This window comes from Zootoca vivipara, chromosome Z2, assembly GCF_965207765.1.
Source record: "Zootoca vivipara chromosome Z2, rZooViv2.hap1.1, whole genome shotgun sequence".
In the NCBI taxonomy this organism is placed as follows: Eukaryota; Metazoa; Chordata; class Lepidosauria; order Squamata; family Lacertidae; genus Zootoca; species Zootoca vivipara.
Genome location: NC_142585.1, coordinates 18816499 through 18960567, shown reverse-complemented (window position 1 = coordinate 18960567; position 144069 = coordinate 18816499). Strand labels below are relative to the sequence as shown.

The 144069-nt window shown below is 45.2% G+C and overlaps 3 protein-coding genes across 4 annotated transcripts; 2 read left to right on the top strand and 1 right to left on the bottom strand.

The window, feature by feature from the left end:
• Window positions 1-44843: 44843 nt before the first annotated feature.
• Window positions 44844-70895, bottom strand: LOC132591545 (uncharacterized). The gene is made up of 5 exons (XM_088664556.1): window positions 70761-70895; window positions 51317-51439; window positions 50263-50460; window positions 48577-48774; window positions 44844-47087 (listed from the first exon to the last, which is right to left on the bottom strand). Exons 2-5 carry the CDS (start codon window positions 51402-51404, stop codon window positions 45541-45543), a joined length of 2031 nt encoding a protein of 676 aa, XP_088520682.1. The 5' UTR covers window positions 51405-51439; window positions 70761-70895; the 3' UTR covers window positions 44844-45540.
• A 318-nt stretch (window positions 70896-71213) lies between these two features.
• On the top strand, window positions 71214-96460 carry OCRL (OCRL inositol polyphosphate-5-phosphatase). Of its 2 annotated transcripts, XM_060270636.2 has the most exons (24): window positions 71253-71557; window positions 72901-72971; window positions 74106-74182; window positions 74643-74681; window positions 78102-78212; window positions 78301-78393; window positions 79096-79216; window positions 79299-79448; window positions 80943-81044; window positions 81361-81475; window positions 82166-82282; window positions 82417-82604; window positions 83883-83994; window positions 85518-85627; window positions 87131-87266; window positions 87726-87836; window positions 88394-88559; window positions 89425-89660; window positions 90062-90085; window positions 92531-92650; window positions 93178-93262; window positions 93971-94098; window positions 95302-95413; window positions 95497-96460. In XM_060270636.2, the coding sequence occupies exons 1-24, from the start codon at window positions 71486-71488 to the stop codon at window positions 95619-95621; spliced, it is 2721 nt and encodes a 906-aa protein (XP_060126619.2). In that variant the 5' UTR covers window positions 71253-71485; the 3' UTR covers window positions 95622-96460. The 2 variants fall into 2 exon arrangements, with proteins under 2 accessions (XP_034969183.3, XP_060126619.2); XM_035113292.3 differs by lacking the exon at window positions 90062-90085 and having other exon boundaries at window positions 71214-71557.
• A 10530-nt stretch (window positions 96461-106990) lies between these two features.
• Window positions 106991-109932, top strand: LOC148686577 (uncharacterized). The gene is made up of 9 exons (XM_088665411.1): window positions 106991-107057; window positions 107196-107233; window positions 107380-107496; window positions 107728-107807; window positions 108322-108418; window positions 108581-108664; window positions 109007-109111; window positions 109519-109564; window positions 109880-109932. The coding sequence occupies exons 1-9, from the start codon at window positions 106991-106993 to the stop codon at window positions 109930-109932; spliced, it is 687 nt and encodes a 228-aa protein (XP_088521537.1).
• The last annotated feature ends 34137 nt before the right edge of the window (window positions 109933-144069 follow it).

Genomic DNA, 144069 nt, shown 5'->3' with positions numbered 1-144069 from the left:
AGCACCCTCAGTTGCATCTGCACCTTGACATAAAAGTCTAGGGCATAACATCCCCAGAGCACAGAGGGCTACATCATCTACATAAAGTCTGCCTCCTTCCCCACAGACCCGCTCAGATATTAAGATCAGCCTCTAGGGAGGAGGAAGATCACCCAGTTCAGAGGTGGAGGAATGTCACAAAAAAGCAGCCAATCTGTGTCTTTGGGGCTGCAAAAATGATTCCATGCCCTCACCTTAGACACTGATTCTGGACCAGAGGAGCAAGGAAAACAGCTGCAGATCCCAGAACACACCAAGGGGTGTGTGAAAGGTACAGTGTACAGAACAATTCCTCCCCAGAGAAGGAAGAGACGTATGGCAATGGCAGGTGACTCCCTAGTCAAAAGGACAGAGGCAGCAGTGTGCGAATAAAAGACTCATGGTTCCTGTTGTCTCTATACAAATATGCATTAGTGGCACAGAGTATACTAATGCACAGGAAACAAGCAAGAATAATTTGATATCCTAATACAGGTTGACGTGGGGACTCAGGTGGTGCTGTGGGTTAAACCACAGAGCCTAGGGCTTGCTGATCAGAACCTAGCAGTTCGAAAGCACGTCAAAATGCAAGTAGATAAATAGGAACCGCTACAGTGGGAAGGTAAACGGCGTTTCCATGTGCTGCTCTGGTTTGCCAGAAGCGGCTTTGTCATGCTGGCCACATGACCTGGAAGCTATACGCCTGCTCCCTCGGCCAATCATGTGAGATGAGCGCGCAACCCCAGAGTCGGTCACGACTGGACCTAATGGTCAGGGGTCCCTTTACCTTTAATACAGGTTGGCAAATATGACCTAATAGGCATGACTGAAACTTGGTGGGATGAAACTCATGACTGGGATGTAGAAACTGAGGGGCATAACCTATGCAAAATGAATAGATCAAACAGGAAGAGAGGAGGAGCAGCATTGTATGTAAAGGATATGTGAAGAAATCCATGACCTGGAGCATGGAAAGCAGGTGGATAGTACAGTGGTACCTTGGGTTAAGAACTTAATTCGTTCTGGAAGTCTGTTCTTAACCTGAAACTGTTCTTAACCTGAGGTAACACCTTAGCTAATGGGGCCTCCCGCTGTGGCCACGCCACCGCCACCATGCGATTTCTGTTCTCATCGTGAGGTAAAGTTCTTAACCGAAGGTACTATTTCTGCATTAGTGGAGTCTGTAACCTGAAGCATCTGTAACCCGAGGTACCACTGTATATGGGTAAAAATTGTAGGGGAGGGAAACAACAGTGACCTTAGTGTGGCTGTCTGCTAAAGCCCTCCAAGCCAGACTGAAGACTTGGACGATGCCTTTCTAGAGCAAATTGTCAAACATTCAAAAAGGAGGGAGATAGTAGCCATGAGAGACTTCAACTACTCCAATATCTGTTGGAATGCAAACTCTGCCAACAAATCCCTCAATTACCTCACTGACAATTTCCTTTCCCAGAAGATAAAAGGAACAACAAGAGTGCCATCTGCCTTAGACCTGGTCCTCACTAACAGGGAGGAACTGATAAATGAAGTGAAAGTACTGGGAACCTTGGGAGGAAGTGATTATGTCCTCTTGGGTTTCATTATACAAAGGAAAGGGAAAGCTGAGTGCAGTCGGATATTCATTCTGCTGATTTCAAAAAGCTTTGGGAACTACGGGGAGAGGTCCCACGGTCAGAAATACTCAAAAAGAATTGAGTTCAAGATGGATGGGAGTTTCTTAAAGGTGAGATACTGAAGGCACAAATGCAGACAATTCCAACAAGAAAGAAAAGCAGGAGGCATCTAAAGAAACGAGTGTGGCTGCATAAGGAGCTTACAGCTGAGCTGAGATGTAAAAAGGGCAGAGAGTGCTCACTAATGGTTCCTGGGGCAGGGGGGAAGTGACAAGTGGGATGCTGCAGGGTTCTTTCCCTGCCCCATTGTTGTTCAATGTCTTTATAAATGACTTAGATCAGGGGTAGGCAACCTAAGGCCCAGGGGCTGGATGCGGCCAATCGCCTTCTCAATCCAGCCTGCGGACGGTCCGGGAATCAGTGTGTTTTTACATCAGTAGAATGTGTCCTTTTATTTAAAATGCATCTCTGGGTTATTTGTGGGGCATAGGAATTTGTTCATTTTTTTTCCTTTCAAAATATAGTCTGGCCCACCACATGGTCTGAGGGACGGTGGACTGGCCCATGGCTGAAAAAGGTTGCTGACCCCTAACTTAGATGAAGGAATTGAGCAATGACACCGAACTGGGAGGGGTAGGCACCTGTCTGACCAGTAGTACTTGTGAAAAGAATACAAGGGTCTTAGTGGACCATAAGCTTAACATGTAGCAGCAAAAAAAAAAAGCTCTTCTAAACTGCATTAACAGTAATATAATGTCCAGGTCAAAGGAAGAAATAGTACCACTCCATTTTGCTTTGGTCTGAGTCAGAATACACCTGGAGTCCTGTGTCCAGTTCTGGGTGTCACAACTTGAGGAGAATATTGACAAGCTGGAATATGTGCAGACAAAGGCAACCAGCATGATAAAGGATCTGGAAACCAAGCCTTACGAGGGATGGTTGAGAGATCTGAGTATGTTTAGCTTCTTAAAGATGAGACTGAGAGGAGATAGATAGCTATCTTCAAATATCTAAAGTGCTATCACATGGAAGATGGAGAAAGTAGTTTTCTCCTGCTCCAGAGGCTAGGACCTGAACCAAAGGATTCAAGGTACAAGAAAGAGATTCCAACTAAACATCAGGAATAACTTTCTGTCACTATTCAACAGTGAAATGGTCACCCTCAGGAGATGGTGGACTCTCCTTCCTTGGAGGTTCTTAAGCAGAGATTGGATGGCCATCTGCCATGGATGCTTTGGTTGAGATTCTGCATTGCAGTTCCATCAACATCAGAAGCTGATGTGATGTGACCTAGAAGAGGATATTCACTGTGGCAGCCTGTAAATCAGGCATCCCCAAACTGTGGCCCTCCAGATGTTTTGGCCTACAACTCCCATGATCCCTAGCTAACAGCTAACAGGACCAGTGGTCGGGGAAGATTTTCAAATATCTCAAGGGCTGTCACATGGAATATGGAAAAAGCTTGTTTGCTCCTGCTCCAGAGGCTAGGACCTGAACCAATGGATTCAAGTCACAAGAAAGGAGAGTCTGACTTAACATCAGGAAAAACTTTCTGACAATAAGAGCTATTTGGCAGTGGAATGGTCTCTCTCGGGAGGTTTTAGACCAGGCACCCCCGAACTGCGGCCCTCCAGATGTTTTGGCCTACAACTCCCATGATCCCTAGCTAACAGGACCAGTGGTCAGGGAAGATTGGAATTGTAGTCCAAAATATCTGGAGGGATGAGGTTTGGGGACGCCTGCTGTAAATTGTATAATTCCTTCCTCTCAGGGGTGTGTCTGGCACCTTCATTATGCAGCTTTCACTGTAAGAGGAAGATGCACTTTTGACAGTTGAGCTACATCTATTTTAGAACCCACTTTAGTTGTGATTTCAATTTGTTCTGAACAGTCTTTAATGCCATGATTTACATTGTTGTGACCCGCGCCCAGTGACTCTGTGGTGAAAATCAGGTAATAAAACTAAAACTAGTACTAGTAGTCGTATAGCTGTAGATACAGCACAGCAGTGGAAGACTTTGTTAGTTCGTTTTTACAAGAAACCCAAATTTCAATGCTATTGAGGGCCAGCTGCAAAGCAAGTTGCTTTAAGACAATCTTTATTGAGCATTCATTCTGATCTGTTTGCAGGGAGGATGGATAAAATTGCACCAAGCAATTACTTTCTCACACTTTCCTGTGCATTTTCTTATCACTTTCCTTATCACAAAAATTCTGGCATTGGAGAAAAGCAGGGTTTGTTGTACAGTAACTCCAAATCAACTTTAATTGTGAGAAACTGAATTTGCCAATATCTGATTGGGTTCTGCCCAAAAACACTGACAGTCTCAAACACCCTTTGTGTGCAAGGATCCTGCCTCTGTGTGCTTTTCACACATCATAAAAATCAGCAAGTGGCAGCTTCCCCCTCAGTGAACAAAGATCTGCTCTGATTTCTAAAAGCACTTCACTCCTTGCAACTACTGTACAGTACTAAGTACAGTAACTGATTCTTTGCAATTCAGCTTTTCAAGGAGGGTAAAGCATCTACTCTACATTTTTATCAGGGAGAAATACCTTCAGATGGCACCAAATCACCCAAGAGCACCTTAGGTAAAGGGACCCCTGACCATTAGGTCCAGTCGCGGACAACTCTGGGCTTGCGGCGCTCATCTCGCATTATTGACCGAGGGAGCCAGCGTACAGCTTCCAGGTCATGTGGCCAGCATGATAAAGCCACTTCTGGCAAACCAGAGCATCGCACGGAAACGCCGTTTATCTTCCCACTGGAGAGGTACCTATTTATCTACTTGCACTTTGACGTGCTTTCGAACTGCTAGGTGGGCAGGAGCTGGGACCGAGCAACGGGAGCTCACCCCATTGTGGGGATCCGAACTGCTTCTGATCGGCAAGCCCTAGGCTCTGTGATTTAACCCACAGCACCACCCGCGTCCCTAAGAGCACCTTAAAGGAATAGCTAATTCTGGCCCAGAAGGTGGCACACATGGAATGTTGCACATGTATAATTCTCTCTCCTGAACTTGTGCCAGTATTTTGGTGCAAACTCTTCTGGCTACTGCACCATCGAACCAATCATGTAAAAGGCTATTGTCAAGGGTCGTTATGCCTGAGCACCTGCTATGGGGCCCAAATCACAGCAGGAGGCCGCTGATAACGTCCCCTTGGATCTGCTCCTACTCTCTACAGAGGTGCTTGGTTCACCTGCCTCTTGTTTTGACCCACAGGCAACAAACAAGCAAATTACAACGGTGGCGGAAAAGAGGAGCAGCATCTGCCACTGTCTTCTTACTCCCTGAAACAGGGCTTATTCAGACATTAACACTGAAGACCATGCAAAAGCATTCAGTTGTTGATTTACACAGCTCATCTGCTGGGAACACACACTGCAAACTCATTGAAAGCTGTGTGAACACTTCTTCTGTCTGGTAGCAATGATGGAGCGCAGGTGGTGAAGCGTAGCAACAATGGGAGGGAAGAGGTAAACTCACTGAGGTAGTGGTGCCCATTGAGGATGCCAACAAAACCTGGACCCATCTGCACCATAGATTTAAAGCAGTATCATACCACTACGGTATAAACAGGAGCGACTTCCTGCAAAGAATCTTGGGAGCTATACATAAGAGCCTGCTGAATCAGGCCAATGGCTCATCAAGTCCAGCAGCACCCTGGTCTCACAGTGGCCAGCCAGATGCCTGTGGAAAACCTATAAGCAGGATTCAAGCGCAAGAGCACTCTCTCCTCCTGTGGTTTCCAGAAACCATTGCTCAGAAGCATCGCTCCTCTAGCAGTGGAGGCAGAGCCTAGCCATCACCGCTAGCAGCCATTGATAGTCTTCTCCTTCTAACATTCTTTTACAACCATCTAGGTTAGTGGCCATCATTGCCTCCTGTGGGAGTGAGTTCCATAGTTTAACTAAGCACTGCATTGAAGGAGAACTTCCTTTTATCTTCCAGCATTTAGCTTCATTAAATGTCCGTGAGTTCTAGTTTTTAGGAGGGGGGGGGCTTTTCTCGACCCACTTTCCTCCATGCCATACGTAAATTTATAAACCTCTACCATGTCACCTCTTGTTTGCTTTTCTCCAAACGCTGCTCCTTTTCTTTATAAGGGAGTCACTCCCTCCCCTTGATCATTTTGCTTGCTCTTTTCTTAACCTTCCCCAGCTCTGCAATATCCTTTTCGACATGAGATCAGAACTATACACAGTATTCCAAATACGGTCACACTATAGATTTGTATAACGTCATTATGATAGCGGCAATTTTGCTTTCAATCCTTTTGCGAATGATCCCTAGCATGCAATTTGGCTTTTTCACAACTCCCATGCACTGGGTTGACGTCTTCATTGAGCTATCTATTGTGACCCCAAAGCCTTGTTCCTAGTCATTCACTGCCAGTTCAGACCCCATGAGCATATATCTGAAGTTAATATTTATTTATTTATTGCCCCCCAAATGCATTTCTTTACACTTGTTTATATTGAACTGCATTTGCCATTTTACCACCTATTCACTCAGTTTGGAGATGTCTTTTTGGAGCTGTTCACAATCTCTTTTTGTTTTTAACGCCCCTGAACAATTTAGTATCATCAGTTAAACTTGGCCACCTCACTGTTCACTGCTGAGTCTAGATTCTGTGAGGCCAATAGAGGTCTCTTAACAACTCTCAGCACCCTTAATAAACCACACTTCCCATGGTGCTTTGTGGGGAAGCTATGACTACTTAAAGTGCTGTGATACTGCTTTAAATATATGGTGCAGATGGTGTCTCAACATGATATACACTGGCTACCCAGGGTCTCAGACAAGTGTCTTTCCCAGACCTACTAGAAGATTCCAGGGTTTAAGCCTTGGACCTTTGGCACGCAAATCATGTGTTCTACCAGTCCCCACTTCCTCTTTCAGCTCTTTTGACCCTTTTGAGGCTCAGACTGATTCCACTGGACCTGACGTTTACACAGATCTCTGGAGAAAGTGGTTTATGTGTGACCAGGGCGGGGGGGGGGCACTCATGGCACTCATTCAAAATTCCAAATGTGCCTGCAAGCCTGAAAAGGCTGGAAATATACCCCGCAAGTGTCCCAGAAAAACAAAAACAAAAAAACAGGACATTCCTTTTTCTCACATGAGACCACGGCAGCCATTTTGGATGCTGTGATCTAGCGTGATTTTGCACCAAGATATCTCCCTGGAAAAGCGCTTTTTTGATGCTGCGATGGCACATGGCACCCAAAACACATGTTTTGGGGCACTGTGTCCCCCCATGTGCCTTTTGGCCTCCTTGATCTTGCGCAGGTCACATGACTCATGCGGGAGCATGGGCAGGAAGACGCACATCCGGTTTGGGGATGCAAGATGTTGGAGGGTATGTGGCAATCCCTGATCTAGACTATAACTGGCCAGGGCCGTATCCCAGTGGTGTAGATTGGGTAATTTTACCCTATGGATTGAATGCCTCATGCCTTGGCTCCACTTAAAAAACTGCTGCTAATCGGGGCTGCTTAGACACAGTGCAGCAAAATGGTGCCACTTCCACCCCAAATAGCAGGGACAGCCAACTTATTCCAGCATTATCTGGGGATAAAAATACTGTACAATGGTGATATACAACAAAAACTTTGCAGGCTATTCAAGGCACTGAAAGTCAGCTCCCTGCCTAATAATGTACATTACTCCAATTGCTTCAAAACGAGCTCAGTGGGGCTCTGGACTTCTCTCCCCAAAGCTCTACCCTAACGTCATCATCGTCCTGGCCTCTCCTGGGCAGAGCCTTGGTTTACTTCTCTGCCCCAGCATGCCCTACCTCTGTGGACAAAGCTGGCCCAATTAGCCCCGCTGCCTTGCTGATGGTTGGGGGGGGGGGTAGATCATTTGCCAAAGGAAAAGAAAGCTGGGTCTCCCCTGATGTGTAAATGTCAAAGCAGAGCCTAAAGGGAGTGAATAAGCTATCCTTTTTTGCAAAGCGATTTACATAATAGCATTAGAATAATTGTGCTCATCTCTCCTTCCTCCGGTGCCTTCCCCACTCTTGCATCGCACAGCTCTGCTAATCTGGTGCCTGGCAAGCTCGCTTTCAGCTGACTCTGATTGGCGGGCTCTGGCTTGAGCCAAGGACATTCTGCTACCCTATCTGCGAGTCAATTACATAGGGGATTCGTGGCCTGTGCTCAGCATCCTGAATGGGATCGTGCCGACATGCCTGAGTTACTGTGAGGATGGGGCTCCAGTACCACTGCCTGTATAATTGTGACAACCTTTCATCAGCTTGCACGCCTCTAGTGGGCATCCGCATCAAACTTCCATGAGATGCCAGGGATTGTGTAGTGGCTTGCCTTGGTCAGAAGATTTATTGCCTGTGTAGGTCTATTCCATAGTGGCTGGTTATTGTTATTTGCTTTCATGATGTATAGGAATTAGGGCATCTTAGCAAGTAGATTCATTGACATTGGCTCCATCATTCTGCATGGAACAACAGGCACAAACATATTGAGGAAAGCCAGACCACCCATGTCTGACTCCATAGTTTCTTTAATTATCAAGACGAAAAGATAAGAAAATCTTTTTTCTCTGACCAGTCAAGATTAACTCATTCTGCGTATCACAATGGTAAATATAAACTTGAAGAAAAATAGCTGCCTTGATTATTTCAGCCATAATGGTTCTCAAATAAAACTGATGCCACCATTTCATATATACATACTCTTTTATTTGTTATTTATGCGTGCGTTTTTATTATTATTTTACAATGTGATGCATTTGAATTGAATGGGATTCGTGCTGCGATCCTAACCCATGATCTGTGCGTCTATGGTAGAGGGGATTAGGGGATTTAGCAGGCATCCCTGCACGCTGGCCAACACACACACACACACACACACACACACACACATCCCCTGCAGCTACAGAAAACATAGTGAAGGAAACACTGATTGTGTACACACTCTACTTAGAAAGCACATTCAAGGCACATCTTCCACTCAAAGAATTTTGGGCACTGTAGTTTACCCCTCACAGATTTACAACTCCTAACAGCCCTTACCAAGCTACAATGCCCAGAATATGCTTAAAATGTGTTTTAAATTCATTGTGTGTATGCAGTCACTATCATCAGTGGTGTTCCCACAAGAAGTAGCCAGTGGAAGGAGCAAAATTGGGGCATGGCTGTGTGGAACTGGGACAGCCATGGACCTACTGGATCCAAACCTAGCTCAACTTAGGCCCCATCTGCACAATACATTTGAATCACTATTATACCACTTTAAACAACTGTGGCTTCCCCCAAGGAATCATGGGAATGGTAGTTTAAGAGTCCTGAGAGCTGTTAAGAGGACCTTTTCACCTCACAGAGCTACAATTCCCAAAGTTCCCTAGGAACAGGAATTGAATGTTAAACCACAGTGAATTGTAGCTTTGTGAGGGAAACAGTGAGCTCCTAACAACTCCCCACATACAAAAGAGGTTCAAAGACACTCTCAAGGCAAATCTTTAAAAAATGCAGTATAAGCACTGATAACTGGGAATCACTGGCCTGCGAGCGCTCCAACTGGAGAACAGCCTTTACCAAAGCTGTCAGGGACTTTGAAGAAGCACAAACTCATGGCGAAAAGGAGAAAGGAGCAAAGAGGAAGGTACATTTGGCAAACCCTCACCATGATCAACTCCCACCTGGAAACCAATGTCCCCACTTTGGAAGGACATGTGGATCCAGAATTGGCCTCCACAGTCACTTACAGACTCTCTGTTAAAATCGTGTTCATGGAAGACAATCTTACTCGGCTACGAGTGATCGCCAAAGAAGAAGAGGACGACATAACCTGACCTGGACCCTGGGATCCTCGTCTGAGGCACTTCTTTATGTGCCTCCTCCATAGAAAGTTCAGAGGGCGACAACACAGGGACGAGCCTTTTCAACGGTGACCTGAGTGTTCTTCTCAGGGAACACTAGCACTGCCTGGCACTGTCCTTATCTATTTTTAGGTGCCTGGCAAAGACATTTCTCTCTACCCAGGCTTTTGACCCTTAATGCGGAGGGTGGTTTTGTGGCCTCTTACAGTGGGGTGGGATCCTGTGAGCCCTGCATTTTATCTGTATGGCTCTTCTTAAGTTTTCACATGGTTATTCTTAATTGCTTTCAATGTAAGTTGTTTGGGGTCGTTCTGTGAGAAAAGTGACTAGCTAATAACAAGAAGAAGAAGAAGAAGAAGAAGAAGAAGAAGAAGAAGAAGAAGAAGAAGAAGAAGAAGAAGAAGAAGAAGAAGAAGAAGAAGAAACAGAAACCAGGGACTGAAACTGGATTTATCTACATGCAAGTAGTGTTCTTTACTTACTGAGCAGCAGCCCCTTCTGAGGGATGGTAGATGGATATCAAAGAAAAGGGTCTCAAAGGTAATCTAATCCATACCCCCTGCCAATGCAGGAAATTCACTACTGCACCATCCCAAATAGGTGACCATCTAGCCTTTTCTTAAAAATCTTAAAGCAGAGCCCACCACTTTCCGAGGCAGGCTGTTCCACTGCTGAACATCTACCGTCAGGAAGTCCTTCCAAATGTTTAATCTTGATATTATGGGATGGCATACACATATCAGTAGTAGTCTGAATCCTTTTATCTCATAAGTTGAACCCATTCTCCAATGCCCTACCCATTGGTGCAACTGAAAACAAATCTGCTCCATTGACTTTCAAATATATGAAATCATAAAGGTGAAGGTAAAGGGACCCCTGACCATTAGGTCCAGTCGTGACCGACTCTGGGGTTGCGGCGCTCATCTCGCGTTATTGGCCAAGGGAGCTGGCATACAGCTTCCAGGTCATGTGGCCAGCATGACAAAGTCACTTCTGGCGAACCAGAGCAGCACATGGAAACGCCGTTTACCTTCCTGCTGTAGCGGTACCTATTTATCTACTTGCACTTTGACGTGCTTTCGAACTGCTAGGTTCATATCACCTCTTAATTGTCTTTCTCAAGCTCTCAGAGTTTTATTGTTGCATTTTGTTCAGCTTGATATGCTTCCTGAATTTGGAACCTAAGAGATGAAAGGCAAAGACTCTGCCTAGGCACACTGCCCCCCAGCAACCAGATATAAAAAACACATTGTTCACACCTGCACTATACCTTGAAAACACTCTTTTACCACTAACAGTTGTGTCTTCCCCAAAAGGTTCCTTGGAACTGTTATTTGTTACAGGTGTTGAGCACCGCTAGGAGACTCCTCACAGAAGTACAATTCCTAGCAGTTTCCAGATTCTTTGCTGTAAATGTATGGTATGAGTGTGACTCAAGTCCCCTGTTCCTTAATTTATTCATTTTGTTGCATAGAAAAGGGTGTAGAGTCTGTTTCTTTTCTTGCACCTGTATAACCTGGGAAGGTAGCCCATCTAGGAGAAGGAAAACTCTGGTCCTGCCTTGCAGGATATCTTCAGGAGAAGAAAATAAGAAAAAGCTAAGAAGTAAACCCTACATGCCTCCTCTTCCAGCAACTCCTGTATTGCTCTGCTTCTCTTTGGACCACATCTTGTCATCTGGGCAGCCCAGGACCTTAACTGCCTATGGTAGGTTTGCATCCCAGGGAACTCACTTCCAGGGCTGCATTAACCATTAAGCAAATTAAGCACATTCTTAGGGCATAAAGGGAAGGAGGGCACCACAGAAATTTCCCATTGTTGGATTTTTAAAACATTTTTAAACATTTTTTTAACATTAATGGTCACAAATTGCTCAGCTTAGCATTCATTTTCCCATGTATATTAAAAATCCCAACGGAACAACTATGCAACAAGGCAGGCTGGATGCCTTATTTCTACTCAGTGGCGGACCGGCCAAGGTGTCAGCTTGCCGGATGGCAAGTGGGGCCCCTTAAACATTAAATATGTTTAAAATGTTAATGATATTTTAGTAGCTTGAAAATATAACAGAAGTACCATGTCAAATCTTTTGAAATGCTTATCAATATACAAGATTCAGGCAAGTTTGATGCATAAACAAATCAAGAAGCAAATGTTTTACTTCAAAGTCTTCTAAAGATTGAAACAATATTGACAGCATTTGCTGATTTGTATACATTTGTATACATTTGAAGTTATTTACAGACGAGGGATTTAGATACTATATGTTTTCTGTATGGAGTTTAGTAAATGCAGCTACACAACACAGTTGAAAGAACAGACATTTGATAACCTTCACAGCAAGGCACTGGGGTTTATAAATAAATGTAATGACAAGATTTCACAGTTGAACATGGATGAAAATCAAACATTGAAAATTGACTCTTTGGAAACAGCATTGCCAGTTAAGAGGCAGAGGAAGAAGAAAAGAATGCGCTTATAGATAATGGGAAAAAATTATTCTAGCTAATTTTCAAGTAAATGTGTTTAACCTAAAAATGGACCGCATTGTCCAGTCACTAGATTCACACTTTGTACAACACAAAAAGTTGTATGAAGATTTATCCTGCTTGGACCCAGCAAAGTTTAAAGCAATTGTAAGGAAGGGCCGTGAAGAAGAAGCACTGGAAGGTATTATTAAACTGGCTCCACAGATCAGCAAATATTAATGTTTAATGTTGAAATTGTTTTATCTTGCTTTGAACTTTGCTGTATGGTGGATGGTGAGAATATGGATTCCAGTTCCACCATGTGTAAAATTTGTGCCAATCCTGTGTACTAAAATTTCTGGCATCCAACAGACTTCATGACAAGACATATGATCACTTTTATGAACTTTATAAAGTCATGTGCTTTGACTCACTTTAAGCTGCCAGCCAGCTCTCCTGCTATAAGCTTGCCCTCTACCTGAACAATGTTTTAGTACACAGAGGCCTTGCCTTCACCAACGTCACAAACTACAGCTCCAGTGCAACGTCACAAACTACAGCTCCAGTACTCAAGTTCAATGTGAGAGGAGATTTTCAAAGCTAAAAGTCATAAAGACAAGGCTAAGAAATTCACTGTCTGCAGAGAACTTGGAATAATACATGTTGCTATCCATTGAGAAAATGAATTGTTAGATAAATTGGATGCAGAAGCAATTATTGACAGATTTGCAATCATCTAGTGAATTCAAACGATCGCTCTGAATATAGTTGACTATATGAAACATACTTTTGAACTACCTGTTAATGTGTAAAATGTTCAATACCAGCAAACTATTTTAAAATATCCACCATTTATTTATTTTACAAAAATCAAATTTAACAATCTGTATTTACATTTAGTTTCTATTGTATACTGCCAGTAATTTGTACAATATATATAAATACTGTAATTACTATATATATATATATATATATATATATATATATATATATATATATATATATTTCACCCCCAAAAAGTTCCTTTTTCCACTTATGTATTTTTTGAAATATTCATTTATTTCTTACAAAAATTAAATAATACTCTTATAGTTGTGCATGGGCCCCCTTTGGCTCCTGACAATCAACATTTTTAGACCCAGTCCACCACTGTCTCTACTAAGTATAGAAGCAGATGTGTTACGGTACGTAAGATTAGTTTTGAACATCTGATCAAAGACTTTGCAATTAGAAAAGGTAGGAATTTCCCCCCCAAACATAAATAAAGTGGGAGCATAAAAAATAAGCATTATTTTCCATCCTGCTATAGCTTTCATTTCATTTCAAAAAATAAAATCTTATTTTACAGTTTATTGTTGTCTATATTTTAAATAAGATATATATGGGGGCACCAATGTCTTTTAAGTGCTTAGGGCTTCTAAAGGTCTTAATCCAGCCCTGGTCACTTCAGTGCTGCTAACACAGCGGTTTGACTTCACCCCTGAAAGTGCACAGATGCCAACATCTAATGTTAGCTGCAGTTTTTAAAACTCTGAAGCCCCATCTTTTTCTGCAACTATTCACTCTAGAGGCGAGTATCAAGAGCCGAGACAATGCATTACTTCAGCCTTCGCCAACCTGTTGCTAGATGTTTTGGATCACAACAAGCGTTGCTGGGAGTTGTAGTCCAAAACATTCAGAGGGCATCAGGTTAGCAAAACCTGCAAGACTTAAAATGAGCTCACCTGGTGGGGCAGCAGCTTTCCCCCAGAGACAGATGAAGCGTAGACGGTGCTTCCCTAGGGCAACGTTCCCTCCTCTTTCCCCAATGCAGGTTGGATTCCAAGCCAGCAGCAATTATTTTCTTTTACTTTCTCGTCCTCTCACCACCCTCACTGAACTTCCAGTTTTCTACCAGAGCAAGATCCAGGGCTGTTCAAAGCTCAAAGCTCTGTTACCTTCTTGAAACACTTCTCCGCCTCTTTCCTTCCCTCCCTCCTCTCCCCCAGGCATCAGAGTCTAGCATTCATTATGTAAGGCTGCTGAGACGCCTCCCCTCTGCCAGAGGTTTCCTGTCGGCTCTGGCCTTGATGTCTATCCTCCAGCATCAGATCTTTGCCTTTGCTGTGGTCCATGGAGAACCCAGTGAATAAGCAATGCCAGATATCTTTGGGGTCTCTTGGAGAAGCCAAGAAAACCTCTCTCTGTGCTCTGCATACATTTGCTCTTTTCATCCCTCAACCTCCTCTCCCCCACTCGATCCTCCTCTGCTTCTTCCTTTGATGATCTTTCTTTTCTCCCTTCTATACTCAAAACACTTGACACTGAAACCCTAAAATCTTGCAGCTCTCCACTACCTAGGCTAACATTGCAGCTGCATACACACCATACAGTTAAAAGCACACAGCTCCCCACCAAATAATCATGGGACCTGTGGATTACTCCTCACTGAGCTACAATTCCTGGTACCCTTAACAAACTTCAGTTTCTGGGATTATTGGCGAGTTGCTTTAAATGTATGCTGTGTATGAGTTTGGATCACCCTGTAGGGCTTCCCCCAAGCCTGGCATCTTCCAGATGTTTTGAACTACAACTCCCATCAGCAGGATGGAGAATGCCGCAGTAAGGATGCATTCTCTGGTGTGCTACATCCTCACAGCTGGTGTTTAAACTAACGTTTGGGAAAGCAAAATGCATGCCTGTTATTTCCCTGAAAAGCAGAGATGGAGACCAGCATATCCGCATAACCTTGATGTGTCAGCATTAGGAATCCTACCCTGTCTGGCATCCTTTGAGGTTTCCTTTCATCTCTAGGCCTTGACGTGATCAGCATCGCCCAAGTCTCTATGTTGCCAGTTGAAATCAACTTAGGGGTCACCCTCTCTCCCCAGTGAGTTATTTTGGTTACTTAAAAAATGACATTTGTCCTTACTTACAGAGCCTAGGGCTTGCCGATCAGAAGGTCGGCGATTCATATCCCCGCGACGGGGTGAGCTCCTGTTGCTTGGTCTCAGCTCCTGCCCACCTAGCAGTTCAAAGGCACGTCAAAGTGCAAGTAGATAAATAGGTACCGCTCCGGCGGGAAGGTAAACAGCGTTTCTGTGCGCTGCTCTGGTTCGCCAGAAGTGGCTTAGTCATGCTGACCACATGACCTGGAAGCTGTACGCCGGCTCCCTCGGCCAATAAAGCGAGATGAGCACCGCAACCCCAGAGTCATCCGTGACTGGACCTAATGGTCAGGGGTCTCTTTACCCACTTTCAAGTTGTATTTATTCTTTCCCGTTCCAAAGCTCTCTTTGCTGAAATGATCTCAGTGACCAGTGTGGTCCCTCTTGCTCCATAAAATCATGACATTGCTCTACAATATATATTTTATCCTATTCACACCTCCTGAGCTGCTTAGCTCCTCACTTGTCATACGATGGAAAACTTCAAGAACCCAACACATTCAAGAAGACAGCCCCTGAGACTCTGGTAGCTAAAGGAATGGGATGTGGGAGGGAGCCAGTTGGGGTGAACATTAGAAATGTGCATTTTCTGAGCTCCCCCATCTATTGGCGACTCTGCCGAGCTCTGCTGACACTTCCTGTTTGCTGAAGCATTTCACTTCTGCCATCTTGGATAATGTGTCCATTTATTAGAGCCAAGAGAAAACATGCCACTTTAGATATTTTTGTCCAGTTCTCTAAGCAAGTCTGTTTGCACTTGTCATAGCAACAGGGACTCCTCAACCTGATGTGAGCAGGAAGCTGAGACAGGTCATTGGCCCATCTAGTTCAGTATTATCTACACTGACTGGCAGCAAGCAGTTCTCCCAAATTTCAGACGGGGCACTTTTTCAATCCCTACCTGGGAACTCCAAAGACTGAACCTGGGACATTCTGCATGTAAAGCAGATACTCTACCACTGAATTCTATAAAGATTTCTGTCTTCTTACAGAGATCTAGCACCGAGGGCCTTCTGGTGGTTCCCTCATTGCAAGAAGTGAGGTTACAGGGAACCAGACAGAGGGCCTTCTCGGTAGTGGCACCCGCCCTCCCAGCAGATGTCAAGGCAATAAACAACTATTTTACATTTAGAAGACAACTGAAGGCGGCTCTGTTTAGGGAAGTTTTTAATGTTTGATGCTGTACTGTTTTTAATATTCGGTTGGAAGCCGCCCAGAGTGGCTGGGGAAACCCATCCAAATGGGCGGGATATAAATAATAAATTATTATTATTATTATTATTATTATTATTATTATTATTATTTTATTATACATGGGGCAGGGATTTTCTCAGTTATGGAGTCCAAGCTCATGGAGCTCCCTCCTTGGAGAGGTTCTCTTGGCCCCTTTCTCCCTTGGCCTTTTTCAGGGGTTGGAAACCTTAGACTCAAGAGTATAAATGCAGCCCTCCAGGCCTCGACTTCTGCCCCTTGGGAATCTTTCCAGGCTACCTGCCTCACCAGCTTCTCTTTGCAACTTCCATGACTGATTTTGCCTATCCAAAATGTGTCCTAGAGCTCTGATAATGCCTCTTGCTTGCCTGGATGGAGGCTGTCGTAGGGGTACGTGAGTATATATAAACGTAGCCTACTATACAAAGGCAAATTTTGCATTTGTTGCCCCTCCTGCTTTTGCCTCCAGCCCTGCCTGACACTTGCATGTGGCCCCTGCGACGCTGCCAAAAAGGGAATGTGGCCCTTAGCCTGGAAAAAAAATTCTCTACTCCATTTGCCTTTTGGCAAATGCTGAAGACTTAAACAAAAATGTTAGCTTTTATCTGACTTCAGCTTTACTCCTACTATTGTGATCAGCATTACTGGCCTCTATCATTTTAATCTCCCCACCCCCACCCCAATAGTATTATATTTTAACTACTGCAAGCTACTTTGGGGGCTTTTTAAGCCAGAAGGAAAGAGGGCATGTTCTGGAAAACAAACAAACCAAGAAACAAATGCAACTCTCTTTGAAAGCCAAGTTTCTATACTTAGATTGATTTTGGGGGGGGGGTCTTCAGCACCACCAAACCAAAAGCAGGCAGTAGTGATTGAAGGCTTAGCTATGCAAGGGAGTTGAGGATGGGCACCTGTGTGCCGTATAAGCATCTATTCTTGTCTTAACTACTTCTGCCTTCTTAGTTCATACATTCCTTCCTACACTATAGATAGACACCGGTCACTTTCCCCTAGATCTGCCTTTAGGCTATCTATATTCTTGGTCTTGCACAGGGAGCTTTCCAGTGGATTAGAGCCCAGGGTTAGGTTTATTATATGCATATGCAGCTTCCAGACTTGGGGGCATGATGCCACTGAGAACCAGGAGCAAGGGAGCAATAAGATAGGGCTTCTGCTTTCAATGCTCTGCTTGTAGGCTTGCCGAAGAGGAAAACAGGATGCTGCACTAGGTGGACTTGGGGTCTGTTGCAGAGGGGCTCCTCTTTAGTTCTTAAGTCTCCCACTTAGATATATGCAAGAACTTGTCAAGCAAGCCTGGTGTTTCACCTCGCTTTGAGCATTCACCCAAGAGGCAACATATGCAGAGGAGTTCAGAGGTGACGGATTGAACATGAGTGGAAACACCATCGTGCAAGAGAACATGCCCGTTCCTTTTCAACCCTCCACGCTACCTGCTAATCAGTGTCGGTATTCTGGAGCTGGGCAAGTAGCGTGTTTAATATTGCATGCTCATGCGCCACTGCTCCTCACAGAGCAGCACTGATGGAACACTGACCTTCTGTGTTCATAGCAAGTACTCAGAAACGTGTTCATAATAAAGGTTCCTCAAGGCCAAGGACAGGATGGAGTGAAAAACGGAGCAGTCACAAAACCAGCTCATGCCAAATTCAGGAAACTCCCCAAATTTTCCCTTCGGATTAAAGCAATAATGGCCTTGAAGAACAATTATCAAGAGTCCAGCTGCTTCAAAAGAAAAAAAAAAACCCTTCCTGCCATTAAAGGCTGTGCACTGTTCTGTGTAACGGAGGAGGCTTGTTCAGAGGGAGGACTTCTCTATTATCTTCTGCAGCTTACCAATTAATCTGCTTCTTGCACCACGCAGCAGCACAAAGACACCTTTCTTGATGTACTGCCACGTCTACCCTAGTCTCAGCAGGTAATGCAGGATTTCATGATGGATTCTTAACAATCAAGGTAAAGACAAGCACATTTGCTGCAGGAGCACCTAGGGCTGAGGTTTGAATCCTTCGCTCCTTGTCAAGGTTCTGCTTTAAGGCTGACAAGTCTGGGAGCCCTAAAAAGCAACTCCTCTCATGAGAGAAGAGTACAAGATACGGTTTTCATGCAAGACTGCCTCCCCCGACATCTCTTGAGCATAAATCACTATCTAGTCTGGCCTAATTTTGCAGCAAAGCTAACAAGTAGATGGTTTTCAGGGCAATTACTACTAAGCATGGTACTACTTAGCAAATGCCTCAAAGGCTGTGTACACACCATACATTTAAAGACATGCCCCCCCCCCCAAAGAATCCTGCGGATTGTCGCTCTGCGAGTGGTAAATTGCAGTTCCCATGACTTTTGGGGGAGGGAGTGGGCTGGGTGTTTTGTATGTATGGTGTGTATGCAGTCAGTATTTTTACTCTGGGCTGGAGTTTATTCTGCATCAGAATGCATTATTGGAAAATAACATGGCACAAAGCTGACAGGAGTGGCTGAAGACCTGATGGAAAGCTCCAAAATGCCAGAGACAGCAATGAAAGTAAGCGTGGAGTCACCCGTGTGATGTCCGTGGGTATGATGATGCCCTTATGGACATACCCATGCATAAGCAAAGGCTCAGAGCCCCCACCCTCTCTCTCTGCTATGGGGTGGTGAGTGTGGTTCCCCTGTTCCCCTTTGAAAAGTCATAGAGCTGAAGGAGGATGTTGGAAGAGTGCCTCTTCCCACCACTTCCTCTTTCAGCTCCATGTACTTTTCAAGGCTCAGATCAAAACCTGAGCAGCTGAAGTGACCAAGATGGTAGGAGGGCTAGGGGTGGAATCTAGAGGACTGTAAGGAAGGAAACAGCATGGCCAGAGGGAAGAAGGTGGGGTGAGACAGGAGTCGGGAGATCAACAGAGCAGAATGCCAGAGAGAGAAGGAGAAGAAAAGGAGGAGCAGTTTGGATTTGATATCCCGCTTTATCACTACCCGAAGGAGTCTCAAAGCGGCTAACAATCTCCTTTTCCCTTCCTCCCCCACAACAAACACTCTGTGAGGTGAGTGGGGCTGAGAGACTTCAGAGAAGTGTGACTAGCCCAAGGTCACCCAGCAGCTGCATGTGGAGAAGCGGAGACGTGAACCCGGTTCCCCAGATTACGAGTCTACCGCTCTTACACTACACCGCACTGGCTCATGGGGGGGGGGGGAGCAAGCATACCCACCCATCATAGAATCATAGAGATGGAAGAGACCACAAGGGCCATCCAGTCCAACCCCCCTGCCAAGCAGGGTTAGCATATGCATGGTTAGCACATGCAGATTGTTACAGTAATCTGGGTCCTCTTGAAATGGGATATTTCTTTCCAACAGGTGCTCACCACCACTGACCCAAACTCCCATCAAATATCACATCCATCTCCATTGACTTCTCTCGCTGCCATGACTTACTAACAGGACTTTTTGGCCTTAGGCTTTTAATTGACTGAGCATCCAAGCATCAAGGTGTGCACCAAGTGATTAATTAAACAAGATGTGTATGCCCTGTGCAAGCCCATTTGCTATTTTACCTGCCTGGATGCTACCAAGCCAGACGTTTCCTATCAAATTGCAGAAACCAATACCCTTAATCAAGCCTTAAACAGCAATGAAAGTTGTAATGCACACAATGACCTCAGAGTTAGAGGGGTGAAACTAGGGATGCAGAGCAGGAGACTGAATTGGCCTCAGGTTGAGCCCCAGAGGGCCCTATGGTTAGCAAAGTCACTTAAGTAAAGCAGATGGGAGTCCAGAGAGACAAGAAATCCTACTAACACTTTGCTGAGCAAAAATGAACAAAAACAGTGAATAATTCAAGGAGAAAGGAACACACCGGTTTGTCTTTCTTACTTCAGGCCTTGTACGTAGCAGGAAGACATTCAACCAAGCCTATGGAGGAAATTTCCTTCTACATAGTCAATCAGGGCATGTGCTTCTTCAGCAAAGATCATTCTACTTTGCCCAGTTTCTAAGCAACACCTCTACCTGTCTCCTCTTGGCTAGTTGGTTTTAACACAACCTAATTAATCCTTAAACTGCAAACTGAATTACCCCTGCTTTCACACTTCCAACACCTACCGGTACCAGCTAGTAACATCTGCAGCACCTTGTTAAGGCTCAGACTACAATTGCCTGGTGTTGAAACAACATTTGACTTCTGCTCTTTTGGAGTCACCAGCCTAAGCCCTGCACACAGGTGTCCAGGATGCCACTGAATCCTGTATCCCTCACCTTGCAAGAACTTGGACTTCGGAAAAGGACAAAACTGTGTGTAGCAACAGACAGCTACTAGATGAAACACTGGCAAAACATGATAGAGTTGCAGAAAGACATTTCATCTTCATTCATCAGTGAGCTTAGAGTTTTCGCAAAACGTGTAATTCGCTTTCATCGCTACCCGTGAAATAAAACCCAAACACTAATGAATAAAATATGTTGTCAAATTCACTGCAAGCTTGAGCAGCGAAGAGCTACAAGAACAGCTGCGGATCTGAGGCAAGCGGGGGGCAAAGCTACCACAATGAAACATTCATGTATGTTTACTTAGGTCCTTTTGCCTTTTCCAGGTTGCCAAACCGGCAAACCAATTCATCCACCTTGCAGTTTCTGTGTGCTCCTGATACTTGGATGAAACAATTGCTATTACTGACAGGGAGGCAGGCAAGGTAGTGATAAGAGGACCATCTGTTATAGGAGATCCTCAATAACAGCTTCACAGAATCATACAACTGCTGATAGATTCGCCACTTATCACAGAGAAAACTTGTTAAATGCAATCCAATGAACCCATTGTGTGAATCAGCAGTATCCATCAGGGATTTCTACATGATTGTGCCTCTTGCGAAATTATGATGGGCAAACCTTCAAGATAAGAATGAAAACCATAGGAACTAAACTTTGGTGTCATTGATGAACTGTCATCAGTTTCAAACTTCACTTGTCATGGTGGGAGATTCAGGGCAGACAAAAGGAAGTACTTCTTCATACAGTGCAATAGTTAATAGGATTTGCTTCCACAACATGTGACCTATGTTGCCACCAACCTAGATGTATTTAAAGGAGGATTATACAAAGCCAGGTTGGCCCACCTGCCCTGCACCTGAGATCATAAATGAGAACCCTGTGTCTAACACTTTGCATGCTCTGGCAATCAGCTGATGACTGGGGCTTCCATGCACAGTGCTATTTTATAATGTAAAAGCATATCAGAACCACTCCATATATATGAAATCTAAGCAGTGTACATTACCGTATGTGCAATTTAAAAACAATTCCATTAGAACAAAATACAACCTAAAACATATATAACAACAGTATAAAAACAAATTGCAACAATCAAAGCAAATAAAATAAAATAACAACACTGGGGATTTACAAAGAGAGGGGTTCAATATTATGGTCCAAGGAAAATTATGCAAAAGAGGGCCCTTGGCATCACTGTAATGTCAGGTGGTTGACAGGTATGTGTCCCCAGTTACCTGTCATACTTGGCCTATTGTGGGCCGGGGTGTGTGTGGATAGGAATTGGACCTGCTGATTCAATCCAGTTCCTCACACCTGGAATAGGGTGTTCTATCATGTGGCAAAACCCCATCCTCTGTGCATTTGAAATCTCCTTGTACTTCAACCACTTTGCCCACAAAGGCCACATCCGCACCATATATTTAAAGCACTATTACACCACTTTGAACAGTCAAGGCTTCTCCCAAGGAATTCTGGGAACTGTCATTTGTTAAAGGGTACTGCGAATTGTTAGGAAACCTCTCTCGCTCTCACAGAGCTGCAGCGTTCAGAGCTCCTTGGGAAGAGGGATAGATTGTTAAACCACCCTGTAGCACTGCGGGAGGGGGATAGAGGCCTCCTGATACTTCTCAGAATCCTTAAACTACATTTCCCAAAATTCTTTGGGGGAAGGCTTGGCTATTAAAGTAGCATCACTGTACTTTAAACATAAGATGTGGATGTAGATGGAACACTCCTTCCCAGCTCATCTCATTCTGGGCCATTATGTTACTTACTGCTTTCCTCGGCTGTCAAGATCAGAGGTTTTTACTCCCATGCTACTTTTTGTGAGGTGGCCTTTGAGCTCTGCCCTGGGAGACAAGTGTGGCCAGAGCATTAATTAAGCAGCAGAGGTTGGCAGGTTAAGCTGACAGCATAGCAGGAAGACAAAAAGGAGGGGGGGAAGGGGAACGGCTGAGAGTCCTCAGATAGAATAAATCATCCCGTAGCTGACCGCTTGCTCCACACTGAACATATTATCATTGCCTGCTGACATCCTATAAACTCCGTTCTCCTTGCATTTTTAAAACAGAAATTACTTTCCTTGACAAGCTCAGGGGCCTCAAGGTAGCTCCTGCAGGGCTTTGAGAAAACATTTTCCACGCTCCCGCCCATGCAAAGCTGTACATTCAGCTGACTGTTGCCTGTGCCATGAGAGGGAGGGGAGGAAACCAAAAAACATAGCCACTTCACGTCATCCACCAAGCAAAAGTTTTCCTTTCTCCTCTGCAAATTTATGGTGGATTAGTCTGTCTATAGGGACGCAGGTGGTGCTGTGGGTTAACAACAGAACCTGGCTTGCTGATCAGAAGGTCGGTGGTTCGAATCCCCGCGACTGGGTGAGCTCCCGTTGCTCGGTCCTTGCTCCTGCCAACCTAGCAGTCCAAAAGCACATCAAAGTGCAAGTAGATAAATAGGTACCGCTCCAAGCGGGAAGGTAAACGGCGTTTCCGTGTGCTGCTCTGGTTCGCCAGAAGCGGCTTTGTCACGCTGGCCACATGACCTGGAAGCTGTACGCCGGCTTCCTCGGCCAATAACGCGAGATGAGTGCCGCAACCCCAGAGTCGGTCACGACTGGACCTAATGGTCAGGGGTCCCTTTACCTTTAGTCTGTCTATAGATCTGCGAACTGCCTGAGATCTTGTGACGAAGAGCCGTATATAAATTTAATAAATAATTATTATTATTATTATTATTATTATTATTATTATTATTATTTTAAAAATCATAGAATTGTAGAGTTGGGAGGGAATCTTTTGCCCAACGTGGGTTTTGAACACCCACAAGCCTGAGAGCCATCCCAGCCCTTTCTCTTATGTTGACTGTCTTATATTTGCCCAGCAAGCCCTCACTATATGTACTGAGGCTATCAGCATCCTGTTCTTAGGGACTGATGAAACTGCCCCTTACTCCTCAGTTTTGCAATGTTAAGTTCAGTTCCCCACTATTAATTTTTAAAATTTTTGTTAAAAAACAAAAACGGACAATACGCACAAAGTGAGAAACAAACAATAACAACAACAGAATAATGTGAGTTTAACACAAGGAGCTTTCAATAATAAAGCTAAAAGAAAAAAGAAACAAATTAGGAGTTAATAAAATAGATACGATATATAATTATAAACGGGGTATAAAAACACAAGAGAAAGGCTTTCATTTCTGGGTAAGTTTGCCTCCAGCTCTGAGCAGCATTTAGCAGTAACAAGCAAGCAAAAGAAGCTTTGAGGAAACAGCTCCCAGTTTCAACCATAAACTGGAGACATAAAGAATTCATCTCAGAGATAAATTCAGAAAAAATGTGACAAGGTTTGACAAGCATTTGTAATTTGTATAGTTCCAGTTTTGGGAGCTCTGCCCTTAATAAATAGGCAGCTTGTTATGGACAGAGTTTGTCCATATATTTTGTTGCTGTGAGCTATTTCTCGTAAGAAATGAAATCCCAACGGTTAACTGAAATTTGCCCAAATGATGAATCATAGATGATGTACTCATCCCTTTGATAGACTGAATTAATCAATGTGCCTTCCATTGCTAGAGCGCAATCCATGTTGTCTTTGAGTTGGCGATGCTGGACAGGAAATTTTCTCTTGCTATTTAACCATGAAGCCTGCAATCGTAAGCAGACCTTCTAGGAAGCTGACAGAGTAGCCCTGTCTCCCACAGTACTGTCTGCGCTGAGTGATAGCAGCTCTCTGGGGTTTCAGAAAGGGGTCTAACCCAGACCTACCTGGTGGCGCCAGAGACTGAACTTTCCACATGCAAATCAGTTACTCTAACACTGAACTATGGACCTTTCCCATCACTCAGAAGCAGATCTCATTGAACTCAGAAGGCTTTATTCCAGTTTACAGCACATAGCCTCAGACTACACACGAAACCAAGGTGACTAGACACACAGAAGCAGTTCCATTTGGGCAAACAGGGCATTGCTCCACCAAGCTCAATATGCCCTCAGCCAGCTCCTTCCTGCCTCCCTTCTTATTTACAACCAATCTAGTGGGTAACACTACTCAACAGCCCTCTCCTCCTCCTTAGTCTCAGAGTCGTAGAACTCAGCAGAGAGGAGTGTGGGGAGAAAACAAGAATTGATTTGCTCTGCCTGCCATTGAGTCTGGCTCCACTTACTGCTGGGCTCTCTGCCTTCTTCCCTTCAAATCCTAGTGGGCACCAGCCCACTTCAGGCACTAACTCTAGTAACACTGTCAAAGCTGTGAATGGCTGCACCTTCTACCGTGTTCCATGTTTTAAAGGTGGCAGCACAAAACACAACACAAGCAGAACTGGGGAACAAGAGATTTTTCTGACAGCCTGCACGAGGACTAGGAAACCTTGGCTCTGCATTCAGCTGCCCTATGTCACACGTGGTGAGTTCCCATATGGTTTGCAGTATATCTCTGGGCAGAGGGGTATTCTTAGGCCCTGGACTGGCCCTGTCCACCTAGCTTTGTGGATGGATTTTAATGGGTAGGAGGGAATACATTAATTACAATTTATCCCTCCAGGAAGTCATGTGTGTGGGTTGAATGGAGTTTTAAATCCCATCGTTGGCAGCAAAATTAAAAGCATGGGAATTAGGCTGCAAAGCCTCCGTTTGAGCAAATCCAGCTAACGAAGTAAACTGGCTTCCCCCTTCTTACCCCACTTAACAAAGAGTCAGGCAACAACTTGTAAAGTAAGTTTAAAAATAAGATTTACGTACTTTATAATCATGCATTGGATCACGGTAAGGAAGCGGGGGGAGGGGACGACTATGCAGACAAAATACCAGCTTCAAGCATCTGCCTGTAAAAGAAAAACAGAAGAAGAAGAAGAAGAAGAAGAAGAAGAAGAAGAAGAAGAAGAAGAAGAAGAAGAAGAAGAAGAAGAAGAAGAAGAAGAAGAAGAAGAAGAAGAAGAAGTGCTACATGCTCCTTTCTCTCCAGGAAAGGAGGGGAAATGACATCACACTGTGCCCTCTCTATCAAATGTATTTCTATGATCTGAATATCTGCCTATCAGCAATACAACTCTGTGGACTTAGCCCCTTCTCTTGCTAACCAGCAATTTGTTAGGTTTGGCTGATAGCTCTGACTAGTCTGGTCACTGGGCTGTTCTAGATAGTAAGAACTACAAAAGGCTTCTTGCTTGGGCTGAGACTTTCCTGAGGAACTCTGATCCTGCATGGCTCTGGGGTCTTTAGCTTTGAAACCTGAAATCCTTATCTAGCCCCACCTCCATGGGTCAACCTTTGACAGAAAGGCAAGACAGCTAGGGATGGGGAGGAAGCCATTTCAGTTCACCTTTAAAGGCCAACATACGGTACTTAATTTTGCACTTTCTGAAAAAATATGCAAACTGAAACACAGCCCTCCTTCAAAATTTCACACTTCTCCGGATTTTGCAAAACAGTTCTGTAGCCAAATGATATGTACAAAAATGCATACAAAAAGGGGGGGGGTTTACAAAATGCACGAAAAGACAGGGATGGGGAAACCTGTGACCCTCTGGATGTTGTTGGGCTACAACTTCCATCATACCTGACCACTGACCAATGTGGGTGGGTCTGATGGGAGCTGGAGTTCTGCAAGATTTCTAGCCGCTGGGCCAAAAGCTCAATATGCTTTAGCTGCCATCTTGGGCTAGGCTGCCCTACCTGGCTGCTTTTCACCTGCTTCACTTCCCATCTCTGCCAGCTCTCGTCCACCTGGTGTCAGCTCCTCTTATACGCTCCATTTAACCTTTGCTCAGCAGCCTCAAGTCACACGCACAGCAAAGGTCTCCGAAATGCCAGTCCAGGGCCCTGTGAGAGGCATGTTGCCGTCACTTGGCCAGAGAAGACAAAGGAGAATGTCAAGTGTCTATCTCTACCGCCCCTGTATCTTGAGGTAGAGCAGATGTGAAAGGAGACGGCATTCTATAGGAGGAAGAGATGGGAGAGAGTCCGACTGTGCTGTGAGGTTACCATACAAGGTTGGAGACAAAACTTGGGTGGGGTTGGAGGCAGGTGGGGTTACCTCCCTTTCTGCCCCACCATCCTAGCGCCACCAGGTAACCACAACCTGCTTGCCTTCTTATTCACGCAGTGCCATGTCAACTTCCACCTTCCTTCTCAGTCTCAGTGTTGCTCTAGTGGAAGTCAACAGGCAGGAGGAAGATGGGGGCCAAACCAGAATTAGCTGGCTCTGTCTTGAAGCAGTTCTGGCTCCACATACTGTTGGTTTTCCTTCCTCGTGTCTCACCAGTCCCAATGGCCACCAGCCACCACTGCCCCTTTCTTTTCTTGACATCCACATGAAATTAGGCCCAGGGCCTCATGGAACTGAGAGCCACAGGGCACTCCTTGGGTGCTTCTGGACCAGTGTTTGTCGTGGGGCGGATGTTGCACATTTTTCAAGACCACTTCTACACTATTCATTTAATGCAGTATTCATTTAATGCAGTCATGGTTTCCCTCAAAGGCTCCTGGGGGTTGTAGCTTGTTAAGAGCACTGAGAATTATTAGAAGAGCTGCAATTCCCAGAATGCCCCCCTGGGAAGGGGGACTGGTTGATAAACCATGCTGGAAACTGTATCTCTCTAAGGGAAATAGGAGTCTCCAAAGACCACCCTTAACAAACTACATTTCTCAGGATTGTTTGGAGGAAGTATGACTATTAAGGAGTGCTTTAAATGTACAGTACAGTAAACTGGAGCGTTCATAAACTGAAGCGAACTTTCCCATTGAAAGTAATGGAAAGTGGATTAATCCATTCCAGATGGGTCCGCGGAGTACTTAAACTGAAATGTTCATAAACTGAAGCATGGGTGTAATTGGTTCTGGAAGTCTGTTCATAAACTGAAGCGTTCATAAACTGAAGCGAACTCTCCTATTGAAAGTAATGGAAAATGAATTAATCCGTTCCAGATGGGTCTGCGGCGTTCATAAACCGAAAATTCATAATCCGAGGTGTTCATAAACTGAGGTTCCACTGTACAGACTCTATACAGTGCCTGCCCGTATTCCCCCGCCCCTCACATTTTATTTAATCCAGATTTACTCTTCCCAGGGGAGAATCCAGTAATTATTATATTTTTTAACAACAGCAACAATGACACAGTTGTCAACAACATGTTTGCAACATCTGAATGGTCTGTTTGTGATATGGAGCCCCTGTGTGAAAGAGCCCTTTGATGATGATGATGATGATGAATTAAATTTACAAGTTGCTTTTTTGCTACAGCAACCCAATGTGACTTACAATATTTTAAGCAAAAAACAAACACATACATACATTAAAACCAGCATTAAAAAAATCTAAAAGACAATTTTATTTTTTTAAAAAAATTAAAGCATCCCACCCGTGCAAAAAGGCCATAGTTAAAAGCTAAATGCTTGATTAAAAAAAAAAATATTATTATGGCGTCAGGTGAGCATCCCTGTTTAAGTGGTGGCATAGTTTATGTGCTAACAATGAGATTTTATTTTTATTTTATGGAGAAGGAAGGCTAAGTTTGCGTTAATTCTTGCCACTATTTTTCTCTTTTTTCCCTTTTTTACAGTGTCGGTTCCTTAAAAAAGCCTCTAGAATTTATTTATGAGCACACAATTTGTCACAGTGCAGCTGCAAGCAGGATTTGTGATTGGGTTTTAAATTGGAGAAGAGGATGTTTTGTTGTCTTTTCCCTTCTCTGTGTTTGCAACCTTTATCAAGTCATCCCCCCCCCCCGCCCACTGCCATTCTTTTAATGTTGCATTCCCCAGCTGAATGGCTGAGGATGGTGTTGCTCTATTTGTGAGGATTTCACAGAAATCCTTTGAAGCAGCCTTGGCACCAATTAGGGCTTACAGTGGCTTTGGAGGCTTCTATAAATAACATTTCTGATGAGCCAGGTTCCTTTCTAATGCTTTGACACATTTTCCCCTTGGGTTGCTAGCATATATTTCACTCTGGGTTTTTACTCATTTCATTTACATGCCACCCTTCCTCTTAGAGGTTTCCCCTCCCATTTTATCTTCACAACAACCCTTTGAGGTAGGCCAGGGGTAAACTAGAGATTTACCAATTTCCCCCCCCCCTCACATCCTGCCTTTTTATTGTGAAGATTCCTGAATAAGGATGGAATGGATCAGTCTATTCAAAGTCTGTGTCAACTCTTTTTGTCACCTGTCATCTTGTTTCTGCATAAATCTGTGATTTTTTTTTAATCTGCCAAAAAAAGTTTTAAATTATGCATTTTAAACGCATTTATACACATTTTATGCATTTAAATAATGCATTTTATAACATATTTTCTCACAAAATACACATATCTTAATAAATTAATTCTAAAACTTTGCATTTTAAATATTGCATTGTTAATTTATTCATTTTTGAGCCCAGAGACTTGGAGTGTGAAATGTGGTTGATAAGCATACACATTAATACAAGTAAAGCACATATTTTCCACAGAGAATACTGGGAACTGCAGTTTGTTAAGGGTGCTGGGAATGACAAACTACAGTTCCCATGATTCTCCGGGGGAAATCACGTGCTTTAAACATATAGCTGACATTTCGACCTGCCTATTAACTCAGTAAGTATGGATTAAGTCAGTTGTATCAGAATTCACAGTTGAATTCCACAAGCATGCCTATTCCCAAAAGGATTATCATAATACAGTGGAACCTCTACTTACAAATTTAATCCGTTCCGAATGCACATTCGTAAGTAGAAACATTCGTAAGTTGAAACGAGGTTTCTCATAGGAATGCATTGGGAATGGATTAATTCGTTCCAGGGCCTAGAAAAGGGCACTTTAAAGGCCGGTGGGAGGCCGGCGGTGGCGGCTGCGAGGGCCTGATCCGGCCCTATGGCCGGATTGGCAGCTGGGGGGGCGGCGGGAGGCCAGCAGCTAACCTGGAATCATCCAGATTTTGTGGACTAACTCCAGTTAGTCACAGCCAGCACAAATTGTTGTGTATTGAGTCAAAGGATTTTATATCTGTATTATTATTGTCTGTATTTGCATTAGGATAAAGTAACTGCCTTTTGGTCCCAGAGGGTACAGCTACTATTGGTTCATTTAAGCTGCTGTATTTGGATCCTCTGTCTTATTGGTTTCCTCCAAAAGGCAGCACTGTGATTGCGTGATATTGTTCCCTCCAAAATGTATCCCTTCCTAGCTAGTCCCCTGTCCCTATAAATGTAGCTTTCCTCTCCTCAGTCTTCAGTCTTGTTCACTTTAATAAAGAGCTGTTACTAGAGAACTGTCTCCAGCATGTTTTGTCAAGAGAGCTGAAATCACAAACCCCACGTCACAACAACTGGCGACGAAGGTGGGATCCGGAATGCTGAGGAGCGGTTAAACACAACCCTGCCTCAGAGTCCGGATTGCAGCTGAGAACAAGACTCACTGGCCAGCTGAGAAGACGACCCTGCCCGCTAGGACAATGGAGAGTCCAAGGGTATTGGAGCCCTTCCAGCCATCAGAGCCCCACACCTGGGAAGACTACGTCGAACGCTTCGAGTTCTTCGCAGTGGCTCAAGGGATCACCGATGCCAGCAAAAGAAGGGCCACATTCCTGAGCTACTGTGGGCCCGAGACCTTCAAGCTAGCCAAGGCATTACTTGCTCCAGCGAAGCTGAGTGAGACATCTCTCCAAGATATTCTTGCCTGCCTAACAAGCCACTTGGCGCCTACTGAGACCAAGATGGCCCGGCGGATGGAGTTCCATAAGAGGCAGCAGCATGCTGGGGAGTCTGTATCCGCATTTCTGGCTGAACTCCGGAAGCTCGCTCAGCACTGCGGCTTCCAAAATCTGGAAGAGACTCTCCTGGATCGGTTTATTGGTGGTCTGAGCAGCAAGAAAGCCAGAAGACGCATCGTGGCTAAAGAAGAGGTTACCCTTGCTTCAGCCTTGAAGGAGGCCACCGCCACGGAGAATTATGAAAGAGAGGAGCTTGATGCCAGTCGCAAGGCCACTAAGCCACAGATAGAAGTTGCGCATGCCATGGACGAGCTAGAGGCTACTCCAAGCCAGAGCCCAGTCCGTGGGGTTGAGTCGGTGCGTCAGGCCTGCACAGTGCACAGAGATCGCCGAGGCAGTTGCCCAGGTTGTGGCGGAAACCATGAAAGGAAGAATTGTCGTTTCAGGGATGCTATCTGCCGGACGTGCGGAAAGACGGGTCACATCGCCAGGGTCTGTAGATCGGCGGCGTCGGGAGCGACAGGAGCACCTAGACTGGAGCATCGCAGACCGCCCACAGCAACTCGTTTTCTAAAGGACTGCCACTACGTAACGGAGATCAATGGGAGGGCCGTGCAGTTTCCAGCGCAAGGCAAGGCACACGTCAAGGTGAAGATTGAGGGTCAGCAGTGCGACATGGAGGTGGACTCCGGATCTGCATTCACCATCGTGTCAGACCAGACCGCGAAGACATTCTTCCCCAGGGGTAAGTTGCCCCCTCTGGAGCCCTTTCCGGCAACCTTGCAGTCGTACTCAGCAGGCCGCATCCATGTTATGGGAATGTGTGCCGTGAGAGTACAGTTCCGGGACAAACAGGCTGTACTCAAACTGGTGATTGCGAAGGGCAGTCGCCCCAGTCTCCTGGGCACTGACTGGTTCCCTGCCCTGGGACTGAGTATCTCAGGGCTTAATTCAATCCAAACCTGCCCTGAGATGAGCGAGGTATTATGCAAGGAATTTGCTGGTCTCTTTAATGGAAAACTGGGTTGTTATAAAGGGCCCCCAGTTGACTTCGAGTTGGACCCCGGGGTGGCTCCAATCCGACTCAAACCAAGGCGAGTGCCATTTGCACTGCAACCCAAGATCGAGGCAGAGCTGGATAAATTGGTCAAGCAGGGAGTTCTCTCACCCGTGGACTCTGCTAAGTGGGAGACTCCAATCGTCACGCCCCTTAAAGCAAATGGGGAAGTCAGGATATGTGCAGATTACAAATGTACTATCAATAAGGCACTCAGGGGAAACTCATACCCCATTCCAGTTGTATCACATCTGTTGGCTAAACTGGCTGGGGGCAAGGTGTTCGCCAAAATTGACCTGGCACAAGCTTACCAACAGCTGCCAGTAACCCCACAATCAGCGGAAGCACAGACTATTGTCACACATAAAGGGGCGTTCAGAGTTAACAGATTACAGTTCGGAGTTTGTGTGGCCCCAGGGATTTTTCAAGGGCTCATGGAACGCCTGTTAAGAGGTCTGCCGGGGGTCTTGCCATTTTTTGATGACGTTTTGATTGCTGGAAAAGACCCACAGGAACTGGTTGCGCGTGTCCGTGCAGTGTTGCTCAAGTTCAAGGAGGTGGGGTTGCAACTGAAAAAGGAAAAATGCAGTTTTGGGGTGCCAACGGTGGATTTCTTGGGGTTTAAAATTGATGCATCAGGCATCCACCCCACAGATGCTAAGATTAAGGCCATCATCGAGGCACCACGACCACAGAACAAGACGGAGTTGCAGTCATTCCTGGGACTTATTAACTTTTATCATTCGTTCTTACCCCAGAAAGCTTCGGTAGCTGAACCATTACATAGACTATTGCAGAAAAAGAATGTGTGGCGATGGGGGCGGGAGCAGCAGAAGGCTTTTGACTCCTTGCGAGGAATGCTGAGTAGCAGGAGCGTCCTTGCTCATTATGATGAGTCAAAGCCGCTGGTCCTGGCATGTGATGCCTCTCAATACGGTCTGGGGGCTGTGCTGAGTCATAGGGAACCGGATGGGTCGGAAAAGCCCATCTCTTTCTATTCCCGTACGTTGTCGCCCACGGAGCGCAACTATGCTCAAATTGATAAAGAGGCACTGGCTATTGTGTCCGGAATCAAAAGGTTCTATGATTATTTGTACGGTCGCCAATTCTCCATTGAAACGGACCACAAACCACTGTTAGGGTTGTTCAACCCAAACAAACAAACGCCACAAATTCTCTCCCCCAGAATGTTGCGTTGGTCAATATTCCTGAATGGGTTCCAGTACACCTTGACCCATGTGCCAGGGAAACAATTGTGCCATGCTGATGCGCTGAGTCGCTTGCCCCTTCCTGGCGGGAGCAATGAGGATCCTGCTCCGGCGGAGCACATTATGATGCTAGAAACACTTCCGGGGGCTCCTGTAACAGCTACGGATATAGCTGAGAAAACGAGGAAAGATGCTGTTCTCTCCCGTGTGCTCACTTGGGTGGGGAGGGGGTGGCCAGGTGGTCCGCATGAAGAAAAATTCAGGCCTTATGCGACAAGGCAGCACGAATTGTCCATGCATAAGGGTTGTCTCCTATGGGGAGATAGGGTGATCATCCCAGCACCACTGAGAAACAGGGTTCTTGAGACGCTTCACATGGGACACCCGGGAATGGTCAGGATGAAGTCGCTAGCCCGATGTTATGTGTGGTGGCCTGGAATGGACCAGAACATAGAACAATGGGTACGAACATGCAAGGCATGCCAAGAGGTGCGGCCAGAAGTGGCCAGAGCACCAGTCCACTGGTGGGAGCAGTCCAGGACTCCCTGGAGCCGGCTGCACATAGATTTTGCGGGGCCATTCCAAGGGAAGGTCTTTTTAGTTATCGTTGATGCATATTCCAAATGGTTAGAAGTGGCGATGGTCCCTAGCATGGCATCAGCTGCCGTAATCAAGGTGTTGAGGCAGCTGTTTGCTACCCACGGGTTACCTGAGACCATTGTATCAGATAATGGGGCAGCTTTTGTATCCCAAGAATTCAGGGCATTCTTGGCTGATAACTTCATAAGAGGGGTCACATCCGCGCCCTTTCACCCATCCTCCAATGGGCAGGCTGAGCGCATGGTAAGAACAGCCAAAGAATCCATTGCGCGCTTAATGGAGGGTAACTGGTCGGCTCGCATTGCGCGAATGTTATTTTTGCAGCATGCGACGCCGTGTACTGCGACGGGCAAGTCGCCAGCCGAGCTGCTCTTAGGTAGAAGACTGGTAACGGTGCTGGATTATGTCCACCCAGATAAAATGCCAAACCGTAATTCAAGAGCAACCCCCCAGGCTGAGACTGACACAACAAGGTATCTCGCCCCTGAAGATCTGGTCTGGGTGAGGAACTATTCACGAGGTCCGCGGTGGGTGGCTGGTGTGATCACCCGGGCTAGTGGACCTGTGTCCTATTATGTGACCTTGGAAAATGGGCAAGTTTGGAAGAGACATATAGATCAGCTGAGGCGCCGGGCGCTCAGCAGGGAGGAGTCAGATAATTCATCCCTGGCTAATGACGCACAGCTGCGAGACCAGAGTGAAAATGGTCCAGAGGTGCAGTCACCAGGGGCTTCAGCAAATGAACCAGGGTCTGCTAGTCCTCATGATGACGAGGTACAGGTCGGGGACCCTGAGATGTCTGGGACTCCCTCTGTTCCTGATGAAACCCCTATAGCAGCCCCTCCACCACAGGTAACACCCAATCCAGAACCTGCAACACCTGTTGTCAGGAGATCAGGTAGAAGTTGTAGGACCCCACAGTACCTGAGGGATTACGTCTGCTGTGCTCACTAGGGGGGGAGGGGTGTTGTGTATTGAGTCAAAGGATTTTATATCTGTATTATTATTGTCTGTATTTGCATTAGGATAAAGTAACTGCCTTTTGGTCCCAGAGGGTACAGCTACTATTGGTTCATTTAAGCTGCTGTATTTGGATCCTCTGTCTTATTGGTTTCCTCCAAAAGGCAGCACTGTGATTGCGTGATATTGTTCCCTCCAAAATGTATCCCTTCCTAGCTAGTCCCCTGTCCCTATAAATGTAGCTTTCCTCTCCTCAGTCTTCAGTCTTGTTCACTTTAATAAAGAGCTGTTACTAGAGAACTGTCTCCAGCATGTTTTGTCAAGAGAGCTGAAATCACAAACCCCACGTCACAACACAAATGTTGTTAGATATTAATCATTTCAGGTTAATAAATATCTTGTCCTTATCCTGGAACAAAACAAAACACCAATCTTTTCCTTTCCTTACTAGATCAGTTATGGGTTGGTTCCTCAAGTTCTTGATGATAAGACTCAGTTCCCTTTTCTGTACCGAATGGTCCCCAAAGAAGAAAGTCAATACTTGGGTATGGTCAAGTTGCTCCTGCATTTCAGATGGACAAGGATTGGCCTCTTAGCTCCAGAGAATGATGACGCAGAAAGATTTATGAGTGGCTTGACACCTCCAATGATCAGCAATGGGATTTGCATTGCTCTATCAAAAAGAATTCCAGAAAAGAATCTGTATCAAATGTTCAGTTTGAATGAACCATTTGTCCTATGGAGACAACTGGGCGTATTTGTTTACTATGAAAATACTCGCATGGGGTGGGTTCCAATCATGGCGCTACAAGAAGCACTTGGGGGACAAATTGGGCCAAAAGTCTGGATCACAATAGGTTTAAAGGACATCAATGTGTTTTTATCTTATTCCCCTAATTTATTCCAGCACATCCACGGGTCTTTGTCCTTCATAATGAAGATGGGGGAAAGGACTAAGTGTGACTACTATAAGCCATCTTCCTATATTCTTCATCACTTCTGGCAGAAAGCATTTCATTGTTCATATTCGAAACATGTGATGTCTGTGAAATGTTGGAGAAGATGCACGCAGAACAAGAAACTGGAGACGCTGCCCCAGGAGGAGCTGGAGAGAGCCCTGTCTCAAGACAGCTACATCACTTACTTCAATGTCCAAGCTGTGGCACATGCCTTAAATGCTGCCTATTCAGCTACATCAAAGTGGATGTTGGTGGCTGGTGGAGGAGACAGGTTGGAACATCAAAGGCTACAGCCATGGCAGGTATTTTCTCTCCCTTTCTGCAAACGGCAGTACATTGCCCCAAATATGATATCAAATTTACAAATGAGACCCATTTCTGAGGCAAATCCAATTCATGAGGCTCTTGGTAGAGGTAAATAATAATAATTGCTCATTATGCTTATATGAGAACTCTCTTCCCAGTGCAATGCTTCCTCCACCATGCCCAAGTAAATTTATATTTCAACATTTATATACAGCTATTTGTCAAAAGAGAACAGGATAGTTCTTAATACAGTAAAACAAGATAATAAAATACAGCTCATATCAATTTTGGAAACAAAACTACAGATAATATAATACAAAATACAAAAAGATCTAAATGCTAAATGTGTAAAGAACTTAACCGGGTAAAAAGATTTGTGATTTTATATAAAACGTGGTCTATAAATGGGTTTTTTAAGTTAGTAAGTAAGTAAGTAAGTAAGTAAGTAAGTAAGTAAGTAAGTAAGTAAATAGAATGCCTGAAAAAGGCATACCGTTTAGTTGAGCTATCAGAGGCAGATTTGGCGCTGTGGGTTAAACCACAGAGTCTAGGGCTTGCCGATCAGAAGGTCAGCGGTTCGAATCCCTGCAACGGGGTGAGTTCCTGTTGCTCGGTCCCAGCTCCTGCCAACCTAGCAGTTTGAAAGCATGTCAAAGTGCAAGTAGATAAATAGGTACCGCTACAGTGGGAAGGTAAACGGCGTTTCCGTGTGCTGCTCTGGTTCGCCAGAAGCAGCTTTGTGATGCTGGCCACATAACCCAGAAGCTGTCTGCGGACAAACATCGGCTCCCCTGGCCTATAGAGCGAGATGAGCGCCGCAACCCCAGAGTCGGACACGACTGGACCTGATGGTCAGGGGCCGCTTTACCTTTTACCTTTAACTGGTTTGCCCTGTGCTGGGCACTGAGCCAAGGAGTGTGCTACCGGTATAGGGCATCACAACTCTACTGCACATGCAGAATGGAAGGTGAGAAGTGAGGGGCACCAAATTCTGGGCTTGCACAGGGTGCTACTGAAATTGGGAAGACCAAAGTCCACCCCTGGCCCCAATTCGTAACAGCTCAAAGTGAGCAATGCTGAGGTAGTCAGTATAGTTTTGTATTTCCTTAATGCTGCTATATCCTTTCCATTTCAGCTCCACCTTTTTTTAAGAGAAATCCCATTTCTGAATACTTCAATGGGCAGGCTATATTTGGATGAGAATGGAGAGCTGCCATGCAACTACAATATTGAGAACTGGATTATGTTTCCCAATAAGAATCGTGTTAGAGGGAAAATTGGGAGCATAGAGAGGGGAGCCTCCCCAGACCGAAACTTTATCATTAATGCAGAAGCCATTGTCTGGCCCCAACAGTTTAACAAGGTATGAGACTCCTTATGTCACATGACAAATATTAAAATCCAATTAGTACTTAGTACTTTATATGGACGCGGGAGGGGACGCGGGTGGCGCTGTGGTCTAAACCACTGAGCCTAGGGCTTGCCAATCAGAAGGTCGGCGGTTCAAATCCCCACGACAGGTTGAGCTCCCGTTGCTCGGTTCCAGCTCCTGCCCACCTAGCAGTTCGAAAGTACGTCAAAGTGCAAGTAGATAAATAGGTACTGCTCCGGTGGGAAGGTAAACGGTGTTTCCGTGCGCTGCTCTGGTTTGCCAGAAGCGGCTTAGTCATGCTGGCCACATGACCCGGAAAAACTGTCTGCGGACAAACGCCAGCTCCCTCGGCCAGTAAAGCAAGATGAGCGCCGCAACCCCACAGTCATTCGCGACTGGACTTAACTGTCAGGGGTCCTTTACCTTTTACAGTACTTTATATGGAACTTCAACTAAAATCCTTTTCACAAATATTCCATTGAATAATGTGCTGTGCTGGAAACTGCTCTTCATAGTTTGTGATGCACCAGCATCTCTTAAGTTTATGTAGAAAACGTGTAAAGGTAAAGAGACCCCTGACCATTAGGTACAGTCGTGACCGACTCTGGGGTTGCGGCACTCATCTCGTGTTATTGGCCAAGAGAGCCAGCCTACAGCTTCCAGTGCTTTCAGACTGCTAGGTTGGCATGTTTATACTTGTCTTTAAATATTTTACACTTTGAACTTAACTATATGGGCAAGGAATTTTCTTAACCATGCACTCTGAAAAAGGCTGACAACTGGAGAGCAAGCATACTCTGATTTTCTGCTGGAATATGCTGCTGGAGGTACAGGTAATCTGCTGACCACACTGGTTAAGGTGTGACATGCTATCAGGAACAGGTTGTGGACCCAGTATAACAGGTTATGGGCCCAGTAGCTCACAAGTATAATGTAGACTTTACTTGGGTTCTGACCTCTGATGCCAAAAATTGTGTAGGGGGTAGGACTTAGGAAATCATAGTTCAAATTCCTGCTCAGCCAAAACGAACCTCACTGGGTGACCTTGGGCTAATTACATTATCTCTGCCTAGTATAGCACACAAGGTTGTTTTTAGGGGTGGATACAATACTTTTCTTTTTAGTTAATTGGGAGAAAGGTGGTGTTAATATTAACTAGTGACAATAGTCACAGTATTAATACAGTGGTAGAAGAGAAGGGCTCTTTACCACAATGTAGTGGCACCCTGTCTTCCCCTTCTTTCCCAGGACCCAGAACTCTTAGGAAAAAATGTAAATAATAATAATTCAGGAGACATTTTTTAAGTTAGCCTTGTCAGGTGATGGTCTATTTAATAACTGCTCTTTATCAGTGTGTTTCATTGCTGCATTTTGTTTTAGCTATTATTCTGCCATTGTTTTTGCCTATTCTGTCCATTGCCTTGAGCATAAGTTTCTTTAGAAATGATAGGTATAAATGTTGAAACAAGCAAGCAGACACACCAAAGATGTTTCCCTTCCATGCTGTTTTGCATCAAAAGTGCTTCCCTGGAAAAAAGGCACATGGGCTCAGTGAGATCCCCTTCAGTACTCCTTAGGCACAGATGCTCCTAACACTTCACCCTTGATGAACCTTCTTCTCTGCATGGTTAGCCTGTGCCTCTCTCCAGGTGTACCAAAAGCTGTCTGCCGGGATATACCAAGGTGGTTCAAGAAGGACAACCACAGTGCTGCTATACTTGTGCTCCATGTGCGGAAGGGGTGATCTCCACTGAGGAAGGTGAGTGAATCAAAGGATAGGAAATTCCTTAGGAGAATATAAATAGGGTGAAGAATCATTCAGGGAGACTTTCTGTGAAGATTCTAAAAACACTTCTGAGCATTTATAAAGAATTTTGCCTCCTCTTCCCTAATAAACAGGTGCCATCTCCCCCATAAGAATCTTTGCCCCCCCAAAAAAGTAATTGAACAGATTGTTTGGTTACAGGTAGGTAGCCGTGTTGGTCTGACGTAGTAAAAAAAAATATCAGAAAAAATCCTTCCAGTAGCACCTTAGAGACCAACTAAGTTTGTCATAGGTATGAGCTTTCGTGTGCATGCACACTTCCTCAGATACACTGAAACAGAAGTCACCAGACCCTTGTATATAGTGAGAGGGTGGGGAGGGGTATTACTCAGAAGGGTGGTGGGAATGGGTGATTGGCTGATAGGAGTGGTAAACCTGTTGATTACTGTTAACGACTGTTATTGACTGCAATTGGTCTTGCAGGAAAAAGCAAGGGGTGAGGTAGCTAAAGAAAGCTTTATCATGTATAATGAGATAAGAATCCAGTGTTCTTATTCAGACCAGATTTCTCCATGGTTTTAAGCTTGGTAAAGGTAAAGGTAAAGGGACCCCTGACCATTAGGTCCAGTCGTGACCGACTCTGGGGTTGCGGCGCTCATCTCGCTTTATTGGCCAAGGGAGCCGGCATATAGCTTCCAGGTCATGTGGCCAGCATGACAAAGCCGCTTCTGGCAAACCAGAGCAGCACATGGAAACGCTGTTTACCTTCCCGCTGGAGCGGTTCCTATTTATCTACTTGCATTTTGACGTGCTTTCGAACTGCTAGGTTGGCAGGAGCTGGGACCAAGCAACGGGAGTTCACCCCGTCACAGGGATTCGAACCGCCGACCTTCTGATCGGCAAGTCCTAGGCTCAGTGGTTTAACCACAGCACCACCTGGGTCCCATTTAAGCTTGGTAATGAGTTGCAATTCAGCAACTTCTCTTTCCAGTCTGTTTCTGATTTTTTTCTGTAATAAGACAGCTACTTTGAGATCTTGTTTGGTTGTACATGATGCTGAAGCCACTCTTTCCCCCTTCAGATGCAGACCATTGCACCAAATGCCCAGAAGATCAACATCCAAACAAGGACAAAGATCAATGTGTCCCCAAGATTATCACCTTCTTGGCTTATAAAGAAAAATTGGGGATCATCTTAACTTCGGTTACCATATTCTTGTCTTTAACAACAGGCATTGTGTTAGGAAGCCTCCTATAGTGAAACTCCTATAGTGAGTGAAACTCCTATAGTGAGACTCCTATAGTGAAAGCCAACAACCGGGACATCTCCTATATACTCTTCTCCCTTCTGCTTTCCTTTCTCTCCTCCTTCATCTTTATTGGGAGGCCAAGGAAAGGGACCTGCCTTCTCCGACAAACAACCTTCAGCATCATCTTCTCAGTTGCCGTCTCTTCTGTTTTGGCAAAAACCATCACTGTAGTTCTGGCCTTCCTGGCCATAAAGCCGGGGAACAAGCTGAGGAGATGGCTGGGGAAAAGTCTGGCCAACTCCATTGTCATTTGCTGTTCCAAGTGATCATCTGCGCCATCTGGTTGGGAATCTCTCCCCCATTCCCAGACTCAGACATGAGGTCCCAACCTGGGCAGATCATCCTGCAATGCAACGAAGGGTCTGTTGCCATGTTTTATGTTGCCCTTGGCTACATGGGCTTCCTGGCAGCCATCTGCTTCACAGTGGCTTTCCTAGCAAGAAAGCTTCCAGGGTCCTTCAATGAAGCCAAGCTGATCACCTTCAGCATGCTGGTCTTCTGCAGTGTTTGGGTGTCCTTTGCGCCCACCTACCTGAGCACAAAGGGGAAGTACATGGGAGGCATGCAGGTCTTCTCTATTTTGGCCTCCAGTGCTGGGCTTCTGGGCTGCATCTTCATTCCCAAGTGCTACATTATTGTACTCAGGCCTGATCTTAATACAAAGGAGCATCTGATGACAAAAAGTAAAGATGGCATCTAATTCTTAAAGTACAGTGGTACCTTGGTCGTCAAACTGAATCCGTTCCAGGAGTCCGTTCAAATCCCGGAACCGTTCAAAAATGAAGGCGCAGCTTCCGATTGGCTTTAGGAGCTTCCTGCACTCAATCGGAAGCCGCGGAAGCACGTCAGACGCTTGGCTTCCAAAAAAATGTTCACAAACTGGAACACTTACTTCCGGGTTTGCGGCGTTCGGGAGCCAATTTGTTCAGGAGCGAAGCCATTTGAGAACCAAGGTACCACTGTATTCTGTTTTGACAGTTGATGGTGAGCACAACAGTAATGCTAGCTATGTAGTTGTCTGTAGAATATACGGTAGCTCCTTGAAATTCAATCTCTCTTCATTTTGCCTAAATCATAAATGATGAAAATTAATGCAGAAGGACTCCAGCAACCCCACAGCTTTTAAGCTTAATGTTCAACATGCATGGTTTCATCATAGCCTGATTCCCACTTGATTCCACTGGTGGAATGCTCTCCTTAAGGTGACCGGCCTGGCGCCTTCGTTACATATCTTTAGGCATCTGGCAATAAAATTCCTCTTCATCTAGGTCTTTAGCTAATTAAACACTCTATTGTCTTTTAAACTGAGGAAGAAGAGGTATTGGGTGTTGTCATTTCATTGTACGGTTTGTTGTGTATTTTTGTTCCTTTTCCCATGAGGTTTCTCTTATTTACATAAGATCTGCCATAATTTCGAGGTTACACGACACTACTTTGCAAGAATTTCCATCACTGAGGGCTTCGTGTTTCTGGGGCCAGATGACTGGCTGAGGGTGCGGGGAATGAAACCTGTTGTTTAGGATCAAGGGCAATGGGCCAGGCTCATAGAGAGTTTACATGACACCTCCAAGGGCTTTTTTGCAGCCGGAAGGCGCTGGAACACAGCTGTGCCTCTGGCTCACAAGAAGACCCTCCCTGGAGTGCAAAGGGGACATCCTCTATGGGCTCTGCAGAGGGTCTTCTGCCGAGAGTGAGTGTGGTGTAGTGGTTAGCAGCAGTAGACTCATAATCTGGTGAACGGGGTTCAAGTACCCGCTGTTCCACTTGCAGCTGCTGGGTGACCTTGGGCTAGTCACACTTCTCGGAAGTCTCTCAGCCCCACCCACTTCACAGGGTGTCTGTTGTGGTGGAGGAAGGGAAAGGAGATTGTTAGCTGCTTTGAGACTACTTAGGGTAGTGGCTGGACATTGTTCTCGAAGCTACGAACATGAGTTTGACCAAACTGCAGGAGGCAGTGCAAGACAGGAGTGCCTAAACAACAACAAGGGTAGTGATAAAGCGGGATATCAAATCCAAACTACTCCTCCTCCTCTTCTTCTTCTCATGAGCCAGAGGCACAGTGGGGATTTGACGAGGCTCTTCAGCCTCCCTAACAGCCTTCCAGGGCCTCAGCTCAGCATGCTGTCCTGCCTCTCTGGCAGGTGATATGCATGGAAAAAGCTTCCCTGTGCATCAGCTCTGCCCATCCACAGAGCTGCCCTGTCCCTCCAGCTTGCATGCACATGCGCAAGCTGGAGAGCCCTTAAATCAAAAGGGGTTTTCAGTGCCCACAAGCAAGGTTAGTCAGAACTCAAAACCACAACTCATGATCAGGAATAAATCCGCCATGTAGAGGAGTTCAGGCCCGTGCAGAGCTTGTCTGAGACTCAGGGTGGGAGTCTTGTTAGTATAAGGGATGCAGGTGGCGCTGTGGTCTTAACCACTGAACCTATTGGGCTTGCCAGTCAGAAGGTCGGAGGTTTGAATCCTCTGGGTGGTGGTGTCCCAGCTTCTGCCATCCTAGCAGTTTGAAAGCACACCAGTGCAAATAGATAAATGGGTACCGCTGCAGCAGGAAGGTAAACGGCATTTCCGTGCACTCTGGCTTCCACCACAGTGTTCCGTTGTGCCAGAAGCAGTCTAGTCATGCTGGCAACGTGACCCAGAAAGCTGTCTGTGGACAAACGCCACCTCCCTCACCCTCAAAGCGAGATGAGTGTCACATGCCATAGTTGCCTATGACTGGACTTAACCGTCCAGGGGTCCTTTACATTTAACACCCCCCCCCCATTGTTAGAATAAAGTTACAGGTAGGTAGCTGTGTTGGTCTGATGTAGTCGAAATAAAATAAAAAAATTCCTTCCAGCAGCACCTTAGAGACCAACTAAGTTGTCATTGGTATGAGCTTTCGTGTGCATGCACACTTCTTCAGATACACTGAAATGGAAGTCCACAGAGGTTTATATGTGGTGAGAGGGTGGGGAGGTATATCTCAGAAGGGTGATTGACTGACTGATAGCTGTCAATGACTGTTAACGACTGCAAATGGTCTTGCATGAAAAAGCAAGGGGTGAGATGGCTTTATCATGTATAAGGAGATAAGAATCCAATGTCTTTGTTCAAACCAGGTCTCTCCATGGTTTTAAGCTTGGTGATAAGTTGCAGTTCAGCAACTTCTCTTTCCAGTCTATTTCTGAAATTCTTTTGTAGTAAGACAGCTACTTTGAGATCTTGTAAAGAATGTCCTGGGAGTTTGAAGTGTTCTCCTACTGGTTTCTTTGTCTTGTTGTTCCTGATGTCAGATTTACAGTATGTCCATTTATCCTTTGGCATAGGGTTTGGGCATAAATAAATGGACATAAATCTGACATCAGATGGTTGGTTTTCGGAACTGGGGCCATGATTAAGAGGGACGGCCGGGGGCATTCGTACTGTGGCGCTAGAGGTGAAATTCTTGGACTGGCACAAGACGAACCAGAGTGAAAGCATTTGCCAAGAATGTTTTCATTAATCAAGAACAAAGTTGGAGGTTCAAAGACGATCAGATACCGTCGTAGTTTCGACCATAAACGATGCCAACTAGCGATCCAGCGGTGTTATTCCCATGACACGCCGAGCAGCTTCCAGGAAACCAAAGTCTTTGGGTTCCAGGAGGACTATGGTTGCAAAGCTGAAACTTAAAGGAATTGACAGAAGGGCAGACCCAGGAGTGGAGCCTGTGGCTCTGGTTCTTGTGCCGGTCCAAGAATTTCACCTCTAGCAGCACAATACGAATGCCCCCGGCCTAGTTGATTTTCCCCTTCCTTTTTTTTAAAAAAAGTAATAATCCAATATGGTTAAGAATATAGCATTTTTACTCATTCTATAAAAGTAGGGAGACAGAAGCTGATGGTGTTAATCTGAATTAGTTGTCCTTACTTCTGCTTGTAACTAACAATAAGTTGGAATTAACTCAAGGCATGTTGCTATCTCCTCCAGAGGTTTATAAGCAATGAATTTTATTATTTCTGAGTATGAATGTTTGTTTGTGCATGTGCTTTTATAGGTATACAATGGTACCTCTACTTACGAATTTAATGCGTTCCGAACGCACATTCGTAAGTTGGAAAAAAATGTAAGTCAAATTCCATAGGAATGCATTGGGAGAAAAATCCGTAAGTCGAAGCAACCCTATCTAAAAATTCTAAGTAGAAAAAATCCTATCTAAACCGCATCCAAGATGGCAGACGGAGCTCCGTTCGTAAGTACAGTGGTACCTCGGTTTATGAACACAATTGGTTCCGGAAGTCTGTTCATAAACTGAAGCGTTCATAAACTGAAGCGAACTTTCCAATTGAAAGTAATGGAAAGTGGATTAATCTGTTCCAGACGGGCCTGCGGAGTACTCAGCCTGAAGCGTACTTAACCCGAAGCATGGGTGTAATTGGTTCCGGAAGTCTGTTCATAAACTGAAGCATTCATAAACTGAAGCGAACTTTCCAATTGAAATTAATGGAAAGTGAATTAATCCGTTCCAGATGGCTCCGCGGCATTCGTAAACCGAAAATTCATAAACCGAGGTGTACGGGTCTGTACATTGATAAAAAGGATGCATGGAAGACCCAGGGATAAAGACTGATCGAGCAGGATATTCCTGGATTAAAGAATTCAGTGAGTAGGGTGTTCTTAGTCCAAACCAGGCTTCTGACATGTATCTGATGCACAGATCTACAGGCCTTGCTACATGTGGTAAACAAGCACATTGCAAGCTAGTGGAAATTGAGTAGCCATTTGGCTAAAACATTTGGTTCAATAGATCTGGGTAAAAGGACATCTGTTAATCTTCTTTCTTTCCCTGCTTGCCTTTGAAAAGCTGATAAACCTGTTTTCTGCCAGGGATTCCTGGGGCTCTTTCCTGTCTTTAGAAGTAGTCTCTTTGAAGTCCAGGAAGCCTTTTTAGCATCTAGGTGTTAGTTCCAGATCTTCCCAACAGTATCAGGTATAAGGTGGGAGGAAACCTGGGAGGGGTTTTAGAAACTAGGATGAATTCTATTGGATGATTTGAATCTTTGTAACCTTTTGATATTGTAATAAAAAGATCTGGCGAAGGGAAAGAGAGATGCACTTTCCCTCCCAGAGATTTGCTGGTTGAATCTCTGTGTCCTTTGTTTTATTCTCCATGTGGTTTTGCCACACCGAGGTGTTCATAAACCGAGGTTCCACTGTAGAGGTACCACTGTACCTGATTATATTCCACCTTTCCACTGAAAGGTAACTACACGAACACACATTTAACAAAATGTATTACTCTGACCCCGACAATAATGCTTGAAGATAATGCTTTAATACACCTAGAAGTTACAAGGAAAAGGTGGGACACCCCTGGAACAAAGAAAGGAAATGCCTCATTACCAACTACAATCAGATTACCCAACTGCTTCAAAACAAAAGCGATGAATCTTGGCCCTCTTTCAATAGCTGCTTTGCAGGATCTGGCCCAGGGTCCATGGAAGGGCACCATCTCATATCCAAGAGCACCAGCCAGAAACTTGCAGGAGTTCACAAGCAGCACATGGTGTTCAGGCCTGTCCCTGCTTTTCCCACACAACATGCTTCCTTAGATAAGAGTGTCACCCTATTAGCCCGTCCTTTTGTCTGTTTTCAAAGATGGGATGAGCTTCAGAGAGGCTTCAGAGAGGGGGAAGAGGAAGGGAAGGGAATATGGACCTAGGATTGCGGTGGTTTAAATGAAAGCAGCAAAAGAAGCTCTCCACACCACTGATTTCACCAGGCAGCTAGCCCTGTGAGCACTTGACGGGACCATCGTGACAGCTGGTGTATGATTCCTCCCATGTGAATTCTTGTAGGAATTCCATGAAGTTGAGCAACAACGGTGCTCTAATTAAAGTGCTGTCCTCATTACAAGCATCTAAATATTTCTTTCCTCTTGATCCACATATGCAAAATGAGTTGTGAAATCTGACCAAATCTTTTCCCACATTCCAAGCATATATATGGTTTATCCCATGTGAGTTCTTTTATGACAAGTAAGGCTAGATCCATGTGCAAATCTCTTTCCACACTCCAAACATTGATATGGCTTCTCCCCTGTGTGGATTCTTCGATGAGATGTAAGGCTTGAGCTGTGACGGAAGGTCTTTCCACAGTCAAAACAGGTATACTGTTTCTCCCCTGTGTGAATTTTTAGATGTATTGTAAGGCTTGATCTGCGAGTGAAGCTCTTTCCACATTCCAAGCATTTATATGGTTTCTCCCCTGTGTGGGCTCTATTATGTGAAGTAAGGTTATTACTGTGAGCAAAGCTCATTCCGCACTCCCAACATCTATATGGCTTCTCCCCTGCGTGGATTCTTTGATGCAATGTAAGGCTTGAGCAGTGACGGAAGGTCTTTCCGCATTCAAAACAGGTATACTGTTTCTCCCCTGTGTGAATTTTTAGATGTATTGTAAGGCTTGATCTGTGAGTGAAGCTCTTTCCACATTCCAAGCATTTATATTGTTTCTCCCCTGTGTGGGCTCTATTATGTGAAGCAAGGCTACTACTGTGAGCAAAGCTCCTTCTGCACTGCAAACATTTATATGGCTTCTCCCCTGTGTGGATTCTCTTATGTGAAGTAAGGTTACTATTCTGAGCAAAGCTCATTCCGCACTCCCAACATCTATATGGCTTCTCCCCTGTGTGGATTCTTTGATGCAATGTAAGGCTTGAGCGGTGACGGAAGGTCTTTCCACAGTCAAAACAGGTATGCTGTTTCTCCCCTGTGTGAATTTTTAGATGTATTGTAAGGCTTGATCTGCGAGTGAAGCTCTTTCCACATTCCAAGCATTTATATGGTTTCTCCCCTGTGTGGGCTCTATTATGTGAAGCAAGGCTACTACTGTGAGCAAAGCTCCTTCTGCACTGCAAACATTTATATGGCTTCTCCCCTGTGTGGATTCTCTTATGTGAAGTAAGGTTACTATTCTGAGCAAAGCTCATTCCGCACTCCCAACATTTATATGGCTTCTCCCCTGCGTGGATTCTTTGATGAGATGTAAGGCTTGAGAGCTGACGGAAGGTCTTTCCACAGTCAAAACAGGTATACTGTTTCTCCCCTGTGTGAATTCGTTGATGCGATTTAAGGGTTGAGTGGCGATTGAAACCCTTTCCACATTCTAAGCATTTGTATGATTCCTGTCCTGCGTGAATTCTTTCATGTGATTTTAGGCCTGAGCTGTCACTGGAGCTCTTTCCACACACCAAGCATTTACACAGTTTCTCCTCTGTGTGGATTCTGCAGTGTGAGTTCAAGCTAGATTTACCTTTCAATGTTTTGCTGCATAAAGGGCTCTGATTTGTTCTCTTTCCCTTGTGATGTTTTTTCTGAATGGGGTTTCGATGCATGTTATCAGGCTGCGTAAGGCGGCCTTTATTTCTCCCATTTTCTTCTAGGCTTTTCATCTGTGATCCTGTTTCCTCTTGATCATGAAAGGTCTTTCCTTTGACTTCATGCTTGGGTCTTTCTGATGAGACCTGATAACAATGACTGTCCTGTTCACCACCTGCTAAAGTTAAGGGAATATGACAATTAAAAATGTAATGCAAATCATAATCCTAGTGAGACTTTCTGGATCTTCTAACAACTTCTAACAACAAGAACAACACCCTGCCCATCTGACTGGGATTCCGCAGTGTGGGAAAGAAGTGTGGGAAAGAAATAAGATGCTGTTAGAGGGTAAAACACCTTGGTGGATATCACCAGTAGAGGTAATAATGATTAAAAAGTTGAATATGGAGGGGAGGAGGGCCACTTATGAAGAAATGTTGATAAAATCTGATAGAGGTTGGAAACTAAAACCATTTGAAGAGATTCAGGAGGAATTGACAGGATGGTTACAATACCATCAGGTAAATGACATATTGACGAAAGATAAAAAATTAGGATTTGAAAGTAAAAAATCCAAATTTCAAACAGAATTGTTGGGAGGCAGTGTAAAGTTATTGTCAAAAATGTATAATTTGTTGCTTGAATGGTCTACAAAAGTTGAATTGACAAAAGAGGTCATGATAAGGTGGGCAAGAGATTTTGGGTATAATATTGAATATGAAGCGTGGTTGAAACTATGGAATGAAACATTGAAATTCACTGCATGCACTGCATTGAAAGAAAATGTTATGAAAATGATGTATAGATGGCACTTAACACCAGTTAAACTAGCAGAAATGTATAGAACAGGTAGCAAAAAGTGCTGGAAATGTCAAGTGAATGATGGTGAATTTTATCATGTGTGGTGGACATGCGAAAAGGTTAAAAAATATTGGGAACAAATATACAATGAGTTGAAAAAAATGTTTAGGTACACTTTCCCCCAAAAACCAGAGGCTTTTTTATTGGGTATAATGGGTAGAGAAATAGCTAAAGAAGACCAGAGACTTTTAATGTATGCTACAACCGCAGCAAGAACTTTATTAGCCCAAAAATGGAAATTACAGGAGCTACCGACAGTCGAGGAGTGGAGGACGAAGATGATGGACTATGCAGAACTAGCTAAGCTGACCCACGGGATCCGTTACCGGGGGGGGGGAAAAGTTCCAAAAAGAGTGGTGTAAGTTTGTGGAATATATTGAGAAGAACTGTAGAAGTTTGAGGACACTTGCAGGACTAAAATAAATCCTGCGAATTGACTTTGAATAAGTAGGCTAAAGAAACTGCAGGACTAGAGCGTAAAAACAAATCCGAAAGACGGAGGGAGGGGAGTCTTTTCTTTTTTCTTTTTTTCTCTTTCTTTATTTTTGTTATCATTTTTTGTTAAATGTGAATGTAGGGGTTAGTGGATGTATTTGTTAAATGTTTGTTATTTGATGTGGTTATGTGTGGTTATGTGGAAAATTAATAAAAATTTCTTTGGAAAAAAACAACGTTCCTTTCCTGGCTATATTTAATCTCTGCCAACTCAGACCTTTGGCCCTGCAGCCTTCCTTGTTTTCTTACAAGGGGAGCTTCCTCACTCCCAGCATCCCTCCATGTCCCCATCTCCATTCTCTGCAACTCACCAGATCTTTCTGAGGGTCCTGGGAGGAAACGTTCTAAGGTTCTGGGAGACAGCCTGACTAGATCTACCGTCCATTTTCCTCCTAGGCTTTTCATCTGTGATCCTGTTTCCTCTTGGCCATGAAAGGTCTTTCCTTTGACTTCATGCTTGATTCTTTCTGATGAGACCTGAGAACAATGACTGTCCTGTTCACCACCTGCTAAAGTTAAGGGAATATGACAATTAAAAATGTAATGCAAATCACAATCCTAGTGAGACTTTCTGGAACTTCTAACAACTTCTAACAACAAGAACAACACCCTGCCCATCTGACTGGGATTCCGCAGTGTGGGAAAGGAGTGTGGGAAAGAAATAAGATGCTGTTAGAGGGTAAAACGCCTTGGTGGATATCACCAGTAGAGGTAATAACGATTAAAAAGTTGAATATGGAGGGGAGGAGGGCCACTTATGAAGAAATGTTGATAAAATCTGATAGAGGTTGGAAACTAAAACCATTTGAAGAGATTCAGGAGGAATTGACAGGATGGTTACAATACCATCAGGTAAATGACATATTGACGAAAGATAAAAAATTAGGATTTGAAAGTAAAAAATCCAAATTTCAAACAGAATTGTTGGGAGGCAGTGTAAAGTTATTGTCAAAAATGTATAATTTGTTGCTTGAATGGTCTACAAAAGTTGAATTGACAAAAGAGGTCATGATAAGGTGGGCAAGAGATTTTGGGTATAATATTGAATATGAAGCGTGGTTGAAACTATGGAATGAAACATTGAAATTCACTGAATGCACTGCATTGAAAGAAAATGTTATGAAAATGATGTATAGATGGCACTTAACACCAGTTAAACTAGCAGAAATGTATAGAACAGGTAGCAAAAAGTGCTGGAAACGTCAAGTGAATGATGGTGAATTTTATCATGTGTGGTGGACATGCGAAAAGGTTAAAAAATATTGGGAACAAATATACAATGAGTTGAAAAAAATGTTTAGATACACTTTCCCCAAAAAACCAGAGGCTTTTTTATTGGGTATAATGGGTAGAGAAATAGCTAAAGAAGACCAGAGACTTTTAATGTATGCTACAACCGCAGCAAGAACTTTATTAGCCCAAAAATGGAAATTACAGGAGCTACGCACAGTCGAGGAGTGGAGGACGAAGATGATGGACTATGCAGAACTAGCTAAGCTGACCCACGGGATCCGTTACCGGGGGGGGGAAAAGTTCCAAAAAGAGTGGTGTAAGTTTGTGGAATATATTGAGAAGAACTGTAGAAGTTTGAGGACACTTGCAGGACTAAAATAAATCCTGCGAATTGACTTTGAATAAGTAGGCTAAAGAAACTGCAGGACTAGAGCGTAAAAACAAATCCGAAAGACGGAGGGAGGGGAGTCTTTTCTTTTTTCTTTTTTTCTCTTTCTTTATTTTTGTTATCATTTTTTGTTAAATGTGAATGTAGGGGTTAGTGGATGTATTTGTTAAATGTTTGTTATTTGATGTGGTTATGTGTGGTTATGTGGAAAATTAATAAAAATTTCTTTGGAAAAAAACAACGTTCCTTTCCTGGCTATATTTAATCTCTGCCAACTCAGACCTTTGGCCCTGCAGCCTTCCTTGTTTTCTTACAAGGGGAGCTTCCTCACTCCCAGCATCCCTCCATGTCCCCATCTCCATTCTCTGCAACTCACCAGATCTTTCTGAGGGTCCTGGGAGGAAACGTTCTAAGGTTCTGGGAGACAGCCTGACTAGGTCTACCGTCCATTTTCCTCCTAGGCTTTTCATCTGTGATCCTGTTTCCTCTTGGCCATGAAAGGTCTTTCCTTTGACTTCATGCTTGGGTCTTTCTGATGAGACCTGAGAACAATGACTGTCCTGTTCACCACCTGCTAAAGTTAAGGGAATATGACAATTAAAAATGTAATGCAAATCATAATCCTAGTGAGACTTTCTGGATCTTCTAACAACTTCTAACCACAAGAACAACACCCTGCCCATCTGACTGGGATTCCGCAGCTTACAGCATATATAAAACATTGTAAAACATCAAACATTAAAAACTTCCTGATACAGGGCTGCCTTCAGATGTCTTTCAAAAGTTACGTAGTTCTTTATCTCCTTGACATCTAAAGGGAGGGCATTCCACAGGGACAGTTCGATTACCGAGAAGTGACTTCGTTTCTTGCTGTGAGGAAACCAGCAGAAGACCCTCAGAGCTGGACCTCAGTGTCTGGGGTTCAGCGATGGGGGTGGAGATGCTCCTTCGGGTCTACAGGGCCGAGGCCATTTACCGCTTCAAAGGTCAGCACCAACACTTTGAATTGTGCTCAGAAACGTACTAGGAGCCAATGTATATCCTATAGGACCAGTGTTATATGGTCCTGGCAACTGCTCCCAGTCACCAGTTGAACTGCCGCATTCTGGATTAATTGTAGTTTCCGAGTCACCTCCAAAGGTAGCCCCAAGGAGAGCACAATGCAGTAGTCCAAGCAGGAAATAATCAGAGCATGTACCACAGTCTGTGTGCAGCAAGGGTCTCAGGCTGTGTACCAGATGGAGCTGGTAGACAGCAGCCCCAAAATCCTGACTCTCCCCATGTCACCATTAAAAACGTTCCTTGCCTGGCTATATTTAATCTCTGCCAACTCAGACCTTTGGCCCTGCAGCCTTCCTTGTTTTCTTACAAGGGGGGCTTCCTCACTCCCGCATCCCTCCATGTCCCCATCTCCATTCTCTGCAACTCACCAGATCTTTCTGAGGGTCCTGGGAGGAAACGTTCTAAGGTTGTGGGAGACAGCCTGACTAGATCTACCGTCCATTTTCCTCCCTCCATTTGCTTTGATTGAAGAACTCAGATGCTGCAGGTTCCTGGGAGGGAGGAAGAAGCAAAGGGAGCCTGAGAGCTGGTGAATGATAACCCAGCCTAGGTGTGGAGCTCCCACTTTCCTTGGTAAAAGAGGGGCGCCTTCCTCCTGAACCCCACCATGCGAGGAAAGTGGAGTCATTCCACCATTAAAAACTTCCCTTATTTTTATTGTTTTTAATATTCGGTTGGAAGCCGCCCAGAGTGGCTGGGGAAACCCAGCCAGATGGGTGGGGTGTAAATAATAAATTATTATTATTATTATTATTATTATTATTATTATTATTATTATATAATAATAATAAATTATATTATTGTTATTATTATTGCCAGCTTAAAGCTGTGACAAAGCTGCCTCCCTGTTCCTTGTCGTCCTGCAAACCACCACCACCACCCCGCCTTTAGGGGAAGGGGCTGTAGTTTGAGGGCAGGGCATCTCCTCAGCAGCCAGAAATCCCAAGATTCAGTCCCCAGGCAGGGCTGAGACTCCATGGCCAGAAATCCCCAGCAGAAATTGCCAGTCAGTGTCAACAATAGTAGCCCCGGTGGAGCAATGGTATGACTCTGTATAGGCAGCTGACTGTGCTTGAGACCCCAGCACTTCTGCAGCAGGTGCTGGTGGTGAGAAACTAAGGCCATTTTAGGGCCAATGGTTTTCCTCTTCCCATCCTTAAAGTCTTCACTCCTTCATCTCTCCCAACACCTTGGTACCTTCCTAGGGCTGGTCTGCTATACAGAGAGACTGTGCCCTCCTTGGATGCCTTCCTCCTGAATCCCATACAGGGAAGGCATTAAAGAAGAAAAAATAACCCATGCCACTAGGGAGCCTTCTCCCTTTCAAAAAATCTCCCTCTTATTCCCACCTTCCAAAGAATCTCCCTCCCTCCCAGCTTTTCAAATGCAGGAGGGTGTGACAAGCCAAGGAGTCCTCTGTAATAATATGATTGCTGCCTTTAACCCTTGAAGAGCCAGTAACTCTCCCACCCCAACCCAAACTGTATGGTGCTAAGGATATTGCGGGTTCTGCCCATAGGGACCCAACTAAGCGCCCCCCCAACTCCTTGCCAGAGTCCCTTGGAGTAATCTGACCACACCCAAAAGCAACACGTGGCTAATAATGTATTACCAATAATTTGATCAAGCCATAATATTTACAAATCATAAACATCAACCTATGATACAGGCATAGTTATGCAAAAGTTCATAGGAAAGAAATAACAGGCGTAACCAATCGCTATCAGGGAACACCACAATGGAGGCAAGTTGCCTTTCAATAGTCAAAATCCAGCAATATTGCAGAGATAGGTGCTCCAAACGTAGGAATAATGTATTCAAAGTGCTATAGAACGCAGCAGCAAGCAGAACAGAACAGTTTTTCTAGGGAAAAATTCGTAAGCACGCACCAGGTTTTTTTTAATTTGTAAGCCGAATTTTTCGTAAGTAGAGTTATTCGTAAGTCGAGGTACCACTGTAAATTGTAGTTTTATATTTGTTATTATTGTTAAAAGTGGAAACTTAAGGATCAACACCTTATGGATCGCCTCTCCTAATATTAACCCAGACCCTGTGCTTGTCATCTGAGGCTCTTCTCTATGTTCCCCATCCCAGAGAGGTCTGGAGGGTGGCAACAAGAGAAAGGGCCTTTTCTTTGGTGGCTCCCCAATTGTGGAACGCTCTCCGCAGAGAGGCTCACCTGGCGCCTTCATTACATGTCTTTAGGCACCAGGCAAACACATTTCTCCCTGACCCAGGTCTTTGGCTATTAAATAATCTATGGCCTGTAAAAGTTTTGGGGAGATCTCCCTCAGATCTTTGGATAAAGGGTGGTATATAAACTGAATTAACAACAACAACCTGCAACAAAATGTCGCAGTGCATGTCCAGCTCCTAGCAGGGGTGCTGCTGCTCAAGGGTGCCAGCCCAACATGTCCACCTCTAGGATACTTTGTCAGCCAGGGGTGGAGAACTGCTTTCATACCAAGGGCCACATTCCTATCTAGGTAACCTTCCAGGGGCCACATCCAAGTGGTGGGTGGTGCCTGAGAAAAAAGTGGACCAAGAAACAAATGTACACTGTTTCCTCAGCACACACTTCTCATCCCACACACTGCCTTTATTTTGCCTGGCTGGAGTGTGTATTTGAATTCTGACAAGGCTTCTTGCTTGCTTGCCTGGATGGAAGACACAATGGGATGTGTGACTGTGTATAGAGACTTAGCCTACTGCAGAAAGGTGAGATTTGCATCAGCTGCTTTACCCATGGATCCCGAAGAATCGGTGTTATAGGATACCATTGTATTATACCACTTAGAAATCTTGTAGCAGCTTTCTGCACCCACACAGAGCACATTACAGCAGGCTGACTATTGTCAGAAAGTTTTTCCTGATGTTAAGTCCATCTCTCCTTCCTTGTGACTTGAATCCATTGGTTCAGGTCCTAGCCTCTGGAGCAGGAGCAAACAAGCTTTTTCCATATTCCATGTGACAGCCCTTGAGATATTTGAAAATGGTTATCTTCATTTCCAGGCTAAATATACCCAACTCCTTCAACCATTCCTCATAAGTCTTGGTTTCTAGACCCTTGATCATCTTCGTTGCCCTCCTCTGCACTTGTTCCAGCTTATCAATATCCTTTTTTAAACTGTGGTGCCCAGAACTGGACACAGTATTCCAGATGTTGTCTGAGGCAGAATGGAGTGGTACTATTAATTTTATTGATCTGGACACTATACTTCTACTGCTGCAGCTTAGAATAGCATCAGCTTTTTTGGTTGCTGCATTACCCTGTTGACTTATGTTAAACTTGTGGGGCCAGGTGTCCCCCGTCTTATATGGGTGCAGCTGGTTATTCCTACCCAAGAGCAGAATCTTACATTTGTCCCTGTTGAAATTTTCTTCCTGATGAAACCACCTTTGCAGCCAGTGGTCTAACTCCAGTACTTTCCTCTCTCTTCCTGGGCCACAACCCTCAACGGGAAAGAGTGATGAAAAGACCACTTGTGCCCCAAAGGCTTTTCAGCTTCCTGTCCAGAGTCCCATAGTCCCTTGCTACATGTTGAAGGCTATATGTGGCAGTATTGTTTGGACCCACATGAATTACAAGGAAGGGGTTGTGGTCAGTTGGCTTTATAAGACTTGGCAACTTCTCTGCCTCATTGTGAATCTTTGCACCTGGAAGACAGCACACCTCCCGGGACATCCTGTTTCCTTTGCACACTACTGTCTCTGTCGCTCTTAATAGGGAGTCACCTACCACACATCTATTCTGGGGAATAGCAGGAATTGTTCTATACACTGTGCTTTCCAAAGCAACATCAGTGATTTCTATAGTCTGTCTGCAACTACTGTCCTTGAGACTTTCCTTCTTGTCTATTGGAGCTTATCTGGGTATTATTGGGATAGGTTACAAAGGCAGGAACCTTATGGCTCAAGTTCTTCCTACGCCTTCCTTTCAACTTTCCTTCTCCAGACTGCAATTCCCTTTTTCTGAGATAATTTCCTTGAAAGGTAGCAAGTTGGTTATCATCCATGATCAGCAGACTTGGATCTTGAAGGGATTAGGACAGGGGTGTCAAACTCAAATTCATCGGGGGCCGCATCAGCAGTTTGGTCACCCTCAAAGGGCCGGTTGTATCTGTAGGACTATGTGTCCACTCTTTATTATCATAAATTATTGTCACTGCATGCAATTATTACTGTTTTTTGTAATAATGTAAGTAATAACTAGCTCTGAAAGCAGAAACATAGTCAGAATAATGGCAAGTAGATATTCAAATGTACAATTATTGTACAATTTATTGAAAAATGATTTTTGGTAACTGCACTGGGTGGTGGAGGCTCGCTAGGGTTTCATGCAGGACCTTTGCAGAGCTACTAGTACCTGGAGATGCTGGGGTCCTTCTGCATGCAGGACAGATGTTCTGCCAGTGAGCCACCACCCTTCACCAAAGGGACTGGCTGAGGTTGACTCACTGGAGCTGCTCTCCTGGTTCCAGGTTTTAAGGGCCAGAAGTATAAAGCAGCATCCTATGTTTCTGAGGAGAGGGAGAGGGAGGGGAGGGGAGGGAGGGAGGGAGGGAGGAAGGAAGAAAAGAGGGAGCAGGAGGGAGAGAGGAAGGAAAGAGGTGAGAGAAAGAAGAGTAGGAAATAAGGAATAAAAAAGGAAAGAAAAAGAAAGAGGGAGAGAAGACAGAGATAAAGAAGGAAGGAAGGAGAGGGAAAGAAAGAATAAGAACGAGAGAGAGGAAGAAAGAAAGAAAGGGAAGGGGGGTGTCGCCGCCTTGATTCAGTGCCAGAAAAGAGCGCGAAGGGACCCAGGGGCAAAAAGCATTTCCCGTGCAGCGTGAGGCAGCGGGCGTCCGTTTTAGAAGTGTGTAAAGCCTCAGAGTTGCACGTTCGTGAGGCTGAGCCGCTGCTGAGCTCACATTCATGAGGCTGAGCCGTGGCAGGAGGAGGAGGAGGTGAGGCAAGAGGAGGAGGCGGCGGCGGCTTGCCGGGTCGGTGCCCGGCAGCGCCGTGCGGAGAGTCCCGAGCCTCTGGGACGCAGCAGTGCTCTGTAGCACTTTGAATCCTCCTCCTCCTCCACACGGCGCTGCTGGGTGCTTTGTCTGTGCTTCAGCAGCAGCAGCAGCCGTTTCCAGGCACCGAGCCGTGGCAGGAGGAGGAGGATTCAAAGTGCTACAGAGCACTGCTGCGTCGCAGAGGCTCAGGACTCTCCGTGCGGTGCAACTCTGAGGCTTTACACACTTCTAAAACGGACGCCCGCTGCCTCACGCTGCACGGGAAATGCTTTTTGCCCCTGGGTCCCTTCGCGCTCTTTTCTGGCACTGAATCAAGGCGGCAACACCCCCCCTTCCCTTTCTTTCTTCCTCTCTCGTTCTTATTCTTTCTTTCCCTCTCCTTCCTTCCTTCTTTATCTCTGTCTTCTCTCCCTCTTTCTTTTTCTTTCCTTTTTTATTCCTTATTTCCTACTCTTCTTTCTCTCACCTCTTTCCTTCCTCTCTCCCTCCTGCTCCCTCTTTTCTTCCTTCCTCCCTCCCTCCCTCCCTCCCCTCCCCTCCCTCTCCCTCTCCTCAGAAACATAGGATGCTGCTTTATACTTCTGGCCCTTAAAACCTGGAACCAGGAGAGCAGCTCCAGTGAGTCAACCTCAGCCAGTCCCTTTGGTGAAGGGTGGTGGCTCACTGGCAGAACATCTGTCCTGCATGCAGAAGGACCCCAGCATCTCCAGGTACTAGTAGCTCTGCAAAGGTCCTGCATGAAACCCTAGCGAGCCTCCACCACCCAGTGCAGTTACCAAAAATCATTTTTCAATAAATTGTACAATAATTGTACATTTGAATATCTACTTGCCATTATTCTGACCCGGCAAGCTGCCTCCTCCTCCTCCTGCTGTGGCTCGGGGCGCTCCACGCAGCACTGCTCTGGCCGCCTTTCTACCCCCCCCCCCGGCCCCAGCTGTTTGTCGGCGTTTTGTCGGCGCGGCACTTCAGCAGCAAGGTCCCGCTGGCTGGGGCGCTCGGCGGGCCACATGACGAGGTCTGGTGGGCCGGATTTGGCCCCCGGGCCTTGTGTTTGACACCCGTGGATTAGGTGAAGAATGGAAAACGGCTCCTCCAAGTCGATCTCCTCCTGTCTCTTCCTCCTTTTGAGGTGGTGGCAGTAGGAATCAATTCTGAGCATTGTACCTTTCACAGTCACCTCGGGGTCAGCAACTGCTTTCCTAGCTCCTCTAGCCCAGAATTGGTGTCCAAGATGAGGGCATGAAATCGATTTTGCCAATCTAATAACACAGCATGGCTTCTGACAGACCAATTTCTGTGAGCCACATTCCTCCAGGGGTTCGTCTCTTGCAATGGACGGTCTTCCTTCTCTGTAGGTGCACCCTACCTATGTTGCTGCTCCAGCAGAGTCCACTCATCCCTCTCTATCAAGAAACTCCGTATCTTGTCCTGTAGCTCGAAGTTGTGGGCCTCAAGTTGCTGTACCTTCTCTTCCAGCAAGGCAACTAATTTTACACATTATCCAGCAGGAAGACAAACATGTCACAGGACCTAAAATATTGTTACACCCCCACCCCAATCTACACCAGTGGCGCAAAATTCCAGATGTTGACCCAGGGTGTGTGTTTCCTTTGGGGAATACAGCACAGCAGAGATTGTGGTGTCTTCACGATGTATGGTTTTATTTTCACATATATGCAACCTTCACTTAGATGAGGAATTGCAGCACATTCACATCCTATGAGGGTCTGGCTTCCCCTATAAGGGCAGCATTGGATTTGAAGGATAGCAAAAAGCTACCCTCTTTCTTCGTTCCTGCCTGTCATTCCTAATTCACATGGAGTTCTGCTCCTTCCTCTCCTTCTCTCTGCTGACTCCCAGGACCTCCTACCAACCATTCAAGGTTGAAACTTTAAACCCAGCCTTTGCCTCTGCCCACTGCCACCCAACAAATAAGGGGCCCTACGTCCCCTTGTCCAACAGTCTGGGCCTCTGAGGGTTTTCTTGATGGGCCATCGCTAGGTCTTTTTTAAAAATACACTTTTCGTTAGTTTTCTTACTTGACAAACACACACAGGAAATTAACAAAAATGATAAAACAATAACAACAAAAACAAAAAACATACATACACCCATAAATCCATACGTTCTTACAAAAAAGCTTTTGCCACCATGTTCCCAAATCCTTATCTTCCCCAATACACTTCCATCTTCCTCAAAGCGGGTCTGTCTTATCTGATTAATAAAAAGCTTCTTTAATCATTTCACCATTTCTTCTGTTATCTGAATACTATACTTGTAATCCATATTGTGGTTTGTGAAAATTAATCCTAGCATGTCCAGGTTTTAACTTGAGGGCACTGTTTTTTAAAAAATTCTTTTTAAATTTCCCACTCCTTTTTGAACTTTTGGTTTGGCTGCCTCCTAATTATCTCCGTCATTTTTGCCAGTGAAATATTCAAATGATTTATCCTGCCATTCCCCTTTTGTTGGTACTAATTCTCCTTTCCAATTTCTGGCAATTAGCCTTTGTCCCCTGCTAATGGGCCATCCAGCTAGCTCTGCATCTTGGCTGGTTACCATAACTAAATCCAGGGGGGGGGTTTCTGTGTTTGGCGAAGTTGAATCAAACCATTATTTCTGTTACTAAATCATAACACATTTAGGCAAAATCTACCACCACCACCAGCAGCCCAATCATCACAGTAAGGCAGGCATCCCCAAACTTTGGCACTCCAGATGTTTTGGACTACAATTTCTATCTTCCCTGACCACTGGTCCTGTTAGCTAGGGATCATGGGAGTTGTAGGCCAAAACATCTGGAGGGCCGCAGTTTGGGGATGCCTGCAGTAAGGTATAATGGTATAGGTCCCCGAGATGGTTAAGTCCAATCAAAGGCGACAATGGGGTTGCGGCACTCATCTTGCTTTTCAGGCCAAGGGAGCAGGCGTTTGTCCACAGACAGCTTTCCGGGTCATGTGGCCAGCATGACTAAACCGCTTCTGGTGCAATGGAACACTGTGATGGAAACCAGAGCGCATGGAAACACCGTTTACCTTCTCACCCCAGCAGTACCTATTTATCTACTTGCACTGGTATGCTTTCGAACTGCTAGGTTGGCAGGAGCTGGGACAGAGCAACGGAAGCTCACCCCGTGGTGGGGATTCGAACTGGCGACCTTCTGATTGGCAAGCCCAAGAGGCTCAGTGGTTCATATTCCCACTCAGCCATGAAACTCACAGGGTGACCCTGAGCCAGTGATTGTCTCTCATTCTAGCTTACCTCACAGGAGAGGATAAAGCAGGGAAGGGTAAACAATAAATGTCACCTTGAGCTCATTGGATGTAAATGTAATAATTACACAAAATTACAGTACATGGACATAGTATTCTAAAAGTTAGTTTTGGCAAGCAGCACTGAAATATTTATGTGCTGAAAGGCACCCTGGAAGACCCCATTACTAGACACGTTGTCATAATGAGACTTATATGCTTCGCCCGCCCCGCCCCCCATTTCTTAACACGAGGCAGGCTACCATTGGTCAAACATTTGCAAGGAAGTGAGCATCTGATCTTTGTGCAGGAGCATTTGATTAGCTTGAGAACCGACTAGGGACGCACATGGCATTTCACACGTAACAAGTGCAATCAATCCATCTGCCAAGAACCATTCATGGCCTACCTATGGGAAGGTAATTGCGGACCTGCACTCTTGACATCTTGGGGCCACATTAATTATTGATTCCTGGAGAGCAAAAGTTCAGCAGCAAAACTACACAGGAATCAATCTTTTCTTTCTTGCTGATGACACCAGAGACACTGAAGCAGATGCTATCCGTAAAAAGGGGTGAAGAAGAGAGGGCCAAAGTGTGAACCCCAGGACTAGTGTCAGAACTTGGCATCATTGGACAGCTGTCAGGGCCCCAGCAACCTAGCAGAGCCTACTGCTGACACTTAACCTGAACCTCCCTCAATTTCCCTCCAAGTCGGATGCACTGAGCAGCGCTTGGCAGCTATTTAAATATCCTACAATGTCCCTGGCATAGGAATCATGTGAAAATAAAATGACGTCCCAGAGCATCAAGACTGGCTGGCTGCCGCCACTACTACAAGGAAAGTAAGCCCAACAAGACCCTAGCATTTTGCCCAGTGCCCTCTCAAACCTAAAGCCAGTCCTGGTGAAAAGGGAAGAGCTTTAGCTCAGAGGTGCATGCAGAAAGTCTCAGATTCCATCCCTGGCACCTCTAGGTAGGGCTGGGAAAGACCCCTTGCCTGAAACCCTCCCAAACAGTGTAGACCAATGGTCCATCTAGCTCAGTATTCCTATGCTGCTTGTGTTCCTATGTGTAGCCAACTAAGTCAGGCTGCTCTCAGGAAACCAGTCAATGTTGAGCAGAGCTACAATGTGGATGATTCTTGGTCCCTCCTCAGGCCTAGGATTTGATAACACAACCTGTTAGGACTCTTGGCAATTCAGGTCAAGGGTGGCATTAGCAGTTGGCATGGTTGGGGCCTACACAAAGACAGAACACCAGGGCACCTCCCAACTGCCATGGTGATAAGGGGGAGGTGGAATATTAGCTGCCAATTTTACTCTTTCCTTCTGAGCCAAGTCCTCATTGTGGGATTATGGAAACAGCAACTGCAGCAACCACCACTCACCCTCTCCCTTAGGCCCAATCTTCACCAAAAAAGGAGCTCTTCCTCTTCACTGTTGCCTCCACCACTGGCAGAGACTGGGCCCACTGGTACTAAATCAGGGACAGGGAGCCTGTGGTTCTCCAGAACCCATCATCCCTGGTCAATGGCCTTGGTGACCAGGGTTGGTAGACGCTGGAGTCCAACTACATCTGAGGCCACATGTTTCCCCATCCCTGTACTAAATGGATGGGGGAAATGAAGCCTCACTGATAATCTGGCGCTTGAGGGCCCATATAAACCTGGACCCAGATGTGGTCAGGGTGGATTTGATTTAAATCAAACTGATTTAAATCACGATTTAAATCACTAGTCAGTAAGGCTTGATTTAAATCATAGTTGATTTAAATCATAAAGACTAATTCTTGCTGGTATAACTTTAATATGCAAGTAGATGAAGATTTTTAGAATAACAACTTTTCATATTAGTTTTTTTATCCCCAGTTTAATAGGTTAATCATTCATATTTGGACAACTTTACTGTTGTACTTAGGAAGGAGAAAAATAATCATTACCTTAATAATAACCATTTAAATAGATTTATTCAACTGAAACAATAACATTTCAGCAAATGTTATTTGCTTAAACAAACATCCATGTTTGTTAACTAATTTGGCTAAACAGAAACAAAATATATATATTTTAAGAAACTTAGACTGTCAGCCCAGCCTACACATGAAAAACTTAAATACTGTCCACTCCAAACAATCAGAAAAATATTGTTTCTATTCTATTCACTGAACTTCTTGAAACTTAGCACTGAAGGGGTTGCTTCTGTATTCATAGGTTTGTAGAACAATAGGATTAAGGTCTTTTCTCAACTCTGTTCATGTTATAACATTTTTGCTGTGAAGAAGAGGCATGTGATCTCTGTTGAGTCAAATTCAGTTTTGAGAACTGCAAAAGTAAACCAAGCACCTGTGATAATATCTTGTAGGCAGAGAAACTGCCCAATAATCTTACAAAAACCTCTGGAAGAGCATGACATTGTGAATGGATTAATGGAATTTATTTACCCCCAAAATTAAATATATACAACCTTATACTACAAAATTAAAAAACTAATCTTTATTTCATGATGGAATAACCTTTGGATGGTAATATGTTTTCCTCAAAAAGCATTTTATTAAAAAAAATCCGATTTAAATCAAAAAAATCGATTTAAATCAAAAAAATCCGATTTTTTTTATTTTTTTTTAAAAAAATCATTGATTTTTATCCACCCTGGATGTGGTTCAATCTAATATCTCAGGGTCTGAGCAAAAGATGTTTTTCTGGCGACCTCCTGGGCTAAGCTAGACGTGCTGCAAAGCACATCATTAGGAAGCTTGTCAGGGTGTTGTTATTTTTAATTAAAGGCAGCTATTACATTATGCCACACAGAAACGGGAAATTTAGCCTTTTCCTCTGAAGATACCCACCCCCACAGCATGCTGCTATTCGGCCTGGGGAGAAAGAACGGAACCAAGGGAGGGAAAGGTAGGAACAATTAAAGCTCTTTCCCTGTGCATTGTGCTCCTGAAGAAAATCTACCTCCCATACAAACACGCACACGCATGCCCCCAGAATGCATGCTATTTATTTCTGAGACACCCTGATGGGCTTCCCAATGGCATGCTTAACATTACATCTCATTTGACCCCACAGGTCCACTCCAATACACAGGTCTAGTACTGAAGTCTCATGGAAAACAGCAGACCCTTGTTCCTGTCCATACTGGATAGGAAAGGGCTAAAGAGTTCTGCATATCTTGTGTCTCGCAGGAGCACGTTAGGGGACAGAGACAGCAGCACTGCCAGCCCTCCAGCTATTGCGTTCAAAATATGGTTCCTATATGCTTCTCAAAGTCTTTTCTTTTTGCAGTTTGTGTTCACTGTGTCCTATTCCCATGCAGGAATGTCTCACCCAGTGGAGCAGAACCTCAGCTACAGCCTTCAGGCAGCAGAATCGCTGATGGGTGGGAAGGGGGGAAAGTGTGAAACAGCTATAAGTCTAGGGCTGCTTGGTACATTGATGGAGCCCAGAACTTGCCAATCACTCGTTCCCTTCCCTCCCCCATAAACACCAGCAATGCAGCTGCTGGGAGACAATTGCTGAGGCTTTCCCCCACCCCCCAACTCAGACAAGCTGATCCTATTCCAAAGCAAGTATGTTTAGGACTGCAGTCTCAAAACTAGCAGATGCATAGGTTTTAATAACCTTTATTCCATTATTGTTTATTTTGCTTCTGTATTGGCAGCATTATCAAAGCCAGTGCTGGGTTATAAAAATCACAGCCTGTCTGATAATATTGGTCCCAGTCAAAATGGTATTGATCTCTACAGCGCCAGAAAAGATAAATCAAATACAGGGCCAATTACAGATATTGTCAAATGGTCCACAATCTTTCAATACGCTACCTGAATGGAACCTACAGACCATCAGTCGTACAGAGAACACGATAGATCTCCACTGTAGGGCTAAGTTGACCTGAACCTGTTACCTCTGTGGCTGGGAAGCTGAGCTGATCAGCCTGATAGACTTGTTAGGAGAAAATTAATTGGCAATCTCATCTCCCCACCGTAATAGGTTTTTTCACAATGTTTTTCAAAATGCTACTCTGTGCTGTAATTACACCTCATTAAAAAAAAGAGGACATTCTAACAGATAGATTGTAAATTCCCAACAGCCTCAGGCAACATGACCTGGCAATGCTAAATCCAACAATTAGATTTTAAACTTTGTACTTGCCAGCTTCTTCCTGACTAACTGGGAATGTGCAACAGGGTTTGAGGACCAACACAGGCCCCCCATGGAAAGAAGCCATCAATTTGCCCCATTCTTCCTGCTTTGCTGGGCCGAATTCAACAAGTGGGCAAGACCACTCATCTGTTGATCCCCTGATGTCAGGTGATGTTGCGCTTTGAAGCCCCAAACGTCTAGACTTCAAAGTGCAGCAGCGGGGTTCAAACAGCAGCACAGGGCTGTTTACAAAAGAGCTTTCAAACAGCCCCATAGTGATTTTTGAACCTCCAGTTTTCAGAGTTTCGAGGCAGTGAGAGAGTGCCTTACTTCAGCAAAGCAACAAACAGGAGCTCATCTTAAGCTCTAGATTGTTCCTTTGAAGCTGCATCATTTTCTGCCCCACAGTTGACATCATGTATTATGTCAGATGTAGAACAGATGGGTGTGGCTTGCTGAAAATGGCCTTGCGAGCAAAATGCGAGAAAGTTTGGTCCAGAGGCCAGTGATTCCCCACCCCTACATGTGTTCAAGTTGGACAAAAGAGTGTACATTTCTTGATTTATACGGATCAACTCTTGTGCACACAAAATGTACACATGTTGAATGTGACGAGTGAATAACTACAAGTGTACGTTACTGTGTACACAGGTACACAGACTGTACATTCACTGAATGCAGTATGTGAAAACCCAATACACTTCTTAAATAGCTGAGAACAAGGTGACCTTTATTCAGTCTCCTGCCTTTCTTTCAACACTGAATTCATATTGGGGGTGGGGAGAGAAATCCTTACAGTTCTTGAGCACTATAGTGTTAGAAAAGAACATACTGTATTTCCAATCAAGGTTCCACAAATGCTGGTCCAAAATATCAGATTGCTTCTTCTCCAAAGAAGCCTCTTGAGGGTTTTTTGTGGTTTTTTGCCACTTGTCAAGTACTATCCTCCCTTTATAGGATGAATTCCTCTCACTCCCTGGAGTACCCAGCAATTCCCAGCATACAGTCTTATGCATAAATATTGGTTTTCCTCTTTCCATTTTCATGATGCTCCAAACTATTCCACCCAAAGCACCATATTTACTTATCTGTTCATATCCTAACATGAAAGGCTGTGACCCTGAGTTGTTATTTCGGATATACTGCAGCCTTCAGCTTTTCCACATTGGATGGTGCATCTCATTTCGTAGCCGCCCAAATGAAGCTGTGTGAGGAAAGGGCAGCAGTTTGCTTGTGGCAGGGAAGAGATACAAGTGGTTTCCAAAGTGCTTTTGTTCAACTCTTGCGTGGGTAGTTCCATAATGGGTTTTGTGTGTGTGTGTGTGTGCAATCAGCAAATCACACAATGCCCCCCATGTTCCGCCCCCTCCCCATCTAATATGGATTTACTATTTCAAGGGAGAATCCAGCAAGGTTTTTTAATTATTTTTTTTAAAACCCTGCTGCCAACAACCTGTTTGCAGTATCTCAAGAAGCTTTTTTTACAGCACCCTAAGAGACTCATACTTTACAGGCATGCAACATAAATTCAGGTTCTGGATTTATGGCCCCTTCCCAAAAACTGAATTTTGGACGTTGAGTGAATTGTGAAAGTTAAGCAAATTTGGTTCAGGAGGAACCAAACTGAAGCCCTTTCCCCCTGAGCACCAAAAGTACTTCTCTTAGTTCCTTTCTGGTCTCCGGCCCATGTATTAAGCTAAATAGTACTGTAACTAAAAAGGCTAGAACACTGTTGTTGTTGTTGTTTTTGAGGAAATCTAAAACTATTTGGATTTAAAGTCTGCACAGTGGAATTATAAAACTCCCAGGATTTTGTTGGAAGAGTCCCAGCAGGCATTGTGAGATGCTCCCCATTCCTTAATTCTGTTGACTGTACCGCCATGGGACTACTATAGTGTAACCTCGTTTTCTGTATGCTTTAATGACAGGGCATCTGTTCTGGAGCTTTTTGCCAGATGCTTCCACAATACACACTAGCAGAGGTCTTTACGAACAGAGGCCTCGTCTAGACACCTGCCATAAAAGTTCATGAGCACACCCTCTCACAAGTCAACTCCCCGTCCAGCTTGAGCCATCAACTGACAAATTTTTTTTAAAAAAAAGCTGTGTTAAAGCTGCATAAAGTTAATTGGATCCCACCTCTTTTTAAGTACCTGAAGCAGGCGTTTTAGTGAGATTTAATTAATAGACAAAAAGATGCGGTGGATGGGAAAGCAAGAGCAAAGCAGTGAGGAGCTTTGGAAAGAAGCCTTGATTTCCTGTAGAGAAGGAGCCAGACAGAACTAAGGACAAGGCACATAAAAGTCACAAAGGGATCTTGCAGGGGGGAAAGCAGCAATCTCCAACATGGCACCCATGGGCACAGTGGCACCCACAAAGCTTCCGGGCTTCCCCTCACCCCAGCAACTCATTGCCCCTTTGGTCATAAAGCGCTATGTACGTTTTTCCCTCGAAAAGTACATAGAACTAAAGGAGGAAGTTGAAAGAGTAGTGCCCTTACCAACTTCCTATTTTACTTATATGTGTTTTTTCAAGGTTCAAATGAATTCTACCAGATATGACTTTAACACAGATTCCTTGGAAAGGAGAAATGAATATGCATTATCTCGGTCTCTCAGGGAGGGGGTGGGTGATCCAGAAAAATGACTCTTCCCCATGACATTATCCATTTCCTGGATCACCATGGTCCCATGTTGTTGTTTACCATGCTTGGGAAAGACAAAGGCATGATACAGGGCCCAATATGTTCACAGAACAATAGAACTGTAGAGTTGGAAGGGACCCCAGGGGTCATCTAGCTCAACCCCCTGCAATGCAGGAACATGCAGGTAGCCTGTAAGGGGATCGTATCTGTGCTCTTGGCGTTATCAGCACCATACTGTAACCAACTGAATTAGCTACAAGGATAACAGAGATTTTGGTTGTGAAAAAGGCATGAGGGGAATGCCAGCGACGTCCCCCAGTTCTGTTGCCTGGATAAAAGTTGCAGCCCAAGGTGGCTGACATAAAAAATATATTATGACAATTAAGTCTACAGATCTGATCACAGATTGCTGGCTTCGCATCTGTTTCAGCCCCTGATGGGCATCCTGATGGGCAGGAGCTCAAAACGGATGAAGCCTTGTGGAATTAAGGGAATCAACTACACTGCCCAAATGCATCCACCCTCCTTAAGCAGTTGCTGCAGTTATGCCTACCGTAGCAGTTGGGTATGCATTTTGATTTCAATGTGCATGAAAATGCTGCCACCTTCTGCATGCAAACTGTAATGACTGGCAAAATGGGGAAGAGAAAACAGGGCCATGGGGCGGTAAACGACAGAACTACAGATGTGCTGGAGAGAGCATTTTTTTCTCCCAGTGGGCCAGATCCTTATCTGCTCTACCCCTCATGCGGCCAAATTCAGCAGGAGGGCAGGGCTGAGCATGACGTCAAGTGACAAACCTCTTTGAAAGTGCATTTCCAGCACACCTTCAAAAAACTTGCTCCAGGGGTTGTATAGTTTACATTAAAGCTGCTGTTAAAACAGTTTTCTTTCCCCTTCAGGGAAAAATGCATGGGCTTCTCCATGATGCTTTGTGATTTAAGCTTCCATGGCCCATCAGCTGACAGGCAAGATGACAAGAGCCCCCTCTCAGTCTCACTGATGTGGTCCAAAGGAAAGGAAAAGAATCCATTTGGCACCAGCTTGGCTGCAGGAGCTGCTGGAAGGAGGCATACAAGGCGCTATCCAACCGCCTTAGGGACTCCACTCCGGATTTGTGTAGCCTATTCTTCTCCTGAAGATATCCTGCAAGACAGCTGAGGTTTAGGATCAGAGTTGTCCTTCTCCTAGATGGGCTACCTCTCAATTCTCTCTACGGCATGTGTAGAAACTGCCTTCTTGACCATTGAACCCACTATTGGTCTCCTCCACTCAATTCACCAGAGCCTATCTTCGCATGCAAGGAAAGCCCCTAATTCACCTTATGAGGCTGCAGCAATTGGGAGAAAAGATGAACAAGAGGTGACATAATAGATGTTTATACAATTATGCATGGCATGGAGAAAACAGATAGGTAAAAGTCTTTCTCCCTCTCCCATAACACTAGAATTATTGAACAACCAATGAAAACTGAACGCAGGATTCAGGACAGATAAATGCAAGTACTTCTTCACATAGTGCATATTTAAACTATGATACTTACCCCCAAGAGAGGCTGTGATAGCAACCAAGTTCGATAGCTTTAAACAGGCATAAGAAAAATTAATGGGGCTACCAGCCACAATGGCTATATTCTACCTCTACTCCCAGAAGCAATACACCACTGAATACAAGCTGCTGAGAATCTGAGTTGAGTAGTGTGCTGTTGTAGTGTAGTTGTAGTAATGTGTATGTACTGTTTGCAAGCAACTGGTTGACCACTGTGAGAACAGGATGCTAGACTAGAAGGGCCATCGGCCTGACCTAGCAGGCTCTCCTTACGTTCTTGTCTTGGAAAGTGTAGAATGGATTAGGTTAAATAGCCTTTAAATGTGAACTGGATCCAATTTCTCCCCATTCCTATTCATAAGGCAATGGTGAAGATTAACTGACTGAATAATGTCCTGTGTGCGTGCTCTGCAGAACATTCGAAACCACCTGCAACATGCAGGAGTTCCATAACTAGCCAGCTTATGGGCCAAAGAAGCAAACCCTTACAGCAGCAAGCTGAGAACGCCACACAGTGGATATCGTTTCTGTGCTTGATGAAACACAGAGGAACTTCATTCATATTCATGGAGCCCTAATCTCCAGGGTCGCTCAAGCGAGCAGATGAAACTGAAATTTACAGCACTGGCTGCCACCAGTGATGGAGCGCCTGGGTTAGCCACCACCAGCTCTAATTAAACAGGAAATTAAAAATGTTAACTCTGGCAGTAGCCTCTGGAGGGTTCTCCAGGCATAAATTGTACCTCCTACAAGTTAAAGGATGCAAAAGAGGAAACCATTAGGTGCAGAATATCAGATGTGTCCCTGCACATAGCCCAGCATGTGGTTCAAGTGGAATTTAACACATTTTAGTGAACCTCTGAGATTTGCGTGCCTGCCCACCTCCCTTTCCTGGCAACTGTGTATGTGACAGGCAGGCAGGCTCAAATGCCACATAGCAGATCTGTTACCATGACTTGCTTTAAAAAGTGAAATGCAGGTGAGGTGAGAGTGGCTGCAAATTTTAAGTCAAAAGTAACAGTGGGAGAGGGGGTGTTTAAGCCTGCCCCCCATGGGCTGCTTCTGTAATCATATGAAGAGCCTGCTGGATCAGGCCAAATGCTAGTCCAGCATCATGCTCTCTCAGTAGCCTATGAGAAGCCTGCAAACAGGAGTACAACAGCCCCCAAAGAATACTGCTTCTGGCAGTGGAGGTAGAGTACAATCATCGTGGCTAGTAGCCACAGATAGCCTCATCCTCAACAAATTTGTCTGAGCTTCATTTAAAGCCACCCACACCAATACCGGTACCTCACAATAATTTTAAAAGTAAACCAAAAGTATGGGGTGGGCAATCCAGAACAGGGCACTAGAGGTAGGGTAGAGGGCTTTAAGGCCTTTAAGGCCAGTGGCAGATTCTCCATAAAGGGGTCATATAGGGAAGTTTTTAATGTTTAATGCTCTGTAATGTTTTTGTATATACTGGAAGCCGCCCAGAGTGGCTGAAGCAACCCAGTCAGATGGGTGGGGTACAAATAGAATCATTATCATCAATGGGGGCCCCTGCTTCTGGTGTCTCCCTGCAGCCTCTTAGTGGTGCAAGATTTGCAAGACCTGTCTTTTATTTCACATAATCATAGAATTGTAGAGTTGAAATGGGGCCACAAGGGTCATCTACCTCCTGCAATACATACCTCATGATACATCCGCTGCATGTTGCGTCTTTTCAGGTTACAGACGCGCCGAACCTGGAAGTCCCGGAACGGGTTACTTCTGGGTTTGGCGCGTCCATAATCTGTGCGCATGCGCAGAAGTGCTAAATCGCGCTTTGTGCATGCGCAGAAGCACCGCATTACATCATGGCATGCGCTGATGTGGAGCTTCATGTTGAGGCCTTTTCATGTTGCGAATGGGCTGCCAGAACGGATCCCATTTACAACATGAGGTACCACTGTACAGGAATCGTTTTGCCCAATGTGGGGCTCAAACCCACAACCCTAAGATTAAGAATCTCATGCTCTATCAACCAGGGTGGATTTGATTTAAATCATAGTTGATTTAAATCATAAAGACTAATTCTTGCTGGTATAACTTTAATATGCAAGTAGATGAAGATTTTTAGAATAACAACTTTTCATATTAGTTTTTTTTATCCCCAGTTTAATAGGTTAATCATTCATATTTGGACAACTTTACTGTTGTACTTAGGAAGGAGAAAAATAATCATTACCTTAATAATAACCATTTAAATAGATTTATTCAACTGAAACAATAACATTTCAGCAAATGTTATTTGCTTAAACAAACATCCATGTTTGTTAACTAATTTGGCTAAACAGAAACAAAATATATATATTTTAAGAAACTTAGACTGTCAGCCCAGCCTACACATGAAAAACTTAAATACTGTCCACTCCAAACAATCAGAAAAATATTGTTTCTATTCTATTCACTGAACTTCTTGAAACTTAGCACTGAAGGGGTTGCTTCTGTATTCATAGGTTTGTAGAACAATAGGATTAAGGTCTTTTTCTCAACTCTGTTCATGTTATAACATTTTTGCTGTGAAGAAGAGGCATGTGATCTCTGTTGAGTCAAATTCAGTTTTGAGAACTGCAAAAGTAAACCAAGCACCTGTGATAATATCTTGTAGGCAGAGAAACTGCCCAATAATCTTACAAAAACCTCTGGAAGAGCATGACATTGTGAATGGATTAATGGAATTTATTTACCCCCAAAATTAAATATATACAACCTTATACTACAAAATTAAAAAACTAATCTTTATTTCATGATGGAATAACCTTTGGATGGTAATATGTTTTCCTCAAAAAGCATTTTATTAAAAAAAATCCAATTTAAATCAAAAAAATCGATTTAAATAAAAAAATCCGATTTAAATAAAAAAATCCGATTTTTTTGATTTTTTAAAAAAAAAATCATTGATTTTTATCCACCCTGCTATCAACTGAACTATTCCAGCAATTAAGCAATTAAGAAATAAAACTGATAAAATATCCTAACTACACCACCGAACTATGTAGCTGTCCATTTGGATAAGTAAAGTGGTTGAAGCTTCTCCCTAGTTCCCACTTCCTTTTTTATCACTTGCTTGAGTGTTCAAAAAACAAACAAACCTCAAAGCAGTACACAAAACGATCAAACAATAAACTTGAGAAAACTTCACAACCCTACTTTAAAACATACAAAAGTTGAAATACTGAAACTGATTTACCTCCTTTCTAAGCAGCTAAGTAGATTTGTCCAAACAATATTGTTTTTAGCAGGCATCACAGCAAGTACATCGAAGGCGCCTGCTTGATCTCAATAGGCAGGGCGTTCCAAATGCTGCACCATTGGAACACGTGGTTTCCCCCGAAGTTTCCTGGGAGCTGTAGGGCAGCTGGGACCTGCACTACAGTCCCCAGAATTCCTCGGGAAGAGCCAACGAGCTCCTGGCCCTTGTAAAGCGGTTCAGCAAAGTCCGCTTGTGAACACAACAGGGTGCGGAGAGAGGATATGCTTTATGAATCGCTTGTACTATTTAGTAACAGGAGAACAATATATCTTAATTTTTTTCAAAAAAAGGCGCGTGGGGAGTGGGCGGAAGAAAGGGTGTGGCTCTGTAGCTCAAAGCTCCAAAGCCGCGCAGCGAACCCCCTCCGGCCACCAGGGGGCAGCGGCGGCGGGACCGGAAGCAGAAGCGAACCGGAAGCGCCGCCTCTGCCACTCTTGCCTGCCCTCTGGCGCTGCGCTCGTCTCCTCCCTCTTCTCCGCGGTGCGCGCGGCCGAAGGTCGCCGGGAGTCGGGAGCGCGCGGGCGAGAGCGCGCGGTCGGTCGGTCGGACCGGGTTAGTACGGCCCTGACGGGACCGAGCGGCCAAGCAAAGGGCACCCCCCTTTCTTTCTCCCCTGTCCTTCTTCCCCTTTAAATCCCCGCCACGGGGGCCTAGACGGGCGCATGGAGCCTCCTCCGCTGCCCACGCCTGGGAGGAAGGAGCAGCAGCAGCAGCAGCAGCTGAGGAGCCTTCGCGTATCCTTCTCCAGCTGGGTTGGAGGCGTCGGGCGAGGCCGAATGTCCCAAGGGGTGGGGTCGGTTTGCAGGGGGTTGGACTAGATGACCCCCGCGGTTCCCTTCCAGCTCTACTATGATTCTGTGTGGGGACCATAGCTGCCAAGTTTTCTCTTTTCTCGCGAGGAAGCCTATTCAGCATAATGGAATTTCCCTTAAAAAAAGGGAGAACTTGGCAGCTATGCCAGTGGGGACTCGCAGATTAAGATCTGGGGTCTGGTTCTGGGGATTGCAAGGGATGGGGGCCTGGGAGGGGCTTTGAAACGGGGGTAGGTGTGTTGGAGGGATTTGACAGGTAGGGGGAGCCACACTGTTAGAGCCCAGAGCTTCACGAAACGGCCCCCTCCCCCTTGTTGCCCGGCAGCCTTTTCACTCCGCTGCGTTTCTGCTTGGAGATAGAAGACCTCCTTCGGTGGGGGCGGGGGGGGTGTTATTCCCTCGGACGTTTGTTTTTAAGATGTTAGTCCGAGATGGTTTTAAAGGGCAGCCTTAAATTGATCGCCCTCTGCTGAATTAGAGCCTGCATGTTGCAAGGCAGTGTATCTCTCTGAGGGTCGGATGCTTCCAAAGTGTTTTGTTTTCTTGCTCACCATCTTGGTTGGAAACAGGATGCCAGGTTGGATGTACAGTTGCTCTGACCCAGAAATACACTTTTTTTTGTGTCCGTGCACTTGCTGCTTTCTCCATGTCAAACCTTGATTAATCATGGAATTGTAAAGTTGGAAGGGACCACCTAGGGTCATCTAGTCCAACCCCCTGCAATGCACGAAACCCAACTAGATCACACATGACAGGCACAGAGAAGCAGGCCAGACTGGTTTGTTGCTTGTTTTCTGGCTCAACCCTGGGAGTTGTTTTCAGAATTGGGTGATGTTATTAAAGTCGTAAAGGATATAAGGGACATGTGTGGAGTCCCAGCCATTGAATGACCATAACCTGCTATCTGCAGTTGAATACAAATTATGGGAATGGCAGCTTTTCCAGCCAGCACACGTTTGGTCTCTGAGACAAGCTTTAGGCTTCACTCCTTCTTTTGTGCCTCTTTTTCATAGCAATTAAACTGAGTGGGACGAGGGTTCATTGATGAAGGATGAAACTGGCACAGAGCAGTGCGGAGGGCTACCAACATCACAGCTTCAGGAAGAGGGATTCATTTGGTTGTGTAATATGATATTGGGTAATGGGGTTGAATATGATTATGGAGAAATGTGTGGCTGGCAGCACACTGAATTGTTTGGGACGGTAGGATTTTACATGGGCTTTTTTCTGTACCATCTTCCCTCTTTTCCTTAGCTTGTTCTCAGGGTGTGGAGGTAAAGGGAGGCCAGAAAGTGCCATGTGAACTGAGCCTATCACAGTGCGGTGAAGAATATGTGTAAGTTGCCACTGGAGTTTGAAGATTTCCACCCCACACATTCATTTGTACTCTGTAGACTGGGGCAGGAGGCAACTCCTTCCATGGCTCCCCTGGTATCTCCTGGGACTGGCCTTGGCTATTTTAAGAACAAGGTTCTGAGCAGGACTTGGGCATCTCCCTGTGTGTCCAGATGTACATTGTGCCCTGGCCTATTCATGGCTAAAAGACAGTCAAGTCATATCAACACTATATTTCACTTTGGGAGATAGCAGTTTATGATTATCGGTGCAAAAATGTTTCCTTATGTTGGGCTTGCCTTGTTTCTTTCCTGCCCTAGTTCTGTAATCATAATTTATCCTTATTCTGACAATGTAGTGGGCAGAGGGAAAGTTGCAGACATGGCAGACTTTGGTTCGCATCGTATTCAGCTACGAGGCTTGCTCAGTGGCTTATCCTTGCCAAATTACTGTGAAGAGACACAAATTCTCCAATCTTAAAATTACTGGACTCTCAGAACTCTGTTGAGATGAGATTTACAGCCCAATCACACACAAATTTAGTCTGAAATGTTCATTTGTGTTTACTCCCAGGAAGGCGCATAGGTTTGCTGTCCTACTGACTTGCTCAGGGCTACCCTATGGGTTTTCTGGCTGAGGGGGAAGAAACTGCCCCCAAAACCCTGACTGTGGTTTTGGATGCGTGGGCTGCTATCTCATGCTTAAATTCAACCACAACTTAGTCCTTTGTTCTGATAGCTATAACTAGGTGGATCTTTCAGCACAGGAGTGTGGAACCTCAGGCCCAGGGGCCAAATGTGACCCTCCAGGCTTCTTTTCCTGGCCCTTGAAACTTTCCCTAGACCACTCCCCTCAATGGCCCTGCTGCGCACTCCCAAGTGTTTTGAGTTCTTGCTTGCCTGGATGGAGGATAACAAAGGGTATTTGTGGAAACTATCATGTACAAAGCTGAAATTTACATTCATTCCTGTTCTTTCTTTTGCCTCCGGTCCTGCCCAGCACTAGCATGTTGCTTTTGGAAGGTTGCCTAGGAAGGAGTATGGCTCTCAGAATGACAAAGAAATAGAGATTTCTCGCAGCACCTCCCCGTATCCCTCAATTAACATACTGTTACACACCTTTCCTCTTGTTCCAGTTTCACTATCCGTTCCCAGGAGGACCCCAGTGTTCAAGAGAGGATTCCCATCAACAGTCGTTTTAAGTGTGTGCAAGGTATCCAGCCTCTCTGTCTCTTCTGTTGTGGGAATTTGTTGCTTCCTTGTAGCAAGGTGGGGGGGGGACAAGGCCAAACCCCAAAAGCCACAAATGGAAACCATGCCTCTGTAACCATGCTTTCCAGACTGGAGTACAGGCATGAATGCAGCTCCCTGTTGGTGCATAAGAGTAACTGTGCAGCCCCTGGTGGTGTGTTGTTCAGGTGTCTCCAATAATGGAATTGACTTCAGACCATGCTTTGTTGTTCCTCGGTGCTGAACCTTTGTAGATCTCAGCACCAGTTTCCATGAAACAGGAATGTGCTGTGGTACCTCCATTACAGAGGTCCAGATCATGGTGCTCTGCTCCTCCGACAGCACTTGACTTTTCTTTGTGGCTAGGCCAAGAGAGATGTTCCTATTGAGGGCCTTTTGGTATGGTCCTTTCTAATTCTTGATCCTTTCTAATTCTCTTCCAGAGGCTGAAGAAACTCTGCTGATTGACATAACAGCAAACAGTGAGTCTCCCTTGACCAGAGTGCTGTCAGGAATAGATCTTGCCTGTCATTGACATGTCATCTTTCCCCCTTGACTCATCATTCTTGTTCCTGCTTGTCTCTTCTTCCTGACCCTGATGTCTGGATGTTGTGTCTTCCCCCACCCTCCACTCCCAAAAAAGTCAGACTACTGCTGGGATGAAAGGCTTTTTATTATTATTATTCAATCCTCTGCCTTCATACTGCTTTACAGAGTCAGGACTAGATCAGTGCTCTATTCATACATTGGGCACTGATCTAGTCCTGACTCTGTAAAGCAGTATGAAGGCAGAGGATGGATTTTTTTAAAAAAAAGCCTTTCACCCCAGCAGTAGTCTGACTTTTTGTAATATATACACGTGTACCGTCCCTGTCGTGTAAATTTTAATGCTACATCATTGAGTTTTATGATTTTTGATTCTGTATGTGAGATGGTCTGTGACCGTAAATAAAATAGAATTGAATAGATCAGTGCTCTGAGGAGCTCACAGTGGAGGAAGAGGAAAGCTGGGGAAGAGCATTCAGTCTAGTTACATGTACAGTTTTAGTAAAGGGTAGGAATTTACTAGACACTTCCTGGAACATACAGGGTTTTATGAGGGTTTTCAAGGAAGTGAGATAAGTTCTTTGGGAGACAGTTGCAGGCATGAGAAGGAACATACAGGGCTGCCTTGTACCAAGTCATAACATTGGGCCATCTAGCTTGGTAATGTCCACGCTGACTGGCAGCAGCTCTCCAAAATTTTGAGACAAAAGTCTCTCCCAGAACTTCCTGGAGATGCTGGGGATTGAACCTGGGATCTCCTGCATGCAAAGCAGATGCAAGCACAGGATTTAATATTGCTGGAAACCTTCTGAAGTGTAAGTGTGGTAGAGCTGGAGGAGTGAATGTCACAGGCAGGGATGTATCAAGATATGAGATCAGAGACAAGAGTTTTGAAGATGGCTGAGAAAGCCACCAAAGAACTGCAACCAATGTCTTCAGCAGTTCCCTTGGGATCAAGAACTTCTTCTGAGGTCAAATCTTGAAAACACAGGTGTTCATTCACAAAATGCACCTGTTTCTAAGGATTCCAGCACATGGAAACCGAGAATTAGAATATACACCATTCTATGAGGTGTCCAGGATATTGAAAGCATTCCTTGATCTCTCTCCAGATAGATATAGATAACATACCAGTAGTTCTTGCACGGTGGTTGCTTGTACATGACTCACAAGTGTGTGCTCACTTTTAAGAGAAGTGAGGAAAATTGGCCCATCACCATACTGTAGCTCAATGGTGAATTCTCAAGAGCCTGTCAACTATGCAGGCAATAGCTGTTTGCCTCCCTGTTGCTAGTGGCATCTCCTGTTGACCATGGGGTGGGGGTTGTGTTGCTTGTTCAGGAAAAGTGTGCCTCTCTGTTTGATTGGGATGCTGGGGGGCAGTGGAAGATTGACGGTTTGGTCCTGTCCATCTAAAGCAGGGAAACGCCTGGCCTTTCAGTTATTGCTGGACTACAACTCCCATAATTCCTGGCCATTGTCCATGCTGGCTGGGGCTGATTGGAGTTGGGGTTCCATAACATCAGAGGGGTGCAAGGGTTCCCTGTTTTGTTTCAGTGTGTCCCAGCTTTTCTCCTTTTTGTTGTCCATTGTTTAACTGCCATAAATAGTGGCTTCCAGAGTGTGTAATGTTGTCCCTCCTAACCAACAGATATCCATGTTAGTCGGTAGCAGAGTTGGGAAACCTCCAGCTTGTGGGCCACTTCTAGCCCTTGGCCTGATTTTATAAGGGTCACAAGCAGGGTGGATAAAAATCAATGGGTTTTTTAAAAAAATAAAAATCAGATTTCTTCAAATTTAAATTGGATTTTTTAAAATTAAATCAGATTTTTAAAATAAAATGCTTTTGGAGGAAACATATTTCTAAAGAGAGTTTCTATTTAAGTTACATTATAGTCCAAAGGCTAAAACTCAGTCTAATTTTTTTATTTAGAAACAATCATTTAACCACATCAGCTAACAAACATAGATACGTATGCTATAATGTTATTGTTTTAGTTAAATAAATTGTTTAAATTGTTATTAAGGAAATGATTATTTTTCTCCTTCCAATAAAGTACAGCAGAAAAGTTGTCCAAAAATATAAACAATTACCAGTAACTTATTAAACCTCACAATAATTTCATAATTATCTGTCTATGTATTTCTAAAAGTATAACCAAATCAGTAACTTTTGATATAACTGTAAAAACTACTCTGAAATTTATTATTCCAAAAATGAAACCTTCATCTGGTTGTAAATATGCAAGAACGAGTCTGTCTATAAAAAAATGATTTAAATCAAGTCTTACTGACTAGTGATTTATATCATAATTTAAACTGTGACTTAAATTGTGACCTAAATTGATTTGATTTAGGTCAAATCTACCCTGGTCACAAGGGAAGGGGCAATGAGGTGAAGAATGGCAGAAAGCAGCTGTGACTGGTACCCACTGGGATTGGTGGACCCATAGCCAATAATAGGCTGAGCCAACTAATTCTAGCTTTGTCCCCCATCCTCTGTGCTGTGTCTCAGGCAGCACTGAGACTACCAGTAAGGAGGAGGAATCTAACAGTCAGGGCCACCCACAGGACTGTAAGTTAGAAGGCAGGCAGGCAGGCAGGCAGGAGCTGGCTGCGCACAGACTGAGGTTGGTGGGGTAGAGCCTCATTTGCCCTCATGTAGCAGCTTCCACTGGCAGAGAGGAAAGGTGGTGTCCTTTCCAGTTTTGGCACTTGGCTTGCCCACCGTCCACATCAGGATTTCCCCCTCCCCCCCACCCCCGTTGCCCTGGAAATGCAGCAGGGAATAGGCAGCTATTTTAAAATGTACCTTATTTCAGAACTTTTATTCTACAAAATGCAATTTTCCTCAATTCCTTTATAACTTTTTAGTAGAGTGTTTAATGCTCTCCATTGTGTTTCATTTCAAGGTTTTGCTGCGGTTTTTTTACTGTAGTATAAAAGCAGTAAATTTTGAAGTGTGTCAGGTTCCTGTGAACCTGATCTGTGTCTAGAAGTTCATGCATCTTCAGTTGTGGCTGCTTCTCAGCTTCAAGTCCACTTGTCCACTCAATTACAGTGCAGTCTCTCTAAATCTCTTGTCTTTTGTAATGCACTTCCTGTATGAGCCAAAGCAAGAATATTCTGCTCATTCACTGTGTGTGCCTGAAAGTTCATCCTTGGATTAAGTAATGAATATGACAAGTCAAACTTTACAGTACGATTGTTCCTCAAGCTGTTTCTTCATTTTTGTTGTCTGTTTATTGCCCTCCCTCTCTTTAAACGTTGGGGGCATTCGAGCAATTTTCCGTGTTCTGCCTTATCGGTGTTGTGCCCTGTTTCCTGACATGTGCTTTTCCTGTGTGTGCTTCAAGCTGGCTGCAAGATCCGAGTGCAGGGGGATTGGACAGCAGAGCACCTCTTTGAGATCCCAGATGAGGAGCAGTGTTTGGGATTCCTCGCCGAGGTTCTGAGAGTCCAAGAAGGTGAGCAACTCCCATGCCCCATCTCTGATGTTTGATGTTGGAAATAGCCTAGTCTCTCACTGAGTGTTGTTGTTGGTTTTTGTTGTAGTCCCACGAAACACTTCTTTCCCTGATCTTGTGGATCATACCTCCTGGCACCAAGTGAAAGGCCTCACAGGGCCAGTAGATCCCCCTTCTGCAGGTACAACCAGACCAACATGTAACTTGTGTGATTTCTGCTTGGAATTTTTAAATACTTGTTGCCTGCTGTCAGAGGCGCTGATGCGGCTACTCTAGAGTAACGACTCCTTGCAGCATAGTCCTTTTAGACTTTTATTAAGTGCTGATTATTTACAGTGCTCAGAGCGATCTATATACATGCTTTCGGTCAGGTGTCAGAACCTCCGAATGGAGATTGGCGCGTTTTCTTCCAGCAAAGAAGCTTTGGGAGACCCATCCTCTTCCCCCTACGTTTTCTGCGCAATTCTGGCGTCGGGGGAATTGGCCTTCCCCCCGGGCTCCCCCTTTCCTGTCCCACCTGGGTCAGTGGCTCCGCAACCTTGCCTGAGCCTCGGGCACCACTTCCTGATTCTCCGCTGGAGGCAGAGCTCTCCCTGCTCTCCCCAGCGCTTGGGGATGGGATGGAACTTAAGAGGGGAGGGACTTCCCGGTATCCCCTGTCCCTCACACCTCCTTTAGAGGAAAAGGCCTTGAGGGGAGGACCTGTTGCCTCCACAATCCTTGCTAAACACGCATAAGCTGAGAGGCAATTGTCCGTCAAATGTGGTGCTGTGGGGAGGCGGTAACATTTTCCCACAGTTATGTATTTTCTAAGTTCCTTTCCCGAAACTTCCCCAAATGGTTCTGAAGCATCTTTAACCTCAGAAGTCTTTTCTTCTCTCAGGAATTCTGGGATTCGAGGATAGCTTCAGTGTTATGAGTATGGAGAAGAAAAGAAACCTGCAGAATCAGCAAATGAGTGCCCGCCGGGAGCCTCCACCACCACCGCTGCCACCAAGCAGGCCGTAAGTTGCCTTAGAGGTGTACTGTGCCCTCCCCGCTCCTTGGTTTTAAGGGCTACTTGAGTTCTGTTCTCATCTCCCTTAGGCGTATGAGCAAGGACCAACCCAAAGTGACCAACACCATGCGCAAGCTCTTTGTGCCTTCCACACATACGCAGTCTGGACAGAGAGAGGGACTCATCAAGCACGTCCTCGCCAAGAGAGAGAAGGAATATGTCAACATCCAGAATTTCAGGTTAGATCATGCAAAAGTGCCACAGCTGTAACTCCGCCCCACCCCCACCATTTATCCTCAGCAGACTGTTCAGCCCATGGAAACACCAGTGGAAACTCTTTCATAGTTGGGGTTGGAGAAAGCGACATCTACATGACAGCTTTATTGTTGGGTGGCAGGCAAAGTCTGTCCTGTTCACTCAGGCCACATGGGTGGGTAATGTAAAGTATTAGTTTTGGTGGGCAATTTTCCTTGGTGCCAGATGTTTGCATTCACACATACTGAACCGTGGTTTCATATTATGAGCATGACAGCAGTCTCTCCTCCAGGTTTGCACACTTCTCCCCCACCCCAAGTCTACTTGGAAGCTTCCACTTGTATGGTAAATTAACCACAGTTTGGTGTGTCCAGATCCTATGGTGGTTAATTTTACCAGCCTTGTAAACTCTTTATTTGAAGTTGGCTTGTTTCAGTGAGCCATGGTTAAAATTAAGCAGTTTGTATAGCTTCAGACATTGTGACAAGATGCAGTTAATCCAATACTGAAGCAAAACCTTTGAACTCCTCCTAAAAGTGCTGGAGGACAGGGAGGTGTGCGACACCCCACCCCAAACGCTTGGTGTGGGTCATCCTTATAATGCTAAGCTTACTACAGGCATCCCCAGACTTCGGCCCTCCAGATGTTTTGGACTACAATTCCCATCATCCCTGACCACTGATCCTGTTAGCTAGGGATCATGGGAGTTGTAGGCCAAAACATCTGGAGGGCCGCAGTTTGGGGATGCCTGGCTTACTACTTCAAACAAAGTTTTTGCTCTGGTTATTTCCTCGTACTGGTAGTAGTACCTGGCGGCAATTTGTTTTTAATGTCTGCTTTTATGATATGTTTATCAGTATGTGGTTAGCGGCTTTAGATCCTTCTGTTTTACAGAGGCTTTTTAACTTGCTCTTTCCCCCCCTTTACTAGACAGGCTGTATTTCTGTGCTGTCTTCGGAGTCAGGAATGCCCATTCCTTCGTGGCCAGCATGGAAACACAGGGTGCTAGCCATTTAGAAGGTTTGCAAAGAGGAAAAGGGTGTTACAGAGTAATCTTCTACCAAACAAGCTTGGCACAGCAGATCTGAGAGGTGGTTTTCTGCTCCCTGAAAGCCAGCCTGGAAACCAGATTGCCAGGTGAAGGAAGAATGGAGAGATCAACCAACTCACTTGCCTTCAAAGAATTTCTGGTTGCCTGTGGCTACTGGGATAGTGCTTAAATATCAGGCTGGCTGACACATGTTAAAAAAAACCAAGGAAAAAGCCTTTTCCTTTCATTAGCAAAGTTCCTTTGGGGCCCAGAACAGCTAAGTTGAGGAAGAAATGGCTGGTATTACTTGTTTGTTCTTGGTCCTGATCTTGCCTGCCTTTGTAATCCTACCTGCCACACACTCCTGTTGTCTTTGCATATTTAACCAGCAAGTCTGTTCAGATTGAAGTCCTATTCCTGCAGCTCCATATCCTTCTCTTCCTTGCAGGTTTTTCGTGGGGACATGGAATGTGAATGGGCAGTCTCCAGACAGTGGATTGGAACCTTGGCTGAACTGTGACCCTGAACCCCCAGATATCTACTGCATTGGGTGAGCAGACATAATAGCTGTTCAGAGACCCCTCTCTCAGAGTCGTTGTTTGCCCACAGTTGCTTTCTAAACTGAGGTCCTGTTGCGTGAAGACTTTTGCTTAAAACTTGGAACAAAATAGGAGAATCCTGAGAATTTGTATCTTTTAGCCAGGAAGCAACGTTCTTCCGTAATGAAAGTGGCAGTGCCATCCTTTCACCCTGTGGGCAGTGGATTACAGCAGCATCAAAGATAGCCAGAGGCCTAGGTGGCTCTGGGGGAAGGATGGCCTCATTGCTAGGGATGTGTATTGTATCTGATGGCACTTTGGCATTAGGTTCCAGGAGCTGGACCTGAGCACAGAGGCTTTCTTCTACTTTGACTCAACAAAGGAGCAAGAGTGGCTGACAGCTGTGGAAAAGGCTCTGCATTCCAAATCCAAGTACAAGAAAGTAAGTCCAACCCCACCCAATTCTTCAGCAGCCAGACAGCTGTCAGGAGCTGGAGTGAGGAGGAGTAAGTCAGCAATAAAAACACCTGGTGTCAGTGGAGTTTTATTCAAAAGAAGCCAAAATTATTTATTCAAAGAAACCTGTGCAGGCCTAGTGATCACAGAAACCTTTCCCAACAGGTCTTGCCCCAATGAGCTAGTTGTGAAGGCTGAAGGTTGCTACCTTCCCACCACTCTCTTAAGTCTCCTCCTCCCCCTGGTCCCTCCCAAGCAACCTGAGACTCTGACACCTTGACTGTCTTTGCTCCATCCTCTTAATTTCTCTCTGTGTTCTGGGAGACCAGCAGGATGGGGAGACCCCCTGGCTTCTTCAGCAGCCTGCCTGATCTCTGCCTCTTGACCCCCGCCTCCAGCCTCCACTTCTGCCTCTGATTCTGGACTGCTGTCTGCCACAGAATCTTCCTGCCCTCTTGCCTCTTCAGTTTCCAACACTTCCTCTTGCTCAGTCTGCTCCCTCTTCTCCCTCTGACAACTCATCATCCCCCCCCCCACCAGTTCCCTGGCTCTGAGACGTCTTCCCTTGGGGGATCCCCAGTTGGTGCCACCTGCCACTCCTATCTGCATCCAGCCGGCCCATGACAGCAAGCAATGCACAAAGCTGGTAGACATCCCAGTACCTTGCATCTTCTAGGTGCAGCTGGTGCGTCTAGTCGGGATGATGTTGCTCATCTTTGTCAGGAAGGACCAGCTCAGCCACATCAAGGAAGTGATGACGGAGACAGTGGGCACAGGCATCATGGGGAAGATGGTGAGTAGACCCTGGCAGCAGAATTCCCTACGTCTATTCTTCTATCTGTCTATATGTTTTTATAATCTCTGCCAACCAGTTTCCCCCTCTTTCCTGCTTGCTCGCTAACAGCCATCTTTGCTCCGCCCCTGCAGGGTAATAAGGGGGGTGTGGCCGTGAGGTTTGTCTTCCACAATACCAGCTTCTGCATTGTCAATTCCCACCTTGCTGCCCACGTGGAAGACTTCGAGCGCCGAAACCAGGATTACAAGGATATCTGTGCCCGGATGAGCTTCCTGCCCCCTGACCAGGGTCTGCCGCAGCTGACAATCATGAAACACGAGTGCGTTTCGAGGGCTTGGAGGGAGAGAGCCTTGGCTGACGTAACTTGTTGGTCTCCACTATCTGGAGAAGCAAATTGAGTCACGTTTCTGTAACTTTCCTGCATGTGTATAGCTCAAGGGTAGGCAAGATAGTGCTCTCCAAATGTTGATGGACTACAACTCCCATAAGCGCTAAGAATTGGCCTTGCTGACTCTGGGGCTCATGAGAGTTCTACTTCCGCAACACCAGGAGGGTGGAGTGTCGGCTATCCCCGTGGCAGCTGCACCACTAAGGTTTCTGCTAGAGCAGCCAGAAGTGCCCATTGTAGGCTCCTGCTTCATTCAGGGCAGGCAGATACTAAACATCTGTGGAAGCGAGTGCTGGGCTTCATTCATTAATTTCTGATTATTGTGGGGATTTCTTCCCCAGAGTGGCTTATTTAAAATAATAATCAGAAATGCAACTCAAGGTAATTTAAAGCATATAAACAGTACCTTAATAGCAGCAGATCTAAAGAGAGCAACATAAACCTACTGGCAGAAATGGATTAGATTAGATTAGATTATAGCAAACGTGGGTAACTTCTCCAGTGAGCAAGGGGGTGGGAGTTGCAGTTTGTTAAGGGCAGTAACACAAAAGCAGAGCTGTCATTTTGCACGGAGAAGGTTCCAGGCTTAATCACCAGTGTGTGCAGATAGGACTGGGAATGATCTCTGCCTGAAAGCTGCTGTCAGTCCTGAGCTTGATGGGCCAATGGTCTGCCTCAGTATAAGGTGTTCCTGTGTACTACTATGTTCCTGTGTACTACAGCAGTGTTTGGAGGGCCACAAGCGCCCTACTCATGAATTAAAGAACCAGGAAAAAAATTAAAAGTCTTTGATGAAATGACATCAAAGCAGGGGCCAGGTGAGCCTCTTTGAGAAGATTATTCTAAAAGGTAGGGTGCCATTACTGAAAAGGCCCTGTCATACTTGAAAGAGCAGGAGTTCCCTGGGAAAGGGCTGCCCCTGCTAAGGATTCTAGTTAGTGGAGAGGCAGTGCAAAAATAAGTGGGCCTTCTTCTGGTACCCTTTCCCCAAACCCTGAAACGTTTTAAAGGCTGAAAGGGATACCCTGAATTGGGCCTGGAGCCAGTGTAGTTCACAGAGCACTAGCCTAATATGATCATACTGCCCAATCCTAGTTATCAGTCTCACTTCATATTGCAGGAAGTGGCAGCAGGCTGCCCCCTCTCCCTCCCCCCCCCCCCCCGGCGAGCTTGCCTGTAGCTGTGGTTTCTTTGCTTTTTCCCTCCCAGCATTGTCATCTGGTTGGGTGATCTGAACTACAGGCTTTGCCTTCCTGATGCCAACGACGTGAAAACTCTGATCACTAAAAATGAGCTTCAGAGACTTCTGACCTATGACCAGGTGAGGGGCATATTTGTGTTATATGTGGTGGTTTAGGATATTGCCCTGTTTATTTCCTGCGTGGGATACCCCAGCCTAGGCTAGAGAAACCACTTTCAGACAGTTAGGAGCAAAGTGTAGCTATAACATAGAATGATTGCGACTTCTACAAATGCTTTTTAAGGTTGCAGTTTTGTGCAACCTTAATTAGAAGCAAGTCCCAATTAAGTTGGAGAGTTGCCTTGGAATATGCATAAGTAGGACTGCTCTGCGATTACCCAGTTATAGGGCTTTCTTAGGTCAGCACACTCTCCAGATGTTGTTGAACTCCCATCAGCCCCGGTATGTCCCTGGCAAGTGGTCAGGGACAACGATAGCTGCCGTCCAGCAATATCTAAAGGTCTAAGGTTTCCTGCTCTAGGTTTTGCATCTATCTGGAAAATCTGCATTGCTCACATGTTCTTATCAGCCGATACTTCCATTAAATCAAATTAAATTGCTGATGCTTTTTGTTTTTAATTTTTCTCTCCAAGGTTTGTATGTTCATAATGTTTATAACCTTTCTCCCACTTGGCATAAGGATCATCGGTATTTTGTGTTGAAACAGAGGCCTGATTGCTGCACCTTATGGTGGATTTAAGCTCTGTGAGCATAGTAATGCCTTAGCCCTTTTAGAAGGATGCTGCACTGCTGCAAGGCAAGGGTGGGCAGCCTCAGACTTCCAACATATACAAAACCATAATAAAACATTAAAAACTTCCCTAAATGTTGTATAGTTACTTATCTCCTTGACATCTGATGGGAGGGCGTCCCACAGGGCAGGTGCCACTACTGGGAAGGCCCTCTGCCTGGTTCCCTGTAACTTCACTTCTCGCAGTGAGGGAACCACCAGAAGGCCCTCAGTGCTGGACCTCAGTGTCTGGGCTGAATGATAGGGGTGGAGACGCTTTTTCAGGTATATACTGGGCTGAGGCCATTCAGGGCTTTAAAGGTTGATACCAACACTTTAATTTGTGTTCGGAAATGTACTGGGAGCCAACGTATGATGCAAAAGGATGGTTTTGCAGTTGTTCATAGTGTCGGGGGTGTATTCTGGTGGTTGTTAACAGTTTGTATGAATTATTGGTACATATAACATTGTCTATTGTAGGTATGGCTAACCTGTGGTCTGCCAGATGTTATTGAGCTGCAGTTCCTATTGGCTCCAACCATCATGGCCAGTAATCAGGGATGATGGGAATTGTAGTTCTGCAGCATTGTGAGGGCCACGCATCTGCTACTTCTGAGTTAGAGGATTTTCCTGTCGTGTGATGCAACAAAGTAACTTAAGATGACCAGGGGCAAAAATGCACAAGCACCCTGTACCTTTAATAATTGTGTATAAGATAGGATTTCAGGAGGTTTACCCCTTTTTTGCACCTGGCTACCCTACTAGTACTTCACCTTGGTCTTCCAGCACAATAGTGGCTGTTAATAGACTCCATTGTCAGGCAACAGGGGGTCTTCTGCTTCTCTGCTGATAAGCCATTTCTTTTTGGCTTTAGCTGAACATTCAGCGTACCCAAAAGACAGCTTTTGCTGATTTCACAGAGGGAGAGATCAAGTTCATCCCGACGTACAAATTCGACTCTAAAACAGATCGCTGGGATTCCAGGTAAGCACCTGCTTGATAGTTGGGCCTTTGTAAATAAGCCCTCAAAACCTTTAGCCTGCAAGGCTTGTTTGTTTTTCCTAGTCTGCTGAGATGCTAGTAGTGTCCTGCCTTTCCATCAACTTGAGCAGGCTAGTAAAAAAAAATATAATTTAAAAATTGCTTTCTGCTAAGCAAGCTGGTGGAGGAGGGATAGAGTTGAGGGCTGGATGGACTTCTGTTCCTCTGCAGCCAGAATGGACACCAAGCAAAGAAGGAAGAGAGAGATCCACGTCTCCTCCCCCCGCTCACTTTGCTTGCATGGAATTCCTGGCCGCCAAAGGCTGCTAGGCGAGTTGTTAAATGCAAAGCTGTGATACGTTGTCTTGCTCAACCCATCCCTGCTCAAAGTCTCTGGGAAATATTTTGGCTTCTTTTCCGCAAGCAGCCTTTTCCCCACATTTGTCCTGATAACCAGCGTCCTCTGTTTCATGGTGTTGCGATTCATTGAAAGGTGCAGCAGAAAGTATGAACGGGGGCTGAATGAGAATCTTGTTTGTGTCAAGGAAGTCTGGGAATTAGTGCTCTCTCAAGATGAGTCTGCCAGGGCATAAGAGCATGAGAGCAGCCCTGCTGGATCAGGCTATTGGCCCATCTAGTCCAGCATCGTGTTCTCACACTGGCCAATGAGATGCCTCTTGGGGAGCCCACAAACAGGACCTGAGTGCAACAGCACTCTCCCCTCCTCCAAGCCATACTGCTTCTGTTGCTGTGGGTCTGTGCCCATTATGGCTAGTAGCCATTGAGCCTCACCATCCACGAATTTGCATATTATTGTGGCTATTGACAACTGTAAGAAGCCACCTAGGCCTGCTAGTTTAATTTCTCTTGCTGTGGTTATGGGGGAATCAAAAGGACAGACGGAACATGTAGTGACGTAGCTGGAAAACGGCAGGCTCCTTTGGGCAGCAATTCAGGTGCCAGAAATGGTATTTTTACATTTCCTGAAGCTTGGATCACTGAAAAGATAGTGTCTGAACAAAAATAATGGGGACCATTGCCTTTGGGAGGGATCATAATTCGGTGGTGTGCCATATGCTTTGTATGCAGAGTCTCAAGTTGAAACTCTATGGCACTTCCACCTGAAAAGGGATTGGGCCACAGAGAGCTGCTGCCAGTAGCTGCTGAGTAGACTTAATTAATTAATTGCGGAGTTGGAAAGGATCATGAGGGTCATCGAGTCCAACCCCCTGCAATTCAGGAATCAAAACTGGGGTAGGTCAGAAATTCATTCTGACCTGGTAGAAAGCAGCTTTTGATTTCCTAACAACTCTCTACATGAGGCAAAATACCTGCACACCTGCAAGGTCCACCCCTTCAGAAGTTGGACTCCCAAGTCCCATCATCTCCAGCTGTTGACCATGGTCAAGATCACAGACCGTGTATGAGCCAAAGGTTGACTGTGTGGGCCTTGTGTGTTTCCTCAGCCAGTCCAACAGTCCTGATGTCTCTCCTGTCTCCTTGCAGTGGGAAGTGCCGTGTGCCAGCATGGTGTGACCGAATCCTCTGGAGAGGAGGCAGCGTGAATCAGCTCAGCTACCGAAGCCACATGGAATTGAAAACGAGCGACCACAAGCCCGTCAGCTCCCTCTTCCTCATAGGGGTAACACCTGCCCTGGCTGGGGCTATCGTCTATTAAGGTTTTTTAGTTGCCTGCTATGTGGCACCTCCTTGAATCTGGGCAGGTCCTGACCAACAACCAGACCCCTTTCCACAGAACTCCTCCTTGGCAAATGACTTCCGGTGCAAGGAGTGGGCAGGTCTTGGCTCTGTTAAATCCCTATGCTTCCATTCTCCACTGTTCTGAGTACACACTGCTCCTGCAGGCATGGCAGACCAGGTGTACTTCTGTGGTACTTGGCTTGGAGCATTTGGCTTCAGCCCATTGGGTCTGGAAGTCACGGCCGCTGCCATCCCTGGGGAAGCTCTCAGAGCTACTTGCCTCTTTCAGGGCTGGGAACAGGGTGGTACATCAGGCATTTCTGCTCTTAACACATTGCCCCCCCCCTTTTGAGTCCACAGCCCCAACAAGTGTCCTCTGTTTCCCCCCCCCACCCCATAGGTGAAGGTTGTGGATGACCGCCGGTACCGGAAAGTGTTTGAGGATATTGTTCGGTTGATGGACAGAATGGAGAATGAATTCCTTCCCTCACTGGAGCTCAGCAGGAGGGAGGTAAAGATGAATAGGATCCTCTCCAATCCGTTAAAGAGGGTTTGCTGGGGGAAAAGAAGCCTGCTTTATATCACGCCAGGCCCTTGGCCCATCTAGCTCAGTCTTGTTTTTACTGTCTGGGAGCGGTTCCCCTGGAATTCCGGGGGATCTCTCCCAGCCCTACTTGGAGATGCTGGGGATAGAACCTGGGACCTTTGCATGCAAAGCAGATGCCCTTCCACTGAGCTGCAGCCTCTTGCTGTTCGTTGCAGGCAAATACTCCAGGGGTAGCCAGTGTGGTGCCCTCCAGATGTTGGTCTACAACTCCCATCATCTCCAGCCAACACGGCCCGTGGTGATGGGAAGTTGCAAGTGCAGCAATATCTGGAGAGCCCCCACGTGGACACTCTAGAGCAAACGTAGCCACTGTGAGGTGGCATTTGGACCTGTTGCATGTGCAGTCCCCTAAATGAGAGCCCAGGGCCAAGGACAAACTTCCCCCTGGAGCATGTTTCCTTGCCATCTGCTGAAGGCAAGCACTCTCTTTCCCCTCCCCCCCCCAACGTTTTGCTCTGCAGTTTTCGTTTGAGAATGTGAAGTTCCGGCAGCTGCAGAAGGAGAAGTTCCAGATCACAAACAACGGGCAGGTCACCCTCCATTTCTCCTTCATCCCCAAACTCAATGACAGCCACTATTGTAAGCCATGGCTTCGCGCTGAGCCCTGCGAGGGATACTTGGAGCCCAGTGAGTCTCTCTCGAATCATAGAATTGTAGAGTTGGGAAGGGACCCCCAAGGGTCATCTAGGGAAGGCCTTTCCTTTTCCTTTTCATATACACACCCTTTTCTCCTCTTCCCAAGCCTCCGCCATCAAACCTTGGGAGTTTTGTAGAGCAGGAGAGGCTTAACATTTCTCAGGTCAACATTGCCCCATGCTCAAGCCTCCAAGGGCCACATGTCAAAGCAGGTGAGCCCAAAGTGTAAAAGTGGGTGTGACCAGCTTTACACACACACACACACAAATGAATTGAAGCAAAAAATGCTGGAGGGTCCAAAAAAACCTTTTGGCATCACAGGGGACCAGTGACAGCAGTCCGTCAAAAAATTACTTTTTTAAAAAGCACGTATTTTTACATTGTGGAGGCACAAAAATATCTTGGGGAACATATAGAACTAGCCAAACTTTTAAAAACTCAATGAAATGCAAACTAAAAAAGAAAGTTACATTGGGGGCACAAAAATCCTTTAGGAGATAAATAAATGCTTTTCCTTTTTATATTCTTTTGTTAGGATCACTTTCTCTTACCCCCCTGTATCCTGTCACCATATTCTGTGCAGCTGCTGCTTTGGAGGAATAGAGAGGAAAGTGAGGTGGGGGTGGGAATTGAGTAGCTTCTGTTCTTCATTCTTGAAGTTAAGGTTTCCCACACACACCTGTGAGAACAGGATGCTGTACTAGATGGGCCATTGGCCTGATACAGCAGGCTCGTCTTGTGTCCTGTTAAATTTTCTGTTAAATTTTCACTATCTTAACTTTTAATTTACAAACAAACAAACAAACAAATCTGGCTGTTCCAAAGAGTGTATCTACCTGACTTCCTCCCGTTTTAGATGAGACGGTGGACATCTCCCTGGATGTGTACGTCAGCAAGGACTCTGTGACGCTTCTCAATTCGGGAGAAGATAAGATTGAGGATATCCTCGTCCTTCACCTTGACCGTGGCAAGGACTATTTCCTCACCATCAGTGGGAGCTACCTACCAAGCTGCTTCGGGACCTCCTTGGAAGCCTTGTGTCGGATGAGGCAGCCGATCCGCGAAGTCCCCGTCACCAAACTTATTGACCTGGTAGGGAAAGGGGTTGATTTACCTGGCGGGTTCGTTTGCTGAGTGTCTAACCCTCCCACTCTGCTTGCCTGCTTGAAAAACAGCTGCTCTTCCACTCAAAAATGTGTGTGGTGGGGGGGGGGTCTTTCGCTGCATTCAGCTTCAGCTTCTGTAGCTGTGCATTCGCTTCTTGTATGCTGTTTCATGTCCTTTGTTTGCTGTTGACTGAGTCATCCCAAGTTCTTGTCCTCCCACCTGCCCTTTCGCAGGGCCACTAAACCGTGTGCATTTCCCTGCCATCTGCCCAGATACTGTTCAGTGAATGGGCTCTTTCTTTCTCTCCTCAGGGTCTGTGCCACTAACATACTTTGTTGTCTTTTTTCCACTTTTCTTTTGCTCTTGCCTTCCTCCTCTGATCTCAGGGAGAAGACAGCTTCCTAGAAAAGGTAACAGTTGGTTTGATATCTCTCTAGATGTTCTTGTAGCGAGCTCAAATCAGGTATTTACACGGGGGTTGCATTCCGAGGTACTGTGCATTTAAATGAAATCACATATATTGGGGACAGCATTGGAAAAGCCTGCAAGCACCTCCTAAACCTCTGGAAACCCTTTTTAAAAGACTCCCTGCAAAACTCCTTGCTCAAACTCCAACTCTCCACAGGCCTCAAAGGTTGGTGCAAAGGCTCCTGGGAGGGAGTCTAGATGCTGTTTCCGTGCCACTTTGCCGCTTTTGTGCTCTTTGGGGGGACATTTTTGCCCCTTCAAGTGCCACTTCCAGGTTTGTGGCAGTGTGCATGTGCCTCAAACGCACGTAAATGGAGTTGCCTGTACTGGAAGGCACTTGTCAACGATCAGCAGGTGCTCCATGCAATGGCAGCTGGTCCATTAGGGCAAACCAGGCACTACCCCACCAACCTCACTTTCCTCTCGGGCAACCCTCACCTGCCTGCCTTCTTACTTAAATCCAGACCAGGTAGTGGCTCCAGCTATCTGCTTCCTTCTTTTCTCTAGTCTCAACGTGGCCCTTGTAGAACTCGGCAGAGGAGAATGGAGACAAAACCAGAATTTACCGTCACTGCTTGTAACTGATTTTGCTCTAGGTGTACTTGCGATTGGCAGGCAGCATGGGAGCCAGAAAGCCCAGTCTCATTATGCAGGCACCAGCCCCCTCTGGCCCCAAGAGCCAGTTTTCTCCTTGTCTCTGTGCTCAGCAACTACTGCACAGGCTGTGCCACTCTCCCTTACTCTTACCACCACCTGAGCACTGGCATTTGGGAAGCAGTAGTGGCTGCTTTGGGGTGGCTCAGGGAAATGTCACTCCTCTCAAATCAGATTTACTTGGGTGTATTATCATAGCCACAAGGAGACACTGGTGACTGCCAATTTGGACAGCTGTAGACATTTAGAATCATGGAGGAGATGTTTATCAGTGGCTACCGGTCAGAGCTATTTATTGCCACTATTATCATAAACCACATGCTTTTGATTACCAGTTTCTGGGGAACATGATGGACAGAGTGTTATTGTCCCCGTGTCCCTATGGACGTCCCAAGGGCATGTGGTTGGCCATTGTGGGAACAAAATGCTGACCTAACCCAGCAAGGTTCCTGTGTTCTTCAGCATGCATCAGCTACTCTTGCACTAAGACTCTGATACAGTATGTGTCATTCCCCACACCAATACACACACTCTGTCTCTAGAGACAGGGACGGGGAGTATTGGCGTGGGGATGAATTGGGTCCTAATCAACAGCTTCCCTGGGGATGCGAGGAAGTGGAGTTGGGATCAAATTCTCCATCCTTGCCAACTCCTTTTAGTGATGGGCTGCTTGCCATTGCTGTGTTCCTAAAACTCTCTTGCTCCCTCCTCCTCTCTTTCTCTTTCTCTTGAACGTGGTGGCTTGAGATAGAACTAACCACCCTGAACATCTGGAGAGGAAGATGGGAAGGAGGCAGGAGGCATTGTTCACCAGCTGCTGTGTGGTGCTTTGCCCATACAAAGTAGTGAGCTCAGGCTCCAGCTGTGGTTCAGTTTCCACCACTGCCTCTGCAACGTGCTCTAGACAAGGGGCGGTGAACATGTGACCCCCATTATCCCATCATGCCTGGGGCTGCAGCCCATCAACCTATGAAGGCCCATCCATGTTCTGTTGCTGTTGCTGTTACTATTTCCTGCCCTTCACCCTAAGGTCCCAGGGCAGGTTACAACAATTAAAATACAATGTTAGCCAAACCTCATGTCCACAGCTGCATATTTACTAAGCTTTTGGGTGAACTGCACATCCGGAGTGGGAGATTACTAGCTGCATATTAATAGGGGGAGGGGGAGCTTGGATTTGGGGTGTGAGCAATTTCTTTTTTGTTTTTCCACTTGAGATGCTTGCTGGGGCTATGGCCGGATGATATGTCAAAATATATATATTTTCAAATCGGCTTGAAGTCTATATAGTGATACTGGTTTCGTAATTTCTGACCTGGCAATATATTGCGAATCATGATGTGTGTGTGTGCTATGAAAAAAAAAACAATGTGGGGGAAAACTGTGAAGCCAAACAATGCTTCTCTAGATTCCTGCAGCCCCTGTTAACTCTGCCGGCTCAGTTTTCCCCTGCCCTCCTGCCAGCACAAGAGCAGGCACTAGCAAAAATCACAATGCGGGAAAAACGGTGAAGCCAGCCAATGCCTCTACATAGCTCCATCCTTATTTCAGACATCCTGATATATTGGTATATTGCAATGTTTAGCTAGTGATATTTCACAATGTTGAAAGCCAGATATCGCCCAGCCCTAGTTGTGTCCTCTGAGGGCAAGACTTGTCCACCCAGCTGAAGCAAGGAAAAAATGCATACAGGCACACATTCATGCCAGTCCCTCTTGTCATTGGACCTCCAGGAGAAGCAGTTTCTGGATATAGTATCCCAGGATGGTGATGACTCCACTGAGCGGCCTTTGCACATACCCAAGGAGATATGGCTCTTGGTGGACCACCTCTTCAAGAATGCCTGCCACCAGGTGAGCTGAGGGGGACTGTACCATTTAAATGATGGGTGTTGGCTGGAATCCAGTACCAGTTTTGGGGTGCGCAGGTTCCAAACGTCACAATTTATTTATGTCTTAGCTACCAACTCTCTCTTACAAACTACTGCTGTGAGTATAGTGTCACCTTAGTGGAGCGGCAGCAGGTGGGACATCCAGCATACAGTATTCCTTAGAGCGGCTCAGAAAACCCAGGTGTTCACAACCATTGTCTGTCTATCCCTAGCAAAGTGGCTCTTTGACTCTCACCACTAGAAGAAGGGGGGGAATGATTTCACTCTCCTATTGCCCAAAATCATGAGAAGGGTGGTAGGAATGCTACTGTGGAAAGCAGACTGGATAAAATTCTCAGCCCTTGTGCAAGTTCTCTTGGTGATGGGCATTCCTTGTTGCATTCCTTGACCTCACATTATGCAACCCAGGGCTGGATTGTTCTTCATGCTATCCAGGATGTACCCCATCCCTTCCTAATGCATGTGTGATACTCTGCTTCTGTCTGGCAGGAGGACCTCTTCCAGACCCCGGGCATGCAGGACGAGCTGCAGGAGATAATTGAGTGCCTGGACACCAGCATTCCCGAGATGATCCGTATCCTCTTTGGGGGACATTGTTGGGGAGCAGGGCTGGTTGGTGGTTTTGTTTAGCTCTTGGCTGGAGTGGACCTCACTTTTAAACACCTGGTGGCTTAGGTTCCTAGGCCACCCCATCTTTAAGGCTCTGGGACACATCACAGTAAAAACAATCAAAATGAAATGCCCACAGTAAAGTTCAGTCATTCATCCAAACAGCTTAACAGCTTTAACCCCCATTTGAAAACACCAGCCTGGCTAGATAGAGCAGAGGTGGGGAATCTTGACAGGCCTGTAGGCCCCACATCTAGCATCATATGTGCTATCAGGTGTGGAGACAGGTAAATACATGGCTGCAAAGGAGCTTCAAGGGTGCGTTCAATTGTTCTTCAGCAAGCAGGCTTTGTTGACCACACTTTTGAAGCTGCATTTGCTGTTTGGATTGAATTCATGCCTGCAGATGGACATTTCCTCTGCAGATCATCTTTGCAGGCAGCTTCGTCAAGAGGGGAGGTGTGGGATAATTACAGTGGGATGGCTCAGTTGGTAGAGTGTGACACTCTTAATCTCAGGGCTGTGGGTTCAAGGTCTACCTTCCACAAAAAGGGGGAACTTGCAAGGTGGGCTCAGATGTATAAGAACAAAGCTTCTTGCTTTGGACCAGCCTGGGAAGGAGGCATGGTGCAGGTAACAGAATAGAACACTTTCCTTGACAGGCTGTCAATAGCTGGCAGTAACCACTCGGTGGCCGAAGCTCTGCTCATCTTCCTGGAGGCACTGCCAGAACCGGTCATTTGCTATGAACTGTATCAGCGCTGCCTGGAGTGCTCACATGACAGCCGCCTCTGTCGCCAGGTAGGCCACAGAGCCCCATCTCTTCCTGGCTGGTGTGCGGTGTATACAGAATCATAGAATCAAAAGGGATTGCAAAGGTCATCTAGTCCAAATGCTGCAGCAAGTAACAGGAAAGCCACTAAAACATCCCTGAAAGGCAGTAAACCGGCACACTGGCAGGAGGGTTAGTCTGGTCTGGGAAGCCTTGTTAACTGCAGAGGCTGCTGAGTGTTGACAGTGGATGCTGTTGGATTAACATAGTAGCACAGGAGTTGATGTCTCCTTTGATAATCATCCGTCTCGGTTGTGTGTGGGGTGTGTATACACATGTTGCCTTTTTGCTTTCTGACAAGGAGTTGTAACAATAACCCACCTGTTTCAGTGGCCATATACTGAATCAGACCACTGGGCCATCTAGCTCAGTATTGTCTAAATTGACAAGCAGTGGCTCTCAAGGATTTCAGACAGGGGATGTCCCCTACCGTACCTGGAGATGCTGAGGGTGGACGATTTGAACTTTAGAAAAAAGACGGCAGTGGACAGTTGCGAGGAATTCCCAATTTCTTGAAGCATGGGAACCCAAATAAAAAATTCTTTAGATGATTTGGCATAACATTCGGTTTGATTGATATATATATGTGTATAATTTGAAATATTGAATGTGATATAATTGGTTTTAATTGGAAAATTAATAAAAATATTTAAAAAAAAAAAGAGATGCTGAGGGTGGAACCTGAGACTTTCTGCATGAAAAGCAGGTGGTTTACTGCAGAGCTACGGCCCTTCCCCCAAGATATCTCATTTGGTAGAGCATGAGACTCTTAATCTCAGTGTCATGAGTTTGAGCCCCACATTAGGCATTGCAGGGGGTTGGACTAGCTAACCCTTGTGATCCCTTCCGACTCTACAATTGTATGATTCCCCAAAGTTCCCAGCAGAGTTCTAGTCCGGTTACCATTTTAAAAAATATATATTTAGGGAGGCTTTTAATGTTTAATCAATGATTTTATTCTATTTTCCTGTTGGAAGCCGCCCAGAGTGGTTGCGGAAACCCAGCCAGATGGGCGGGGTATAAATAATATATTATTATTATTATTATTATTATTATTATTATGCCAGGTCTAAACCTGCAAACATAAAAAGTACACTGTGCTAGTGATCCATGCCCCTCCTCCACCCAAAGCTTTGCATGGAAGCTCCGAGCTGACCCTCCCTATCTTGCAGGTGATCTGCCAGTTGCCACGGTCGCACCGGAACGTGTTCCGCTACGTGATGGCTTTCCTGCGGGAGCTGCTGAAATACTCCGAGAGCAACAACGTCAGTGCCAATATGCTAGGTAAGGCCTGCCTGTCCTGGCTGGGAGCTGGCCTTCCTCCTGCTCCCGCCTCCTCTCATGCAAATGTTTTCGCTTCCCTGCAGCCACCCTCTTCGCCAGCCTCCTGCTACGGCCTCCGCCCAATGTTCTGTCGAAGCCGAACCCACAGGAGCGCCAGCGTGCCATCAGCTTCCTCCTGGGCTTCCTGCTGGGGGCAGATGACTACTAAAGGTGCCAAGCGTGGGCTCCACGCCAGCCACAAGGCAGCCTGGAGACGAAGTTGGGAGGGAACAGGCAAGGCCCAGCCTCTGTTCTCTGGTGCCACGGGGGTGAATCAGTTTCCTGCCCTTCCCATTGTGCCATCTTGCCATGTGCAAGCTCCCTTCCCTGTGCTTCGCCCTTCCCACCTTTTCCTCTTGACTCCTGACACTGTTTTCCACATGGTTCCAGGGCATTGGCAGGTTAAGGGTGCTTTGGGAGGGACCCTGTTGGAGGACAGTCATTCCCCTGCTCTCAGTCCCTGTGCAGTATTCCACTCCCTCCCCTTCTGCTGCAGCTGAGCATGTGATAAACTTGGTGGGTACAAGGGATAAGGACTCCTAGCCTGTCCTGGGATTGCAGGGCCTCTTTCTCTGCCCCCCCCCCCAACTCGTTGATGCTGGTTGAGAAGGGGCAGGGCACCTAATGTGGCCCACATACTACTTAGCCTGCTCTGTATAGTTCAGATATCTGTCCCCATTCTGCCAAGTAGAGTGTGTGACGCATATTCATAGTCCTACCGGCCGTCGTGCCCCCCCCCCTTCTATGGTGTTAATTCTTCATGAAACACTAAGCACTGCCTAAAGGGATCAGGGAGGATGAGAGGGTGCAGGCTGGGAAGCAGGAGGGGAGTTGAGGCAGTGGGTACAGCTGGGTTGGTATGGGCTCCCCACCCGACCCCAAGTTCTCCAACTTTGTCTTTCTGGTTTTCTGTCCTGGATTCCTGTACTTGGTGCACTCTCTCTCTTTTTTAAATTGTATAATTTATTGGAAAACTGTTGTTTCAAAATAAAATATCCATTGTGCAAAGATTGTTCTGGTGTTTGGAGGGGAGCCACACTTGCCTTTGCTGGATTCTCCACTGCTCTGAAGCTCAGCCAGACCTCTCAAATGAAGCCTTCTTAGGAGAGGCTGTGGGGAGGGGGTGCTGCATGGGGCATCAGGTTGTGCAGATACCGTGGAATATGATTTAGCTCTTAACAACAAGGCTTGCAGGTGCATTGCTTTCCCAAGGTGTTTCTAAATTGCTTTCCTTCCTCATACCCCTTTGAAGCTTGTGAGCTTTTGGAGGGTGAGAGCAACTTTTAAACAAACAAACAAACAAACAAACAAACAACACACACACACACAACTCTGCTTCCAGCTTGCAAGTTTCAGCCCAGCAGCAGCAGCTGGCTGCGAATTATTGCATAGACTCTTGAGGGGAGGTCTGCCCTCCCCTCTCCCCATTAACCTTTGTCTCCAGGGCTCAGTGGTAGGAGGGAGAACAGAGGAAGAAAATGAACTGGGCTTGGCTTAAGTGGGGGGGGGGGTTATGAGAGCATATGTGCACCTGGTGCCAAGGGATAAGGCTGCAGAACTGAGCAGAGCACACTTAAGAGCAGGAGGAGCTGAGCCCTGCTCCCGCCACCACCAACAGCAACTCCTAGATGTCCAGTTGTTCTTCTCAAGGGAGTCCAAAAAAATGACCAAAGGAGACTGGAGCTCTGAGAGCAGGTATGGAGACTGCAGAGTCTGGATGGGAGATCTTTTATTATTTATTTTCATTTGAAGCGGAGTGGAGTGGAGACTAGATGGATTACTTTGAGGGGATGCAGGTGGAGAGCAGCGGAACGGGATTGGGAACTTCCCCCTTCCCCACTGAAAGAATCCAACTGGGCAGGGCCAACCTGCGCATGAAGCGTTGCGAGGCCATTGCCTCAAGCAGTAGATCCAGGTCCATAGAGCACCATGCTTGCAGCCATGTCACTATTGTGACCACCATGACCACGGTCATGCCCTTGTGAGTGTTTCACCAACAACCTGTTCCTCTCCAGCCTCCTTTCCTGAAGGAGAAGCCAAGGGCTGGAGGAGGAAGCAGAGGCAGGGCTCAGGGTGTTTCTGCCTCAAGCAAAAACATCCTAGGCTTTTCCTGGGAGTGGACATTAGAAATTGCTTTCGATATGGAAAAGAGTGGAATGAAGGAAAGTGGGGGGAGGGGAGTGTGTTAAAGGAAAATGGATGAGTTTTCCAAATTAAAATTGGGATTGAAGACAGAGCTCTATTTATTCACAAAAGGGGCTTCTGCCCAGTGGAATTTTCAGCTCCCTACACCCCAGCATCTTAAAACACAAGAAGAGCTTGGGAGATAAATATTGTGTATAAGATAGATGTTTGGAATGGTCTGTCCTTGGTGTGAAAAGAGGATCCTTGCAATATTTACTTTGGTGAACTACAACTCCCACGACAACAACTCTGAAGGTGGCACAGATGTTCAGAGCGGGGTGCTGATAATGCCAAGGTCATAAGTTTGATCCCTGTATAGACCAACTGCATTATTCCTGCATTGTAGGGGATTGAACTAGATCAGTGGTTCCCAATTAGCTAATTACTGAAGACCCCTTATATTTCCAAAGCCAAGCCACAGGCCCCCTACTTTTGAAAATTTTGATAAAACTATGGTAGTTACCTCTGCAAAGCAATTTTTTGAACAAAATGTGGGGTAATAAGCAAAGGATTTTAGGTATACTAAAAAACAACACTGCCCATAATATTTGTGATATTGCCATGCAAAAATGACAAAAAAAAATAGTTGGAGGGAGGCAAGGGATGGGGCAACGGACCCCTGACTGGGAATAACTGAACTAGATGGTCCTCTTGTGTCCCTTCCAACTCTACAATTTTATGATCCTGTGTCTTAAACACAAATCTTGAGGAATAAACTGTGTGTGTGTGTGTGTGTGTTTCTGTTTTAACTTTCCCAGCTTTTGCTTTATTCTGATTTCCGCTTGTGTCCCTACTCCCCACATGTAGAATTGCTATACGTTTGGATTTTCCTGGACATTAAAGCGTTTACCACACAGACACTTGTTTCCAAAGGCCAAATCCCGGCAATTCCAGGTGGATGGCAACCCTACCCACTTGTGCCAGATTGCCTGGCATACATGACAAGCATCTAGACACATAAATTATCCAGAATCCCAAGCAGCGACATTGTGAAACTTTAATAGGAATAAAAGGTAGGGGGAAAGGAGGCACAATGTCAAGCAGGCTGTAGAATAAACGAGAGCACTGTGGGTCTAAAACCGGCCCCTGAATCTCTTGCTCCCTACTCTGCGCTTCTAGCAATAACATTTTTTGCTTGCTGGATGGCTGCGTGCATTGAGACCTCAATCACTGAGGAAGAGTGCTGGCCCAGTGGTGGAAGTATGTGCTTGGCATGCAGGCGATCCAAAAATCAATTCAAGACCAAAATTCCAGTTCTCATGTATTCTGTATGAATGGCTAATTTAAAGGGGAATAGCATGGTGCCTTCCACAGAGTCAGACCATTGATCGCCTAACTCAAGGGAGGACCATAGCTCGCATCTGTTTTGCATGCAGGAGGTCCCAGAACAGTCTCCAGCATCTCCAGGTGAAACTGAAAACGTCACCTGCCTGGAACCTTGTAGAGCCACTGCCAATCAGTACAGACAGTGCTGAGTTAGGTAGCTATGATCCATCCACCATCATCCTTTGCCCAAAGCAAAGGCACATCGCTGATCAAAATCTTTTCAAAGAATTTCCCTGCTCACCAAGCCACCTGCCCTCGTTTATGCATTGTCGATGGCTTATCAAAGGTATCCTCATTGAAAGTATCATCAAGGCAGACAGCTTTATGAAATCTTGGTGGCCTTCCTTACAAAATGCTAATGGGGACAATGGCACCAGTTGCCCTCTGGACTCACAGGGTGCAGCTTATTTTTGAGCCATCAGTTGGAGCCACATTTGGAATGACCCTTGAGAAATGATAGTCTGCCTATATTCAGCAGCTTACCACCTTGTTGTTGGTTAAAAACTTTTAATAAAAAGCATGCTTAAAAGAAAATGGGAAATGAAATTTAGCTGGCTTCTTGAGAAAAGAATAATGTCTAATTATTTGTATCTGCTTTTAAATGTTGTGTCTCTTTGTAATGAGTTTTACTGGTTCTGTGGTCATTATAAATTGCTTACCTTCACTAAAATATATAAATATACTCCACTGGAAACTTTTATTATCCAAATTCAATTTCCTTAGAATGTCCTTCATGGAAATTAGATGAGCGAATAGATAGCAAAATGTTTTGCGTGGGGAGGAGGATTCAGTGTTATAATAGATCTAGATATGGATAGTCCTTCAGTACTGCAAAACTTGACACTTGGAGACCTTTGAGTCCTTCCCAAAAGGACTTCACCCACTATTTAGGGGGGAAGTATGTGAGAGCTGACCTTCTGCAGTACTGATTTCACATTCTTGGACTCCTAATCTTATACGTAAATTAGAGCTGGAACCATCTCAGGCCCTATGGCTCTTGAAATGACCATGACTTATTGAGCAAAAAACCGCAGAATCAACCTCCCTTCCTGGTGACTAAACCCCACTTGCTTTTACAAAATAAATTAACAACAGAGGAAAATCATGGAAGAAATAAAATGGCTTTTGAAATTAATGAAGGAGATTCCTATTATCCACATTTATTACGAGACATGTTAAAAGCGCCCCTAAGGGAAAATTCTGTAAGCAAAGGTAGCAGGCTTTGAAAAGCTTGCGCAGATACACAAGGACACATTGCTAAAAGAAACAAAGGGATTTGGAGTGACCATGAATGAACAGGTAGTACCAGAATGTACAGAGCGTACAGAATTGTACCTAGAAAAAGGTTACAACTGGATTACCTTTTTGTAAACAAATAAAAAAACCCAAAAATAAAACTGGGAAGCAGCAGGACTCCTTATGAACTCTTAAACAAGACAAAACACAAAACTACATATCCCTACCTAGTCACCAAATGTGAGGGGGAAATGTAAACAAGCATCTTACACTGCTTTAAATGATAACCAAAATAAGTTTTTGAAAAATCATGCAATTCATTTGTAGGCAAGGGAAAGCTTTCTGAAATGTACAAAATCTTACTAAGACACACAATGGGTTGAAATGACAAAGCAGCAGACGATATTCGGGGACAGTGGTTTGCCGTGTGGGGAAATGTTCCTTTCCATTCACCTTAAGCAAAGATGTGGTGGCCTTGTGCATCCATAAATAACTTTCAGAAATGTATTTCATTACTTCCCAAACCTTATCAATGGGCTACCAAATGGCATTTCTTTCTATTTTTGATGAAACTGGGGAAACAGCTTTAGAAGAAGGGGTTGTTGACATTCACTGGCCTGGAAAACACCTGATGCCAATATGATGGAATAGTAGTGTCCGCAAATTGTGGGTGTTGCATTGATGGAGAAACTAAGGCAACAAATGGGGACATGACGCAACCTATGTTCTAAAGATACATTTCACGCAATGTGGGTTTTCTTTATTAAACATGTAAAGATTACGACGGGCTTCTTCAAATGCACATAGCCTCTTACAAGCAGAGGTTTTAGATTAATTTTCTGTAAATGTCTGTAATAAATAGTTGTTACTGAAAACACGACAAAACAATGCAATGCCGGACTCATCCCTCCTGTCAATGACCCTGGATAGCACGGGTCCGAGTAGTTTCCACCTTACTCTGCTCCTTTCTCTGTGAAAGCCTGCTCTTTTGCTTTTAAATCGGAGCAAACGTCAATCCACTCCCTTCCAAATAAGCATTTTTTAATGAGCCCCCCCTACTCTGTGTGTGCTTTAAGCTAACTGTTTTCTTCTGCTCCTGTCTCAATGTGCAGAAATTGAGCACATGGATTTTTCAGCATCGTGAGTTTCCCCCAAGACAGTGTCGAGATAAGACGTGTTTGTGTGGCTCCACACTTGCAATTATTGTTGCTTTGGCTAAGAGGAGTGCATGCAAGACATAGCTAGATAGCTAGATAGTTTACATCACTTTGCCTCCATGCCAGGAGAATGCTACCGGTACAGTTTGAATTTCTGCATGCCATCTGCTGTTATGGAACAAGTCACCCCCATGATCCCTCTATCCCTGTGTTGTCTAGGTTGGCCCACAGAAGCTCTCAAGGGTTTCAGACAAGGGGCCTTTACATTACAGTGGAACCTTGGTTCTCAAACACCTTGGTTCGCAAAAGCCGAAAACCCAGAAATAAGTGTACCGGTTTTCTAACGTTTTTCGGAAGCCGAATGTCCAATGCAGTTGTTGGCTATTATTTCCGGGGTGCCTGCACCAGTCAGAAGCTGCGCCTTGGTTTTCAAACATTTCAGAAGTCAAACGGATTTCCGGAGCGGATTAAGTTTAGCGCTTTTGTTTTTGCTCTTTATTTTGCGTTTTTGTTTTTGATGCTTTTTCGGTTAATTAGTTTTTGTGACTGTGTGGAACCCAGTTCAGCTACTGCTTGATTGATTGTGTGACTGAAGAAATGGATAAAAGCCCCCCCAAAGTTCAAACAATGACTATCATCAGCCCAGGTAAGGAAATAAAAATAATTTTATTATCATCTACTATACTGTCTTATTTATTTTATAGGTACAGTACATTGATGATTTTCTGGATCAATGGTCCCGTTAAATAGTAAAATTCATGTTAAATTGCTGTTTTAGGGGTTGTTTTTAAAAGTCTGGAACGGATTAATCCGTTTTTCATTACTTTCTATGGGAAAGTGCGCCTTGGTTTTGGAACAGACTTCTGGAGCAGATTAAGTTTGAGAACCAAGGTACCACTGTAGTCCTATTTGGAGGTGTTGGAAGATTAGACAGCTCAGTCAGCAGAGCATGAGACTCTTAAATCTCAGGGTCGTGGTTTCTATGGGCAAAAGATTCCTGCATTGTAGGGGGCTGGACCAGATGACCCTCGTTGTCCCTTCCAGCTCTAAAATTCTATGATTCTACAAACATGGGACCCTGAGTTGTGGCCCTTCTAGCACTCTAATTAGAGGGGAGTTTTGTAGTTACCATAGTTCCACTTTGAGGCAAGGAGGAAGTACTCAGAAGTCTAATTCACTTTTGACAAATATTTTTCAGATCACGGAATCACAGAATTGAAGAGTTGGAAGGGACCTCCCAAGGTCATCCATTCCAACCCCTGCGATGCAGGAATCGCAACTCAAGATAATCCAACAAATGACCTGGAAGATTTTTTTAACTGTTTTTAGAATGTTTTGGTTGTTTTGGAATTACTTAAGAAAAACTGGGTGTGTTTGCCACTTTGGGCTCCTTCAGGAGAGATTTGATTCTGTCGGTGTTTAAAAGAACACTTGCCTAATCTGCACTACCCCAAACAATAAGAAATGGAATTTTGCAGTGCAGCTTCCCAGCAAAAAACGTATGAGAAGGGAGTGTGAATGAAAAGCATATATTAGTCAAAATAAATGTCCCATCTAGAGGGTCACAGGCTCCCCTGTCTTTCGGGTTTATTCAGTGGAGCACACTGTTTGGGGTAGAGGTTTGAGATCTGAGACTAGATCTGCAGTACTCATAAACATTTCACTCTTTAGAGATGAGAAGTCAGCACCATCCAAGTATAGGAGGAGGGGGGTGGGTGGAATACAGGGTTAAGAAATAGAAGAATGCGTTCAATCTCCTACACGAAGCCAGAACCAATTATGAAGATTTACCAGTTGGTTATCGATCAAATGCATGGAATTTATAATTGTTAATAATAATTATAATTATAATTATAATAATTAATAATAATAATAATAATAAGATGTAAGACAAGCCTATACACTTCATTAAAAATGCCAGGTCACTTCACAACAATATACTGATGGACTCAATAGAATCAGCATTAAGTACTGGGGCACGGGCCTTGGCTGGCACCCTGAAATGCCCAACCCCTGCACCTGTCCTAAAGACTGAGGAGGCTCAAGGCAATAACTTTCTGCACTTCACGTTAACTCAGAAGACGGCCCAGCTGTGCTCAGATGTTCAAAATTCCCTTTTCACCTTTGAAACAGGAAGTCCAATGCCTGGTCCTGCAACTTTCTGCACTTCACGTTAACGCAGAAGACGGCTCAGTTGTGCTCAGATGCTCAAAATTCCCTTTGAAACTTTGGAGGGTCTATTTCAATTGGCATCGGGACAGCTCACCTGGCTGTGCAGCTGCCTTTACTGCAGAGGCAGGAGGTTTCCTTCCTTTCATATTCAGGATTTCTGTACTTACATAAAAATAATAAAATTGTTTATGCTGTTTGTTAAAAGTCATGAATGAACTCTCACAACTTGTTGACAAGGTAGCTTGCTTGTGTTTTGATAAATCGTATAAAAGGAGCATTCATAGGAAGTTGCACTTTACAGAGTCAATCTAGCTTAGCACTGCCTACACTGACTGGCAGCAGCTCTGCGGGGTTTTCAAACAGGGGACATTCCCAGCCCTGTCTGGTGGAGATCCTGGACTGAACCTGGGATCTCCTGCATGCAAAGCAAGACACCCCTAAACTTGGGAGGCATGAATTCTCTACTGTATTTCAACAAATGTTGGGGTGGCCTCTCTTTAGAAATCTTGCGAGAAAATGTATGAACTGGTTTGAGATAAAAAGTGATTCGTAAAGCTGCAGACAAACAACAGGTGTCCCAAAGTTAGGGAGAAAACATCGCAACTAAAGAGGGGGGAAGATTAGTTCAGGGTCAAGGTGGGTGGGTTGTCAAGGGAACAGTGTCCTGCCCATCTTTGTGACATCTCTTGCTGCTTGTATAAAAGACAGCAGCTACACATCCCCGTCGTGGGTTAGTTGGGAGGAGTTGGTAGAGACAGAACTGGGACGGAGAAGCAAGCAAGAAAGCGAGTGACCAACAGGGGAGATAGGTGTAGACTTTGCTTTGCTTTAACTTTTCTCTCTTTTTTTTGCTTTAACTTTATTTATCATTTCATTTTATCATTTCATTTTCATTTGTATATTTTGTGCACATATTTTCCTGTATATTTTAGACAGAGAGGAGTAGCAATAGGGTTAGAGACAAGGTTCAGAGTTAGTGTTGTGTGAGCATTTTAAAGCAGTTTAGTTTAAACAGGAGGGGATTTCACCTGAAGAGATGGCCAGCATCGGGAATCTGTAAGTAGGATTTCTTCTGCTTCTTCTTCTTTTTAAAAAAATCTTCTGGGGCAAGGGTTTGGGGTCCCCCACACGGCCAGAATCCCCATGGAATTTAACCCCTTCCTGAACAGTTTAACTTCTCTCCCACCCCCCTTTCCCTGCCTTCCCATTCTCCCTCAAATCTCATTGTAGCTCAGCTGGTTAGAGTGAGCTGCAGATAGCACCAAGGCTGCAGGTTCGATTCCCATAAGGTACAGCTGCATATTCCTGCACTGCCGGGGGTTGGAATAGATGATCCCCAGGGTACCTTCCATGATTATTATTTTTTGGATGCTTTTTATTACACTCATAGCCCACTTTTCATCCAAGCAGTTCAAGGTGGCATTTATGGCTTGTCTTTCCCCCTGTTTTCCCCCTCACAACAAACCTGTTAGGCAGGCTAGGATGAGAGTGACTGGACCCAATATCAAACAGTGCACTTCATGACTGAGTGGGGATTTGCAATCGGATCTTCCAGGTCCTCCTAGTCCAGAATTCTAACCACTATACACACACACACCCTCTCTCTCTACCCCTTCTCCGTTTCTCAACTCTTCAGCCATCAACTGCAACAGACAGATGTTCTGTCAGTCACTCTGGCTCTAAGAGAGTTTCCATCGCGTTCTTCGGCTCATCTATGCCTTGATGCTTTGACGACCTTCCTAGCAGCCCCCTTTACTCTCTAGGCAGCGCAGGGTTGTCCTAAAAGCAAGATGCTGAGGGTTTTTTAAATGCTGGAAATGCTTCCCTTATCTCTGCTTTGTGGGGGGGGAGTGTTGGAATCCCCCCTACACACACACACACACAAACATGAAATGCACCACTGTGTTCCTGTGGAGAGCCGTTTGGGGTCTGTGGGTGTATGAAAAACACGAAAAGAGCCCTGTTGCTGGATCAGAGGTAAAGCCCATCTAGTCCAAACTGATGTATCCTGTAAAACTCACAAGCAGTAGTCCATTCTTGCTGCTTGTCCTCTAGCAGTTGGCTTCAGAGGTAGAGTGCCTCTGTTCCTGGAAGCTCTATATAGTTATGTTCTGTCATGGTAAGAGATGCTGTTTTTCTCCTCCAATAATTGGTGTAATCTGCTTCCCAGCCCTGCAGGCTACTTGTCTGCAGGCTACTTGTCCTTGTAGCATCGGGTGCCTGCAAATTTCAGAAACTGATTAAACATGATGTGAAGAAGTTCCCACCACCATTCTAAAATTAGATGATTCAAAGCTTTCTCTCCAAGGCCATGATCATCTTGGATAACTCCTTTCCTTGTTGGTTCCCCCCCCCCCAATAATAATAAATAAATAAATTATTAAAGATTTCTTAGTTTACAAAAATATGTACATTGTCTCCTTTTTTCAAGTTACATTTACTACAGATCAGTTTCATTTGTTGAGACATTGGTGTTACATTCAGAATAAAAGGGGAAAAGAGGTGGAGGTGGAATGGTGAGTGGGGTGGGGGTCGGGTGGCAATGCTTCTCTTCTGCTTAGTGTATGTGTGGGGTTTTGTGTAAGCATCGCTTGTGTGGGTTCACTTACTATTCACCTGTTGCATTTCCTTAGTGGTGAGAGAGGTTGGGGGGGGGTGACCTAGAGTGTGGTTGGTGGTCTTTGGTTGGCTGCAGTGAGATTTGTTTTTGTGTGTGAGTGGGCACCTAGGGTACAAATAACCAGAAACCTCATTAAACTATACCTCCCACAGCTACAACCCCTCGTGGCGACAAATCAACAAATACCTGAGGAGGTGCAACAACACCAAATGCTGCTTTCCTTGTTGATACGATGTCCTGCAGTTCAGTTAGCAGCCGAAGTAGCATGTGAAATGCTACGGCTCCGCCTACGAACTGTTAGGCTACCCATATTTGTGTTATGGCTATGCTGCAAAGACTCTCTCTCTCCTCTTGCGCGCACACGCACACACACACACACCATTTTGGTTGTAGGCTTCTGTCTCAGCTTTTGAAATGTGTTGGGGAGGGGGGTTTACTGGGTTGTTTTTCACCTTTATTATGCATTTTTATATTGCAATTTTTATGTTGTAACCAGTGCTTTTTTTTCTTTTAAAAAATGTTTAGGGGTACTCTCATTTTGACTCAAGAAAACCACCATTTTATAGTTCAGATTGGGGGAAATAAATACAGTAGAGTAAATGGACAAAAGTGCAAAGATTCACAAAACGTTTAGGGGTATGCGTACCCCTGCATCCCTCCAGAAAAAAAAGCACTGGTTGTAACTGAGACCTGCGGGTATAGGGCAGTGTAACAACAACAACAACAACAACAAACAACAACAACAACAAACAACAACAACAACAACAACAACAACAACAACAACAACAACAACAACAACGTCTGCCCCTCTCCTTATCTTCTAGGTTCAGGCGACTGAGGGACATGGCAGCCCGCAAGAAGAAGAGGACCCTCAAAGTCCCCAAGAAGTCCAAGGTTGCTGTGGGCCCAGGTGAGCAAAATGCTTCACGTTCATTTTCATTTTGGAGCGTAAGGAGGGGTGGCCTTAATGCTTTAATACTCAACTGTGGAAAATAAGTAGAAATGAACTAACCTGCTCCCATGTCCATTCCTTCTTCTCTTGTTGCAGATGGTTCAGAGACTGGCAAGGTCGTGGCATCGCGTGCGGTTAGTATTTGAGAAAACAGCACAGTACATACTAAATCCCTCACCCACCCCCACCCACCAATGCTGTTTATACCCCCATTTTGGCGGTCTCAGAGGCAGAGAAGCCCTCCTGCCATGGATTGACAGTCTGACTCTTGCCATTTCAGCAACTGGAGAAGGATGAGATGTTCCTCTCCTGCGTCCTGGCCACTTGCTCGGAGGCCCGCCAGAGAGAGAAGGACAGGTTGAGGTACTCAAAAAGTATGGCTGTCAAGGCAATTGCGGTGAGTGAGAGGTTGCATGAGGTACCCAGGGGTGAGGTGGGCAGGAGAGCTGCGGATGGGATTTGGGGGGTGTTGGACAGAAGGAAGGCCTGGTGGGGTCTGGCCAAGAAAAGGATTGTGCTGGCATTTGGTATCAAATTGCCAATTCCTGCCCTGAGTTTGGGGTTGGAGGAATCAACCTGATGTCCATCAGGAACTGACCCCCCCCCCCCGCCCTCTGTTCTCTTTCAGGATCTCATGGGACGGATTGCATGCTTTGTGCAGCCTGAATTGGTCCTTGCTATGGCTCTGGAAGCCCTTTTCCAACTGAGGTATACGGGGTTTTTTTTGAGCTTGACAAGAAGCTTGGGGGGGGGGAAGCAGAATGTGGAAAGGTGTTACCAGACCTTGCCACTTCAGTGAATTAGATTGGAATAATTGCTTACAATTTCTTGAGTTTCTTGTGTTCAAAAAGCTTTATTTATGCAGCAACTATTTACAGGATGAGTGGAGATGTGAGAGATAAAATAGAAGATATATTGTTTAGAGATAACTTTGAAACGGCTCAGCTTTTAGGGGCTCAGCTTTTAGGACCTAGAGGCTTGCAAACAAAGTGCCAGGTAGACTGCCACATAAACAGTGCCCTCGTGTGTTTATTTTAATTTTACTTTTATTCATTTTTATCCTGTAAAATTTATACACTGCTTGATTGTAAAAAGCAGTTTAAGCTAACACATGCATTCACTAGAAGTTCAAGAGAATGAAATGGATTTGATGCCCCCCCCCTCAATATGAGGAAGACTCCAAGGAGACAGAGTCTAAAAGCTTTTCCCTCCGTCTCTCCAGCCTCATGAAGCCCAAATTACCACTGAAGCTCCATAGCCTGATTGTGCATGCAGCCTTTGCGGCGGTCATTGAGGTAAAAACTGAGCCCGACAAGCAGGTAAGTTGTTAGTCTTGAAATTTGACTTCTATGGTTATTTCTTCTTCACACGCTTTAAGCATCACACCCATTGTTCAACATCTGATCTCTCTTTCCCCTGCTTGGCGCATCCTCTCCCTCCCTCAATGGATCCACGTGGATGAAAATTGCCATTGCCCGTAGGAGTTAGAAGAACGTTATACTCTGATGCTGGGAGGCCTCCTCTGGGAGGCTCCAAGCACTAAGATCCTGAACTTGCTGATGAATGTAAGTATATTGATGGCATTGGTGGCTGTTTTACCTAGAAAGCTTTCATGGAGAAGCCGCCACCTAGCATATACTTTCTCAGCAGTGCACCTCTTGGGCCCTTCCCCTCTTGGAAGGCAAGCTGGCCACATGGAATAGCCAGCAAAGGCCCACTTGCCCAAACAGCCAAAGGAGGGTCTTTGGTGCAGAGCTACAATTTGGGGCTGGAGGACATTGCCATTTTAGAACAGTTGAGGCCAATGAGAAACAGATCTCTCTCTGAGAGTGTGAGGGGCTTCACAGTGGTCTGCCTCTTTCACCCAGACCAGCCCCCTGATTCTGAGGTCCTCTTTCCTCCCACAGGAACTGAGAGGTTACACAACAAGTGCGATTGCAGCGGAGAGGCAGCTGGCAGCCAGTGGCATTAGCTCGCTGATGTCCTATGCAAGAGCTCTCCCTCGCCTGAAGGTAAGTATCTCACCTTTATTGATTAATTTCTTTGGCACACTTGCATCTCACCTTAGCAGCCCCAAGAGGCTCCCATAGTGGCTTATGAAAGGATTCCCACAGTAGGAATCACAGTCTGGTATCAGGCACACAACACATTATGTGTCCCTGGGATGCCAGATAATTCTGGAAGCATTTCCTGCCCTCTTCCTTGGTGTTACACTTCCACCTCTGCCTAGTAGGCTGCAGGACCCATTGAGGTTGCCTGGGGCAAGGGATTGGGGCCAAGCAATAGAACTCACTCATCCCATGATGGAAGCAAGTCTTCCCTGGCTTGGGGTCTGCTTCCACATTCTCTTGTACCCATTATTTGTGGAGGGTTTAGCATCAGATCAGTCATCTGATCCAGCATTTTCTTTTCTCTACAGCGTGTTCTCGTCCCTCTGGAGCTGGCTCACTTCTGCCCCAAAGAAGGTAACACCCACAGCCTGGGGACGTAGGACTCACTTTCCAGACTAAGGAGGGCCCACTCAGTAGCTGCAATATCCTTGCTTGATGCAGAGCTCCTGGGTCATGTGGCTATGAAATCCTGCCACAGGGCAAACGTGGCTATTTCTCTCCAGGGCCAAACTGCAGGATTGGAAGGAGTCGTTGCCACCAAAGACAGGATCCATAAATAGAACCCCAGCCCTGAAGGCCTCATTGTATGGTTGAATGGGTGCCAGGTAAATTTGGTGAATCAGTAAATGTGGCATAAATTAATCTCTCTTCTCCTTCATTCTCTTCCAGATGACATAATACTTGATGTCGATTTCGATTACGGGGATAAGACACAAGTCTAAGTTTCAAGGCTCAGCAGTGATGGAGTGGCAATTTTTGCTTTCTGTTTAATTGTGTGTGTTGTTGCTAATCGTGATCATTGCTGTTGTTTTTGAATTCTTTCCTATGCAATATTACTTTTCTATTGTTTTTAAATTGTTGCTTCTTAAATTGTCCTTGTAAAGGAAAGTGTTCTGCTAATGTTGATTGTACAGTGGTACCTCTGGTTAAGATCTTAATTCGTTCCGGAGGTCCGTTCTTAACCTGAAACTGTTCTTAACCTGAACGCCACTTTAGCTAATGGGGCCTCCTGCTGCCACCGCACAATTTCTGTTCTCATCCTGAAGCAAAGTTCTTAACCTGAGGTACTATTTCTGGGTTAGCGGAGTTTGTAACCTGAAGCGTTTGTAATCCGTGGTACCACTGTATTCTGAATTGCTTCAATAAGCCTCATAGCAATGAATAATATTAAGAGTAATAATTATTTTACTTGCCTTAATTATAATAAAGCATTAACATACATATTTTAAATTAGCGGTTAAGGTCTTAAACTACATATTTTAATTGTTTTACATCTGTATCATTTACCATGTTCTAGCTCATAGATTTTAATTTTAACCTACATATATATCTACATCTGTATCTGTTTTCTACATCCGTTTTCTATCTCTGTATAAGTCCATATTCTGGTTTGTGACTGTAATAAATTGATTCGTTCATTCAATAAAGTTTTGGTGGTTTTGAAATTCAGTAAATTGTCTCTGCCTCCATTTTTTTGTATTGAGGGAAACGCTTTATAAAATAATCAGAAAACATCAGGGTTGTAATAGTCAACATTAGTCCTTTTCACAGCAGACCTATTTAAATTGCTGGGCACAAATTACATGGATGTGTTGATTTTGATGCATCTATTCTGAGCAGAACTGTTGACTGCTACTCACAGGATATCATGGAATTGTAGAGTTGGAAGGGACCACAACCGTCATCTAGTTCAACCCCCTGCAATGCAGGAATAATTTGCCCAACGTGGGGCTCAAACCAACAACCCTGAGATTACGAGTCTCATACTCTACTGACTGAGCTATGGGGAGATATATTGTTTGATAAATTGTCTCTTTAAAACATTTTGGTTTTAACCTCTCTGCAGGAGCTGCTATGCCTGAATTCCATCTAGTTCTGTCGAAAGGGAGGTGGGGGGGGGGTTGTTTTCTGATTTCTTAATTGTGAATATTTTTTTGGGAGGGGAGGCATAGGTGGAAAGGAGATACTTAGATGGACCAGAGTGAAATCGGGCCGAGCCTTTGGGGCTTTGGGATGGCTTGGGGAATTTTAAAAGTATCACACCCAAATCAAAACTCTTGGTTGTTGGATGCTTTTGCCTTCTGTCATCATTTGAGTTTCCCTCTGTTTCCCTTTCAAGCTGCTGTCTGGAAGGAGGCCAAAGCCCACTTAAACATAATAATGATTATAACAAAGCATTCATTCAACAGCCAGAGTTGAATGAAGACGATGTGCTAGGATGAGAATGAGATAATTAAACCATTCTGCAATACACACACACACACACACACACACACACACACACACACACACACACAGCAATCCGAACCCCAGTACTCTTATGAGGACAACTGACAAAACCACACATTTAAAGAACCGTTGCACTAAGAGTCACAGATTCACCCAACACATCCTGGGAACCTCCGCTTGTTAAAGATCTAACATCTCTCAGCACCCTTAGCAAACTACAGTTCCCAGGATTCTTTAGGGAAAGCATGGACTCTTTAAAGTGGTGTAAGAGCTTTAAATGTGTGGTGTGGAATTCCTCCAAAATAATTGGGGAACACTGCATCACACTCTCTCTCAGGCTATGGTCCTGGCCCCAGGCTCAGGAGGAGGAGGAAGGCTCTTTATTAGATTAGGTTTGTATCCTGCCTTTCTGTTTTCATGCCCAAGGCAGCTAAACCGTCAGAACTACATAAATCAATTATAATAATCAATACAATAAGAACAGCAATAAGAATTATTTACCAAATCTAAATAATCTGATAGAAAGTTGAGGGAGGGGTGATCTCTCCATCGGCTGCAGCCTTTAGACACAACATTTCAATGAACATTATTGTTGTTATTGTTATTATTATTATTATTATCATTATTATTTATTTCATTTCTATACTAAAATAAAATAAAGTCAATAAAAGGAGACAATATGGAGGATGCGCCGCAAACGGCACAGACAGACAAAGGCAGGAGCGGGTAACAGGTGAGTTGTGGCAGCCATTTTTGCAAACCATTTTTACCCTCCTCCAATAATTTATATACACACACACACACACACACACACACACACACACACACACACACAATTGAAGGAGAATACCAACCCGTCCTGGGCTTCATGGGACAGATTAGATGCCTGCCATCTTCACTCCTGACCACTGCCTGAAGAACAAACATATTAAGGAGGTTTGAACCTCTAAAGGTTGTGATACTCCTTGACAGAAACAAATATATTGTAGGTTTGAGGGGGTCAGTCTGCATGAGCCCATTCCAATTCTTTGCATGTGGGTACCCCAATGAGGTTGAAATTTGACAAAAGGAAATTGCTGAACTAGTCATACAGGTTCCTTTGGAAGACAAAATGTCTTAAGTGTCCCCATCAACACCCCTAAAGAACGAGCAAGGCTGTTAGGGTTGCCATATTTTAAAAAGTGAAATCCAGGCACAACTTGTTTTTGTTTTGCCAAAGTTGTTGATCTTTTGTTCCTCATTCAAAGGAAATAGAAGCCTGGGAAAGTGCCTAGTACTGCTCACCACTCAGAGATTGGGGTAGCCTGTAACAATACACAGACGTCCTTGAACAGGATAATCTATGCAGGTTGTAGAATCTGGCATTTCAGGGCATATACAAATATCACTGTTAGCAGGGCTTTTTTTCCCAGTGGGAATTTGCTGGAACTCAGTTATGGCACCTCTCAGGTGGGTTCTGAAACCTCTCAGGTGGGCCCCACTGGCATTCTAAGAAAAAGAATGGTGAGTGCCTGTACCTCTTTTTCTATATATAAAAAAGGGCACTGATTTTTTTGTATGATTATTTATTATTATCATTATCATTATCATTATTTATTTATTTATTTATACCCCGCCCATCTGGCTGGATTTCCCCCGCCACTTTGGGCAGCTTCCACAAATACCAAATTACATTAAAATATCACAGATTAAAAACTTCCCTAAACAGGGCTGCCTTTAGGTGTTTTCTAAATGTCAGGTAGTTTTTTATCTCCTTGACCTCTGATGGAAGGGCGTTCCACAGGGCGGGTGCCACTACCGAGAAGGCCCTCTGCCTGGTTCCCTGTAGCTTTGCTTCTCGCAGTGAGGGAACCGCCAGAAGGCCCTCGGCGCTGGATCTCAGTGTCCAGGCTGGACGATGGGGGTGGAGATGCTCCTTCAGGTATATAGGACCGAGGCCGTTTAGGGCTTTAAAGGTCAGCACCAACACTTTGAATCGTGCTCGGAAACGTACTGGGAGCCAATGTAGGTCTCTTAGGACTGCTGTTATGTGGTCTTGGCGGCTGCTCCCAGTCACCAGTCTAGCTGCCGCATTCTGGATTAATTGCAGTTTCCGGGTCACCTTCAAAGGTAGCCCCACGTAGAGCGCATTGCAGTAGTCCAAGCGGGAGATAACTAGAGCATGCACCACTCTGGTGAGTGAGTCAGTCTGCGAGCAGGTAGGGTCTCAGCCTGCGTACCAGATGGAGCTGGTAGACAGCCGCCCTGGACACAGAATTAATCTGTGCCTCCATGGACAGCTGTGACTCCAAAATGACTCCCAGGCTGTGCCCCTGGTCCTTCAAGACAGTTATCCCATTCAGGACCAGGGAGTCCCCCACACCCGCCCGCCCCCTGTCCCCCCAAAACAGTACTTCTGTCTTGTCAGGATTCAACCTCAATCTGTTAGCCGCCACCCATCCTCCAACCGCCTCCAGACACTCACACAGGACATTCACGGCCTTCACTGGTTCTGATTTAAAAGAGAGATAGAGTTGGGTGTCATCCGCATACTGGTGAACACCCAGCCCAAACCCCCTGATGATCTCTCCCAGCGGCTTCATATAGATGTTAAAAAGCATGGGGGAGAGGACAGAACCCTGAGGCACCCCACAAGTGAGAGGCCAGGGGGTCTGAGCACTCATCCCCCACCACCACTTTCTGAACACGGCCCAGCAGGGGCATATTAAATTTATGCTGCAGCTTGGCTTGCAACTCTATCTTTGCTTTGGCTCATCAAGAGGCCTCTCAGCAAGCCCTGTTGCCAGCAGCAACCCCAGGGCCCAGCAGGGTTGAAGCCAGCTGTTCCCTAGTCACTTCCAGGGCCAGTGGTTGCCACCCCGTTGTCTTTTGCAGGCTGCAGGCAGACGTGGGCAGAGCTCAAGGTCCAACAGAGGGGCCTGGTTGGCGGTGGCCTTCAGTTGACGAGATCTGTGAATGCATTCAAGCGGTGTCTTTCCACCCACCTTGTAAATAACAGGTGGGCAAGGGGATCACAGGGAGGAAGGGGCTTATCCCCCTCTCCCATAGTCCAAATGAAAACTGAACGTACACACACACACACACACACACACACACACCACTTGCAAAGCAGCTTTGAGGCAAGCAGTGGGGCAAACAGAAGACAGCTTTTACTCATGCCTAGCAAGCACAGGAGAAACAGAAAACTGATCAGACCTGAGCTTTCTAAGTACAGGACAAGCAAAAGTGTGGATGAGCCTTTTTTCATCTTTTCTGCTTGCTTCTGTTGAAACCAGTAACATATCCTCCAACATTTCTCCAGTGAAAATAGGGACATCCTAAGGAAAAGAGGAACATTCTGGGAACAAATCAGAAACTGGGATGGCTTCTGTAAATCTGGGAATCTCTGAAAAAATAGGGACACTTGGGGGGTCTGCAATTAAACATTAATATTTTGTGTGTGTGTGAGAGAGAGAGATATTAAAATGTACACATCATTACAATAAAAACATCCTAACAACTCTCAGCACCTTAAAAAAACTACAGCTCCCAGCATTCTTTGGGGGAAGCCAGGCCTGTTTAATAGTGCTGCCACAGTGCATTAAATATATGGAATGAATGAGGCCTTAGTCTCTGTGTTGCTCTTGTAGAACTAGGCAGGGAGGAGGATGGGGGCAAAGCTAGAATTGGAGTCTCCATAAAGCCTCCAACCTTTCTCCGATGAAAATAGGGATGTCCCATTCCATAATGATAATTTTACTGTTTATACTCCACACATCATACTGGGTTGCCCCAGCCACTCTAGGCAGCTTCCAAGATATACTGTATAAAAATATAATCAAACATTAAACATTAAACAAACTTCCCTGTACAGGATTGCCTTCAGACAGCTCAGGAGTCGAATAACTCCATACCCTCCAACATTTCTCCAGTGAAAATTGTTGTTGTTTAGTCGTTTAGTCGTGTCCGACTCTTCGTGACCCCATGGACCAGAGCACGCCAGGCACTCCTGTCTTGCACTGCCTCCCGTAGTTTGGTCAAACTCATGTTCGTAGCTTCGAGAACACTGTCCAACCATCTTGTCCTCTGTCGTCCCCTTCTCCTAGTGCCCTCAATCTTTCCCAACATCAGGGTCTTTTCCAATGATTCTTCTCTTCTCATGAGGTGGCCAAAGTATTGGAGCCTCAGCTTCACGATCTGTCCTTCCAGGGAGCACTCAGGGCTGATTTCCTTAAGAATGGATAGGTTTGATCTTCTTGCAGTCCATGGGACTCTCAAGAGTCTCCTCCAGCACCATAATTCAAATAGGTTTGATCTTCTTGCAGTCCATAGGTTTGATCTTCTTGCAGTCCATGGGACTCTCAAGAGTCTCCTCCAGCACCATAATTTCACTGGAGTCTCCTCCAGTGAAAATAGGAACAGGAAAAGTGGGACATTCAGAAATCGGGACAGCTCCTCTAAATCAGGGACGTCCCTGGAAAATAGGGACACTTGGAGGGTTTGCAGTAATGACACATGAGAGCCACAGGTTCCCCATCCCTGGTGTAGGCTTATATGATTTCATGCACTGTATCTTCAGAGTTAAGAAAAGCATTCTCTGTCTCCTTCCATTCCTGACCAGTGTCTAAAAGCTTAGTGTGTTTCCCACCCCCCACCCCCACCCCAAGAAAGTGGAAACTTTGAACACTGAGATTCACTTCTTGTTGCCTTCTTGGATTCTCTTTTGCACAATCCAAACACATATTATTGCCATATATTCAAAAGGGCTTATGTAACCCCTGTTTGAAACAGGCATATTTTTCTCCTGATACAACTTCAGTTCCTAAAATTTCTTTATCTCAGCTGTTCACCCTTTTTCACCCTCCCTGATATCAGAAAAGGGTTTGATCTAGCTTGGCATAGGCTTGTTGCTTATATCCTTTGCCCACATGCCGCACTGCACTCAAGTGTTTCCTAGTTGGATTGCAAACAAACACTTATCAAAACAACAGCCTTCCTTCTGACGGTTGGTGGCGGCTGACAGTGCCAGGTTCCAGCAGTAATTAGTGCAGGCCACCCGGACTTCTCTGTTTTGGACATCGTGTGGGAATTATTTTCTTCTTATTTTGTGGGACGGGCTGTACACCACCACATATTTCAGCAGCTGGATAGGTCCTAGGCTGCATGCAGAAGGCCCCAGCTTGAAGCACCAGCATCTTCAAAAAGGGCTGGGAGAGACCCCTTGCCTGAAACCCTGGAAATCAGCTGCTAGTAAACAATGCAGAGTTAAATGGACCAAGCAGCTTCTTGTGTTTTACACCGACTGCTTTTGCCAGGACAAAGCTAAATTGTGTTTTTAGGGGGTGGTTAGGAAAATGAGGGCTCAGGCCCAGAGGCAACCCCTGCCCATATGCAGGCTGTTGGACATAATCTGCAAACAAAATTCTCCAAAACTGCACATTCACAGAAGCACAAGTATACATGATCAGTTTGTTCAAGTGGTAGAGCACCTGCCTTACAGACAGAAGGTTCTAGGTTCAATCCCTAGAATTTGCAGGTAGGGCTGGAAGAGTTCCTTGCTTGATATCCTGGAGAGTTGCTGCCAGTCAGTGTAGTCAGTGCTAAGTTGGATTTTCACAATGGTCTAATACAGCGTAAGGCATATTCCTAGGTCTAAACCTTGTTGCACTCAGGAAGCTTAGAATGTAAGTCAAGGGTCAGCAAACTTTTTCAGCAGGGGGCTGGTCCACTGTCCCTCAGACCTTGTGGGGGGCTGGACTATATTTTTGGGAGGGAAAATGAACAAATTCCTATGCCCCACAAATAACCCAGAGATGCATTTTAAATAAAAGCACTCATTGTACTCATGTAAAAACACCAGGCAGGCCCCACAAATAACCCAGAGATGCATTTTAAATAAAAGGACACATTCTACTCATGTAAAAACATGCTGATTCCCGGACCATCTGCGGGTCGGATTTAGAAGGCGATTGGGCCGGATCCGGCCCCCGGGCCTTAGTTTGTCTACTGATGATGTAAGTTCTAATCAGTGCTATTTTTCTAGGAAAAGAGGAGCCGGATCTCACCATGAAAACCTCCCTTGTTCTCTTATAATGGCAACGGCACCCACCTGAGAAGTGGTGGGGCTGAGTTTCAGCAAGTTCCGGTTGAAAAAAAGCCCTGGTTCTAATACCTCTTTTACAGAAAAGAATTATAATGCCACATATTCCCTCCAAGCATAGCTTTTTGCATGGCCCAAGGCTGCATCTCTTTGTACCATCAGAACTATTAAGCCAGTGGATCAAGAAAAGTCATTGTGACACTCCTTGAAGAAAATCATATTTTGACATCACATCAGATCCGATAACAGCATTAACAGATGTGGTACTTTTCCATTAAGGCGGCTGTCATTGTAGGCTTATCAACTGAAATCAAATCCCGACTACACGGGGGTGGTTCAGAGATATGGTGTTCTTCCTGCTGTGGAGAGAGATTTAGCCTCCAAGCATCAGGTTTGCAGCTTGGGGTGCTTTTTAATTTTTGATGTTTAGATTTGAAGCCAAATCCGGGTGCGCAGGCGGAAGCTAGGATCGAAAGGTCTTTTGTCAGTTTACATTGGTGTTACTAGCTGTGGCCCATCTTGAGAAGAGACAGTCTGGACACAAGTTATCCAATGCAGACTGTATTATTTTGTAGTGTGTTAAAGTTCATTTTAAATAGGAACTAGTTCTAATTCAACATGTCCAAAGAGGAACTAATTCCAGTTCACATTTGTCCCTTTGCAGAATGAATTACAGTAGTTCAGTTCACAGTTACGGTTCATCCAAATGATCCTCAGCCATTCCCCCACCTCATCCCAAGCTGCCGTGCTGAAGTATAAAATATACTTAAGAAAGCTAAGAAAACATCAACACACACATACCAGGATGTGAATTGCTTATTTTTTTTTTGAAAAGCAACCACAATCCACAGAGAATGAATGAACTTGAAGAGGAACTCAAGATTGTTCAAAGTTCCATTCCCAAAACGAACTTAATCCGCCTTCATTTTACTTAGAAATTCTGGCAACAATTTTTGGTGTAGCTCAAAGAATTAATTAAACTAAGCTAGTTCACTACCTTTTGAAGAACATACCAGAACTTGAACTGCTTCAGAATATGGAAGCTCCATATGTTACCTAGGACCAATATTACAGCATCTCCACTAGCATCTATTCTGCTTTCAAGAACAATCTGGAGTGCTGGTTTTCATCTATAAATCCCTAAACAGTGTGATACAGTGGTTAGAGTGTTGGACTAGGAGTAGCAAAGCCCATGTTCAAATCCCCATTCAGCCATAAAGCTTGCTGGATGACCCTTGGGACCAGTCCCTATCTCTTAGCCTCAGCTACCTTAAGAGGAGTGACATGGTGGCTTAGGGGCCTGTAGGTTCCACACTACCTGAAACGGCAGCGTGGGACTTTCCTCTGCCCACCGCCTCTCCGTCAGCCGCCCTACAGCTGAGGGGGAGGCAGCAAACAGGCCACAACTGTCGGAGAGGCTTGCCCTGCTCCCATGGGTGGATCGCCCCACCCCCACGAGCATCTTGCCCCGCCCCCAGCTGCAAGACACGCCCCCACACCAGGCACCTGAGCGGCTAGCTATGCCGCTGCTTAGGAGCTGGTGTTATCTCAACTGTTCCCTTGACCAGCTCGGCTGTGAGTCAGGAAGACCTGCTTCCTACCTTGCAAGCCTTTTCCACCTGGCCTGGGAGGTGGAAAGCTAAGGCTGCTGATTACAGACTATTGGGCTGGGATAATGTTGTGGGGGAGGGCCTTGTTGCTGTTATCAGCAGCGGAACAAGCCAATCGGGAGCCTGGGGCGGCGGGCATGCCTGGGCCCAGCGGAGCTAGCCGGGGCAGGACGCTCCACAGGGCCTCTGAGGAGTCTGCCTGCCTCCTCCCACTCAGCCGCCCTACAGCTGAGGGGGAGGCAGCGGACGGACCGTTTGGGGCAGTGCGGAGCCTGCATGCGCCCAAGCCACCGTGTCTCTCCCAGGAGGGACGTGTGGCTCGGGCGCGCTGCACACCCCACCGTGACTGCCACCTGGCATTTTGTCACCCCCCTCAGTGGTGACACCCGGGGCATACTACCCCCACCGCACCCCCTTCCTCTGCCCCTGGCTGTTATTGGTATTCATTTTTTTGCATATTTATTTTAGATGTTATGATTTATGTGGAAATTGTTTTAATTTGGTTGTGTGTTTGTTCATGTTTTATTTGTTGTTGCACACCAGCCAAATCTCTGAGCTGTGTGAGACTCCATGGAAATGGGGCACAGCAGAGACCATGGGGTCTTTAGAATATATGGTGTATTTACACACACATATGCAATCTGAGCCTACAATGGAGGGGTTCACAGTATTATCACCCCATAGGGTCTTGTAAGCTCCTGCCAACCTAGCAGTTCGAAAGCACGTCAAAATGCAAGTAGATAAATAGGAACCGCTACAGCGGGAAGGTAAACGGCGTTTCCATGTGCTGCTCTGGTTTGCCAGAAGCGGCTTTGTCATACTGGCCACATGACCTGGAAGCTATATGCCGGCTCCCTCGGCCAATAATGCAAGATGAGCACTCAACCCCAGAGTCGGTCACGACTGGACCTAATGGTCAGGGGTCCCTTTACCTTTACCTAGGGTCTTGTATCTCCTATAGCTACAGCCTTTGATTCAAGCAGAAGTCTAACATTGCACTGACTCCCTCCAGCTTCCTGCTTTACTTCAAGGTCTCAACCCTAGCTTTTTCTGCTGAGGGAGGGGGCCCCACCTAGTAGCCATCTTGCACTGAGCCCCTTAAATCCCCCATCACCTTACAAGGAAGCTAGTTTGGCTATTTCACAGAATTAGAAGGCCTGATTAGCTTTTAACACTTGCTGGATCCAGGAATTAGCGGGGACTGACACACACAAACAAACAAACTGTGCCACCCAAACTCTTAGCAATATTATTTATGCCTACTTGTGTTTGTAATTATGTGTTTTTGTCATGTTGGGGAAAAAACTATGCCTTGAGCATAGTTTTAAATATGGAAAGGCAGAATACAAAACTATGCCTTGAGCATAGTTTTAAATATGGAAAGGCAGAACACAAATAAAATTATGAATGTGAGGCTTTTTTTAAGGGGGAACTCACCGGAATTCAGTTCCCGCACCTCTTAGGTGGGTACCTGTGCCTTTATACGAGAACAAAGGAAGCATTCATGGTGAGTTCCAGCACCTCTTTTTCTAGAAAAATAGCACCTTATGTATGGATGGATGCTAATTCAATCATATCCTGTTTGTGAGCTTCCTCAGAGCCATCTCCTTGACCTCTGCAGGAACAGAACACTGGATTAACTGGACTGGATTAACTGGACTCTTGATCCAGCACAGCTCTTGTTATAGAACTGTACATAATGATCTGATCAAGGACTACAGTATGTCTGTACCCTGTCTCTCCGGGGCATGTGGCAGTCATGACAAAGGCTTTGGAGTACACCAAGGTACATGTAGCTATATTTTAATTCCTCCTGTTGTACTAATGCTTCAAGGTTGAAAGCAGCCAAACAAGCTATGCAAGATGTCAATGACATTTCAGAGTCTTAGGGGAGTCTCCTGGGTTTGAAGAGGAATTGAAGTGCATCATTATCAGGGTTTTTTTTTGGGGGGGGGAGTCCTGGCTTGATGTTTTTGTGGAGCTGTAGAGGCCATGATGCTATCTCACCCCTCCAGCCATGTGCATGTGCTGCAGCGTGTTTCGTAATCCAAGGATGAGGAGATTGCACCTTCCCAGAAGTTGCTAGACTCCATCTCCCATCATCCTTGACCATAGGCCATGCTAGCTTGGAGCTGATGTCCAACAACTTCAGGGGCCTGGGCAAAGGTTAACTGTTCTTGCTATAATCACATCATGAGAGACAGAACTTAGGAGCCATAGGATAGCCCTGAAGCTTATCATTGCTGCAGGGTTGTATTTTTCTGGTTCCTTGCCAGATTTCCCTCAAGTTGGGGACCTATTCTTGGCTAAATTGGGGGCCGGCTGATGGGCCAGAAAACACGAGAGATTTGACAGAAATGTATCGAGGACCCTCTCTTAAATTGAAATGGAACCAGTAAAATGGTGTGTGTGTGTGTATGTGTGTGTGTGTGTGTCTGTCTGTCTGTCTGTCTGTCTGTCGTCGTTTTTAATGAAATGGAAGTGTTAGATGTCTATTGGGGCCTGAAAGAGTGTACGTCTTTGACATTTTAAGGAGATTCCTCCCCCCCCCCCAATTGCCTGACATTCTCCTTAGCAAGCCTGTGACTCAGAAGCCCTAAAAGAAGAGCCTGTCTGTTTAGCAGGTCTTGAGGAGACTCTGGCTCAAAGGCCCATTTCGCCATGAGACTCACTGGGTGGTTTGGAGCCAGTCTCTCCAGGTTAGTCTCTGCCTAACCCAGAGATTTTGAACTCAAGCTACCTTGAGACCCAGCTAGCATAACCTGTCATGTGTGTGGGAGTTTTAGTCCAGCAACAGTGCGAGGGCCTAGCCTTTCCTGTCTTACAGAGTGGTTGTAATGAAGATAAAACTGGGAAGGTGGCGGGGAGAGAGAAACATGTACACTGCCTTGAGCATACCCTCCAACCTTTCTTCAATTAAAATAGGGACATCCTATTCAATCATCATCATCATCATCATCATCATCATCTACTATTTATACCCCACACACCTGACTGGGTTGCCCCAGCCACTCTGCTCAGAGTGCAACAGATATAAAAACATAATAAAGCATTAAACATAAAAAAAATATATTCCCTATACATACAGGGCTGCCTTCAGCTGGCTCAGGGGTTAGATAACTCCACCCCCTCCAACATTTCTCCAATGAAAATAGGGACATCCGAAGGAAAAACGGGATATTCTGAGACCAAATCAGAAACTGGGGCGGCTTCTGTAAATCCAGAACTGTCCCTGGAAAATAGGGACACTAGGAGGGTCTGGTCTTGAGTTCCTCATAGGAAAAGCAGGATAGAAGTGGAATGGAAATATATTTGTGCTATATATTTTTGGAAAGTCATATGCCTGCTTCTTATGCATTAGGACACCGCTTAAAATACTATTTCAAAATTGGTCATCTTCCACTCTCTCTGCCAAGCGGTAGCAAGAGCATGCAGTTCCAGGCACTCACGCAGGGGAACTAAGACATGGCAGAGACTATTGCAGCTTCAAGAAAGATGTTTTATCCACCTATTTACACCTTCAGTCTGCATGGAGGGAATCCAGAGCTTGCAGCATGATCATTTCAAGAGGGGCCTGTACCCAGGGGCTTCTTACCCATAGAGGCTAGTGGCGCAGGGCGCCAGGGCACCAAGTTCTGGAGGGAGCCAGGGAAGAGGCGGAGGCTGGATGCGGCGCCTCCTGGCACCAGCTTGCCACCCTCATCCACCTTTGCCATGCCGCGCCAAAGCAGCGCTGTGCCTGGAGCCTCCATCTGCTGTGTCCACTGCGGCATGAAGCAGCCAGCTGAGCCAGGAGGCGTTGCATCCATCCTCCGCCTCTTCCCCACCGGAGAGCTGCCCGCCTCCTCCTGCCCCACCAGCAGCGCCGTCCTCCCTAAAAAAAGGTGGATAACTCTGGGAAAGGGGGGGGCACCAGAGGGAGCTTTGCACCATGGTGCCGGATATGCTTAAGACGTCCCTGCTTGTACCCCACAGCAGAGGAGTCAAAGGCATTTCTCCCAGCCAGCCTTCAGCCAGTGTGCCCAAGATGGATCCCAGTCTTTTATTCTCCCTTCCTCTTCCCAGAACACCTTGCTAAAAAAAACCTCTCTTTTCCTGACACTTCAAACACCGCCCCACCCCCACAACATGGCAACCTCAGTCTGCCAAGATTCCTCTCAGATGGGCCATCAACACATTTTGTCATGTTAATGACTCTATCCCAGGTGAGGCCCTGGCTTGGAAAGGAAGCTTAGCCTGCATTTTCCTACTGCCCTGCAATCTTCCCTTCAAAACTCCAAATAATCAAAATCCTACCATATATTAATATAATATAACAATATTATGCACAATCGTTCTGCCAGTCAAAAAGCAGCTTTTCATCTATGCTTTGGATAAAATTGGGTGCCGTTTTGTAATTTTCTAAACTGTGCTGCTTTCAACCACTGATTCCAAAACTGCACTGATTCTGTTTGTTTCTTGTAATTCCCAAGCAGCACTGGGCCCAAGGTTGCTTGTACTACATAAATGACTGTTTGTTTCAGCAGCTTAGTTAAGTTGTTATCATTATGGCTGCCTATCAGTTAATTTATATAGCTTACCAAACTAAATTATATTCTTCTTTTTTTAAAAAAAAAAAGATAACAACAAGAAAATTCACAACCTATACACTTTCTGGGCATTGTCCTGTCTCCCTGGTTTCTGCTGTGCCAACTGTGTATTAATAGTGGTTGGCTCAGTCAGTAGAGCATGAGACTCTTAATCTCAGGGTTGTGGGTTCGAGCCCCACGTTGGGGAAAATATTCCTGCGCTGCAAAGCGTTGGATTAGATGATCCTCGTGGTCCCTTCCAACTCTACGGTTCTATGATTCTAGGTTGATCACCATGGCTTTGTGACATCATTTAGGCTGAGAGTTACTTCCCCAAGGCCTTCTCCCACTGGCATTTATGAGCTGCATTAGGGGAAACCAGGGGGAAATGATTGTAGAATCATACATGCAATCTTTAACCCGCAATGGAGGGTCTTGCTTTTCCCATAACCACAGCCTTGCGTTCAAACAGAAATCAAACACCGTGTCCTGCCTCTCTGGCTTTCCAGCTTGCTGCTTTACTTCTAGGTCTCAACCCTGGCTTTCTTCTGCTGAGGGAAGGGGTCCCACCCAGTTGCCATGTTGCACCGAGCCCCTTAATCTCCCATCACCTCACAAGGAGGCTTGTTTGGTTATTTCATAGAATTAGGTTTGATTAGCACCTGATTAAAGGACCCAGGTGGCACTGTGGGTTAAACCACTGAGCCTAGGGCTTGCTGATCAGAATGTTGGCAGTTCGAATCCCTGTGACGGGGTGAGCTCCTGTTGCTCGGTCCCAGCTCCTGCCAACCTAGCAGTTCAAAAGCACGTCAAAAATGCAAGTAGATAAATAGGAACCGCTACAGCGGAAAGGTAAACGGCGTTTCCATGTGCTGCTCTGGTTTGCCAGAAGCAGCTTTGTCATGCTGGCCACATGACCTGGAAGCTGTACGCCGGCTCCCTCGGCCAATAATGCAAGATGAGCATGCAACCCCAGAGTCGGTCACGACTGGACCTAATGGTCAGGGGTCCCTTTGCCTTTACCTTTAGCACCTGATTAACACTTGCTGGATCCAGGGATTGGAGGGGTCTGGACCACAGCTTAACACTGACTAGGAGATTTGAAGCCTGGTCTCCTAGGCTTTAGCCTTAATATTCCGCTATTCCACTATGCCACAATGGCTCTGTTCGAGCGGTGTGTGTGTGTGTGTGTGTTTGATGTTCCTGAAAGTCCTACAAGTCTCAGAAGCTATTGAGATTCCTAAATGGCAGTCAAGTCATAAAAGGTAATTTTCCTTTGCAGAGTAGAGCTTTCAGCAGGTATTCCATGCTGCAATTTTTGTTGGACGTTTTTCATACATTCTGTTAAGCCACAAGGAGTGCCTCTGTATTGTCAAGTGCTATAGTTAAGAGCTTGTAGGCAAGTTGTCTTTGGCATACATGAAGGTGTTTTCATATCAGCATTCTAAGTTTTTTATCTCATATATATAAATTAACAATATACCAATATTCCCATATCTGATGTCTTATAATAGTTTATATAACAAATGCAATTGGCAGGAAGATAGATAAATCTTTATTACAGTCACCGACCAGCACAGTAATTTACATTACACCATTAATGTTTTTTTAAACATTTTTTTAAAAATAAACTAAAATAACTTATCTAAAATGGATCAATCAACCTTTGATCCTTATTTATATATTGATTATTTACTTTGCGCTATAAATTAGGATGGAATCTGTCTGGCTCTTTTCAGGAGTTAATTTCAGTACTTCCTGTGTAGGCACACCGAATTTTGATAGTATTTGCACAAAATCCTTCCACCGTAGCGGTGACCTTTGGATTAGAGTCTGAAAGGAGCCATTTAATTTGCAATTCTTCAGATCGTCCGGGTAACTCATCAAATATCTTTAGGGTAGATTCGTTTCAGAGGTCTCTGTAAAAGGAGCAACGAAAAAATACATGGGCGGTGGTCTCTATTTCTCCAGAACTGCACGGACAGAGTCTGTCTTCTTGGGGAACTTGTCTAAACTTCCCATATAGAACCTCTGATGGCAGTATATGAAACCTGGCCAGAGTAATCGCCCATCTGTGTGATGGTATCTCTAAATGGGTTAGATAATCAGCTGGAGCGACAGATATCTTCGGTCTTCCAATATCGGGAAAGATGGAACTTTATTTAAATCAGTAGAAGAGGTAATGCAGACTTCGAGTACACCTTTAATGATCTCCAAGGAAAATAACTGACTCTCAGCAGACCAGCATAGTCTCCAAATCATTTTGTGGAATATGGCCAGCTGGAATAGAACCAAAGATGTCGATTGTGCTGACTTTATTTCAAAATTTGATGTAATCCTTATACAGGAAACTTGGGCTACTGATGATGCTCAATTAAAAGGGTTTATATCCCACAGATTGAAGGCCCAAACAGGGTACGGACAAGGCAGACCGAAAGGAGGACTGTTGATCCTGGCCTCTACCAACCTCAACGCAAAATTTACCCCTCTACCAGCGTGCCAACAAATAGCAACAGCTGTTCTGTTACAACAATAATCGGTTTCCTTGATAATAATTAATGCATACCTACCCCCCCCCAGTATCGTGTAGACTAAATTAAATCAAATTGGAATAAACTGGAACAATACATCGAGAATCTAAGTATGACATCACCATAATCCTTGGGGGAGATTTCAATGCACGAATGGGGCCGTCCGATGAAGAACTATACAATAAATATCAAATAATCCCTCCTGAGATAGAGCTTGACATGAACTACACTACACGGGCTAGACATTCTAAAGATATGAAGGTAAATTTTGCAGGGTTGTGTATAGCAATGACTATTAATAAGTTAAATTTACATATCGTAATTCAGATTACCCGAGAGAATATACTCACCTATCCGGAAATAGAGCTTCAATATTAGACTATTTTGCCATCTCCAAACCGTTATTAGCAAGGGTGAAGACCTTCAGAGTCCTCCCTTATATTAACAGTGACCATCTACCTGTTTATATCCAGATAGCACTTGCTACTCAGAAGTATCACCCAGAGATTTCCAATTCAATAAAGGTTCTTCCACAAATGAAAATCAACTGCAGGAAAAGATGGACTACCAAATTAGATCTCCAGCTGAAGCAAGTCCTAGCAAATAAAATATTTACGAGGATGAGACAGCAAATTATATCAACAGACCAGGGTCAAAATCCAGTATGAAAATTTGACCCAAGAACTGCAATCCTATTTGAGTCACGACCCACAATCTACGCTGAGAAGGGCTGCTCCAGCATCCCAACCATGGTTTGATAAAGATTGTACAGTATTAAGGCCAAAGAAGCTCTCATGTCGGCGTATTCAAATTTCAAAAACAACGGACAGCTATCATCACACAAAAATCTAATCCAAGTAGCTGAATCCAAACTTCGTTATAAAAATATTTTGAAACAAAAAAGGAGAAGGAAGCAACTGTAGATTTATGGGGGTGCCTTATTAAAGTGGCTAAGCTCAAAAATCAGACACTATTTTGGCAGGAATATATATACTGTAACACTTTAGCACAGGCTTCCTCAACCTCGGCCCTCCAGATGTTTTGAGACTTCAATTCCCATCATCCCTGACCACTGGTCCTGCTAGCTAGAGATCATGGGAGTTGTAGGCCAAAGACATCCGGAGGACTGAGGTTGAGGAAGCCTGCCTTAGTGTATGATTTAGTCAGGCATATTAATGGAGATATTATGGATATAAGTAATCTCAAAGTCATTTACTTCACCCTTTTAAATTCTCCATAAATCAGTATTAAAAATACTCTAGTTTATATGGGGTGGGGTGAGGAAGAGAAAGCGAGAGTGGGGGGATGAAAGAGAGATGAAAGAGATGAGAGGGGTGGAAAGAGAAGAGAGAATTAATAGGAGCAATTTGAGTACAATAATTCTAATGCGACATGCCACTTCATTGTTTAGCTTTGTATTCCAATAGTCAATAAAAAGCCATGCTTCTATTTAAATAAATTCTCTAGTTAATTCCATCTCTTGTTCCTTTCTCGTGACCTAGTAAGTTTTGCAGGAGATGATCAAACTCAGTTCGATTTTTCTCTGCTTTCTTTAAGTCAACTTTTCTCCAAATAGGACAAAACTGCACAACTCCCAGATTGAACTCAACCACAGACTGCCACTGGAGGGAGCTCCAAACATTTGAATGAGATATTTGAAGCATGGAATATAAGCAGAAGGAAGATAGAAAGCTGAAGATGGAATAGATCAAAAGGCTGCAGCTCTGGAAGACCTGAGCCCCACCTTTCCCAAACCACACACACACCCCAACGCACTTGTCTTCGCTCAAAACAGTGCTGACTTGCTGCAGTCAGCGCATAAAAGTTAGTCTAATTGAATTCAGTGGGACCTCTGAGTCAGAAGGGATGGAATTCCACTGCAAAGCCAGTTCCAGGTTCTGGAATGTCCTGAGCCAAGTCACCCACCATGGGCTCCTCCTTCAGTCTACCTCAACCTTCTCCAGCTTGGTGACCTCCAAGTGTTTGTTGGTGGACTACAACTCCCATCCATAGCTGCCAAGTTTTCCCTTTTCTTGCGAGGAAGCCTATTCAGCATAAGGGGATTTCCCTTAAAAAAAGGGAGAACTTGGCAGCTATGCTCCCATCACCTCCCTGACCATTGGCCATGCTGGCTGGAGTAATGGCAATTGGAGTCCAACAACATCTGGAGGGCACCAACTTGGGGAGAAACTGCTCTACCTGGTTGCCTTATCTGGTTGAATCCAGTGCAGTTTTGAAAGGTTCAGCCCACCATCTTGATTCAAAAAGGTGTCCAGTTGTATCCAAATAAAGAGAAACTCTGTGTTCAGCACCTGAAGAGGTGTCCAAATGCATAGATACTTTCCCTAAATATATAGTAGATTAGGGGGATAGAGCTTGATTTTATATCAGAACAAAAATGGAATGGCATATGGTGTGCAGTAAATAAATTATAATTAAGCTTATCTCTTCATTAAGCACAATATAAATTATTGTTGTGGGGTTAATCAAACACCAGCTGCACTAAATAAGACACCCCTTAAGCTTCTCTTCTCGAGGCTAAACATACCCAGCTCCCTAAGCCGTTCCTCATAAGGCATCGTTTCCAGGCCTTTGACCATTTTGGTTGCCCTCTTCTGGACACATTCCAGCTTGTCAGTATCCTTCTTGAACTGTGGTGCCCAGAACTGGACACAGTACTCCAGGTGAGGTCTGACCAGAGCAGAATACAGTGGCACTATTGATCAAGATGCTATACTCCTATTGATGCAGCCCAGAATTGCATTGGCTTTTTTAGCTGCTGCATCACACTGTTGACTCATGTCAAGTTTGTGGTCTACCAAGACTCCTAGATCCTTTTCACATGTACTGCTCTCAAGCCAGGTGTCTCCCATCCTGTATTTGTGCCTTTCATTTTTTTTGCCCAAGTGTAGTACTTTACATTTCTCCTTGTTAAAATTCATCTTGTTTGCTTTGGCCCAGTTGTCTAATCTATTAAGGTCATTTTGAAGTGTGACCCTGTCCTCTGGGGTATTAGCCACCCCTCCCAATTTGGTGTCATCTGCAAACTTGCTCAGGATGCCTTCAAGCCCATCATCCAAGTCATTGATAAAGATGTTGAATAAGACTGGGCCCAAGACAGAACCCTGTGGCACCCCACTAGTCACTACTCTCCAAGATGAGGAGGAGCCATTGATGAGCACCCTTTGGGTTCGGAGAGAGCCACAGGTTCCACATCCCTGGACTGCAGCATTTTCATACAATTTGTCTTCCCACTCTTTCCCCTCTATCACAATGAATTTTGTTTTTGTTTTTAAATTTTATTGATTTTCTAAGCACATATAACAAAAAAACAAATACCTCTACACACAAAAACAATACAAACACAAAAAAAATACACATACAACAACAAAAATCTATCTTTACAAATTCTTATTCTTTCTTTACCATTTTAGGGTGACTTCCTCGAATCCCCCGTCTGCGGTTCATTGTAATTCATCTTTAGTAACTTGTAACTCCTCACTATGAATCATTTTTCAAGTCTCCTTATAATAATTTCTACTTATTCACCCTTTAGAATCTTATTTTCATATTGTCTTTAAACTCTTAACATAACCTTACATTACAGCCTATAACTTCTTCCGAGTCTATATTAAAACCTCAAATATTACAATGTTTCTTTAAATATTCTTTAAATTTCTTCCAATCTTTTCCCACCGTCTCTTCTCCCTGGTTGCGGAGCCTCCCAGTCAGTTCAGCCAGCTCCATATAGTCCATCATTTTCATCTGCCATTCTCCAACAGTTGGTATTTCTTGTGTCTTCCAATTCTTGGCTATCAAAATTCTCGCTGCTATTGTGGCATACAAAAAAAAAAAGTAACATCTTCTTTGGGAATTTCTTTTTTGACTATGCCCAATAAGAAGGCTTCTGGTTTCTTGATAAATGTGTTTTTCAACACCTTCTTTAATTCATTATAAATCTTTTCCCAGAAGTCTTTTACTATGGAGCAAGTCTACCACATGTGGTAAAACGTTCCTTCTACAACTTTACATTTCCAGCATTTATTATCATGTGTATGGTAAATTCTTGCACGTTTTACTGGTGTTAAATACCACCTATACATCATTTTCATAACATTTTCTTTCAAAACATTACGTGCTGTAAACTTAATATTATTTTTCCACAATTTTTCCCAATCCCCCATCATGATATTATGCCCCTATTACAATGAATTTTGAGAGGTGAACATCACAGAAGCCACCACCCTTTTACCTTATGAACCCGTGGGGACCCAGAGATCATCATCCACGGTCCTTCTCTGCATGCCACCTCTGAGGTCCAGACAGCATGACATAAACGGGTGGCAGCTTTATGGTACGCTCTCCCCAGGAAGGCCCAGCTAGCATCAACCTTGTCATCATTTTGGTGCCAGGCAAAGGTGTTTCAGTTTTCCCAAGTATTTTGTCAGCACCAATAAAATGATTTGTTGTTGTTTAGTCATTTAGTCGTGTCCGACTCTTCGTGACCCCATGGACCAGAGCATGCCAGGCACTCCTGTCTTGCACTGCCTCCCGCAGTTTGGTCAAACTCATGTTCGTAGCTTCGAGAACACTGTCCAACCATCTCATCCTCTGTCGTCCCCTTCTCCTAGTGCCCTCAATCTTTCCCAACATCAGGGTCTTTCTTCTCTTCTCATGAGGTGGCCAAAGTATTGAAGCCTCAGCTTCACGATCTGCCCTTCCAGTGAGCATTCAGGGCTGATTTCCTTAAGAATGGATAGGTTTGATCTTCTTGCAGTCCATGGGACTCTCAAGAGTCTCCTCCAGCACCATATGATACTGCACTGTTAAATTTTCTTTTAATGCTTATGTGATTTTATTATTGCAATTTTTTCTTGGTGGTAAGTTGTTTTGGAACTTTGTTTTTTTAGTGGGATGTGGTAAACTAAACTAAATGGTACCGGTAGTAGCATTTGTACCCAGGAGCTGCAGTTAAGTCTGGTTCTTGTCTTTCTCAGGGTCTTAGCCAATTCCTGTAACACGTCAGCCTCAACATAGTCCCAATGATGGTAAAGGAAGTTGGGATTGCTGGTCTAGGGCCATTTTTCTCACTTAGGTTCTGAGAGGATCCGGGTTTGAATCCTGGCCACACCCTGGTGAGAGAAAGATGCCAGAGTCCTGGGAAAGGAGCCCAGAGCCTAGATCATATGCATTGAATAAAAGTTACAAGTTGAAATGCCTCCAGTTGAAAGGACAAGGCAGCCAGTGATGGGAAAGACCCTTCTCTGCTGGGCACCCTGGAGAGCCACTACCTGTCCGAGCAGAGCAGACAATACTAGGCTTAATGGACATGAAGTATGGGCCACCATAAGGCAACTTCCTCTGTTCGCCAAGAGGATTTCTTAATGCAGAGGTGTGGAACCTCAACGGCCGCATTCCCTTCTGGGCTACCTTCTGAGGGCCACCTAAGAGTGGTGGGTATGGCCAAAGGCAAAATTGGGTGGAGCAATGCATGGAAACTTTCCCTTTCTACACAAACTCACACTCAGACAAGCAACAGGCATTATCAGTGTCAGAATAATACAATTGTAGACTTGGAAGTGGCCACGAGGGGCATCTTTCACTCAACATGGGGCTCGAACCCATAACCCTAGGATTAAAGATGCTCTACTGATTGAGCTATCTAGCCTCAATGGGACATTCCAGCTGGGCAGAAACAATCAGAGTGCAAAGCTGGGTCAATGAGGCCTAGTGTGTGTCAGACTTTTGAGGGCCAAGGAGAGAGGCTTAGAGGACCATATCTTGCCCTGGGCCTGAGGTTTCTGTGGGATTTCCAGTCGAATTCACAAATCCATGATTGCTAGTCAGGCACGTGGGGGGCCGACACTCATAGAGTCCCTGAATCAATATAGAAGAGACTTCTATATGACTTCTATATGAGGTCACTTCCTTAATGCTTTGGTGCAAGGGCGTACCCACCATGCGGCAAGTTAGGGCAGCTGCCCTACTCTAGAAGCAGGGCTGGTGGGCAGAGGCGGAGCACAGCCCGGCGGAGCGCGAGTTCGCCATTCCCGCCGCACCGCGCCGCACCCTCCCTCCAGCTCCCCGGCACGCCCTCAGGCAAGGCCAAGCGCGGCGGGGAACCAGGGAGCGCGGCGCGGTGGGCGGGAACGCCGAACTCGCGCTCCGCTGGGCTGGGCTCCGCCTCCGCCCACCAGCCCTGCTGCTAGGGAGGGGCACAGCCCGGCGGAGCGCGAGTTCGCCGTTCCCGCCCGCCGCGCTGCGCCCTCCCTCCAGCTCCCCGTCGCGCCCTCTGGCAAGGCCAAGCGCGGCGGGGAACCAGCGAGCACGGCGTGGCGGGCGGGCACGCTGAACTCGCACTCCGCTGGGCTCCGCCTCCGCCCACCAGCCCTGCTTCTAGGGAGGGGCACAGCCCGGCGGAGCGCGAGTTCGCTGTTCCCGCCCACTTTGTGGCCCCTCCCCTTCCGTGCCTTGGCCCCTCCCCTTGCCCCCCCCCTAGTTTTGATCCTGGGTACGCCCATGCTTTGGTGGGAATTTCTAACAAAGGAGACAATCCTTTGTACTTCCTTACTCTCTGAGCTCTCTTGCTCTTCTTTCAAGCCAGCGACGTGAGTAGGGTTGCCAGACTCAATAGAGGACAGGACTTCTGTGCCTTTAATTGCCCTGCTCTCTTTTGAGTCTGGAAACCTTAAAGAGAAAACCAGCAGATCCTTTGCTTGGAAATTAAACAAAGGGTCTGCTGGTTTCTCTTTAAGGTTTCCAGACTCAAAAGAGAGCAGGGCAACTAAAGGCACAGAAGTCCTGTCCTCTATTGAGTCTGGCAACCCTAGATGTGAGCAGACAAACATGCTCAGAGCCCAAACTCCATTTTGGGAACTAGCTTTGTATTTTGTAACCAAGAGGCATTTTTAATTGAATATTACTTAGAAGTATTAACAGGCACCATTGAATGTAAACCTTCCTATTCTTACAAAAAGATGTCATTTATTCTTAGAAAAGGGGACAAAGAGAGGAAAGGTCAGCAGATCACATGTAAACAGGGATAAAAGGTGTGATCACCTAATTCCCAGCTTCCAGTAAGCTGCAAAAACACATAACTGGGTTTACTCTGCTAAAAAGGGCTTCACAGCCTGATTATTCTCAGATTTCTCACACACAGGTGGGACAGGTTAAATTTTTATTTACAGATTTAATCCTCCATCCATCTGCATCAGTTCCATGTTCCCAGTTGTTATGGCTCAGCCCACCAGTACCCACCCCACAAAAAGGAGGGCAGGGAAAGGGGAAAAAAACACTGCCTGCAAGTTCAATATAATAATAAGGGTTTATTGTTTTCATATTTCTTTATTATAAAGCTATATTTACATAGAACAAATCTTTACACACATACACACACACAGAAAACCCACAATAAGATGTCCTCAGCTGGTATAAATTAGTGTTTTTGTACAAAGAAAGTCAACAGCCACCTGAAAAAGGTTATACAGATGTGAGCTTCCAGGCCAGGCTCCTGCTCACTGCCAACACATGCCATTTCCTCACAGCAAGACCCTTTGGCCCAAACCACCCTCCCAGTGCAAAACAGACAGCAGGTACACCCACCTCACCCGATCCATGCACACACACCTTAAATGCTTAACATGTGCCAAAGCCACAAGCAAAAGTGAATTAAAGAACCCCAAATGTCTCTGGTCAACCAAATCAGCCCATAACCACAACACTTGGCACTTCATAGGTGTTCAGTGTTTTTTGTAGATATTTGCCTCATTCATCCATACAACACCCCTATAAAGTATGCCCATGTTATTAACCTTGGCTTGCGGATAGGCATATCCCTGTTCTCTCAGCCTAAGGTCACCCAGTAAGTTTATGATCAAGGTTTAAAGTCTGAACCAATTCTTTCTGACTTATAGCTCATGGCCACTTTGTTTAGCTGGCTCCCACTAGGTCACTACTTCCGGCCTACCTCTCTCATCCTCTGGCCAAATAAAGTGGTTGCTGTACCCACATAACCTCTTACAGCAGCTGTTGCCAAGTGGGTTGGCCAGATATCCTGTGACCTGGCTCCATGTGTTGGAGACCATGTCAAACAGTGGGGAGTACAAATTGTAACAAACCTGCCCAAATTGGTCAAAACTTGCTTTTGGAAAAGGCTGAGGGACAGGTTTTGGCAGAGGTTTTTCCAAATCAGTCCGTACTTACAGTTACAGGATGCATGTCTCAGAGTATGCCCAAATTCTGCACCAAGTGGTAGCAAATGGATTGGTGGGGTGGCATCGCTCTCCTGACCTCCCATCAAGGAAGCCCCAACTACCGCCTACAAGGAGGTAGAGGGGAGGTTGGTGTGATGTAAACGCACCAGCAGGAGCACTGGATTGGCTCAGCTTATACATTGCATGGCGCCAACCACACCACTTCACTTCCCAGTAAGCAGCAGCGACACAACTGATGGGAGGTCAGCTGAGCACCATCTGCTCCTGGTACCAAGAAAGGTCTAGACTTGTAATCTGGCATAGAAATGGGTTGCCATTCTCACCCTGGGCAGGGCTCTTATACCTAACAATTGTAGGGCAGGCAGAAATTCGGTTGGTGCAGCTTTTCCCTAGGGTAGAACTGCATCTAGGGGGAAAGTTCTAGCATCTGCATTGCTGCATTTCCCTGCATATGTCAAAAACACAGGAGCCTCACCAAAGGGGGAATGAGGAGGTGGCTGCCCTACATTAAGAGGGCCCAGTGATGGGTCGGATGCAAAATGGGGTGGCTGAAACACCTGGGTGCACATTCTCCATCTGACAAAGTGCTTCTCACAGGCCAAAGGCCTTCTGGCTCCAACTCTGTCCTCTGCTGCAGAAGGGGCCCAGCAGCTGACTTAGGAGGACAGGAGTGCTTTTGCCACAAGCCACATCTTGGCACATTCCTCCAAACATGAGGGACATGTCACGAGGTGTAGGGATCCTTGCAGGCCCATTGTTACCCGTTTCTTCATCTCCCCCACTCCCATTCTGGGTAACCTCAGCATCTCCTTCAAAACACCATTCCCTATCCTGGTGCCATCCAGGACTACAACTCCCAGCAGCCTTCAGAAAGCACCAGGTTGCAGAAGGGTACTCTAAGCCTCAGCCTCTGGTTTCAGTAGCTGAGTTAAGGCGAAGAGAAGGAGGGATAGAGAAGATGAGGTGCAAGCAGCTGAAACCAGCCTGAGTAGGAGATAACACTAAGAGATAACGCAAGAGGACAACAACAGCGCTGCACTCGTACATCCTTCCACTCGGTGTCGTCTAGGCCGGTGGGGTCACGTTCTACCATGGGTGGAAGCCCCATGCAAGCGGATAGTTTACCAAGCAGAGCAGACGCATGAAGGCTGGCCTTTCCTGGGCGGGACTTGATCCTGCAAACAAAGACAAAGGAACACTAAGTCAGAGAGTTGGTTTTCTTACACTAACCATGGAGTGGAGAACCTTTAGCTCTCCACAAGTTGCTAAACTACAACTCCCACCATTCGTAGCAAGCCTGGCCAATGGCCAGGAATGATGGGAGCTGTAGTTCAGCAACACTTGAAGGGCCATAGGAGGTTCCCCACTCCTGCATTTCCAAGCCAGCCTCCTTCCAAAGCTGAGACAGGTTTTCGGGTCAAGGCACCCATGTCTAACACCCCCTTCTGCCTGTTATGAAGGGGAGGAGAGGATACATTTAGTTGTGTTTGGTATAAACAGCAAAACAATGTGGGCAGTCGACTTCTACTACTGTATGTACAGTCTCTAGACCAGTGTTTCCCAAACTTGGGTCTCCAGCTGTTTTTGGACTACAACTCCCATCATCCCTAGCTAGTAAGACTAGGGACGATGGGAATTGTAGTCCAAAAACAGCTGGAGACCCAAGTTTGGGAAGCGCTAGTCTAGATCAACTTTCCCCACCTGGTGTCCTCCAGATGCTATGGCAGGCACCCCCAAACTTCGCCCCTCCAGATGTTTTGGCCTACAACTCCCATGATCCCTAGCTAACAGGACCAGTGGTCAGGGATGATGGGAATTGTAGTCCAAAACATCTGGAGGGGCGAAGTTTGGGGATGCCTGTGCTATGGGCTACAACTCCCATTATTCTCTGACCGCTGGCCATGCTGGCTTGGCATGGTGGGAGCTGGAGTCCAGCAACATCTGGAGAACCCCACACTGGCTACCTCTGGTCTAAAATAAATTTATACAAATACATTTCTGCAAAACTTCCCTTTCTATACTTAGCTTTCCTGATGGGTTTTGCTCTTTATTGTCTAGTCCATGCTGTTTTATTTGTTTCGTGGTTTTTGTTTTTACAGTCTTGTTTCTTAATAGGGTTTGCCCATTGTGAGGGTTTTAGCTGGAAGTTGCTTTAATGTAAGAGGAGCCCATCTAGCCCAGCATCCTGGTCTCACAGTGGCCAGTCTGATGCCCGTGGGAAACCTGCAAACAGGAGCTGAGCACAAGTTCCTTCTCTGCTACCCAATCAACTGGTCTTTCAGAAGCAATCCTGCCTCCAACTGCAAAGGCAGATCACAGCCATCATGGCTAGCAGCTACTGGTAGCCTTTTCCTCCACAAAGGATAGGCTTGGCTAGAGAGCAGCTTAAATATGCTGTTCGACAAAACAAAATCTGGGCATTTATTTAGAGTCCTCTTTTTGGACAAGTGCTGGGCAAGCAGCCCACTACAACCCCCACCCCAATAACCTCAGCTGCCATCAGAATAAGACCTATAGGTGGATGAATGCACTCCCTTTTATTCTTCCCCACCCCATGCCTTGGGAGAGACCAAAATATGGAAGCCATTCTATCATAAGCATTGTCAGAGGACCACAACACTCTGGGTGCTGGCACTGTATTGCCCCTGATCTTGGGGAGGGGGGGGGGAGAGCTGCAGCTCAGTGGCAGAACACCTGCTTGGGATGCAGAAGGTCCCTGCATCTCCAGAAAGGGTTGGGGAAGACTCTTTGCTTGAAATGCTGGAGAGCCCCAGGCAGGCAGTGCAGACAATACTGATCTAGACAGTCTGACTTAGTATAAGGCAACTTTGGAAGTTCCTATACCTGCTCTAGAAAGGCATAGGCCCCTTGTGCGAAAGGCGGGGACGAGGGCGCCGGTACTTCCGCCAGCCATTCTGCCGGTGCCCCACAGCACTCCGAACTCTCTTGGGATGCACCAGGTTCAAGAGGTGTGCTTCTGCAGGTTCGTTCCCATCAGATGTTTCTGACAGAGGTCCTGAGAAGGGTGGAGGGGAAGAAGCAGAAAGTTACTGAGTGAAAATGCACCCCCCAAATCTCCCAATTCCCACTCTCAAAACATTGTATGCAAAAACAAGCCTTTGCCATCTCCAGAAGTGGTTGGACTCCAGTTCCCATTTGCCCTAGCCAGCATGGCTAGTGGTCAGGGATGATAGGAGTTGTAGTCTAGCCACTTCTGGAGGGCCACAGGTTCACTGTCCTGGCTTTAAAGCAGGCTTTCTCAACCTGGTGCACTCAAGATGTTTTGGGGCTACAACCCCCGTCATCTCTGTCCACAGGCCAGGCTGACTGGGACAACACTGGATGACCACAAGTACGCCACCCCTGCTTCAAATAATATAAAGGACACATATTTCTCAGGAATATGTGATGGCACAGCATAGACATGTCTCTTGGGTAGGAGCATGCACACACAAACACCTGCCACCTCAGTGTTGGGCCACACACCTAACATTACTGCAATGAATCAAAAGATATTTGTAACTGTAAAAAAAAAATCTCTCCAAATGCCATCCAATGAGATCAATTCAGAGCACAGCCTGGAATCTTTTAATCTACTTTTAAGACTGGAGATAGTGTTCTCCTTTCCCGCCCTGAGTGTTGAAGGCAGTTTGTGTGTGAGAGAGATACTGTTGTGTTTGGTGAGTATGCACTCATCTTGCCATCACTTCTGATAAACAGATTTCCATAGTGTGTAAAAAAAAAAAAAAACCTCTTGGAAAAATAGCAGCAGCAGCGAGACAAAATAAATGTGCATTTGCACCAAGAACAACACTCATTCAGTCATGCCGCTCCCAGGTATCAAAACAGCCAATGACAACAAGGACTAGAATCTTGTTTTGGGAAGGAATAAGAGAAAGAGGTGAGACATATCAGGACACTGAATTGTGAACTATATACCGAATTGCATGCACGTACGTGAAACGGATACACCCCAGGCACAAGTCAGTGCGTGGCAGAACAAGGTAAATTACAGGAGAACTTGGCAGGTGTTTCATAGTACTTCATCCCTTGCAACTGTACTTAACCAGGCAGATGCAAGACTTACACTTCATCAGGTGCACCGAATGAAGGCATAAGTGAAACAGCCGTTACAACCAAACACATCAGAGACTTCAGAGCTTTAAGAACTATAAATTTGCCTTCTTTTGACGGTGGAGATTCCTGCAAAACTGAACAAGTACCATTCTTATTTCAAACTAATACCATGAAATCACACACTGTGTGCATTCCTGATCTAGAGATACATGTGTTTGAACGGGTGAGCTTAGAACTCAACTAACAACCAGGTTTAAATGTTTTTGCTAAACCCAGAACACTGAATTTGTAAGCGATGTATTGTCAGGTGGCCATAAAGCAGTCTTCTGTCTGGGGAAAGTGCATGTTGAAATGAGGGTTTCAAACCTCCTTTGGAAGGGCATGCTCCTAGGGTCCACAATGACTACTCCTTACTCTGATGTGTGGGCAGACTTCCAGGACCCGGGAAGGGTGGGGGGACTGGACCTCTGGGAACAAAGGATTGTGCTCCTCCGTGCTCCATGCTCCTTCCTCTTAAGGAGGAAGCATCAATGAAAGGGGAGGGGGGGGATATTTCTGGAATCTCCCAAGGGACTCCTGACCTCATCAGGTCACATAAGTTCCTTCTTCCTACTATATACATCCATACCCCCTACTTCCTCTCCTTTCTGTTTCGTCCCTGTCACCTTTCCACCAGCCCCCAGGTCTAGCTACTCAAAGTGGCCTGCGTGGAGTCAGGGTCAAATGCAGTAAACCAGAGTTTACTGGTTCAACACAAGGGCCACATTCCCTCCCAGGCAACCTTCTGGGGGCCACAGTGGGCAGAGCGATGAATGTGTTGGTTTTGACACATTCCTCTCAATGCTCCGTCTGGGGCAAACCAGAAGCACTGATCTGCTTGATATTTTGGAAAGCTACCACCAGTCCTGAGCTAGATGGGATCAGTGGTATGATTTGGACTTGGTACAAAACAGCTCCTTACACAGGGCTGAAAAGTCCAAACTGTGCCAACCCCTAAAGCAAACACAAGCATGAACTGGCATGCTCATCTGTCTTAAGCTTGATTTGCCAGGGCTGTGTTCATAATCATACATATAGAATATTTTATATCTTGAGGTGTGGGAAGCTAAGAAGTCAAAACCATCAATCTGGAAGTCATGCCTCTATATCTTCTAAGAGCCTGAGAGTAAGGTGCAGTTACTCAGTGAGGCAGGAAACACACTCTGTGCATGCTCAGGGGCATTCTTCACCAGACACATCACACACACACACACACACACACACACACACACACACACACACACACACACATGGCCTAGTTCTGCAGCCTGGCTGAAATCAAGCCTTTGCCAGTGCAGATCACATTTTCTCATTCATAAAATGTGCAAATGGGATTCTCAGAGTAAAAATTTGCTTGTGCCACACTGAACTTTTCAGTAATAGGAATACATCTGAAAAACAATGACAACTAGCTGTGCTTGGTTTATAACACAGAGCACAACTACAGTGGTACCTCGACTTACGAAGACGATCCATTCCACGGCCGTCTTCGTAAGTCAAAGTCTTCGGTTGTCAAAGTGCCGTTCTGCGCATGTGCCGACCGCGTGCGGGGCGAAAAGACTTTCGGGTTTGTCGACTTTGGAAGTCGAAACCTTCGGAAGTCGAGTGGCGAGGTACCACTGTACTTTATAATATGATCATGGGATATCCAGAAATTATGAAACAATGCAACTACATAAAAACATGAATCTATTCCCAAAAATATAATGATAAATGAGCCTCTTGCATATCATGTACATTAAGTATGTATACAAACTCAATGAGAGGTGTGAGCTTGCTTTTAGGCCTAATTCGAAACAAAATAACTCTCATCTCCTCATTGATGCAAATTAGCCTTATTCTTTTCTGATCTTTCATATTTGTCAGAATTGAAAATCCTGTTTCACAGCAATTAAGTTCTCAGCATCACTTGATGCTCTTGCTCTCATTTGGGGGGGATTCATTTTGCATATAAAATTTTGTTTTGATTCTATACTGCACTGCACTGAAATGTTTAAATGTTTTCTTGATTGTCCTTCAATCTTCCAGCCACACTTGACATCCTCCCCTGCCACTTCAGTGTTCAAAACAGTAACCATTAATTACTCATTTGTTCAAAATCCAGTTAAAACTATGTATTTCGTTTAATTAATTCAACAAAGCTGATGAACTTAAGTGACACCAGCTTTTCAATGTCAGGTAGTGACACCTCCAGTTTTTTCCTCCCATTGTCTCTTAGCAGCCCCCTAGGTAATCCTTTCCCCCGGGGGGGGGGGCAGTAGCGCCCAGTTTGAGAAGCACTGCACTAGATTTTACTTAGAGTAGAGTTTTCAAATTAACAGGCTTAAATTAATCACATTCACTAATTTCAATGGGTCTACTCCAAAGTAGGATTAGCACTGAATAGATTGAAACACCCAACACATTCCAAGATTATGGTCTGGCTTCCTCCAGCTATTTAAGGTAAATTGCCCAGTAGTCATGGCAATGGGCCCAGGCCTCAAAGCCCATTTCCTGAATTACCTCAAACAGGAGCCATTCAGTAGTAAAACTATTTCCTTCAGCCCCACAACCTGTTACTTCTTCCTGCAGGCTCATAATGTGCTATGGCCACATTCACACCATTTTATTTTATTTTTTAAGATACCACTTTAAGTTGTAATGGCTTTCCCTAAATAATTATGGGAGCTGTAGTATGCTAAGGTGCCAGGAACTGTCAGGAGCTGCCTCCCACAGCTACGATTTCCAGAGCTGTCTGGGGAGAGGGATTGGCTGTTAAATCACTCAGAGAATTGCAGCTCTGCCTCTGTGAAAGAACTCAGGCACATCTGGCCCAGGCATTATAGCCAATAGCCAGAGATGCGGGGAACTGGGAGTCCAACAACATCTGGAGAGGGTGTGAAGTCCCAAAAAACCCATCTGCACTATAGATTTAAAGCACTATTATATCACTTTAAAAACAATCATGACTGGAGGGGGGGGAGAGAAGAATCCTGGGAACTGTAGTTTGTTAAAGATGCATAATGTTTTCCCCATCCCACAGAAATTGAATTTCCAGAGTCCACTGAGACAAGGGATTGATTGTTGAATCAGGAGAAGGGCTATCGCTCAGTGATAGAGAATCTGCTTTGTTTGCTGAAAGTCTCAGGTTCAATCCCCAGCACATCTGAGTAGGGCTGGGATTCTCCTGAAACCCTGGTAAAAGGCAGCTTCCTATGTTCCTAAGCACTCTGAGCACACTTAACAATCTACATTTCTAGTAGTAGTAGTTATAGTAATAATAATAACATTTATATCCAGCCACTCTGGGCGGCTTCCAGCATGTATGAAAACATAGTAAAACATAAAACATCGAAAACTTCCTGATACAGGGCTGCCTTCAGATGTCTTCTACAAGTTGTGCAGGTTTTTTCTTAATGTTTTATTCATTTTATGTACAATCTTTACAACAGAAGTCTTCACATCCAAAGTAAAACAGTATATAACAAAACTTTTAGTCTCGTGTTTTCATTTATACTGATTCTTCTCAGGTTCCCTTATTTTCGTATTCCTTAATATTTGTCTCCTTCTTTTGGTTCCTTATTCTTAATCTCTTAGATCCCATATATATCTTTAACAATTTTCCAATTAATGCCCTCATCTCCCTCCCCCTAAACCTGTTGCTTCCCTTCACCCATGTGTGATCTTCTTTACCTACTGTTGTTTTTTGTTGCGTTAATAGCTGTTTATATTTGTTGTTCCATATTTGTTATAATATCATCCTATATCCTTGCACCCTTTAAGCTATTGCATATTGATTTTAAGCTCCGAAACAAACTCTTTTCATGTAAACCTTTATGCATTCCCACACTTTTTTGGTTGGGACAGCCTCTAATTGATGCTGTTAACTTTGTCATCTCCGCAAATTCACAAATTTTAGCTCGCCATTCTAGTAGTTCTGGTATTTTATCTGTTTTCCGATTTTTTGTCACTAATATTCTGACCGCTGCTGTTGCATAAAGGAATACATTCCTTTTATCCTTGGGGATGTCACTAGATATTAAGCCCAGCAGAAAAGCTTCTGGCTTTTTATAAATTGAACTCCTAAATATCTTTTTGAGCTCTTCATGTACAGTTAAACCTTAGTTTACGACTACCTCGGGGAGCGACTTCGGCGAGCGACCACTGCGGACCCAGAAGTGTTTACATCCGGGTTCCGCAGCGTCGGATGCACAGGTGCGATTTGTGCAGCTCGCGCATGCGCAGAAGCACTTTATCGGTGTTTCATGCACATGCAGAAGCGTGCCTTCGGGGAGGGACCGCTTCGATGAGCGACCGCCTCCGTGGAACGGTTTGCGGTCGCAAACCGAGGTACCACTGTACTACAATCCAGAACTGTTAAGCACCTTAAATCCCACCACATATGATACGTTGTTCCCACCTTCATTTTACATCTCCAACAGAGATTTGAGTGTTTTTTGTACATCTTTGATAAATTTCCTGGGGTGAGGTACCAACGATAAAACATCTTCATTATATTCTCCTTAATCAGATAGCAAGCTGTAAAGTTTGTATCCGTTTTCCATAACCTAAGTTGTGTAGTTCTTTATCTCCTTGACATCTGACTGGAGGGTGTTCCACAAAAAGGGTGCCACTGCTGAGAAGACCCTTAGTAATTATTAGAGGAAAGCCACCACTGTTTTCAAAGTGCTGCAAGAGTGCTTCAGATGTATAGCATAGAGGCAGGGATGTAATTTAATCCAGCAACATCCAACATTGGCTGATGGAGAATGAGGATGCAAAATGAACAGATTGTTTGGAAGCGACCATGGCTTTCTTCCTATAACTCCAGTACCCATGCTGCTAGAAGGTTTAGGTGCAGTAGCTGATTTGGGATGGGACCTCAGTCCTGTCTGGTTTTGGGCCAAGATGCCCTTTGCTGGCTGTGCCACAGTGGAGATGGCACTTTTCTGAAGCTTCTTGGGGGTGTTGTCTTGACTTCCCTTTCCAGACTCTAGCCTTGACAGGATGGTGTTTGTTACTGCCATGAAAAGAGCTTTGTCTGAGCTGTTATTTTTTTTTTGGTGGGGGGGGGAGGGAGGGAGGAAGAGCATCGGATTCCTGTCAACAAAGGCCCATCGGCCAGACCTGCATGGCGGCAAGCATCTGCCTGACACGCACCAGAACTAGACACGTTGCTACTAGAAGTGGCATCAGAGGCTCTTTTCTTTAAATTAGGACCCGTGGCAACGGTCCAAGTTGAGTTCAGTGATGTGGAAAAATGTCAATGATGCTGCCTAGATGATATTGTCTTGCTGAGCTTTGGACAGATTTACCACTTTATTTATTTATTTAATGGTGAATTACATAATATTTGGCTGCATGAAAGGACATTTAATTTCCTTTAAAAAAATTACTGCTTTTATAATAATATCTTTTATAATAAACGAATACCTTCCATATCTCCTCAGAATAATTTCTCCTGCATATTCCCTGTCTTACCTTAATAAAGGGAAAGGTAAAGGGACCCCTGACCATTAGGTCCAGTCGTGACC

Excerpts from the sequence above, each read along its gene's own strand:
- LOC132591545 (XM_088664556.1), bottom strand. The coding sequence starts at position 51,404 with ATGGAGGGAGGAAAATGGACGGTAGATCTAGTCAGGCTGTCTCCCACA. Across the intron at positions 48,775-50,262 it reads AGGACCCTCAGAAAGATCTG|CAGGTGGTGAACAGGACAGT; the intron begins GTGAGTTGCAGA and ends CCTTAACTTTAG. Across the intron at positions 47,088-48,576 it reads AGGACCCTCAGAAAGATCTG|CAGGTGGTGAACAGGACAGT; the intron begins GTGAGTTGCAGA and ends CCTTAACTTTAG.
- LOC148686577 (XM_088665411.1), top strand. The coding sequence starts at position 106,991 with ATGGCAGCCCGCAAGAAGAAGAGGACCCTCAAAGTCCCCAAGAAGTCC. Across the intron at positions 107,808-108,321 it reads GAAGCCCTTTTCCAACTGAG|CCTCATGAAGCCCAAATTAC; the intron begins GTATACGGGGTT and ends CCGTCTCTCCAG. Across the intron at positions 109,112-109,518 it reads GAGCTCTCCCTCGCCTGAAG|CGTGTTCTCGTCCCTCTGGA; the intron begins GTAAGTATCTCA and ends TTTTCTCTACAG.
- OCRL (XM_060270636.2), top strand. The coding sequence starts at position 71,486 with ATGGAGCCTCCTCCGCTGCCCACGCCTGGGAGGAAGGAGCAGCAGCAG. Across the intron at positions 79,217-79,298 it reads CCGCTGCCACCAAGCAGGCC|GCGTATGAGCAAGGACCAAC; the intron begins GTAAGTTGCCTT and ends CATCTCCCTTAG. Across the intron at positions 87,837-88,393 it reads TGGAGCTCAGCAGGAGGGAG|TTTTCGTTTGAGAATGTGAA; the intron begins GTAAAGATGAAT and ends TTTGCTCTGCAG.